General features: G+C 36.0%; 2 protein-coding genes across 3 annotated transcripts; one reads left to right on the top strand and one right to left on the bottom strand.

The window, feature by feature from the left end:
* Positions 1-23548: 23548 nt before the first annotated feature.
* On the bottom strand, positions 23549-53683 carry LOC129263015 (aldehyde dehydrogenase, dimeric NADP-preferring-like). 2 transcript variants are annotated; one of them, XM_064100760.1, is made up of 14 exons: positions 53458-53683; positions 47146-47218; positions 43156-43299; positions 40396-40491; positions 39252-39387; positions 34519-34604; positions 32570-32733; positions 31405-31635; positions 30791-30917; positions 29849-29919; positions 27874-27989; positions 26441-26576; positions 25303-25438; positions 23549-23700 (listed from the first exon to the last, which is right to left on the bottom strand). In XM_064100760.1, exons 2-14 carry the CDS (start codon positions 47173-47175, stop codon positions 23686-23688), a joined length of 1488 nt encoding a protein of 495 aa, XP_063956830.1. In that variant the 5' UTR covers positions 47176-47218; positions 53458-53683; the 3' UTR covers positions 23549-23685. The 2 variants fall into 2 exon arrangements, with proteins under 2 accessions (XP_063956830.1, XP_063956831.1); XM_064100761.1 differs by lacking the exons at positions 43156-43299; positions 53458-53683 and having other exon boundaries at positions 47146-47213.
* An 8075-nt stretch (positions 53684-61758) lies between these two features.
* On the top strand, positions 61759-120627 carry LOC135154507 (uncharacterized). Its single transcript, XM_064100758.1, has 12 exons — positions 61759-61917; positions 69887-69978; positions 77857-77911; positions 80128-80351; positions 89282-89351; positions 95833-97742; positions 98742-98912; positions 99966-100007; positions 107908-108079; positions 115475-115628; positions 117694-117801; positions 118366-120627. The coding sequence occupies exons 3-12, from the start codon at positions 77898-77900 to the stop codon at positions 118792-118794; spliced, it is 3294 nt and encodes a 1097-aa protein (XP_063956828.1). The 5' UTR covers positions 61759-61917; positions 69887-69978; positions 77857-77897; the 3' UTR covers positions 118795-120627.
* The last annotated feature ends 23552 nt before the right edge of the window (positions 120628-144179 follow it).

Genomic DNA, 144179 nt, shown 5'->3' with positions numbered 1-144179 from the left:
TTCCAACACCAACGCCAACACCGGACTTGAAATAATCCAATCCCTACAGGCCCTTTTGAAATGTGCTGTAAAATTCAGCAAAATTTTAAATCGACTTCATAAACCCTAACTTTGTCGTTTAACATTCAATTTTGATTGTACATGTAATATGTACAAACTACAAGCACTTTGTGTTTTGCTTGTTTGAGTATCTTTTTCTTCCAATCAAAGTGTTGTTAAGGGTTGACTTAGATTTATTGTACCCATACAGGATTCTACACAGTCCAACCAATCATGATTTTGTCCTTAAAATATCAGGGGGGTCACTGCAGTTTGTAATTTGGATGTACCGGTATTGTAATCTTGATATGATAACACAACACACACACACACAAATAATTCAGTTCATCAGAGTTAGAAATGGCCAGATGTACAAAAAATAAAATAAAATAAAAATAAAAAATAAATACTGTGTCTCACTCTGCAGGTCTACATTACATGCATACATGCAATATGTGACAGTGATCTTCACAAAGAAAATTGAATATGATAAAAATAAATAAATTATAGATATCAAAGTTTACACAATGGCCCGTATTCTGAAGTCAGGTTTAACTTAGACCATGGTCTAACTCTGTGCTAAAATTATGGGAAGCCAAACGTGTCAAAATTCTTATTAAGTTGTATGTTTACTGTTGTCTTTCCTGATACTTCAATGGTGAAGACAATCATCTATGTATACTTTCTAGACAATTATGAGTGCTTTGAGAGCCAAATGAACTGAAATATGATATCTCTAATGTTAGTGATTTATGTAAAAATTGGCTATCCATACTTAAACCACAATTTTAAACCAGAGTTTAAGTTAAACCTGACTTCAGAATACGGGCCACTAAATCTAAATGTACATGTACAAGTAGCCTACACATACATAAATAAAAAAATAAACTTCCCCTGAAGACAGTGTAAAACTCAAACCCTTGGATCTGATTGGACAACAGTGATTTCGCCAATGAAATTAACCATGAAGATGCTCTGTGCAACCTCCCCTATGGTTTGCATCCATGGACTCCCATCAGGAAATCAATTAGCTATCACACTTGGCTTTGATTCCCAGAGCGCTGCAGGGACCTGGGAGCTGCAATTGGCCTACTCGGCTTCTGAGCAATTAAGGTCAGAAATAGAGATTTTATCCAATTACTCATCCAGTTTTCTTCCAACCCCCCCCCCCCCCTCCTCCTCTCTAGTCTGCAAGCACAGACTCATACAGTATTTGACACTTTAACCAATAACAGGTCTAGAGTAAAGACTAGACGATAAATGCTGTCTACATATGTTAACCCTATCGGAGGCCCCCCCCCCTCAACGAATCGCGCGATATTTCTGCTGCGCGAAATTTTGTTACCGTGCCCCTCGCTGACTTTTTACTTTCAAGTCTTGCGCCACTTTTGAGACCAATTTTGCGTCACCCCGGTAGTTGTTCCGTAATTACGCAACATTATGTAAGTGCATGTCAGACCAAAAATTGCTCAAAAACGTGGTTTTGTGTACGATGTCAATGCAAATTGTGTTTTCAACCAAAATTCATAATGATTATTTTTAGTTTTACTGGTCTAAATGTATTTATTTTATGCTTTTTATAATCTCAGAAGGGTTCCCAACAAATTCCACTGAAAAAACAATGAAAAACAAAAGGTAAAAAAAACATAGAAATACATAAGAAATTGCAAAAAACAATATACCAATTTTTTTATGTACACTTGCTAAGAACACCACAAAGAGTTTCTATACCAAATATTACATGTAGAACATTTGGAGCTTTATTTAGGAAGTTAGAGGGAAAAGTATGATTTCGCATACTAATTACGCATAAATTAGCATAATCACTTAATAGCGATTCGCATGAAATAAATTACTATACAATTTTGTAGCTTATGTCCCAGGCAACCCGGCCATATGAACTCCTTAAATACCCCTGCCTAGATAGGGTCAAATAATAATAGAGCCAGCCACAGTTCTAACATAGTGAATCTAGTCTCACTACTTCAGACTCTGCATTATGCACTGTGCGAATTGCAGAAACCATTGAGGGTCTGTGCCTACAGACTACCTCTTCCCCCTCTCTTTCTCACCCACTTCCCTCAATTCATCTAGTCTGCAGGCACAGACCCTGATTGCAACTTCAATCAACAAAGCGGGTCTTCACACAAAGACTATATGTACAGTGTAGCACATATATAAAACTTTCTGTTTGGAGAGGGCTTTCAGTACACAAGTCATTGTACATGTAGGCTTTGCATTCAGACCCCTTAATTTGTGTGAAGGGTTAGCTCTGCACAGCAGACTATAATTTGTCTGCCGGTTGATATTATTTGTGCACGGACTGTAAATATTTCATAAATACAATACCTCTACTTTGTTCTGTCTTGTGCATATGTCAGTATAAACTGCCGATTCGTCTATTGCCAACTCGTCCACTCATCTTATGGTCTACCTTCATTTTTAATAGTCTAATGACATTCCGTTCATTAACATTTCGTCTAATAACCATTTGGTCCAATAATCACTTCATCTACTCACCAGTTCGTCTACATGTATGACCATTTCGTCTAATAACCAGTTGGTCTAATACCCACTTTCTTTTCATTCTTTTCCCCCAATTAACACTTATCCAATTAGACCAAATGGTTTATGACTAAATGGCTACTAGACCTATTGGTTATTAGACGAAATGGTGAGAGGACGAAATGCTTGGCAATTAGACCATATGGATAGTGGAAGAGTTGATGATAGACCAAATGACAGTAGACGAGTTGGTACATGTAATTAGACGAAGTGGCATTATACAGGGCTCGACACTAGCGCCGGTCCGACGGTCCCAGACCGGTAAAAATCGCTGTCGGGCCAGTAGATTTTCAGAAATAGGAAGATTTACTGGTCCGACATGACCAGTAAAAAATATCATTGTCGGGACAGTAATTTTTCCAAAAATAGCAAGATTTAAGGGTCCGACATGACCAGTAATAAAAACCATTGTTGGGCCAATAACTTTTCTAGAAATGGTCAAATTCACTGCAAACCATTGATTTCCCCCTGTTAAATTCTGTCATTCACACACAGAATACACACAGAATGAATCGCACGCAAGTGTTACTAAAGTAGCATACAGTGTACATGTAGCCAGCCACACAACCCACGTGGTAAAGTCTCTACTGGCTGCGCGAACGAAGCTTGGCTAAACTCTGGCAAAAATCTCTCACAGAACTGTCAAAATTCACGATTCATACTCATGAAAGGCTCTTATAATGTCCATATTTCCTAAAATTTGGAGTAACTCTGTCATTTGTAAGCAGTAAAAGGAGAAATTTTCACTTCTGTTTTGGTTCAAACAGATCGGGTTTCGGGTGATATCGTCTGAATACATAATAGCCCCACATATGCATTTATGTGTGTGTGTTGATACACTTGGTTTCTTTCTTCTTTCGTAGCTATTTTAATTGAGCCAAAAGAAACTGATAAATTATTTGATAGTTTTAGCTTTCTTCTTCTGTTTTCTTCCTATCTTTCTTTCCTTATTTCTTTTAAATCTTTCTTTGTTTCTTCCCTCTCTTCTTTCAATTTTTTGTTACTGTCTAGTGTCTTTCTTTTTTTTCTTTAATTCGTTCTTTCATTCTTTCTATCCTTTTTAAAAATATTTTTTTTCTATTTCTTTTTTCTCTCTCTCTTTCTTTCTTTCTTTTTTTTGGGTGATATTTTCCTTTCTTTAATTCTTGAGTCCATCCATCCTATATTCATCTCTTCTCTTCTTCCTTTCTTTCCTTCCTTCTTTTTACCCTTTTCTTTCCTTCATTCTTTGTTACTTTCTATGTTTCTTTCTTTCTTCCTTCCATCCATCCATCATTTATTTACCCTTTCTTGTTTTTGTTTTTTATTTCTTCCTTCTTTCAGCCCTCTCTCTCTTAAATTCATTCCTTCCTTTCGTCTATCTGTCTTGTTCTTTCCTTTTTCCCTTTGTTAAATCTATCCTTTTACCTTTCCTTTTTTTTTTACTGCTTGCTTCCTTTCTCTCCTTTATTCTTTCATTCCTTCCTTTCTTTGTCTCTCAGTCCTTCTTTTTTCTCCCTTTCATCTTTTCTTTTTTTATATTGCTTGCTTCTTTCCTTCCTTTCCTTCCTTTATTTCTTTCCTTCTGTCTATCATTTTACCTTTCCTTTATTTCTTCCTTAATTCCTTTCTTCCTTCTTTCAATCCTTCCTTCCTCTCTTTCTTTCTTTTGTCCTTCTTTCCATCTCTCCTTTTACCCTTTCTTTTTTATTGCTTCTTTCTTTCCTTTACTACTTTCTGGATTCGTTCTTTCTTTCTGTATTGCTTGCTTCATTTCTGTCCTTCATTTCTTTTTTCTTTTCTTTCTTTCTTATTTTTGTTCCTTCTTTACTCCTTCCTTCCTTTCCTTCTTTAGTTCTTTCTTTTTTTCCCTTCCTTCACATGAATCTATCCTTTCTTTACCTTTTTTTTTTTTTTCTTCCTTCCTTCCTTTTATTCTTTCTTTCCTTTCTTTCTTCGTTTCTGTCTTGCTTTCTTTTTGTCCTTCATTCCTTCATTTTATTTGGGGGGGGGGGGGGGTAACAAAACGCTAGAAAAATAAAATTGCGCCTTTTTTAATGTTTTCTTTATTTTTTGGGACCAGTAGATTTTAGGTTCGGACCAGTAAAAATTTGAAAAACTGGGTATCTACTGGTCCGACATGAATAGGTTGGACCAGTAGAAAAAATGGGTTAGTGTGGAGCCCTGCATTATACCAATTGGAAATAAACCCATGCATATTGCCTTAGCTCTCCCTCGACTTCATTTGTTTCTTTCCCAACCACCAAACCAAATACATGTAATTACCTATAAAGTCCCTCCCATAATAATGAAATTGCTAATCCCACACAGAGTCAGACAAACAAACAACTGCAGTTTCCATCAAGAACTTTCCTAAAAACCTTCCAGTCAAAGCAAATACGATGCTTCAAGTTGAATAGAACTGTAGACCTACATGTATACGAAATTTCCGCTTTTGTAATTTGACCATTTGTGACCTACGGTCACCTACCACCCCAAAACCACCAATAAGTCGCCAGGTAAGGTTCTATGTAAATAGCCAAAATAGGGATTTAGTCTCCAAAAACCAAAAATTAAAACAATAATTTATCTGAAAGAGCGATTCTTCTTCCTCATACTGTGAAAATTTGAAGTCACGAAGTTGAATAAAAGACAAGATACAAGAGTTTCTTGGACACTACTTTTTCGGATCGCTCAGGTCTATGATGTTTAAATGTTATTAATTACATGTAGTTCTCAACTGCGGAAGTAAGTTGTTAGTTTTATTTTTTATTCCAGTAATAAAATAACAAAATATTGAGGATTCTAATTTTATTGGTTTGAATTCTGACCCAAGGCATCAACATTTTTTTTTTTTACCCTTGAAAATTTTTAAAGGGTTGTATTTTACACATAAACTCATGCCATAAATTATGACACCTAACCCTATAAAAAACCGGATTTAATATTCATACCCCTCTCACAGCCAGGGGGGGCTTAGAATTTTCTTTTTTTGGTTTAATTTGTCATCAATTTAAATGATTTCCAAAAAGTGTCATCATCAGCAATAATAATCCAAACGTGTTTTTTTTTTTTATTGGTGTCAATATTTTATCAAACAATCATAGTAATTTTGTATACGATGAATTTAGACACAGTAATAAAATACCGATAACGAGCAGAATTTAGGCTGAGAATTTTATTCGCGCCAACATTGAGCTTCCTTTTATCTCTGTGAAAGAGATATGCAAACCCACTTTCCATGCCGAGGTAAGCGATTTTGCTCTTTATTATGTGTTTTTATATTATTTAAGAAAATATTTTGAAATAAAAAAAAACGGATAACCACTCACCGGAAAGAGCCCCGGCCTGATGAGTAGCGAAAACGAGTTTCAGCAAATATTATTTCTGTTATAAATGAAGCGATGTTTACCAACTTTTCAAGAATCCATTGAAGAATCCAACAACAACAACAACAATCCATTGTGAAATCATGTTCATAATATCATAGTGCGAGTGAGTGGGTTACCCCGGCTACAGCACAGAGTCAGACTCAGAGACTTCATTGCCATTGCCTTGGCATTGAATCGCATCGCCATGACATTTAATTGCTGTTCAGCTCCAGCATGTCCAGTTCCATTCAACTTATCAACTTTAAATTTAATCTTTCTCTCTTGCTGCATGCTGTATTCTAACTCTACTAAGATCACAGATCATAAAACCATTGACATTGGAAGGGACACTCCATCAAACATGCAAGTCAATGCAAGCTCATCATGTTTGTGTCAAATCTCTTCAACTGACTGTAGCTGTAATGCCTGTAATCCCTGTATTTCATTTTTCAGTTTAAAGGACATACAAAAAAATGTTTAGCAAACTATTAGTATTAGTACACTCAGTCATCCCAGTAAATCATGTGTCTTGAAGATGAAATTCTTTAGAATCGTTAAATATCTGACGACAGCTGACTAAAATCAATTTAAAAGAGGCTGTCGACATTCTTCCACTGCATGCAGCTGGAAAGATTTAACACAGGCCCACCCGTTCAATTCCACGTCATGTTTACATCCCCACACCACCCACGACACACTATAAAATACACGTAAAACTAGAGACTTACCCCCAACAACTACCAACTTGTACTCGGTCATTTTCCGAATCTTCCCTCAGCTCTCCGCCCGCGAAATGGCACTGCCGGTGTGACAAACTAGACCCAGATGCTAGATTTTCTTGCCTAATTTCTTAAAATCAAAGAATAAACAAAACTTGCAGATGTAAACATAAGGGTTGTGAAGTAAGAAAAATCACATATTGAGCGGTGATTTGCAGGCGTACACATATGAACACACACAAATCGCCGAATAGTTTCGTGCCTTTTATACGACGCCCTAAATGTGTATTATCTCTCAAAGCTCGTAATCTAAAAATAGCTCGCGGTCGGTTACTGGGAATTTATAGTCTTTGCTAAGACAGATTTTGTGCCCTTTAATAATATTGAATCTCCTTTCTTTTCTCCTTGAAGACCATTCATTGTAATTCCATAAACAATAAGTGATATTTATACTCTGAATAGCAAAATTATGATATATGCATTGATTTCATTTCAGAAATTCATTTATAATGATTTATATATTTTGTGCAAAGTGAAAATGAGTAATGGGTTAAAAGACTAAGAAATGCCCAAATACCTATGAGGCGCCGAATGTACCATTATTATATAGAACAATTATTTGTTATATAATCATTATTTATTAAATAATAACTATTATTTATATATAATTTACATTTTATTTGTAAATAACTACTATTATATAAAATATCATTTCTAATTATTTATATATAATTCCAAGTAATACTTCATTATTTGTAAATAATAATAGTTCGACATTCCATTATTTATAAATAATGATTATTTGTTTTTCATTATTTATAAATAATGATTATTTGTTTTTCATTATTTATAAATAATGATTATTTGTTTTTCATTATTTATAAATAATGATTATTTGTTTTTCATTATTTATAAATAATGATTATTTGTTTTTCATTATTTACAAATAATGATTATTTGTTTTTCATTATTTATAAATAATGATTATTTGTTTTTCATTATTTATAAATAATTTGTTGAGTTTTCCATTATTTATAAATAATGATTATTTGTTAAATAATGAAAACGTCTACTTCATTATTTATAAATAATTTTTTCGAGTGCACCATTATTCTCATTATTTATAAATAATCATTATTTAAAGGTCAAGTCCAGCTCAGAAAAATGTTGATTTGAATCAATAGAGAAAAATCAGACAAGCACAATGCTGAAAATTTCATCAAAATCGGATGTAAAATAAGAAAGTTATGACATTTCAAAGTTTCGCTTATTTTTAACAAAATAGTAATATGAACGAGCCTGTTACATCCAAATGAGAGAGTCGATGATGTCACTCACTCACTATTTCTTTTGTTTTTTATTGTTTGAATCAAACAATATTTCATTTTTTGCAAATTTGACGATTAGGACCTCCTTGCCTGAAGCACAAAATGTTAAAATAATGGAATTCCACATGTTCAGGGAGGAATGAAACTTCATTTTACTTGACAATGATGAGAAAATCAAAATATTTCATATTTCATATAATAAAATACAAAAGAAATAGTGAGTGAGTGATGTCATCAGTTCCCTCATTTGCATACCTACCAGGATGTGCATATAACTGTTTTGTGAAATTAAGCGAAATTTAAAAATGTCATAACTTTCTTATTTTACATCAGATTTTGATGAAATTTTCAGTGATATACTTGTTGGATTTTTCTCTTTTTATTCCAATCAACTTTTTGTTGGGGTGGACTTGTCCTTTAATGTTCGAGTTTTCCATTATTTATAAATAAAGATTATTTGTTAAATAATGAAATATCTACTTCATTATTTATAAATAATAATTTTGTTTCAATATCCCATTATTTATAAATAATCATTATTTATAAACAATTTTTACAGTTTGCCATTATATACAAATAATCATTATTTATATACAAATAACCATTATTTATTAAATAATGCCATTATTTATTAAATAATGCCATTATTTATTAAATAATGCCATTATTTATTAAATAATGGAAAACTCGCTATAACATGCAAATGTGGGACCGCCCATGATATGAATATTCATGATGCGATTTCCTTTTTCGTGATTTTTCTTCACAAATTTTTGTCCATTTCCTCTTCATAATGACATTTCTTGAAGCAATTTTCTAGGGATATGGTCTGATTGTAATATTCTTCATTTTCTATATAACTTCGTCTTCGTAGAAATATCAAAAAGTGTAATTTTATACGATTTTTCCTACAGTTCACAATCCCCATAGGCGCGCGTGTACGGTAGGGACAACCGGTGAATCGACGGAGTGCTCTTCATCGAAATACTACGTTGGTTGGTCCCCGGAAGTGGCGGGCGGAATTTAGCCCGAATCCTCGATGGAAGTCGATCAAGTGCATATGAGCTGAGAGAGTGATATATCAGTGTACTTGTACAGGCCCTTCTACTTTTTATAAATATTTCTTGTTGCTTTTTTTGTTAAGTTAATTTTTCCTGGTGTAGAAATAAGTTTCAGTTCTAATAATGCACTTCAAATACATTTTGGAGTGTCTGTTTGAGGCGTACGTACTTGGGGCGATTTCACCCTGGCCCCAAAATGCTCGCAACGACAATACGGGGGCATGATGACCCCTAATTTTTTAAAAACTTATTTTTCTATTGAAAATTATCACAAAATTCACCAAAAGTGTGCACGAAAGCCTTCGTATTTCACTTTTAAAACTCCAAAAAGTGCCCAAATGACAAGCTTGGTCGCTTCGCTGTGTCGCTTTCAACTTGAGAACGTTTACGCGTCTGCTTCCCCCCCCCCCCCCCCCCCCCCTCCGAAAGAAATTCTGTATACGGCCATGCTCTAAAGAGCCTGGCATATTGATTTATGTATACTTCATTATTTTTATATCATTATCATCATGGCCTTACGCAGAATTTTTTCCGGGGGGGGGGGGGTGGGGGGAGCAGGACGCGCGTAAACTTTCTCATAAAAATCTTGAGAAAGCGAAGCGACCAAGCTTGTCATTTGAGCTTGGTCGCGTCGCTGTCTCGCTTTCAAGATTTTTTTGAGAAACTTTACGCGCGTCATGCTCCGGCCCCGGCCCCCCTGGAAAAAATTCTGCGTAAGGCCATGTTGATAATGAGATAAAAATAATGAAAATGAAAGTATACATAAATCAATGTGCCAGGCTCTTTAGAGCATGGCCGTATACAGAATTTCTTTCGGAGGAGGGGGGGGGGGGAGCAGACGCGTAAACGTTCTCAAGTTGAAAGCGACACAGCGAAGCGACCAAGCTTGTCATTTGGGCACTTTTCGGAGTTTTAAAAGTGAAATACGAAGGCTTTCGTGCACACTTTTGGTGAATTTTGTGATAATTTTCAATAGAAAAATAAGTTTTTTAAAATTTAGGGGTCATCATGCCCCCGTATTGTCGTTGCTCGAGCATTTTGGGGCCAGGGTGAAATCGCCCCAAACGCCTCAAACAGACACTCCAAAATGTATTTGAAGTGCATTATTAGAACTGAAACTTATCTCTACACCAGGAAAAATTAACTTAACAAAAAAAGCAACAAGAAATATTTATAAAAAGTAGAAGGGCCTGTACAAGTACACTGATATTTCACTCTCTCAGCTCATATGCACTTGATCGACTTCCATCGAGGATTCGGGCTAAATTCCGCCCGCCACTTCCGGGGACCAACCAACGTAGTATTTCGATGAAGAGCACTCCGTCGATTCACCGGTTGTCCCTACCGTACACGCGCGCCTATGGGGATTGTGAACTGTAGGAAAAATCGTATAAAATTACACTTTTTGATATTTCTACGAAGACGAAGTTATATAGAAAATGAAGAATATTACAATCAGACCATATCCCTAGAAAATTGCTTCAAAAAATGTCATTATGAAGAGGAAATAGACAAAAATTTGTGAAGAAAAATCACGAAAAAGGAAATCGCATCATGAATATTCATATCATGGGCGGTCCCACATTTGCATGTTATAGCGAGTTTTCCATTATTTAATAAATAATGGCATTATTTAATAAATAATGGCATTATTTAATAAATAATGGTTATTTGTATATAAATAATGATTATTTGTATATAATGGCAAACTGTAAAAATTGTTTATAAATAATGATTATTTATAAATAATGGGATATTGAAACAAAATTATTATTTATAAATAATGAAGTAGATATTTCATTATTTAACAAATAATCTTTATTTATAAAGAATGGAAAACTCGAACATTAAATAATGATTATTTATAAATAATGAGAATAATGGTGCACTCGAAAAAATTATTTATAAATAATGAAGTAGACGTTTTCATTATTTAACAAATAATCATTATTTATAAATAATGGAAAACTCAACAAATTATTTATAAATAATGAAAAACAAATAATCATTATTTATAAATAATGAAAAACAAATAATCATTATTTGTAAATAATGAAAAACAAATAATCATTATTTATAAATAATGAAAAACAAATAATCATTATTTATAAATAATGAAAAACAAATAATCATTATTTATAAATAATGAAAAACAAATAATCATTATTTATAAATAATGAAAAACAAATAATCATTATTTATAAATAATGGAATGTCGAACTATTATTATTTACAAATAATGAAGTATTACTTGGAATTATATATAAATAATTAGAAATGATATTTTATATAATAGTAGTTATTTACAAATAAAATGTAAATTATATATAAATAATAGTTATTATTTAATAAATAATGATTATATAACAAATAATTGTTCTATATAATAATGGTACATTCGGCGTCTCATAAATACCGGCCGCAATAGCCTGTCGAAAGATGGCGGTAATAAAAACAAATATATACAATATCGTTAGATCTATGATTTCATTATCATGATGAACACGTATTTGATGTTTTTCTAATTCTGTTTCTGTTTCTGTTTATGGTAACTCCCGCAGGAACTCGGCAGGACAGCATTTTTGCTGATAAACGCCAAGCTGGTATATAACCAATTACCGAGGAAACATTTTACGTCTAGGTTAATCAGTCATATAGTGAGTGACGTTATAGACGACAGATATTCGCACCCTCTTCGCCCCCCCCCCTGTAAACCCTCTTAACATACTCCCCATTTTCAATATGTAGCAATTAATGGAAGGTCCTGAAATTGTAATATATTATATATTCTAAAAATCTTATTAAAACTTAATAATTGCATTTTTATGTTTTAGAAGTATTTCAAGCATATTTTAGGCCTACAACAGGGGCCGCGGAATGATTTTTCAAACGGGGGTGGGGGGGGGGGCTGACCATGCAAAAAATCACAATCATAATGGTAATTTTTACGTTTTTGTACATGGTTTTGGAAAAAAAGTGGGGGCTAGCTAAATAAAGCCCCCCCCCCCCTCCCACCCCCGCTTCCGCGGCGGGCTGCGGCCCCTGTACAAAAGAGTATAGGCCCTACAAGAAAACCACTAGGACGTAGGGAATTATAACACGACGACGTATGGGGTGCTATATAAGATATAAGTCTGAGGTAGATCGAGATCTATCGAGACCATGTAAAAATAAGTACCCTAATCTGATACGATCGAGATCGACTGACCTGGTTCAGCTACTACTAGTACGAGCTAGCTATAGAAGCATTTTACATGTACTTGCTTACTCTTTGTTACGTCACATAGGCGCGGCCCTTTTGACGATTTTGATTCCCATAATGCATTTCGGGTTTGTTGACAAAAATCGGAAGTGCGCGCCTAATGGTATGTGCGTATTTAATTCACTGATTATGACGTCATGATCGATGCGCGTGTACTTTCTGTTTTGAAAACGTAAACAAACAAATTAACCCGAAATGGGAACCTATTATAATTATATTAGTGGTGCACCCACCGATACGCGGTGTCTTATACTTGCTTCAGTCTAAAACGGTTATTTTAGTTTTCAATTTAATTCAATTCTCTATTCTATTCTGTAGGTTCTATTTCATTCCTTATATATATTCTGATCGATTTTTATATTTTCTTCCCGCCGAGCATTTAGGCAAACAAGTTTTCGTTTCTGGGGTCAGCGCTTCGATCGACTTGGCGCCTACCTGCAGTGGTAAGTTTGCCATTATACAGTTAGCTGCCATAAGCTCGGGCCCAACAGCCACTCGCCATCATATTGGGCAAACGCATTACCATAGTTGTAAGACAACTCTAATTATTATCGAAACTTTTATATTTGTGACTATAAATTAAGGCGGTGTCAGTGGCCTAACAGGCGGGGGAATGCTGCCCCCCCCCCCGGTGGAATTCACCGGGAAAATGAAAAAAAAATACGGTAAAAGAGAAAAAGGGAGGGAGAAAGAAAGAAAGGGAAATTCCCGGGGAAAGGAAAAGGGGGCTGGAGAGGAAAGGGACAGGGAAAAGCGAAAAGAAAACTAAAAAATGGAAAACGGAAAGCGGGAAAAGAACGAAAGAAGAACATGTGAGAAAAGCATTCCGAAATATCCATACTAATACATTAGCATGATTAAGAAAAGGAAATGAATTAAAGGATGACAAAACGGCAAGAGCGGGAAATGAAGGTAGAATGGGATTAGCCAAAAGCTAAATTGGACAAAACAACAAAGAAAAGGTACAAAAAATGATATGAAAAGATATTATTTTTTCTGAATATTATGTCAAATTCTATCACAAAATTGGATTTTTGTAATGATTCCTTCCGATGCGCCATATCTGCCCGATTACACCACTGCCTGTTCATACCATTATGACCGGGAAATTTTTGGCTTTTGCCAGGTTTACTGACCTTAAATAGAGAAATTTTAAGGACTGTACCATTAAACGGATATGTATCTCACTGACAATTTTTGATCTTCAGACCTAAAAAGGGACATTATATGCAAATTTTTGTAATCATAATACGTAGGCCTACCTGTCTTGCTAAACAAACAATGCGAGCGCGAGCTGAAATTTTTGTATTTATTGACCCTAAACAGGGACATTTCAAGGACTATGTTTTAAGAATCCATTAAGAGTATACATATCTCACCAGAGTCATCTAATGCGAGTGCCATGCGCTTGCTGATTTTGTTAGAATCATATCTAACATGTCTAAACACAAAACATTTTTTGAATAATTTTTTGTATAATTATAGTCGAAGTAGTGGTAGTAAATCTTTTTAGATTTTTTTTCTATAGACTACTGGGTCCCATCTTACAAAGATTTACTTATTATAATCATGATCAACCAGGGGCGTAGACAACGGGGGGGGGGGGGGATGAGGGGGATGGCATGTACAATCATCCCCCCCAGGTTTTGGGGAATGATATTTGGTTACTTAATAAGTCATAATGATGATAATAATAGTAATAATAATAATGATAACAATTATAATATTAATAATAATAATAATTATGATGATGATAATAATAATCCTCATCATTATTGTAATTGTGTTTATTGTTATTAGCCGCATTCACACGGTGAAAGCAAATTCAGACGGTAAAAAAAAGAAAATCTTACAAGTATTTTGTGGTTATCTTGTGGTTTGGAAACCACAAGATAACCACAAGATTAATCGCGCATATTTTGCAGTGCGCGCAATCTCGTGGTGTGGAAACCAAAAGATAACCACGAGTTTTGCGTTTTTCTGAAGAGGTGTAACAGCAAAATTCACAGAGATAAATAAATACGTAGTGTGGTTCAATATGCAATACTATGTGTCAGTCCATTCTGTATTCGTATGCCACGGTGTGTAGATCTTGTCGATGTATGTCTGTCCATTCAAGGCGTAGTATGTCTGTGGTGCGCGCACCTGGGTGTGTGTGTGTGTGTGTGAGTATGTGTGTGTGTGCGTGCGCGCTTGTGTGTGTTATTTTACCTCATTAAGTATGCATCAGATTGCACGATTTCAAGTTCAAAATTGCAAAAGCTCCCTACCGTGGGAGGGGGGACACCCCTCTCCCAGGCTCCCCCCGCTCGGTCGCTTCGCTCCCTCGCTCGGGCGCTTCGCGCCCTCACTAGCGTTGGCAGCCCAGTCATCCCCCCAGGTGTACGAACCTGTCTACGCCACTAAACGAACATTGCGAACGCGTCTTAATTTAGGAAATTAAGACCTGCATGAAGAGGAGCATTTTAAGGCTTGTTTGTAGGAATTCACTAAGACCATACGTATTTCACTATACCAAATAATGCGAGCGCGAATCATATCTAACATGTCTAAACACAAAACATTTTTTGAATAATTTTTTGTATAATTATAGTCGAAGTAGTGGTAGTAAATCTTTTTAGATTTTCTTTCTATAGACTACTGGGTCCCGTCTTACAAAGATTTACTTATTATAATCATGATCAACATACGCATCTCACTAAACGAACATTGCGAACGCGAAGCGCGAGCTGAAAATTTAGGAAATTAAGACCCGCATGAAGAGGAGCATTTTAAGGCTTGTTTGTAGGAATTCACTAAGACCATACGTATTTCACTATACCAAATAATGCGAGCGCGAAGCGCGAGCTGAAAATTATTGATATTTAGATCAGAAAAGGAGACATTTTAAGGACAGATTTTAGGAAATCATGAAGAGCAGACATTTCTCACCAATCTACTAATTCGAACGTACAGGAAATATTTTATATGCAGACCTTACAATGGGGTAATCCCTTAGAAGTTATGAAAAAAAGCATATGTCACTACATACAACAATAATAACGCGAAGTGCGAGGAAATATAATTATTTGGTGTATATTGACTTGAAAACCGGATGTTTTAGTACAACATGATTATATACCTCATTAAACAGACAATGAGAGCACCAGGAATGATGAACACAAAGGCCCTGAGCAAATCATGTTTCATATGAATTATGAAAAAAATTATTTATCATGTAATATAACATATAACATTATAATGTACAATAATTTATTATTTCCCCACTACATTTCTCTTCGTTTATCCTTTTCTCCGTTTTTTGCCAGCCGATTGTGGGTCACGTGCCCCCATGCCCCCCTCGAGGTTACGCCTCTGACAAGCATGGTGATCGTGATAGGCATATGCTATTTCATTCAATATCGTGCTTAATGTAAGTTAGTTTGTGAGACAATAAGAGAGATAAAGCGATCAATCCTCTGATCCACGATCAGTTCAACTGCATTGGATAAATCCCATTTCGATGTTGAATAGTTTGTAAAATTTATAATAATAATAATATTCCGCATTTATATAGCGCTTAACACATCGGAACGACGTCTCTAAGCGCTCATATCGAAAACTTGTATGCAGTGTACCGGACATGTAAAAACATAGCAGACGACGTTTGCAGACCTCGCGATCATCCTATGACTGGGGGTGCGGAATGTTCCATTGCGGCTTTATGGGGGAAATAGCATTACAGCGGGATAAAATGTATACACAGATAATGTTTCAGCGTCGATTCGCAATATTTTGAGTCAATTTTTATGAATTATCGTTGTTTGAACATTTAAACATCATTATAAAATGAAAGAAACAAGCAAAACTTAATTTTCAGACTTAGCTATGCAGTATTAAGCTGGGATGCACCCCTCGTATAGATAATGGACCCGTCACGAGTGTAGGTTTGCTCTACGGACATCACTATCACAAAGAAAATCTCCTCTGATTTGATGATAAAAGTGCCCTATTTCCTTATTAACCAATCTCCATGGTTCTTTCATGAGTATTTGCCTTACAATGTGCCCTTTATTGTAATCTGGGCGGAAATTCATGATACCACCACCCACCGATGTGACGACGGATATAATCCACCCGGGTACTATAAAAATGTCCCCCAAACCCATTATCCCAATACATATTCCTGACTATGGATGGTTTTTAGTGATTTTAATGTAATAAAGTGCCATATTTCCCACCAATTAAATGTTAAAAAAATTATGGTCATCTGATAGAAGAAGTTGTTACCATTCATTTCAGGGGGGCGGAAATTCTATCTGAATCAACGCTTGTCCTTGATATACATTTGTTTGTGAAAAAAGGGTATAATGCAAGGGAATTCTGCGTGTTATAAGGGTGCGCGCGTGCAGCGAGGACCTTCTGTCCGCTAGTTTTCCATATGTTACAGATATATTATTACCCCGGTCATCGGATCCTTGCATGCCCGCATACAATGTATGCACCTTCCCCACTCCCTGGGGAGCATTCCAACAAGAGTTCCAAGACTCAACTGCTAGGCATACTACATAGACTTTCGCATCCTATCGGGTAAATTAAAAACTGGCATTGTCACAATAGTACAGCAACCATTCTTATAACATTCCTCCATCTTAGTTATTAATTGAACTAATTCTAATTCTTAATTGTTAGGCCTATATAGTTTGTAGAAAGGTCTAATTTCTGCAAATGGATCAGAGGAAAAGAGTCGGTCGAGTGTGCGTAAGAAAAATAACAAAAAGCAATAAATTGTTGAAATCGTAATTCGGGGGCGGGGGGGGGGGGCACCAATATATTTTGATCGGGGAGGCAAAGAGTCGGTCGAGTGTGCGTATGAAAAATAACAAAAAGCAATAAATTGTTGAAATCGTAATTCGGGGGCGGGGGGGGGGGGGCACCAATATATTTTGATCGGGGAGGCAAGGCGGCCTAAAAGAGACATTTTATTCATTTATTACTTTTTTTTTTTACATTGAGGGTATGAAGTCACATGACCCAGATCCCTCAATTTGATACTGTTCTCTATGCCTGTTCTATTTTCTTCTTGTTTTTCCTTTCCTCTTTTCACTATGTGCTTTAAAATTCGTGAGGCCAACCCCCATGCCTCCCCTGCCATTGGCCTAAATCCATGACATCATACTATCCAAGTGGTAAACGTTGTAAACACCAAGAGACTCTCCCTCGTTTGAATCAACTTGATTATAAAATATTATCTTATAAAGTCACTAACTCATTGCAAGAAGAAAAACACAAAACACATTGTAAAATGGCAAAACATCAATAAATATATATTTTTTTCCATTGTATGAATTCAACCACTGTAGATTAGTATTTTGTTATTCAACTTTTTTTTTTTTTTTTTTTTTTTTGGGGGGGGGTCGCGTTTTTGTGAGTTTGTTTTATGTTCCGTACATCATGTACATGTTATAGTGTTGTTATGTCATACGTTCGGCCATGTAATTTATGAAAATGTCATGTTTTTTTGTTGCGCACTGTATGCCCTATATAGGCCGTACGCCAGGGCGACCATTGACCGGCAGGTAATAAACCACTCTTTTCTCATTTATGTATATGGATCGTCTTGCCAGCAGGGCTTGGGGTACAAGTTGAATTATTTTGAGTACAAGCTAGAACAATTTACTTACGATTTATTATGTCACACACTTTATCAATGTTCTGATTAATTGTAATGCAACGCATGTTCTGTGTATTTTGATTATTTTTGTGACGAATGAAACGTGCAAAGTAAAAAAAAAAATACTATTAAAGTATGGGGAGGGCGGATGGGGCCAATATATCATTCCCTGAACAATATATAGAGGTTCACTTTTTGGATTTAGTTAGTAACAGCTCCATGGATATACGCCAGTGGCCTCTGCATTTTTACATCTTTGAAGAGTCTAGGGTCTTGAGTAATCATTGGGGGTTTCTGCTTCCATGACGCTTGACGGATTCAACAACATGGAAAAGGTATTGTTAAATGCTCAAAATCAAGAAGAAAATTGGTGAATCAAACCAGCAGTTTCACCCCGGACAAATTTGCTATTTTTTGGGACGAAGAGCTGTTTTGGTTCATCAATTTTCGACAAACACCTCCCAGCATTTCTTTGTCATTTGATAGACATTTTTAATACATTTATTGGGTGATTTCAAGTTCAGTGTTGACCTTTTGGTGTTGGTGTTAGGTCAATTTTTATATGAGTCTAACACCAATCATAGAATGAAGATGAAAAGTCACTCACTGGTTGTTGAAATGTCAATAACGTGATCTGGATCAGTTTTACAAATTCAGAATAAGTTTTGGAGCTAGGGGAAGCAATCTAAATTCCAACACTAACACCAACACCGGACTTGAAATCATCCACTGTGTTCTTGAATCCATCCCTTTCGCAGTCGCGAAAGCTCCCATGTACTTTCTCTTTATGTAACAAGTTTCAAACTGTACCACCATCACCAATATATCTGTAAAGCGCTTAGAGACGTCGTTTTGATGTGTTAAGCGCTATATAAATGCGGAATATTATCATCATCAACATCGTCACCATCACCATCAACATCATCAACACCATCATCACCAACATCATCATCATCATCATCCCCATCATCATCAACACCATCACCACCAACAGCATCATCATCATCATAATCATCTTCATCACAACCATCGTCCATCATAACAATAATAATCATCATCATCATCAGCCTCCTACTCCTATTCATCATCAGTATCACAAGACCCACCCCTTCGGTAATATGAGTAGGTTATCATAAATATTATTACACTAGGTATAATCAACCACCAGAATAAAATGTTGAAGTTTTCCTACAATTATTTTATTGATAAAATATATTTACGTCTTATACAAATTATTCCAGAGTTTAATAGACAGACAACCATCACTTAAAAATATTTACATTTTCTCCTGATATTATAAATTCAATATCAAACCTTACATCACCAAATCATTTATTATGTACCTTTAGAATATTTCATATAATTAAATACAAAAGAAATAGTGAGTGGATGACGATTGCATAACGACCAGGATGTGCATATAACTGTTTTGTGAAATTAAGCGAAACTTTAAAAAGTCATAACTTTCTTATTTTACATCCATTTTTAATGAAATTTTCAGTGTTATGCTTGATGGATTTTTCTCAAATCAACTTTACGTGGCGAGGACTTATCCTTTCAAAACATTACACAATACAACTTTGGGTGTTAATACACTATTGAAATAACAGTGTCTTACCGGTATAGCACATACATAATACAGTGAAGCATCAATAAATTAGAATGAACTAGGAACTAAAAGCGAAAGGTAAAGATATATGTTATACATTTACTCTGACAATACATATCAACCCACATATAATAAAACCATTAATTACTCAATTATGGTTCTATTGCAAATTACAGAGCTTTAAGCACTTTCTTGGAATATAAAATGATAATACATCTACATATGTAACCCTGTGCACAGCACACTTTAGCTATTCTTTGACAAATCTATTTCTACACGCTCCAACAACAGAGTTAAGTCCATTGCAGCAAATGGCACAACACTTATAACCACTGGCGTAAATCCCGGGGGGGATGGAGGGGATATATCCCCCCCACTTTTCGAGGAGGGGGGGATGGCCTGTACAAACATCCCCCCCCCCCCAGTTTTTACGAAAGAAATGAAAAAAAAAATCACAAGAGATAATTGCTTTATTGGTGAAAATTCTTCCTAAAATACCGCTTAACAAATAAAACAATATTATTGAATCATAAAATGCAAATAAACTTGAGAGCCAGTTCACCATTTCCAAACGAAATACTTATGTCCTTATTATAACATTGAAGAGAAACCCCCGTTTCTTCCAATTCATCAATGTTGGGGTCTTTGAGAAGGGATTAAGATGGAATGTCAAAACATTTTGAATGTAATCTCTAATAAAACCATTAACCATCATGGGGTAAAAAAGATAATAATTTTGGAGGGTATTTGCTATATGGACATACAGTGGCGTAACTAGGGGGGGCATGGGGGGCACATCCCCCCCCCCCCATCGGCTGACCAAAAAAAAAAACCGGGGAGAGTGGGAAAAGGAGAAAAGAGGGAGAAAGGAAGAGAAGCGAAGTGGGAAAGAAGAAAATATTATTCATTATAATGTTATATTATATTATAATTATGTTATGTTACATTATACATAAGAAACATTTTTATCATAACTTTATGAAACATAATTTGCCCAGGGCTACGTCTTCATTGTTCCTGGTGCTCGCATTGTCTGTTTAACGAGATATATAATCCTGTTGTACTAAAACATCCCGTTTTCAAGTCAATATAAACCAAATATATTTCCTAGCACTTGAGTTATCGTTGTTTTACGTAGTTACATATGCTTCTTTTTCATGACTCAAAAAGTGATTGCCTCATGTTAAGGTCTTCGTATATATGAAACATTTCCTGTCCGTGAATTACGTTTGCATTAGTGGATTGGTGAGATATGTCTGCTCTTCATGAATTCCTAAAATCAGTCCTTAAAATGTCCCTTCTTCTGATCTGAATATCAAAAATTTTCAGCTCGCGCTTCGCGCTCGCATCATTTGGTTGATGAAATACGTATGGTCCTAGTTAATTCCTACAAAGAAACCTTAGAATGCCCCACTTCAGGTCTGAATTATCTAAGTTTTCAGCTCGCGCTTCGCGCTCGCATTGTTTAGAGAGACAGGTACCTATCATAATTACACAAATTTGATTATAATGTCCCTTTTTAGGTGTGAATATAACAAAATTTCAGCTCGCGCTTAACGCTCGCATTATTTGATTAGTGAGATACATATCCATTTAATGACATTGTCCTTAAAATGTATCTATTAGGTCAGTAATACTGGCAACTGAGCGCGCTCACTAGCGCACTCACTCAGTGATTCAAAAATTTTGCTGGTGCCCCCCTCCCCCAATGCCTTGACCTACGGTACGCCACCGTGGACATATCCGTGACAATTCCTTGCATATCTAAAAACATGATTGCAAAAAAATGCCAAAATATTTCAGTCATCCCCCCCACCCATCAACACGGATTTACGCCAGTGCTTATAACACTAAACACTGCAACATACAGGTTACTTTACGAGTTGGAGTTTTCAAACTTTTTGAGTTGACTAAGTGACTTTTCTTTCACAGCCCAAAGAAGGCAGATTATTGAGTTGAAAGGCATTTATTTCAAAGACATGATTGAAATCATTAAATATTTATCATAAATGAAAGATATAAAGGATATATGAGGGGAGGGTACCATTTTTAGATCTGAACTATATACATTCCTGCAGTGGCGTAACTACGGGGGGGGGGGCATGGGGGGGGCACGTGCCCCCCCAATCGGCTGACCAAAAAAAAAAAAAAAAAAAAAAACAGGAAAAAGAAGAAAAAGAGGGAGAAAGGAAGAGAAACGAAGTGGGAAAGAAGACATTATTGTTCATTATAATGTTATATTATATCATAATTATGTTATGTTATATTACATAAGAAACATTTTTTTTCGTAACTTTATGAAACATAATTTGCTCAGGGCCTATATGTCTTCATTGTTCCTGGTGCTCGCATTGTCTGTTAACCGAGATATATATATAATCCTGTTGTACTAAAACCTCCCGTTTTCAAGTCAATATACACCAAACTGCCAAATATATTTCCTCGCACTTCGAGTTATTGTTTTATGTACAATAGTATGCTTCTTTTTCATGACTACTTAAAGTGATTGCCCCATTTTAAGGTCTTGATATATAAAACATTTCCTGTCCGTGCTTACGTTCGCAGTAGTGGATTGGTGAAATATGTCTGCTCTCCATGGATTCCTAGAATCAGTCCTTAAATGTCCCTCTTTCTAATCTGAATATCAAAAAATTTCAGCTCGCGCTTCGCGCTCGCATCATTTGGTTAGTGAACTACGTATGGTCTTCGTGAATTTCTACAAACAAGCCTTAAAATGCACCTCTTCAGGTCTGAATTTCCTAAATTTTCAGCTCGCGCTTCGCGCTCGCAAGATTTGACTAGTGAGATGGGTATGTTGATCATGATTACAAGTGCTTTATGTGCATGTTTAGATGTAATTCTAACAAAATCAGCAAGCGCTTATTGGCACTCGCATTAGATGACTATGGTGAGATGTGTATACTCTTAATGGATTCCTAAAATATAGTCCTTAAAATCTTCCTTTTTGGGGGTCAATATTTACAAAATTTCAGCTCGCGCTTTGCGCTCGCATTATTTAGCGAGACAGGTACATATCATGATTACAAAAGATTGATTATAATGTCCCTTTTTAGGTCTAAATATAAAAAATTTTAAGCTCGCGCTTCGCGCTCGCATTATTTGACCGGTGAGAGACATATCCGTTAATGGCACTGTCCTTAAAATGTCTCTATTAGGTATACCTGGCAACTGGGCGCGCTTCGCGCGCTCACTTAGTGACTCAAAAATTTTGCTGGTGCCCCCCCAATGCCGTGACCCACGGTACGCCACTGCATTCCTGACTGTACACTTTCATGTAATGTAGCCTGAGAGTAGGGCTGTATTGGGGAATTATTTTCAAACATATACACTTAAATCATAAATATTATTGCACATTTTAAGGAATTTAAGGCAAGCAACTACAAATATACATGTAAATGAAGACAACAAAGAGATCTGAAGCTACTACAAGTACAGTTTTGCATCACCCATATTCTGTTTCTGATATGGTAACTCCCGCTAGGAACTCGGCAGGACAGCTCGTTTGCTGGTGTAACTCCAAGCTGGTATATAACCTATAACATAGGAAACATTAATAATTACATGGGAAACGTTTCACATCAGAACATTTTACATGATGGAAATGATTTGCGACATCAGGGAACCACTGTAGGATGGATGGAGGAATAAAAAGCTCAATGTGACACACACAAAAAAAATGGTATTAACATACTGTATGATTTGTAATCATAAAATACCTATCTACAATCTCACAACACAATATCGATGGCATATTCATATTTCATCTCGACTTGAATGTGTTTTATAGTACATACTAAAAATATCAATTTATGTCTTTAAAGTAAAAATATATAACAAACAAGTGTCACTAACTACAACATTTTATAAGTATTTCTTATTTCAAATAGTCACATTGTAATGATTTTAGACACGTTTAACGTGTAAGACCACTGAAAACTATTAATTCTGTTTACTGGGTAAAGCAGAATCTAGTCTTTGGGCTATGGGAATTAAAGAATCAAGCCGCTTATGGGTCCTGAAAATGCAAGGCATTCAGGAAGACTTTAGATACTCTGCTTATTCTAAGGAGATCCGACCATCAAGGCATAAAGACCTGGAGAGTGTTAAGAAGAAAAGGAGAAAGACATAGAGAGATATAGAAAGGGGGGGGGGGGGAAGATGTGGAATGTAAGAGCAAGAGAAGATAATTAACGTTATTATTGTTTGAAACATACAACCACAGCATAATGGAAACAGATGTATTGATGTTATTTTACATCTCCTCCTCCTACTTCTCCATTTTCTTATCCTTCTTCTTCATCATCTTCTCCTCCTCCTTCTCCCTTTTCTCCTCCTCCTATTCTTCTTCCTCCTCCTCCTTCTTATTTTGTTCTTAACATACACCCCTTCTCCCTCTTTCTTTTCCTTTCTCATCAGCATCTCCATTCGTTCCTTCTTTCACTTTTCTCATTCAACTTAATAACCGATGAATTACCTTCCTCCTCTTCCTTCCTGTCCTCCTCCTTCTTCTTGTCCTCTTTCTATTTTCTACTACTTCTTTTTCTCCTCCTCCTTCTTCTTCTTCTCCTCCTCCTTCTTTTCCTCTTTCTAATTCTCCTCCTTCTTCTTCTTCTCCTCCTTTCTTTCATCCTGCTACCTTTTCTCGCTAATAGTTTCCATTGTTTATTTTCCTTTCTTGTTCTTCTTTTATATATATATGAAAGTATTTTTTCTTAATATACATCACTTCTCCATCATTATTTCCCTTTCTCATCATCTCCATTCCTTCCTTCATTCATCTTTCACTTTTTCATTCAACTTAATAACCAATGAATTACCTTCTTCTCCTCCTCCTCCTTCCTGTCCTCCTCCTTCTTTTCCTCCTCCTCCTTCTTTTTCTCCTCCTCCTTCTTCTTCTCCTTCTTCTTTTTCTCCTCCTCCTCCTTCTTTTCCTATTTCTAATTCTCCTTCTTCTCCTGCTCCTTTCTTTCATCCTGCTACCTTTTCTCCCTAATAGTTTCCATTGTTTCTTTTTCTTTCTTGTTCTTCTTATGAAAGTATTTTTTTTAAATATACATCACTTCTGCATCTTCCTTTTCCTATCTCATCAGCATCTCCATTCTTTCATCTTTCCCTTTCTCATTCAACTTAATAACCGATGAATTACCCTCCTCCTTCTTCTTCTTTTCCTCTTTCTCCTCCTTCTTTTTCTCCTCCTTTCTTTCATCCTGCTACCTTTTCTCCCTAATAGTTTCCATTGTTTCTTTTTCTTGTTCTTCTTATGAAATTATTTTTTTCTTAATATACATCACTTCTCCATCATTATTTCCCTTTCTCATCATCATCTCCATTCCTTCCTTCATTCATCTTTCACTATCTCATTCAACCTAATAACCAATAAATTACCTTCTTCTCCTCCTCCTTCTTCTTCTCCTTCCTCTTCTTCTTCTCCTTCCTCTTATTCTCCTTCTTCTCTTCCTCTTCTCCCTCTTCTTCTTCTCCTTCTTCTTATCTTTCTCCTTCTTTCTTTCCTCCTGCTACCTAATATGATATTCTTCTTTATTACCCTTCTTATTCCACTTAATATGAATAATTGTTTCTCTTCTTAATTTACACCCCTCCTCCTTCATTACTTTCCTTTCTCATCATCATCTACATTCCTTTCTTCTTTCATCTTTCACTATCTCATTCAACCAAATAACCAACAATGACTTACCTTGTACAATACAGCTAGAAGGACCACCAGTCCGGTAACTTGAAATAAGAAAGACATCGTCCTGTTCTTCGGCTTCTTCCGAAGAACCCATGAAATCATTGCAGTCTTACGATCCGTGTACGGTGCGTAGAATATCCTGAAAAAAAAAATCACGAAGGTGCATGTATGATATGTGCCCTGCCACCCCAAAACAGAGCTGCCAACCAGTACGTTTTTGGCGTATTTAGTACGTTTTTGCAACCAAATACGACAGTACATTTTTTTTCTTTAAAAAATATGATTTTGTAAAAAAAAAAAAAAAATAACACAAATATGGTTATTGAATCAATGTAATTTCAGGTAACTTGTTGTTTTTTCAATCATTTTGTTAAAACCAGGGTGAGATATACACATGTTCCAATGTCAGTGCGCATTTTAGCTTGCATGCAGCTTGAGCGCCACGATGAGCGTGCGCGCCACGCATTTTATTATGAAATACAGTTATTTGGGGAAAATCACAGAATACAATTTATCATTCCCAGAGGTTGGCAGGTCTGCCAAAACAACCAATAAGTGGCCCCAAATAAATTTTACGATTTTTATTAAACTTGAAAAAGCACATCCTAAGCTTTGAAATGATATACAACTTATCAAAATTGATCAATAATAGCCCACACAACTACTTGATTGAATGGAGAAAAAATTCATTTGAGAGCTTGAAAGAATTAGAAGAGAACAAGAGTTGAAGTCTGGAGGTCAATCAAGCATGAAATTTGTACCATGTTCAATTCTCATTGAAACTTCCAAGTAGTCCAGAAAAAATGGTGTCAGACAAGCTTTTGTATCTTGTTTTTGTTTTTTTACTTCACTTTACTACTTAAATTACGACTGATCCAAACATTCGTAACTCTATGGAAATCCATCAGTGCCATTAATTTTTCTACAGGAAATTTGCACAATGTCCTTTGTAAACAAAGAGAAGCAAAGTGAATTTTTAGAAAACAATTAATGCATGAACATATATCATAGCGGGAAAATATTTTGAACAAGCATGCATAATAGATGTTGACGGTGCTGGCCGTCCATAGTTGCGATTGATTGGTTGCGATTGATTGGATCAATCGCAACTCTTTGTAAGGCGGGGGCCCTGGTCACTCACCTCCTGGCCAGTTCAGATACGGTGTACATTGGATCGACCATGCAAGCCTTGCGATGGGAGAAGGTCTCATATGTGAACTTCCCGTGGTAGGTTCCCGTTCCGCTGTGTCCTATGCCTCCGAATGGTAGCGTCTCAACTGAGAAGAAAAGAAAGATGTATTCTTATTGTAACCTGACACAAACACCGGGCAGGTTCTTTTAGTTTTTAATATTATCATCATCATCATCATCATCATCATCTTCAAAGTTAAATACCATCATCAATAGCTGATCCAGGGGCCGTTTCATAAAGCTGTTGATAGGTTAACCCTATCTAGGCCGGGGTATTTGGGAGTTCATATTTTGGGAGTACATCTCGGCCGTCGACCGCGCGATCATGCCGAAAATTGGCACGCTGGTTGCCTGGGACATAATCTACAAAATTGTATAGTAATTTATTTCATGCGAATGGCTATTAAGTGATTATGCTAATTTATGCGTAATTAGTATGCAAAATCATACTTTTTCCTCTAACTCCCTAAATAAAGCTCCAAATTTTCTAATTTTTGGTATAGAAACTCTTTGTGGTGTTCTTAGCAAATGTACATGAACAAAATTGCGATATCAAATCATTTTCCTATGTATTATATTGTTCTTTGCAATTTCTTATGTATTTCTGTTTTTTTTACGTTTTGTTTTTCATTGTTTTTTCAATTAAATTTGTTGGGGACTCTTCTGAGATCATAAAAAGCATTAAATAAATACATTTAGACCAGCAAAACTAAAAATAATCATACATTTATGATTTTTGGTTGAAAACAAAATTTGCGGCGAAAATATTGCGCAAACATTGAAGGGGCCCCCCCCCCTCCCGGCCTAGAAAGAGTTAAGAGTTCAGAACGACTGGTGATATTGGTTATTGGACAAAATGGCGAATGGACGAATTGGCAGTTAGACCATCTGGATAATGGACGAACTAATGGTAGACCAAATGACAGTAGACGAGTCGTCACTTGGACATATTGGTATTGGACGAATTGGAAATAAACCGACCACTATGCCCATACAGATCCAGGGGGGCCAGTCAAATGTATTGCTGTACACATGCGTGACCAAATTATTTCCAAACACCCCCTAAACGAGTTTTTTCTCTTTGTGCAAAATAACCCCCTAAACAAGTTTTTCGCGGGCTTTATTTACACAATTTGGCCCCTATTAAAGCAACTTGTCGTCAGAATATGACCTCGGGGAAAAAAAAAACATACCCTGAACACGTTTGGCTAGTCTATCAAAACCACCTTTTTTCTTAAAAATCAGTATTTTTGATACCCTTTAACGAGTGCATGCGCGACCAGCGTCCAAAACTGTAAAACACCCCTTTAAACACGTTTGTTTGGTCATGCATGTGTAAAGCAATATTGCCCCCCCCCCCCCCCGGATACAGATTAGACTTACCCCCTCCCTGTACCATGCACTCGTTACCACAGAACATTCCGCTTGAGGTCTGGTTTCGAAACTGGTCTATCACTCTCATATTACTGGAGAAAATGTAGAGAGCAAGAGGCTTCTCCCTTGTGAAAACAAATATTGGTGTAGGCATGAGTGAGATGGTATAAGATTTTGCATGAGATGATAGAAAGATTTTATTTTTTCTATTTTTTTCCCCCTTCCACAGGGTTCTTTATTTTCAAAAAGCATAATTACACTGTATAAACATTTACAATTTTTCAGACAAACAGTAAATAATTAAACATGGTATATACACCTGGGGGGGGGGAAGGGGGGCACTTCCATTGACGAGTGGATACCATGCGCAACCATGAGGTCTCGAAAAGCACCCTAAACACGTATTTTCCATATTCTGAAAATGCACCCCTTCACAAGTATTGGCGTGTGAAACCCTACCCTTAACAAGTATTGGAAACAAAACGATACTCTTGGCAAGTAGTCCCTGAAATGAACCCCTAAACAAGTACAGCGATATTTTATTGTTATGTCACGGGTCCGTCGGTTTTACCTTTACACATCATTTGGTTTGGTAGGGCCCCACACCTCGCGCAAATCGGACTCTAAACACGTAATGTTTGGGGCAAAGAGGACATCATTTATAAAATATTTTAATTTTTTTTTATCATCCCCGCAAATTTGACCCTAAACACGTAGCTTTCTCAGCAAAATAGATACCCTTTTTTCATTATTTTTGTGTTTTTGACACCCTTATCACGTTACGTACGTAACGTGCCCTATCTTCAAAAAGACATCCTTTCTACATGTTTTTTTGGTCGCGCATGGTATCCACTCGTCAATATAAGTGGCCCCCCCCCCGGGTACATAGACATATAGTCAAACTGACTTATTATACAATCAATAAGTTGTCACAGCTAAAGCAAATTTGGCAAGAAAAATAAGAAATAAACATTGGTAATAATCATGTTTGTTAATGTGACAGATTGCCAGCTTGTTCGAAAAAGTTTCTGAAACGAAACCATTTCTTTCTGAATTTATTTGCTCTGAAATTCGTTTCATAAATATATATTTTTCCATTTCATAATATAGTTTTAAAGCTGACATAATTGTGGTAAATGAAGGTAACTCTTTTCTCAGAGGTGATAGAAAGATGCTATATTCAACGAGGCATAGCTGAGTTGAAAAACATGCCTCTAGCTTTCAACAAATGTGAAATACATTACACGAATAAGAATATTCGCTATTTCTGTTGGAAAATGGATGTTACGTTATTGGAAATATGAAAAATGATTGATTTTTTTCCTTCTCCAATCTACGAAAAAGAGGAAAGAATTATTGTAAGCAATTGGAAATATGAAAAATAATAGACCTTTTTCCTTCTCCAATCTATGAAAAAGAGGAAAGAATTATTGTAAAGCAAAAAGCAAAATCCCACAAGCGCGCATCATATCCAGGGCAGCAGTGCATACTTAGCCAGTGAACTCTAGGTGAATTGCATCATATTGTGATGTAACCTACTAAGCCATGCAACGGTATAATTTGGACGGTATACAAATAGCGAATAGGCATGAGTGCGATGGTGCGAGATTTCGCATGAGGTGAAAGAAAGATGCTCTATTCAACGAGGCGTTAGCCGAGTTGAATAGAGCGTCTCTTTCTTTCACTGAATGCGTGATGATACTAGTGTGAACGCAATGATCCGAAACTCTGCGATGATTTCGCGGGTTGCCAATAGGCAAAGCAAGCTGGATGCGCTCCATTGCACAAGCGCACTCGTGTTCAAAAGACCGCGATGTTCGTACGGATCCAGAAAGATCGCAATGTTTCCCCCCAGTGTGAATCAAAAAGAAGAAAGATCGCGATAAGCTTGCGAGTTAAGTCATCGCGGTCTCTCAAGTGTGAATGGCCCTTTAATGAACGACTGGTGACCCTTTCTTATAAACTAAATCAACGTATTCCATACCTGCTATTGATGAAACGAATGGCATCTTCTGGGGTCTCAAGATTAAGTATTGGCAATAAGGGACCAAAGATCTAAGATGGAAAAAGTAAGACATAAACATGAATGGATAGATATGTACACATAAAGTAAATTGCTGTTGGTGCAAGAAAGCCCTTATTAACACAGATTAATTCACCAGCAAAATGTCCTTACTCCCCTTGTACACCTTAAAAAATAAAATCTTTCTTGCACAACACCTTTCTAACATGACCTATTGTTTTCTGTACATGCAAGAAGGCCCTATAACATCAAATGTCAAGCACCTAACAAAAGTCAGTGAGTGATTTCATGTTCAGTGTTGACCTTTTGGTGTTGGTGTTTGGTCAATTTTTACAAGATTATAACACCAAACATAAAAGGAAGATGGTCCCGAAAGTCACTCACTAGTTGTTGAGAGGTCAATAATGTGATCTGGATCAGTTTTACAAACTCTGAATATTAAACTTCTGGGGCTAGGGGAAGCAATCCAAATTTCAACACCAACACCAAGGCCAACACCAGACTTGAAATAACCAAGTCTCTTTGTAGGAATGTTACTTGCCATCTTCTACTGTGGTTCAAAGTACTTTCAACTGATTCATTTGTCTGATTTGGAAAAAGCAAAAACAGAATACTGAGTACAAACTTATTCTGATTTTGTGATTTTAAACAAAAAAAGGTCCTATTTCTTTAAATAAATGTATTTGTTATTCATATGGTTTACAATTATGTTATATAATTTATTATTGTGTTCAATGTAATCGTTTGTAAAGCACTAAGATACAAATGTGAACAATGTTTCTTATAAAAAATACGAGTATTATTATTATAATTATCTTTACAAAGCTGGTCCACACATTCAACACTGCTGTGACATATGTATTGCCAACTTAAGGATTAACACCACCAGTAGTGATTTCTAACCTCTTCTTGCATGACCCTATCAGTATCCTTAGCATTGATGATGACAGTAGGTGCAATGTAGAGATCATCTTCGTCAGACTCGCCTCCAATCTCTATCTCCTGGCCATCAAGGAGGGCACAAATCCGTCTGAATATACGAAATATTACAATAGGAAACAGATAATTTTTTTCGTTTTTTTTAATGTTTGGCTTCGAATAATTTGAGCATAGAGTTAGACCATGGCCTAAGGTAAACAGGAGGTATTTCACAAAGATCAAGTATGACATAGAGTTGCACTTTATGCCTAGTTGCGTGTGTTATATATATAAGTCATGACAAGAGGACGCACACTACTGCATGATAATCAATAACATTGCGCATTGCATATTAAATACGCATGCGACTCTAAGTCAAACTTAAATCTTTGTGAAACCCCCCCCCCCCGAACTTGAGAATATGGGACTTGTTGTTCATCTTCTAGTTTTCTTCAGAATTTCCTTGGAGATGTGATCAGTGTCCTTGGAAAGAGCAATATGTTTAGGTTCTTTTAGGTTATCACAAAATCATTCCCTTGGAAATTACCTTTAGCAAATGCGCAAATTCAACAATACTGCAACGCAGGTTTTGAACTTACTTGAAATGCCTGGCGTTGACCACCCTACCATAGTCTCTGGAGGTCTTGGGATTCTCACCAAAGAATTCCTTGATGGCCTTCCTCAGGCACGAGACAACCCTGTCCATCTGGTCCTTTCGGCATATGATGAAGTCTGGCGCTATACAGGTCTGGCCTGCGTTGTAGAACTTGGCCGAGGCTGCCCGGTGGACGGCGACGTCAATGTCACAGTCGGAGTCAATGTAAAACGGGCTGTGGGTGAAATAATGGTAAGAAACATAAATATTTGTTGATATAAATTTGCATAAACATGAACCGGTGTGTTGGCTCAGTTGGTAGAGTGTCCCTCACAACCGGGAGGTCGGGGGTTCAAACCCTGGCCGCGTCAGACCAAAAGACGTTAAAAGATGGGAGTTGCTGCTACCCTGTTTGGCGTTCAACGATTAAAGGGATAGAGCCTCGTCGATCTGGCGCTGCACAGCTGCTGCAGGGCCCACGATCAATTGGGCAAAGCAAATTTTCCGAGTATTTCATTTCATGTGTATTTTGAACAATAAAATATGGATTTTCATCATTTTTTCATTGTTTTCATATATTTCTTTATAAATGCCTGTTCTTTTCACTTAAAGGGGTACTGCTGGATGAAATGATTATATAAATAGAGTAAAATTCACCCAACAAAATGCGGAAAATTTCATCTGAAGACAATCACAAAGTAATTGAATATTAAAATTTAGCAATATTTTGTGAAATAAGTTATATAAATGCCGTCATGATTACTTACACTGATGAATGTCATGTCCTCACTTTTCTTTTTCTTACATTATTACATGAGATCCATGTCCTCATTTTCCTTTTTCTTACAATAACATGAAAATTTTAGTTTCATACAGATGTGCTTTACATGTCTCCCTTGTAACAATATGTTGCAGTAATGAATATCTCATTGAATTAAATCAGTGATCTATAATACTAGTCATTCATATTGAAAAATTATTCATCATTTCAACAATCCATCCATCCATCCATCCATCCACCCTTCCATCCATCCACCCATCCATCCATCCATCCATCTATCCATCAATCCATCCATCATCTATCAATCCTTCTTTCCACACTCTAACTTTCCTCTCATCCTCCATCATCCATCCTTCTATCATTCTCTCAATCCATCTATCCCTCTCACCATTTTCCACCAAGTTCCAGGGTTACTGGTGTTAGATGTTTCGCGGCAGCCATCTGCACAATCTTCCCTATAGAGGTACTCCCCGTGAAGAAGATATGATCAAATCTCTGCTCAAGAAGAGCCGTCGTCACCACCGCATCACCAGTTACCAACTGAAAACAACTCTGTAAGGAATAAAGAGTCAAAATAGCAATTTACTTTCAAGAATATTTGATCAAATCTGTGCTCAAGAAGTGCCACTGTCACTAACACATCACCAATTACCAACCGGAAAAAAACTTTGTAATAAACAAGAATTAAAGTAGTATTACAGGACAAGTTCACCCAAATAAAAAGTTTATTTGAATAAAAAGAGAAAAGTCCCTCAAGCATAATGAAAATTTCATCAAAATCGGACGTAAAATAAGAAAGTATTGACACTTTACAGTTTTGCTGAATTTCACAAAACAGTTATATGCACATCCTGTTCGGTATGCAAATGAGGAGATTGATGACGTCATATACTCACTAGTTCTTTTGTAGTTTATTTTATGAAAAATGAAATATTCTAATTTCCTCATTGTCAAGTGAAACAATGATTAATTCCTCCCTGAGTGTAAAGGAATTAGCATTGTTCAATACTATAAGGTTCCGTCAAGTTGGTCGTTATAGTCCAATATGTAAAAAATGAAATATTGTATAATTCAAACAATGAAAAACAAAAGAAATAGTGAGTGAAGGACATCATTGACTGTCTCATTTGCATGTCATAGAAATGTGCATATCACTGTTTTGTGAAAAATAAGCGAAACTTTAAAATGTCATAAATTTCTTATTTCACATCCGATTTTGATAAAATTTTCAGTGTTATGCTAGTTTGATTTCCTCTATTTATTCAAATCAACATTTTTTCCGGGGTGGATTTGTCCTTTTAAAGGTCAAGTCCACCCCAGAAAATTGTTGATTTGAATCGATAGAGAAAAATCAAATAAACATAACGCTGCAAATTTCATCGAAATCGGATGTAAAATAATACAATTATGACATTTTAAAGTTTCGCTTATTTTTCACAAAACAGTTAAATGCACAACTCAGCGATATGCAAATGAGAGCGTCGATGATGTCCATCACTCATTTTTTCTTGTTTTTTATTGTTTGAATAATACAATATTTCAATTTTTACAAATTTGACAATAAGGACCAACTTAACTTAACCATAAACTGTTAAAATAATGGTAATTCCACATGTTCAGGGACAAATGAAACTTTGTTTCACTTGACAATGAGAGAATTCGAATATTTCATATTTCATATAATAAAATATAAAAGAAATAATGAGTGGGTGACGTCATCAGTCTGCCAATTTGCATACTGACCAGGATGTGCATATAACTGTTTTGTGAAATTAAGCAAAACTTTGAAATGTCGTAACTTTCTTATTTTACATCCGATTTTGATGAAACTTTCAGTGTTTTGCTTGTTGGATTTTTATCCTTTTTTTCAAATCAACTTTTTGTTGGGGTGGACTTGTCCTTTAAGAATACATGTATATGATAAAATCTCTGCTCAAGAAGCGCCGTTGTCACTAATACATCACCATTTACCAACTGGAAAAAACCTCTGTAATAAACAAGAGTCAAAATAGTTTTAAATATTGTAGCAAATAGGATGCACTTTGCAGACCACTATCAAATCTTACAGTTTATCAATATTTAAACAGAGTTGTGCCTTCAGACTAACTGAAAGTGGTCGGGAATTTGAATCCTACTTCGGGACTAGAAAAATTTCCCTACCTCAGACACAATTTTCTAGATGACAGGGGGAGGGGGGGGGGGGTGATGGTTGGCCCAACATCCCTGGTCTAATGGGATCGAGACCTACCTCGGGTGGGCGTAAGTAGTTTTCTACATGTTACTCAGGCCTTAGTCTAGAAAAAAAAATCATTTTCCTGGTAGAGGGAGGATACTCACAGTGTCCATGTACTTGGGGAATAGCTCTTCAAAGAGTTGAGCAGTAGCGGGACTGACCTCGGACGGTTTTATGATAGCGGTGTTACCTAGGGATGAAAAGTAGAGGATTATACCACTCTAAAGGCTTAATCTGTTCCAGTAAATCAGACATTATTTAGAATGGATTCAGAGAAAGATTTTAGGTGTCAGAATTCATCGGCAGATTGATTTATGAAAAAATAACACCTTTTTAAAATAAAAACATTAAAAAATATAAAGTTTTATTATGCAGCATTAATGCAAACTGTACTTGAAGTGTTAAGTGCTGTATAAACAATAATTATTATTAAAATAATATTATTGTCATTACTATTATTATAATTATCTTTTTATTTGATTAACATCATCATCATCTTTATTATCATGACAATCCCCATCATCATCATCACCATCATTATCATCATCACCATCATCATCATCATCATCATCATCATCATCATCATCATCATCATCATCATCACCATCATCATCACCATCATCATCATCATCACCATCATCATCATTATCAACATCATCACCATCATCATCATCACCATCATCATTATCATCACCATCACTATCATCATCGCCATCCTCATCGTCATCAAGAACATCATCCTCATCATCATCATCTTCATCATCATCACCATCATCATTATCAACATCATCTGTATAAACAATAATTATTATTAAAATAATATTATTGTCATTACTATTATTATAATTATCTTTTTATTTGATTAACATCATCATCATCTTTATTATCATGACAATCCCCATCATCATCATCACCATCATTATCATCATCACCATCATCATCATCATCATCATCATCATCATCATCATCATCACCATCATCATCACCATCATCATCATCATCACCATCATCATCATTATCAACATCATCACCATCATCATCATCACCATCATCATTATCATCACCATCACTATCATCATCGCCATCCTCATCGTCATCAAGAACATCATCCTCACCATCATCGTCATTATTCTGTTATAAAACAGTCATATCATACTTCAAATTCAAATTCCAATTCAAAAGTTCATTGATAATGATATAAAATCCTGACATTGAAGAATCATCATGAAAAACAAAGAAACATACGAAAAAAAATAATTTAACATAAGCATAACATAGTAACAACGAGGGATTAAAAAAAATAATAATAATAAAAAACAAATCTTGGATAAAATGTTAGATGCGAGATACATATCAATGCACAAATATTTATTTATTTATTATTCATTTATTTATTTATTCATGTTTTATTTATAGAGTCAAAAGGGGCCTAAGCTTTCGATCCTAGCAGAATCTTCGTCGGAGGCAAAATGACAAACATATAAAGTGTAACAACCATAATATAGACCACAGACATTCAACAGCAACACTAGAAACAAGGAGACAAAAGGGGCATTAGTGAGAAGAGATGACAAATCAGGTTAATGAAGGGGATGAAAGAAAAGGAGTGGGCAGACACAAAGAGAAGTGGGTGTAAGGCCAAAGAAAGACCTCAAGCCAGGAGGGATTAAGATGTGAGGCAGGCAACATCAAACAGGATCTGGAACAAGACAGTGATAGAGGGTATGAGGAAGAGATGAATAACAAGAGAATTAGTGAGAGGTGGGTCAAACGGGTAACAAAGAAAGGCATAATAAACTGGTGCATAAGAGTGGGGAAAACTGATATGGTGCAAAATACATAAGTATGTATGATGGAGTAATAAACAAACTAAGAGAAGTAAGTGAGTGTAAAAAATCTCAATAATCGATCTCACTATGCACTCCCTGATTCTGACCCCACTTGTAATTTCTCCCTACAGATCCAATCGACACTGAATGACATGAAAGAACAGGAGCATCTCTCCGATAAGGCCCACAAATTTCTCTCCCCTACTAATGCTAAACCTGCCCGCTTCTATCTCCTCCCAAAGATCCACAAACCTGGCAACCCCGGTCGACCCATCCTCTCAGGAAATGGTTCCCCAACAGAGAACATCTCCCTTTTTGTTGATTACCACATTGTTGATTACCACATTAAACCCCTTGTCTCACGTGCACCATCTTACATCCACGACACTCCAGACTTTCTCAGGAAACTCGATGACATCAAGGACCAGATACCCGAGACTGCGATCATCGGCACTTTGGACGTTTCTTCACTGTACACTAATATTCCCCACGATGAAGGTATCCAAGCATCATGTGAAGCCTTGGCCGCCAGTGGCCATTCTAGTCCCCCCATATCCGATATCAAATCTCTGATGTCTCATGTACTAACAAAAAACAACTTCACTTTCATGGACCAGCACTACCTACAGATATTCGGCACAGCAATGGGCACCCGGATGGCTCCTTCATTCGCCTGTCTCTTCATGACCAAGCTGGAGCAGCAGATGTTAGATTCAGCCCCCTGTCGTCCATGGATTTGGTGGCGTTACATAGACGACATTTTCTTCATCTGGACCAGGGATGAAGATAGCCTCCACACATTCATTGACCACATCAATTCCTTCCACAGGACCATCAAATTCACTTCTGATTTCTCCCAACAGGAAACCCACTTCCTTGATGTCACAGTCCAGAAAAAGCCTAACGGTATCACCACTACCCTGTACACTAAACCCACAGATACCCACCAGTACCTCCACTCATCCAGCTGCCACCCCCGTCACTGCAAAACCGGCATCGCTTACAGTCAAGCCCTCAGACTTCGCCGTATCTGCTCCGAGGACCCTGATTTTTCCTTCCATACCAGGAATTTGCAGAAACATCTCTGTGCCAGGGGCCACGGGGCCAGGGCAGTCCAACTGGCAATCAACAAAGTCCGTTCTCTCCCCAGATCTGAAGTTCTCAAACCTAAAAGTGACAAGAAGACTACCAACAGAATACCGCTTGTGACCACCTTCCATCCCAATCTACCCCATCTCCGCAAAATCCTGTGTGATAACCACCACATTTTACACACTTCTGATCGTCTCCAACAGGCCGTTCCCGATACTCCCCTTCTAGCATACCGACGACCACCGAATCTCAGGGACCTCATTGTTCGTGCTGAATTGCCCTCCCTCACTAACCATTCTTCTCCCATACAGCATGGCACCTTCAAATGCACCAGCAACAGGTGTATTATATGTGAAATACACATTCACGAGGGCGACACTCTCACCAGCAACTCTACCAGCCTTTCTCACCAAACCAAGGGCAACATCACATGCACTACCACTAATGTTGTATATCTCATCACTTGCAGAGTTTGTAGGGTACAATACGTAGGGGAAACCAAGACCACACTCAAGAAACGATTCTACGGGCACAGATCCACCGTCAACACAGCAAAGCTGGACACTCCAGTTGGCCGCCATTTTAACCTTCCCAACCACTCCATCACTGACATCTTTAGGTACCCGTCCCGACTCAGTCCGTACCAGCAGAGAGAAGTTCTGGATGAGACGACTTCGCACCATCCAACCTCATGGCCTGAACATTCAAGAGGGAAACGACTGATTTATCCACTTTCCATTTGTGTATATACACATATAATTTTTCCCCTCAGCTCTTTTAGATTAGTTACATCATAGTTTCTGCCTCCACTTTCCTCCCATATCTCCTACTAGCTCAGCTCCAATTTTCCTTCCCTTATTCAGACGATATTATAATTATTATTATTATATTTTTTTTTCTCTCTCCACTCACTTACCTCTTATTTATTTTGCTTATTTTCATGTTTACTATGTTTTTTTTTTCTTAATACACCCCCTCTCTCATACAGCATCAGCTTCTTTATTTGCTTTTACCCTTTTAAGCAATTTGCTTCCCTTCCATTTTTTTATATATAGTCTTCTGTTTTTTTTTTTTTTTTTTTTTTTTTTCCCTCACACCCAGCGGGTCACTATATCAGTTACACCCTTTGTACATGTATATATATATATATATTTTTCTTTTCATATACATTCCTTTTTGGATATATTTACATACTTTTACTCTTACAGGTTTATTTTTACACTCACTTACTTCTCTTAGTTTGTTTATTACTCCATCATACATACTTATGTATTTTGCACCATATCAGTTTTCCCCACTCTTATGCACCAGTTTATTATGCCTTTCTTTGTTACCCGTTTGACCCACCTCTCACTAATTCTCTTGTTATTCATCTCTTCCTCATACCCTCTATCACTGTCTTGTTCCAGATCCTGTTTGATGTTGCCTGCCTCACATCTTAATCCCTCCTGGCTTGAGGTCTTTCTTTGGCCTTACACCCACTTCTCTTTGTGTCTGCCCACTCCTTTTCTTTCATCCCCTTCATTAACCTGATTGGTCATCTCTTCTCACTAATGCCCCTTTTGTCTCCTTGTTTCTAGTGTTGCTGTTGAATGTCTGTGGTCTATATTATGGTTGTTACACTTTATATGTTTGTCATTTTGCCTCCGACGAAGATTCTGCTAGGATCGAAAGCTTAGGCCCCTTTTGACTCTCTAATTTACTCCATTGGCTCTTTTTTTAGATAAGCAGTTTTCAGCAGCTTCTTTTTGCCATGTTTTATTTATAACAAATGATAAAATAAGGTGGAGGGTAGTTCGGTTCAGTTATAAAACTGCTTTACAAATATATCCACACATACATAACATACCTAAAGTCCTAAACATAATACACCCATACCTATACAAATACCCTATCATACTTGGCCCAGGTCTTACCTGCGGCTATAGCCCCTATCAGTGGATGTATGGGAAGCTGGAATGGATAGTTCCAGGCCCCAATAATCAGGACCAGACCTAGTGGATCCCGATTGATGAAGCACTGCTTGCCTACTCCTGCCATCGGTATAGCAACCTATATGTACATGGTACATTGTAAGGAGGGAGGGAACGTAGGAACATATAGTGAGAGAGAAAGAGAGGAAGACAGGATGAAAGAAAGAGGGATGGACGGACGGAGGGAGGGAGGGAGAAAGATAAAAAGAAAGAAAGAAAGAAGGAAAGAAAGAAAGAAAGAAAGAAAGAAAGAAAGAAAGAAAGAAAGAAAGAAAGAAAGAAAGAAAGAAAGAAAGAAAGAAAGAAAGAAAGAAAGAAAGAAAGAAAGAAAGAAAGAAAGAAAGAAAGAAAGAAAGAAAGAAAGAAAGAAAGAAGGAAAGAAAGAAGGAAAGAAAGAAGGAAAGAAAGAAATAAAAAGAAAAAGGGGTTAGAAAGAAAGAAAGAAAGAAAGAAAGAAAGAAAGAAAGAAAGAAAGAAAGAAAGAAGAAAAAAGAAGGAAAGAAAGAAAAAGAAAGAAAGAAAGAAAGAAAGAAAGAAAGAAAGAAAGAAAGAAAGAAAGAAAGAAAGAAAGAAAGAAAGAAAGAAAGAAAGAAAGAAAGAAAGAAAGAAAGAAAGAAAGAAAGAAAGAAAGAAAGAAAGAAAGAAAGAAAAAGAAAGAAAGAATCAAACAAACAAAAAAAGTAAAGAAATGAGGATGGAGAGATGGAGGGAAGGAGGGAGTAAGTAAAGGAATTAAAGAAAGAAAGAAGGAAGGAAGGATTTGTCACATCTTGAATGGTTCATGATGACCAAAATTTGTTCATATCACACAGCTAATAGGGGAGCTAGTCATACATGACATCACAAAACCAGAACTACTTATTTATTGTATGTATACTCTCTGTGTCAGACTGTAATACAATGTACATTGTATCTAATGCGATAAACCAGAATTGAATTGAAAAAAAATTATTAAATTCATGACTCAGTTCTTCTTTCATGGATTTCTCAAAATCTTCACCAATATTATGTTGTTGTTTTTTCTCTATATTTCAATATTTTGCGCTAAAAGCCAAAGATTTTTGGGTTAATATCTTATACTTCTCACCTTCTCTGGTTTCATCCATTGTTGGAGTTCATTGATCGCCAAGACGCACTCATTGTGGCCAAAATCTACTTCAAATGTAACAGATTCAAATTCAGGCTACACGCAGGAAGAAGAGAAACATAATGTGTTAATACATGTAGTTACATGTACACTGGTTGATATCTTCAAGTTGCAAAGCTCTTATGTAAAGGCTTGGTCCCACTGCACTTAAGGATGCAGAGAGGGTGTAGAACGGAAAAGAATCTTGCCATCGTTTGGAAAACGTTATGTATCCATTGTGTAAACGCTCTATATCCATCAAGCATCAATCCCCTGTGATTTTATTGTTCGGCCATTTTGTCCATTGCCTGGAGCGGATGAAAACGGATGGAGCCACCCCAAAATTTTGCTCGTCCACTGTATCCACTATGAATACGTTTTGTGTCCATCGACCAGTGGGACCAGGCCTAATACCTTGGTCACATTTGTTCTACGGCGGCTGTACGGCGAGTTCAAAATTGTCGTTTTATTCATTTTTATCCAAACCACCTATATGTAGCTGGTACAAAAAATGTTAAAACGGCTGTTTTCAACTTGCCGTACGGCCGCCATAGAACAAATGTGACCAAGGTATTACAGTATAAACATGTCTATACAAAAACTACATGTCTGTGCAAATCCCTATATTGTGAAGAAGCAACAACAAAAAAGAGCAATCAATTGGAAATGCTAATATTACTTTCTTTAATATATTTAAGTCACATTTTTACACTGAAAAGAAAAATAATTGACACTCTCATCAGATCAACTAGGATGTAGACTTGAACACTTCTGGTATTTGCATGAAAACGTGCCCCGAGGATCAGTGGGGGATCCAGGGAGGGGGATCCATAATCAAAATTTGTAATGTAAATATACCGCTTTTACCCAAGTGTTCCACCCCCCCCCTTTGAAAAAGGGTCTTTTTTTATGTGCCCCCCCCCCCTTTGGAAAATCCTGGAACGCCCCTGCCCTGGATTTACTTTTTCCTCCCTGTATCAGTGTAAAGCTTGTTTCATTTTTCTCTTATCATTCAAATCAATTTGATATTGTCAGTGGTGGACGATGCCTTTCGAGCTGCTGAAAATAAACTCACCAGGGCCTCGTCTTACAAAGAGTTACGATTGATCCAATCAATCGTAAATCTATGGAAATCCATCAGTGTCATAAATTTTCAATAGGAAATTTGTACAATGTCCTTTGTAACAAAGAGAAGCACAGTGAATTTTCAAGAGAACAATTAATGCATGAATATACATCATAGCTAGAAAATATTTTGAACAAACATGAAAAATGGATGTCGACGTTGCTGGCCGTCCACAGTTGTGATTGATTGGATCAATCACAACTCTTTTTAGACGGGGCCCTGGATCCAGTAACACAGAGATTAGCAATTAATCATACGACCGATTTCCAAGATCGATCGTACATTGTGGTCAATGCCATTAATGGTAAAGATATTCTTCTACGGTGATAGCTTTGCTTTACTGGGCCAAGGGGCACTGTTCATAAAGATTTACAACTACTGTTGTAACTTTTCCATTATTTTAATAACCATGGCAACACGGCTCAGCAGCCAATCATAATCCAGGGCCCCTGTCTTACAAGGAGTTATGATTGATCCAATCAATCACAACTATGGATGGCCTGTAATGTCAACATCTACTATACATGTTTGTTCAAAATGTTTTCTTGACATGATGTTTATTCATACATCCACTGTTTTCTTGACAATTTTTATGCTTCTCATTGTTTGCAAAGGACGATGAAAAAAAATATTATGACATTGATGGATTTCCATATACTTGAGATTGATCAGATCAATCGTAACTCTTTCGTAAGGCAAGGCCCAGTGCTTATAAGCGATCGGCCCTGAGGCTGTTTTTTTTTAAATTGGTTGCAATTTTACCATTGAAGTACATGTATATCCCATAGAATCATGGGCCCGGTATCAAAAAAAGAGTTACGATTAATCCAATCAACGTCAACTATATGGAAATCCACCAATGTCAGAATTTTTTCTTCAGAAAATTTTCACCATGCACTTTGTAAACAAAGAGAAGCACAGTGAATTTTCAAGAAAACATTGAATGCATGAGTATACATCATGGTTTATAGAAAACATTTTGAACAAACATGCATAGTAGATGTTGACATTGCAGGCCATCCATAGTTGTGATTGATTGGATCAATCGCGACTCTTTGTAACACTGGGGCCCTGGATTATAATTGGCCGCTGAGCCCTGTTGCGATGGTAATTAAAATAATGGAAAATTTACAACAGTAGTTGTAAATCTTTATGAAAAGAGCCCCTGGGCCCAGTAAAGCAAAGCTATCACCGGAGAAGAATATCTTTACCATTAATGGCATTGACCACAATGTACGATCGATCTTGGAAATCAGTCGTTTGATTAATTGCTAATCTTTGTGTTACTGGATCCAGGGCTCCGTCTTTAAAAAGTTATATTGATCCAATCAATCGTTACTCTATGGAAATCCATCAGTGTCATATTTTTTTCTGCAGGAAATTTGCAAAATGTCTTTTGTAAACAAAGGAGAACACACCCAATTGTGAAGAAATCAATTAATTTATGGATATACAATCATATCTAGAATTTTTTTTTTAACAAACATGCTTTTTAGATGTTGACTTTGCTGGCTTTCCATAGTTGCGATTGATCAGATCAATCGTAACTCTTTGTAAGACGGGGCCCTGGTCTTTGTGCTGAGATTACTTAATACCTTCCTAAGGTCTTTGTACATCGCATCTATGAAAGCCTTCTTGTTTTCTGCTATCATACGTCTCAGGTTATGAAGATGTCCTATTCTCGCTTCGTATGATCTCATCTTGCCCTCATCAAAGGCTTTCCTGCACTTGTCAACCACCTGAAATTAATTGATTTTAATTTTGATTATTTAAAAACATACTGAAAATAGGGTTCTGCCAAGAATAAATTGATGCAATATTTCATTTCAATGGAATACTGACAAGTGGAGCACCTCTGGCAGTCTCGCCTGCATTAAGCAATTCAATATAGCAGCAGAGCTGACTTTGAAAATGACTACAGAATAATTATTCACAAAAACACCATTCATATAAATTATACTTGACCCTAAATGACATTTGACCTTGATCGTGTGACCGAAGACTTGCGCAAGACGATCAGTGGTACTTGATTACCCCTTAAGTCCACATTTCATGTACTAGATCCATAAACTTTCAAAGTTATAATTGCAATTCAACAAATACCCCTAACATGGCCAAAGTTTAGTGACCTCATGTGACCTGAAAGTCACACAGGATATTCACAAAAACACCATTCATATGATAATAAAATACTATACGTGACCCTAAATGACATTTGACCTTGATCGTGTGACCGAAGACTTGCGCAAGACGATCAGTGACACTTGATTACCCCTTAAGTCCACATTTCATGAACTAGATCCATAAACTTTCAAAGTTATAATGCAATTCAACAAATACCCCTAACATGGCCAAAGTTTAGTGACCTCATGTGACCTGGAAGTCACACAGGATATTCGTTTATGTTTGATTATATCCAAGTTTTATTAACAAGATCCATATTCTTTCAAATTTATGACATTTCAAAAACTTAACCTTGGTTGGGATTGGGAAAATGTGAAACTGAGAGCATTTTGGGGGTAAAACTGGGGAACAGGTTTATTTAAAACCAATAGGTCTTTGATGCATAATTACCAACCCTCAAAAATTTACAATCCTCATCGTATAATCTCTTACAAATTCCAGTTGCTAAGAAATCATGCGGGGGGGGGGGGGGGGCAGGGCCTAACCTGTGGAATTCTCTCTCACAGAATTTGAAAACCCAGTCTTCAGTGACCACCTTCAAGGGCAACCTGAAAACGGTTACACTTCGTAATTCTGAAGGTTCGTAATTCCGAAGGTTCATTATTCCGAAGGTTCGTAATTCCGAAACACGTAAATTGCCTATACCTCGATGTTCGTTAATCCGAAAACGTAAAAAGGTTCGTTAATCCGAACATTTGTGGCATTATTCCGAAGGTTCGTTAATCAGAAAACGAAATAAGGTTCGTTGTTCCGAAAGTTTGTTAGTCCGAAAACGAAATAAGGTTAGTTAATCATTTAGTTTTCGGACTAACGAACCTTCGGAATTACGAACCTCATTTCTTTTTCGGATTAACGAACCTTCGGAATTACAAACCTCACTTCGTTTTCGGACTAACGAACCTTCGGAATTACGAAGGTCTTCGGAAATACGAACCTTCGGAATGACGAACCTTCGGAATATCCGAACCTTCGGAATAACGAAGCTTCGGAATTACGAATGTATGCGCCTGAAAACATACCCTGTATAAGAGGGTTTTTTTGATAGCCATTGACTTATTGTTCTGACAATAGTTTTTGTTGTTCTGCTCTGAAGCGCCTTGAGCATCTAATCAAGATGGAAAGTGCGCTATACAAATCTCATGTATTATTATTTATTACACCATTCAAATGTGTTGAATCTGATGAGAGCTGGGGAGAGTTTCATCAACATTTTTGGTTGACAAGTTGTCAGATCTGACATCTTCCTTTGATTTTGGTTGGCTTAGAGGCACTGTTACTATGGCAACTGTCAGATAAAACATAACTTGTCGGATAAATCGTCCGACAAGTCCTTTCATGAAATATGCTCCGCTGTTCCCAAGCGGATTTCCGATGTTTTGACCATCTAATTTGCATAAACAAAATGACCATTTAGAATCGTCTTTCTGCAATATTATTTTATAATATTCGCTTTCACAGACATGAAAAATACAAAATATTGCAAACATAACATGAACCAACCAGAAAAATTGGTTATTCTATTTGGGGTTAATTAGTTATGCAAATGTATGCATATTTTGCAATATTATTTGGTAACTTACATGTAAGCTCGATAGTTTATCATTTTTGGTACAAATAGCATTCACATCATTATGAATAATTGCACAGCCTTTAGAATATAATACCAGTCAATGCTTATGTATTTTATTGTTCTTTGAATTTCTTTATGTATTTCTTTGCATTGTCTACCATTTGTTTTATACATGTACATGTTTTGTTATGAGACCTTTCAACAAATGCTTATCAGTGGCAGGCAAATATCAAGCTTTAATAATTCAATGGCCCGTATTCTGATAGCAGGTTTAACTTAAACTCAGGTTTAAAGTTGTGGTTTAAGTATGGGAAGCCAAGAGTATCAAAATTTTATTAAGTTGTATGTTTCTTATGTTTACTGTGCTTTCTCCTGATTCATCGATGGTGAAGACAATCATCTATATATACTTCTTAGACAATTATGAATGATTTGAGTGCCAAATGAGCTGAAATATGATATCTCTACCGTTAGTGATTTATGTAACAATTGGCTGTCCATACTTAAACCACAACTTTAAACCTGGGTTTAAGTTAAACCTGCTATCAGAATATGGGCCAATGAGTTGATAATCCTTGTACCACAAGTTCCAATTTGTATTATAAACACAACACACACCCACACCCACATTTCTATACAAATTAATATGCTTGCAATATCAAAGGCACGCTGATCGAATAATCAGGTCAATGTCCAAATTCCAGTAATTGATAAACTTATAATCATGCTAAAATTAGATTTCTTGAATTAGAAATATCAATAATTTCATAGATCATGTCCATGATTAGGTAATAGATAGGCCAACTTTAGTAATTACCAAATAAACGTCTGACTTCAAATTGCATCTATTTCATATCGGTTCAAATAAAAAATATACAAAATTATTAATTAATAACAAGCAAAAGTAAAAAAAAAAAATGAAAATGGAATGTGGAAAAAAGCAAGGAGGCCTTGTTCCCAAAGCATTATGTTAAAAACAATGTAAAGAAATGACAAGATAAAATGATATGAACAAAGTATATCAACAGAGACAATTGAAGGGGAATGAAACATTTGGAATTAGTAGGCTTGTGTCGAAACAGAAAAATCAAAGAAACAGATCAACGAAAGTTTGAGAAAAATTGGACTAGCAATAGAAGAATTATGAGGATTTGAATGTCGAGATCACTAATGCTATGGAGATCCTCCTTTTGGCAATGCCACCAAGATCTATGATGTCACAGATGAACAACTCTCCCCTTTTGGACACTGAAAATATACCCCAAAACATCTCTTTTTGCTCATTCTAAACATATGACAAAATGATTCATCAATGATATAATGTTGTGAAACCTCTGTACTTGTCCTCTCATAAAGAGAACACCTCACCTTGTGATAGACTCTATAAAAGTGAGAATATAAGTGAAATAAGTACTAAAGTAATGAGGGAGTTGTACGTGTGTGACATCACAGATCTTGGTCGCATTGCCAATGGGAGTATCTACATGGCATTAGTGATCTCAATATTCTAATGCTCATAACTTTCTTATTATTCATTAAATCTTCCTCAAATTTTCAACAATATGTTTCTTGATTTTTCTCTTTGATATGGATTCAGCTGGTTTCAAGGGTTTCATTCTCCTTTAAGAATAAACAAGTGGAATGCCTCTGGCAGTCTCGGCCTGCATGAAGTGATTTTAAAAGCAACAGTTCTGACATTAAAAACAGCTATTGAATAATTATTCACAAAAGAAAACATTTATATGATAATATCCATGACCCAAAATGGCCTTTGACCATGATCATGTGACTTACATGTAAGACATGTGCAAAAAACAATCATTCATCTTACCATCTTTGCATCAAATCCATTATCTGCCATTCTTGTAGAAGATTATCATGGACCAGACAATATTCAGAAGGAACTGTGTTTAACAATAAAGAGATTAAATTGAAGATTAATGCCAACATTCATGTGTTATTGTTTTTGTTTCATGTTAGTCAGTAGTTCAGTATTAGAGCATCTTGTTATACCAGCCTACAAATGTAGTCATCTTTGATCATTGTTATGAATAGAACAAATTCAACGACAACTGTTATCAACATCAATTTTCATTTCATTTCATTTTCGTCATCAAATTATTTATTGTCAGGAAAGGTGCCGGTCCAAAAATTGGGATTGTCCCAGAAAACAAGGATATCCTCATAAACTAAAACAAATTATGTCTTGATATCAAAATTGAGGTTGTCCTTGATTATGGGGACGTTTTTTCCCATTTTACCCACACAGGAAATAGGGGAGAGTGGGGTAAAGAAGGGCAAAGGGTAAATAAGGCCGCCTTTTTAGTTTTAAAGGGATGGTCTGGGCTGAAAATATTCATATCTCAATAAATACAGTAAAATTCACAGAGCAAAATGCTGAAAATTTCATCAAAATCGGATAACAAATAAAGTAGTTATTGAATTTTAGAATTTATCAATATTTTGTGAAAACAGCTATATGCACACACGTCAACATGAATATTCATTAGGTTGGCTGATGATGCCACATCCCCACTTTCCCTTTTACTATGTTATTACATGAAATCATAAATATTTCATTTTTTCATACAGGTGTAAATGATGTGTTCCATTATGATGAAATAAGTTGCGGCAATAAATAACTAATGCACTTAATCAGTTGTCAATCCAATTGTTTTAGTTTTCGGTGGAAAAATTTTTAATAAACTTTTCCTTCCTAAATCACTTAGATATATGTGTGGCGTCGCGCAAAAACCAGACTATTGGTGATAGACAATAAATGCGCTAGGACGTCATTTAAATACGCGTGTCATCAAACTTTTGTCTGGCGCGCGTCGCGAGGAAAAACAAAACAAACAACCCGCGGGAAATTAAAAAAAATGTCAGGCGCATTTTTATTTTTCAGAACTGTGGATATCGGCTCGATATATTTGGTGGCGGGTTTGGATACATGTCGATTGAATTTAATTCCCTTGGCTGAAATCCATGAAGGTAAGTTAAATTATGTTGCAGATTGCGTTGTTTTGTTAAATTCATTGATAATTGCGATGCGAGGAACATGGCAACTAAACACGTGAATGTGAATTTTGTGTTGCATGTTTATGTGGATCGATCGAGAGAGAGCTTTTTTAGGAACAACTTTAAACGTCAAATTACATGCGACTGCTGCAGCGATTCGCGGTATTTGTCCGGGACTTTGACGGCCTTTTTAAGATCTAACTTATGTATGCCTAGGCTATCAACTAGATCAAGATCTGCACGTACTTAGATAGGCCTTCGTTACATACTTGTAACCATTTAAGTTAAATCTATCACATGCAACAAGTTTGTAAAAAATGTAGGACCTATATAAAAAAAAATCAAAATTGGACAAGGAGTAAAAGAGCTATGATAATTTAAAGATATGGATTTCGGTGAAACAGCATGTTTTTATGAATTTACTTGACAAACTGATGCAAAGATCATGTCTCACCTTGTTACATGAAATTATGTTTGTTCTATCCCCCCCCCCCCTCCAAGACTAGATATTAATTAATGCAAAAAGGTGACATATCATTCACACACGTACCGTATGGGTACTAGTATTCAACCCGGCATAATTCAAAGATTTTGACATATTCCCCAAAAAATTTAGAAATAGGGAAATTATTTTAATTTCATACCTTTGTTATTTCCAGGGTAATCTGTTGTCGATATTTTCTTTGTCAATCTGTCGACTGTATGCGCGGAGGATCGAATTATGCGGCGATGGCCTTTTGCACTGAATGGTACTAGTATTCAACCTAGTGAGGATTGATATCAAATCTCAAAAGGGTTTAGATTGCTAAATTAGATCTAGATCTATGTAAATCTCTGGCTTTGATTAATTCCCTGTTTGGTCTCATCTCAAATGGTCTAGTCCATAGTCGGATGGGACAAGGGCAGATTGAGAGACAGGGCCATCTTTCATCGCTAGGTTGAATACTAGTGCCGACGGGTTGAATACTAGTACCAAAATCCGTCGCCGTATAATTTGATCGCCCGCGCACACAGTCAACTGGTTGAAGAAAAAAATAACGGAAAAAGAATAACCAGCATTTGCTCTTGGAAATAAGACGGGTCTGAAATTCAGGTAAATTCTATAGGCCCCTATTTCTATATATTTGAGGAAACTCTCCAAACGGGTTGAATACTAGTGCCGTTACGGTATGACCAAATAAAATAAGTATGATTTCATGTTTTGTTATAAGAAAAGTTAAAGTGGGGTGTCATCATCAGCCCATCTAACGAATATTTATTAAGACGTGCATATAACTGTTTTTATAATGCATGAAAAACCCTTTCAGATCTAGTTGTTATCAGATTTTGATGAAATTTGCAGCATTTGCTTACATTTGATGAAATTATTTTCAGCTCGGAGTACCCTTTTAAATGGGTTAATTATGGAAATTTTTCAAATCCCCTCTTCTAACAAATTCTTATTTGTCGGACTTCTGATTTCAAATTTGTTTTTTTTTTCGGAGGGGGTGGGATCTATTTGGTATGAGCTTCACCAAAGCTGTGCAAATGATATCGAAATTATAACTAGAAAACAGATTGTCACAATTTATAAGAAATTTATTAAAAAATAACAATATATTTTGATTTTTGGGGGCGGGTGTGGGGGGTATTTCTTATTTTTTCTACAATCTGGTCGAGCTACATTACATGAGGTTCGCCAACTTTCTACACAAAATCATTAAATATTATTTAAAAAAATGAAAAGACATTTTTTTGAAAATAAACAAAAATTATAGTTTTAATTGTTTTTTTTTTGTTTTTTTTCTTAAGTAGTGTTTTTTTTTTTAATAAACTTTAACTCTGAAAATTTGTTAACTAATTGGCCTTGTTTTCTTTCGTTGTGTTAAACATGTTAAAGGCACGGGATCTACAGAGCAACTGTATTAGTGCAGTGAGGACAAGACATCTCAGAACCAACATACAGCTGACAGCAGCCCTTCAAGAAGTACTTTAAGACTCTGATATGGGATTCACCATTACCACAGCTTCAGGTAGCTTTCCATGCTTTATCCATATTCTATATGGAAATAGTGTGCCAGTTTTTACTTTATCATGTCAGTTGTAACCGATTTTTCCACGAATTAATTGCCGTTTTATAAGATATTGTTTTAAAATTTATTTTACCACTATTAGTACATGAAATCTAGAATTATGGAAAACATAAAAAAATATAAAATGATAAAAAAAATAAGAAATGAAAAAAAATATATAGAATTTGGATAAAGGCTCATGCAGAGAAATCTTTTTGCAAGTGATATATCAAATTAAACATTTAAATATGAACATCTCATGAATTTTGGAGGGATTTTTTTACCCAACAATAGTTAAATCTAATTATTTTTGGTAGAAAATAATGACATCAGGGAGTACTTCCACCTTTATTAGAAATACAAGTAACATTTACACAAAGCCAAAGAGTGAAACGTTAATGTATTTTAAATATCATGTTGTTGATAAATGTCCATGAATCATGAAGAAATGAGAGTGTAATGTGACTGTTTTTATAACACATTAATATCGGTGAACTTTTCAATTACATTCATCAAACATGTAGATTTGAGTCATCGGAACGTGGCATTTTTAAGACTGGAACATGAAGAAAGCAAACAATGCAGAAGAAGAAAATTATCCCCTTTGGTGAACCCTGCTGACATAGTCTCTCAGATACTCCCAGATAAGCTATCAACTGGATTTTCCAAATAGAGGGAATATGATATATGGAAAGATCTTAGATGAGGACAAGGCACCTCGCGGCCTCCCCGGAAGGAGAGGAAATTTAACAATGAATACATGTTTTACTTTGAATGAACAAACTCTGAAGTTTTTCGATAAAAAAATCAAACTTAATTTGTAACGTTTGCTAACCCATTAGAAGGATGTCATTGTAGAAAATTGAAATGCGGTAAGTTTGCTGCTGTATTAAGAAGTTTGTGATAATGTTAAACACACACACTAAGGAGAGATTATCGTGTTTTATATCATTTTTAGTGCAAATTTGGACAGTGGAGAGCGATGCACATTCCTGAGTTTTGCTAATACTGCTGCATAGAAGAGAGTAAATGTATGTAGTCTCTTCCATATCAAGAATTAAACTCTGATATTATTTTTTTATTCAAGCATAGGATGTTTACAACGCATATCATTACACACGTGTACAGAGTGTAGCAGAGAAAAGATGACTATGTATTTGTTAGTTATAATACCTGTCGTATTAATATGTGGAGCCAAGTTTTTATGCACAGTTTTATTCTTCTTTTCAAACGAAGTGACCTAAAAAAAATCCTTCAGTAATCCAGATAATTTGGCAGCAATTTGTGAAATATATTTTCATGACTACCCCATCCCTAAAAAGAAACCAAATGTGGCCCATTTCATTAAATATGGATATGATCCCTTGCTCGAATGAAAACTACCATGAAAACAGTGAACCTTCTGCTTCCTGATTCGCTAGTTCAATGAACGTTGATATTTCATCAAGAGTTGCTGTCATATTAAATCTTTATGAAATGTAGCTCGCATCAGCTTTTCACTTTTGTGTATTGCCACCGAAAAAACTTGGTTTTGCAAAATTGAATTTTGTTTGTGGTTATTTTCCAAAGCTTAAGCATGATTTCTTTTAGATTTTACTTTGCGAGAAAGTGACGTATGGACAAACAGCATGGTGGTGTCTTTTTTTTTTTTTTGGGGGGGGGGGTTAAGGGCAGGGACAAATCTAGGATGGAGGTGGGCAGGGGCTTTGGCCCCACCTTTTTTTCCCCAGAACGCATGTATAAACATGTAAAAAATTACCATTTGATTGTGATTTTTTTTTGCATGGACAGCCCCTCCCATTTTCAAAAAATGTTCTGCGGCGCCTGTGGGGGTGGGCGCCCCCCCCCCAACAACAAAAAAATCAGATGAATAACCCAACCCCATCTTCCCCTGGTCATTTGATCTGGGAACCTCCTCTCATGTTAAAACTACGCGCTATGACGAACTATATATAGTATGACAAATAGTCTCCATAAGGGTTTTTTTTTGCATGTAATGTGAGTGTGTGGGTGTGGGTTCTAGTGTGGGTGTGGTTGAATATGTAGAATAATTTGTTTTATTGTATTCGCCTAGCTGTGTATATATAAAAATCATGTCTGCACTACAAAAGATCACCTCGCCTATGCCAGGTATGTTGGGCGTTACAAAAGAACCAACATTTCCCTATCATGAAAAGATGAATAATAAGCCCGACTACCATGACGACCCATACAGCCAGGCAGGGGGGGGGGGGGTACCCCTGATTCAATTGGCCATATCTCTAATTCAAATATGAATTAGACTCTAATATTTTGTATACACATTGTACATGTGTCCATGTACCAGAAAACATAAAAAAACCAAAATCCACAATTTCACCTATAATACCCATTTTCCCAGGATGGCCCACATATATATGTTAGATAATTCTTGACAAACATCCTCCATATTTTTTTTTCAATTTTAGTGGAGGGGCCATACGGAAGTCTTGCCCTTTTTTTGGTTTACTTTTGGGTGTTTTTGGTACCCAAACCTCCACTCATCCAGGAAACAATTTTCTACTTCATCATTTTCTGGTTACTTGATACCTTTCGATATATTTTGTGTAAAACATTCAATGTAATAAATATGTATTCCGTTTCCACATTTGTTCGCCCAAAGTAAGAACTTATATTTTCTCCCAATGGGAGCCTAATTTTCTACAAGCTCTGCTTTTTATTTAGGCTCCTCACTTTTTTTACATTTTGTAGTGTACCTTATGTTTAAATACTTTATGATAGATATTTAATTTGATCTTTGATACACTATGTTTACAAATACATTTGTTATGTATATTATGTTATTTGTTTTAAAAGTGGAATCAATAAATGAATGAAAATGAATGAATGAACAAGGTTATATCTACATGTATAGCCAATATAACTTTGTTCTCGGCAGCATATCAGGCAATGGACAAAATATTAATTGCTCCTAGCTTCCACATCCCTCGTCCCAAGTATTACTAACTAGATCTAACGTCAGAGGTATATCAATAATTCATCGAGAATGTAAATAAAAAAGGGCAAATTAACATAAATAATGAAATAAAACTCACAAATTTTTTAAGCGTGACGATAAATCTTCTTATTGGCCGCTTCTCTGGTGTTCAATGGTGACAAATCGAAAAAGAAACAAAAATCGCAAGAAACCATAGAGGTTTATCACATGTTTGGACGAAACCTTACCCGTGATGCATTCTGGAAGTCTCGATAACTTGGGAAATTTTGTTTTGTTTTGTTCCGTTTATCACTTGTGCTCCTTGCCCCTTTTCATTCTGAAAACGTTCTTATCTCACATGTTCTTACCTGCCTCACAATCTCAAATTACTATTCTGAAAACATTATCTTTTTATCTTATCTTTCATGCTTTATATTGCTTCCTATGCTGAGCGCGTAAATTTATAAATAGTGCATATAATGCCAAAGTGCGCTATTTAAAAAAGATAAGAACATATTGTAGATAAGTGGTATTCTGAAAAAGTTCTTGTCTTTTATCTCTAATATCTATGATGTTTACGATAGCTAGAGGGTTATCACATCTCTTCCTATTTTTAACAATATTTTTCTTTGTTTTTATGCATCAATTCTTCTTTCTTTTCTGCATTTTTATTTTCCATTTTCGTTCTTCTTTTAGTTTTCTTTCTTTCATTTTTTTCTGCATTTTTTAGTGAATGAATTCTTGTTCAATGTAATGAAATGTAATTCATATCAAAATCACAACAAGGGAAAGACTAGGCACCTAAACTATTTTACACGCAAATCGACGTGAAGTGTCTAATCTTTTCATTGTATAGACTTTGGTAGACAGTAGTATTATTGATGTTCGTTAAAGCTTGTACTGCAGGTTTCGTCCCAGGTACGTATATTTTTCCTTTTTTTTTTCATTAGTCATCGTTTTTGCAAAAAAGTGTTATCATTGCCAATAATAATCTTGAATTATGTTTTTGAAGGTATTTCATTTATTGGTGCCCATAATTAGTCAAGTAAGAATTGCGCATTCAAATAATTTAGACACAGTTATAAAACTACCGAGGAGCTGAATATAAGGTTGTGAAATTTATTAGCGCCACCAACGGGCTTCCTTGTATTTCTGTAGAAGAGACAGGCAAAGTCACTTTCCACAAAATTCCAGGCCGAGGAGAGCAAATTTGCTCTTTTTTGTACGATTTTTATTTCCAAATTAAATTTTATATTGCTACTTACCGGAAAGAGCCCCAGTGAGTAGCGAGGAGTTTCGGCAAATATTACTACTGCAATGAAGCGATGTTTGCTGACTAATAGAAATCCAGGGTCAAACGCGGTCCGGTGTACGAGGTTAGTATAACATTACTAACCTCGTATGTGAGTGGACAGGCTGCACTCACACCACTCACACAAGCATGCGAGGTTAGTTGTACTAACCTCGCACAACGCATGTCATTTCATAATGAATTTTGACGTTTTCATTCATCACAACAATGTGATAGAATAAAACACGCCAAAATCTTCTAAATTTATTAATTAAAAATGTGGTCGAAATTATTTATAAAAGTGATTTTTAACGCTTACCTCCAAATCTCGGCCAAGATACTCCGTCCGATCCTTAATACTGCGGTGAAAATTACGCAAACAACAATCGAAATGCGAATTTCTCCTATCGACCAGTCTCGATTCAAGTCGTCGGCGCATAATAGAAAACTGAACAAAAAAAATCAACAGGTTGCATCTCATTTTTTTTTTCTAATGATATTTTATTTTCTTCTTACAATCACAATTCATATAAATAAAGATTCTTTGCATGTATACAATAATTAAACAATCAAACAAATAAATATATGATGAAAGGGGACTGAACGAGCAAGATGTCTTGCGAGTGCAGTCGGGAAAGTGGGATGATGAGGCTAGTTTATCGAGGGTGCAGACATAGGCGGCGGAAGCGGGGATGGGGGGGGGAAGGGGGGTTGTGTCCCCCTAAATTTGAGGTGGGGAACGTCACCCCCTCAATTTTTTGTTGATAACCCTTTTTTTCTTGCTTATCAATTTTGTTTCCTGCGCCCGCCCCCCAAAAAAAATATTCAGGTGGACCCCACCTAAAATTTGTGTGGTCCTGCCCTAAAAGTTGGGTTGATTACTTTTTTTTTTTTTGCTTATCATTTTTGTTTCCTGCACCCACCCCCCCCAAAAAAAAAATTCAGGTGGACCCCCCCTAAAAGTTGGGTTGATAACTTTTTTTTTTTGCTTGTCAAAAAATGCTGAGCGCCTAGAACGCAACCAGCAGTACAGCTGATCCGACGTAAACAAGCAAGTTTATTAAATAATATAGCGCCCTCTCTTTGCGTATAGAGAAAACAGGCGAATCTGGTCCATGCCACCCACGGCTACATCTCAGCCGCCGACTACAGAATAATTGAAGGCATGGCGCATTCAACAAATAACGTTAATTTACGAAAAATTAATACGAGGACTTACAGAATGAAGTCCTCCTACGAAACTTACAAAACGATGTGAAGTCAATTCCTCATAAGTTGATGAATATCCCTCAAAATGCGTCATTTAAGCGTTGATTTTCTTCTCGTTGAAAAAATACGAGAGCTACCTTTCTAGCTCTCAAATTTTTCGTCTAATGAGCGAAAGAGGGCGCGCGATTTATCTTCATATCAAACTCAAAGACACTACAATTGAAAGACTAGACACAAAAAATATCTTACACGTAAATCGATGCAAAGCGTTACGCGAAGTCGGCAAAGTGTTCAATCTTTTTACTGTAAAGACTTTGGTGGAACGTTAATTGACAAACGAACGGTAGCACTTGCGGGGCTTTGTTCAAGGTACATAGAATTTTCTATATTTTTTGTTTAATTTGTCATCGTTTTGAATATTTTCCAAAAAGTATTATCGTCAGCAAAAATAATAAAAAAGTACGTTTTTTAAGTTATTGCTTTTATTGGGGTCTCTATTTTATCAAACAATTATTGGCATTGCGCATACAATGAATCATGAATCTAGTTTAAAAAATACCACCAAGCTGAATTAAGGTTGCGAACTGTATTAGCGCCACCAAAGACCTTCCTTTTATTTCCGTGGAAGAGACGTGCGAAGCCACTTTCCAGGCGGAGGTAAGCGATTTTGCTCTTTTTCGTGTCCTCTTTAAATTAAAAAAATATGTTAAAAATTGATAATGGAACGCTTTCTACCAGAAAAAGCGCTGGTGAGTAGCGGAATGGGTTTCGGCTAACATCATTCACGTTATGAAGCGATGTTAACGACAACTCTAAAATCCACTACAAAAACACGTTGGTTGTGCGAGGTTCGTATAGCATATACTAACCTCGCAATAGTGTGAGTGGTCCATGCCCTCTTCGACATCAAGAAAAATCATCGATATAAATTACCAGAAACTTGAGAAAGACAGAGGAAATGAAATTGGCTTCATATCGTTTTGTAAGTTTCATATCCAAAGCTTATCTGATTTAAAATCTCTATCTAGTATTGCTAATTTAAAAAAAAATAGCCCTAAAGCCGGTATTGCAACTGCAAGTGCCGTGCCAGTGGTTATCCTGTGGCTGTGCACGGCGGCGGTAATGTACGTATACTATGGGCCACTCCTAGTACCAATGAGGTCCAACATTACATGTATGGACCTCATAGGCGACATCAGTAGTATTTTTGGTTAGAAATCTCTGAGAACAGGATATTTATATATTATATCACAAGTACAAGCTATATTCCTTTCTCTTATTTAAATTATAATTTTATAGTGTAAATGCATCGTTAGCAACAACAAAAAATGAAAGAAATGAAGGGGAACTTACATTTTCACGGCTTTTTCCTGATTTTCTGGGCAGCTGCTCTTCTCTTCTGACTCGCGATCGAAGCTGATATGAAGATCACGTGATTCGCGTTCTCGTCAGCTGATCGGTTGGTTATTCTTTTCGTCAGACGTTAATAATATATATTTTATAATGCTAGCATTCATCGCTAATTTAGGTGAAAGAGATTGAAGTTAAACAGCGCCAGGTCGGAATCATAATTATTTTGGAAGAGTGTATTTATACACTCGATCTCATACCTGACGTAGACGGCGCTATTCAACAAATGCACAATCTTCAATATAAAAAATAAAACAGAAAGAACGCCTTGAACACAGGCCAAAATGCCTAACGATTTCTCCGCGGCATTAACAACTATCGTAAAGGGCGCTCCATTTATCAATAAAGATGGATGCTAAGCTGTCTATGGCCTAGGGCATGGCGACAAAATTTGCCGCAAATATTTACAAAGAATTGTGAGAAATGGTCTGAAAATGCAACAAAAGAACCGGTGAGTACCGATTAAACATTATCAATTTATTTAATAGAACATATTTAATGACTACAATGTAACAATTTCTAGATAATATTGCTTAGTCAGTTAGTTCTAAGCTAGGGCGGCCCAAATGCGCGTGAGTGGAGTCCCAGTTTATTAGCACGGGTAAGTATTGGGGTGTCGCCTAGAGTGACTATGGGCACTCACACGTATTGCGAGGTTTGTATAAACTATGCTGGGATCTCACTTCTGATGTCAACTACACCCGACTTCTATGGTTTGATTTTTCTGTGCGAGGCGGCATGTAATGAACGGCTTGGCCTTGCCCTTGGGTGGACAGGCTGTGGCTCCTTAATTACATTCATGCATTACAATAATTACGACACGGTTTTAAATAGCATGGGACTGTGATTTGTTTTTACTACGAAGTCGCAGCTCAGATCACATCAGCTTTTTCTTGAATAAGTTGCGTTACAATAAATCGAACTTTTGATTCAATGGCACTTACACGTGTGTTAAGGCAAACAGTCAATGAGGAAAATAACATTATTCAAACGAAATGCTAATAAATAACGGTTTATTTCAGAGGCCAAATGCAGATCTTACCAAAGAAATTTCTCGAGCAGAAGCAGAACTCCATACCGTGTTTACCTTTCAATAGAGGGCGCACTTGATATCGGCATGGAATTCTTTTTCTTCTTTCTGTCTTGATATCATGCCCATGTCCCCATGTAGGCCTATTATATTATATTTGATTTGATTTATTGTATTCTTCCGCTTTCATGACATTCGTTTGCAATACAATTATCATTACGTAACAAACATAATATATCGGTAATTAATTTTGGTATGAATCATAAAAAAATACTAAATAAAAAAGTCATTCTATATAAACAAGTATGATCAACTACCAACAAAAAAAAAAAAAACATTTTTACAGTTTGCAGGAGAGGAATTGTCATTATAAGCAGATTGCTTGAAAAAATGACAACCCCGGAATAAATGAACAAATAAATTATGAAGCAGAAAAGAAATGCTCTTTTGTTCATAATTTTATAATGATGAAGATGGAGATGATATGAATGAGGATATGGTGATAATGATGAAAATGAAGGCCATGCCAGTGAGATGATGATGATTGATTGCATAATGGTTAGTCGCGTGCATTTGAGTGTCCGAAAGTCCACACACACAGCTTCAACACAGGGAACAGTGGTTTTCATGAACGTAATATTGCAGAAATCCGGGAATATCTTTATAACTATTAATTATCTCACACCAGATTGATAATAGTGTGAAAATCTTTATCATATTCCATTAATTTGAGGTAAATATTATTACGATTAATTAACTATTTACGTCTCGCTGTTCATTTGAAAGTGTCCATGTTTACAAATCTTGCTATGGCAAACTGTTTGAAACCACCCGTATTTTCGAGACACAGGCACCTTTGTTGACTGGAATATCCCTAAGGGTAAAAAAGGTCAAGATTGATTGTCATCTCAATGCTAAATAGATTACCTACATTTTGATGTATACATCTTTATGACTGGTATAATGGTTACATCTCATTTTCTCCCAACTTTGAGATCGAGCAGGCAGAACATGCATGGCATATTTCTGTTTACAACGTCACGTGACTATACGTTTATAGTTTCCGTTCCTATAGACCCTTTTCATTTGAAACAATTAATACAGTCCAAACAAACTTAACTAACGCATTTAATGTTGAAAGTAACAATGTTCTTGTACTATAAAGCTTTGCCTACTGATATTTATAATATAGCTACAGTTTGAGGGAGTAAATATCGAGTCCTGAATTGATTTTGATTTGCAATAGGGTCTGCGTAAGTATACTTTATACTAGCAGGCAAGCAGTAAACCAAATGAGCGAACATGACCGAGACTAACAAAAACCATTATGATTTACTTATTGATTGATTGAATTTATTCTTCTTCATTTCAAACAAAGTGACAAAGTAAGTAGGAACAGATCAGAATATGAATAAAAAGAAATGAAAAAAGGGAACTCACTGGAAAGTAAGAAAGCATCGTTCGTTTATGTGAGTCCCCTGAAATAAATAACTTATTAAAATTTATCAATTACAAATAGAAATTAAAAATGTTCAATAGAACAATTGATTGATTGATTGATTCTTTATTTCCATGCAAAAAAATGATCATATAACATAAAATATAGTGCCAATTTTTTTCACGGTAAAATAACAATAAATAATCATTGCATGGGAGGGGACAATTATAAGCACAAAGGCTTCAAAAAGGACGCCCCTCAAGAAAGACTACGGCTCTGAATATAAATCAATATAAGTCCATAGTTAAAAAAAAAAACTGGGCGTTGTGGCGTGCGCCTGTAATCCAAGCTGTGGGGAAGTTACAAATTGATGCAGAGGTTCGAGCCCCGGTCACGTCTTTCGGATGGTGACGTTAAAGGTCGGTCCCAGACGTAAATAATCATATCTGATTGAAACACGTCTGACAAAACTCAAATACACACAGTTAAAAATTACAATAAAAGCAGGGCAAAACGGAAAACACATCAAGCATGTCTAGAATAGTCTAATGATAAACACACCAGCCGCGTATCGATTAATATATGTTTAACATAGATACGTCGTATAAAATAGAAATGAGTTTTATTTGGATTAATGTAAGAGGGTGAAAAAAGAATATCCCTGCGAATTTCATTAACATCGAGAGCTACACAGTAGAAAAGGCTTATATAACGCTGTTTAATCATGAACCTGTAGTTTAACAGGTGAAAACAAACATGCATAATTAATGTAGTGAGAATTAAATAGTAAGAATCAAACTTTATTGTTGAAGATTTTAAACATGTTGAAACTGTTTTAACAACACAGTAAAAATATCACGTTGTTTCAGCCTGTCACTCTAACAGCAAGTTGTTTAAACTTGTTTAAAATTGTTTAATCTTTTTAAACAACTTGTTTAAAAAGTTCAAACAGTTGTTTAAAAAGTTTAAACAGTAGTTGTTAGAGTGACGGGCTTAAACGACGCGCTTAATTTTAAACAGCGTTTTTACAGTGAACAGTACTTAAAGGTTCATAAAATTATAATAAACAGTGCAGTTGTATACAAATTATAAACAATGCTTTTCCTATATAAATTTGAAGGAAGGTATCATGACATTTCAAACTGTCACTTGATTTCACAATACATTAACATGCAGTGGCAGATCTAGCTTTCTGCTAAGTGGGGGGTTTGACAATTTGGTTTGACCCAATAACGATTAGCCGAGACGTAGTGGCCCATATTCTGAAGTCGGGTTTAAATTAAACCCTGGTTTAAAGTTGTGGTTTAACTATAGAGAGCCAATAGTGACATAAATCTCTAACATTATAATTTCAATGTGTCAGGTAATTTTTCTCTCAAATCATTTTAACTGTTGCGGAAGGGTAGATAAGATAGCTTTCTTCACCATTCACGAGCCAGGAAAGTGTATAGTAAATGTAAGAAACATACAATGTAAGGAAAAATGTGACGTATTTGGCTTTCCATAATATTTGCACAGAGTTATAGACCATGGTTTGAGTTAAACCTGACTTAAGAATACGGGCAAATGCGTCCTATACCCCCCCCCCCCGTAGATCCGACTGGGTGATTTCAAGTCCTGTGTTGCCTAGGTGTTGGCGGTGTTGAAATTTTGATTGCTTCCCCTAGCTCCAAAACTTATTCACAATTTGCAATTAACTGATCCACATCACATTATCGACACCTCAACAACTGGTGAGTGACTTTTCGGGACCATCTTCATTTTATGTTTGGTGTTGTAATCGTGTAAAAATTTACCTAACACCAACGCCAAAAGGTCAACACTGAACTTGAAATCACCAATGTTTTGCCTGCGCAACTCCACTCTCGTAAACAGGGAAGGGATGTTAGAGTTTGAATTCACACTTCCTTTTTAAATATTACTGATTTAGGGAGCCCAAGGTGAGGGTTTTAAACCCATACCCTCCTGCAAATGGTAGATCGTCTTGTGAGACCCTTACAATTTTTTGTTCGTATTTCGGATTTCGTTGGGGAATCCCCACACCACCAAGCCCATTAGCCCAACTTCCGCCGCGCTGCATGATATCGTTTACCAACGAAAACCAGCTTATATCACTCTCAACCTGTGGATTACACACTATTATAAATCTATTTTTTCAACTGCACAGTGCACACTCTGGTTCAAGTTGCACTGCAAAAGAGTAAGTTAGAAAATATCATTTTAATCCTTTTTTTTTTCTTTTGTGTATCCATTTCGAATAGTGACGCAATTTTTTTTTGGGTGAGAAATCGCATAATGCTGTGTTTATAGTCTACGCCTATGACCTGTATACAAGGCGCTGATATTTTGGCGCCACATTGCTCACATGACGATGGATAATTATTATCGGCGTGCGTACAGGCACATTGAATTGAATTTATTAGCAAATATCACTGTCAGGTACAATTACATGTAAAAGTACATCACATGATATATGAATAAAACATTTGCTAATTGGGCTAACATAATAGCAAGATGCTAATCGAGGTTAGCCCCAAATAATGTCATTATCATATAGTTTGAACACTTGATTATTTAACTAAATCACAATATAATACATCAATTTCAGTACTATTCAGTACAATTGTGATCATTTTGAGTGAACATATTTACACTATTTACATGAAGAAATATCCGAATTCTTCACAAAAATCTTTACACAAAATTATTTGTTTTCAGGTAGTGCATACCAAATTAATTATTAATTCTACTTATTACTGTTGCAGACAATTGCGATCGTTTTTAGTGAACATATTTACACTATGTACAAGAAAAAAACATCTCAATTATGCACAAAATCTTTATACAGAATTATTTGTTTTCAGGCAGTATTTACCATGCCAAATTAATTATAATCTTCAGTAGCATTAGTTTTAACTATCTGCTATCTTGCGACTGGGATTGTTTCTAATATTACTTGGCAGATGATTCCATAAAGTATACATGGTATAAGGACCAGAAAATGAAATTGATTGTTTTCCCAAATTGGTTTCATTTGTTAAGATTCACATTTCTACATGGTCTATGAATGAAAAATTAATAATCACTAAAACTATGCGACAACCCTTTTATTAAATTGTGCATAAATTATCCTACCATATATTGATATTGTTTGAAAATATCGAGAATATTTAGATCATAAAGTAAAGGAGCAGAGTGATATTGTATGATGATTGAACGTCATTATTTCTAGCTATTATTTTTTGAAGTAATAATATAGGGTTCAGGGCTGTTTTTGCACGTCCCACCTCAAACTTCCAGACCATAATTTATGTTATATGTGATAAAATAAATGAGTTGTATAACATAACTAAGATTTTCTTTGTTACATAATTCCTCAATCTATAAAGTATTTCAATATTTTTGCTTAGCACATTGCAACAAAAAATTGAATACTTTATAGATTGAAAATTAATTCAAAACTTTGAAAAAAAATAGGAAGGCACTCAAATAGATAAAAAAATGTTTTTTCATCAAAAACTAGTTGTGAAAAATTATGCATAGCCTACTGTGGCAACTATTGGCTCACATTATTTTCAAAGTAAAAAGTCGAGTCGAAAAGAGATTACTAACAAAATACATTATATAACCCATATTTTTTATGGAATCGTTGCGAAATGCGGATCTTGTGAATTTTAGTATACGAGTTTTCAATTTTTTATTTTCAATATCTATATATCCCAATTTTCAATTTTTTAAATAGAAATTACGGTATTCATGGTATTTAAAAGCACTTGTTCACCTCGCCAACACTTTCAGTTCAATATAAATGAGAGAAAACCGTAATTAAATTCGGGGGTAAAGTATGAACATTATGATATTTAAAATAATGTTTGATCAATTGCTTCATATGTATGAGCATTACAACACTGTCACTCTGCAGATTGAGACGTTGCTATCGAAATTTCATTGTTTCTTTACATTTTTCGGTCAGCTATATTAATTATAAATTTTGGGAATTAAAATTTTTTGCCTTTAAATTGAAATTGGGCCCATAAGACCCTAAGTTGACCCCATGATTCAACCAACGCTTTGAGATCACCACCGTATTGCCCGTATTCTGAAGTCAGGTTTAACTTATAGACCGACGTCTAATTCTGTGCTAAAATTATGGGAGCCAACATTAAAAAAAATCTGTTTATATTGTATATATCCTAGGTTTACTATTTTGTTTCCTTTTGCTTTCATATACGGAAGAAAAATACGTCAATTATAATTCCCAGACAATTATGAACAATTTGGGTGTCATGTGAGTTAATAAGTTGAATGTGCACTGTTATGGATTTGTCCCCAATTGGTTAGGGTCTAATTAAACCTGACTTCAGAATACAGGCCTATGACTCGAGTGGTGTCCTGATAATCACATACAAATTTTATATGTTTATTGTGTGGATTTTGCACCCACCAGGAGAAAATGACTCTAAGCACGTACGTTGTCAAAAATAGTTCCAAAATAATTTTACCATTTTATTTTATTAATGTGGGAGCTACATATTGAAGATTGTTAACTCTATTTTCGGGTTTGACCCAACACAGGTCAAGCACAGACACAGGAATGAGACATCTAGTTCCCACATTAATTTTATTTGTATCTCAGACTCTAATTAGGACAAAAATGTATGAGGATATTATATATTGTAATTGATTTCTAATGAATATTGAAAGATTCGGTTGCATTTCCATAAAAGTGTTGACTAGAATTTGTGTTGATTCTAAACCTGTGTACGATTGATATCGCCCAATAACTTCAAATTGAATTGTCGTTGATCGAAGGCTAACTTTGGGATTCCCAAATATCCCAATATAGATTCATACTTCCCATTATTCCGATTTATTGTTATCGTATTAATGTTAATCCAACGTCAAGTACATAGTACAGCTTTTAAAGTGCAGTGCATGAGCATCCAACCGCAAAATTTGAATAATGCATACATGGTTACACTTCGTAAGTGTTAGATTGTCAATCATGTCCATTCATTTTTGTCAATCAGCAATATCAAATTAACAAATTGAGAATGGGTAGGCTCGAATGAATATCTTTTTGTGCCTGCCAGATGTAACTAGGCCCGTATATCCTACCCATAGGCGGCGGAAGCGGGGGGGGGGGGCGGGGGGACAGCCCCCCCCCCCAATTTGAGGTAGGGGGACGGTCCCTCCCTAAAAAAAAAATTAGTTGATGACTTTTTTTTTTTTTTTTTTTTTTGCTTGTCAATTTTTTTTTACATGTGTCCATCACAAAATTTCAGGTGGACCCCCCCTTAAATTTTTTGGCTTCCGCCGCCAATGATGTTATCGTCTTCATGTTTTTGTTTTCAATCCATGGTCAAGTACATACATCTTTTTGAGTGCAGTGCATCCAACCGCAAGATTTGAATGTTGCATACATGCCTTGGTTTGAATTGGAAAAAAAAAATCAAAGATTATGCAACGAATGTCACTGATCGGAGACTAATTTTATGATTCCGCAAATATCCCATAATAGTTTCTACCAGTGGCGTCCTCTGAACTCCTGGAGACCCTCATTACACAGTAAAAAATATGTTTAAAAATGATTATGACTCCGCAAATATCCCGTAATAGTTTTTACAAGTAGCGTCCTCTGAACCCCTGGAGAACCTCATTACATAGTCAACAATATGTTTAAAAAATGATTATGATTCCGCAAATATCCCATAATAGTTTTTACAAGTGGCGTCCTCTGAACCCCTGGAAAACCTCATTACACGTACAGTAAAAAATGGATGCAACGTTATACTATTATCCTACAACAGTTGTTTAAATGGTTTAAACAGTTATGTGCGTTAAATCTGAAACTACAATGTTTAATTTTAAATAATCAATTCAATTCAGTAGTGATAGTAGTAGTAGAAGTAGTAGTAGAAGAAGAAGTAGTAGTATTAGTATTACTAGTATTAGTAGTAGTATTAATAGTAGGAGTAGTAGTAGTATTAGTCGTGAGTAGCAACAGTAGTAGCAACAGCAGCATTAGTAGTAGTAGTAGTAGTGGTAGTAGTAGTGGTGGTGGTGGTGGTGGTGGTGGTAGTAGTAGGAGTATAGCAGCAACACTATGCTAGTATTTATGTCAATTAAATTCAACCATGGCTTATTTCGTATAAAAGCAATACATATTACACAGCCAAATAGCTGAAATGAGCATGTTTACAATTATGTTCACAGTTTTAATGTTCACAAGTCATACATGGGTAAAAGCAACAAAAAACAGGTACATGTGAAAATTGTGATGTACATAAAAACTAAATAGTTTATAAAATGCAAGTGTAAATAAGAATTTATTAAATATAATAAAACAGAATGAAAACAAATATGTGAATGAATACAATTTCAAAATGTAATGAATATTATACAACTAAAAATTGAAATAGTAATTGGATTGAAATGGAGACTTAAACAGTGACAAAAATTGATTTGATTTCAAGGCTATGAAAGTAATATTTATTCAGAATTTATTAAATCTCCGAAAGATGAATCTTTCTGGTTTGCACTTTATCTGTGAAAAATTTGGAACACTTAATGAATTTTTGGTATCCAGTTCTTACAGTGAAGTTTTTTAAAAGAGATTTAGCAATGAAACGCCATACATATATATATATATATATATATATATTTATTTATTTATTTATTTATTTATTTATTTTTTTTTTTTTGGGGGGGGTCTTCTTTCTAGACACCTAATCCACATTTTGTTAGTGCATTTGCATAGTCTATATAATCTGAACCAAGAATTATTTTACAAACTCTTTTGGGTATTTTTTCCAAATCATTTTACTTGATCAGTTAGTGCTCCGTTAAATACTGGTACACGATACTCCATAATTACACGAGTATATAGAATATAAATTTGGACTAACATAGAAAATTTGTATTGTTTGACAAGTCTGAACACATATAATTTTTGTTGCACCTTCTTACAATATCTGAAAGTTGTTAATCCCATCTTTTTGATCTGTTTGATTGAATGTAAACACCAACTATTTGTATAGAAGATATGCAAAAAAGGCAATTCGATCATAATGATATTGATAATGATAAAAATAATACTATTGATAGTAATAATCATGATATTTATTATTATTTTTTTAATTATTATCATTATTATTATAAGGCCATTGATATTCAAATTTTATTTCCTTTCACACACTGCCAAGACATGACTCAGTTCGAGAGCATTCACAATTTTTATATGAACTATAGAAAACCAACATTTAGAGAGAAAAAAAGAAATCTGCCCCGGAAAGATCAACATAGACCAAAGCACGATAGGGGGGGGGGAAGTCGAATGTTTAAAACCTAATTCATCATTGCCTAGTTTAAAATCACATGAAACTCGGGTCCCGAGGAAAAGCTGAAAATATTTATATCTAAATAAATATAGCAAAATTTACAGAGCAAAATGCTGAAAATTTCTTAAAAATCGGATTACAAATAATGAAGTTATTGAATTTTTAAGTTTATCAATATTTTGTGAAAACAGTTATATGAACATATTCATTAGGTGGGTTGATGATGTCACATCCCCACTTTCCTTTTTCTTATGTTATTATATGGAATCATAAATGTTTCATTTTTTCATACATGTGTAATTGATGTGTCTCCATTATGATGAAATAAGTTGCCTCAGTAAATAACTAATGCACTTAATCAGTTGTCAATCCCATTGTTTTAGTTCTTGGTAGAACATTTTGAATAAACCTAATTTCATATAATAAAATACAAAAGAACAAGTGGGAATATCACATCATCAGCCCACATGAATATTCATAAAGACATGCCTAGACTGAACTGTTTCACCGGATTGACTGGATTAATGCAAATCTTTAAAATTCAATAACTTTGTTATTTGTCATCCGATTTTGATCAAATTTTCTGCATTTTGCTTTGTGAATTCTAATCTATTTATTGAGATATAAATAATACAAGCCTAAACCATCCTTTTAAGTGATACAAAAGTAATTTCGTAATGAAAAAACCTACAGACGATAACAAATGAATTTAAAGAGATGGTGGTATGATTTTTTTTCACACAGCAAAAACTGTGGTGTTAACCGGTGTACATAGAAGACCACAGCAGTTGTTTTACACCGTTGTTAAATGGACAGTGTTAGTTTAACACCTATATGTGTTATTACAACACCTTCGGTTGTAACATTTACGCTCTTTGGTGTTATGTTCAATCTCTAGGGTGTGGTTTCAACACCTCAGGGTGTGGTCCTCTATTAACACCAACTGGTGTCGGTTTTAACACCACAGTTTTCACAGTGCACCTGTCTTAATAAATCTTTTTTATTCAATATATCATCCTGTATTTCAATTAATGCAAGAGAGGACAACAAGCGAGGAAAAATATCATGATGACCAAGTTGTTAAATAGGCCTAAAGCTGTAAATATGCGCTTTCAGAAGCTGCCACTTTTTTCGCCATTACGTTTAATCCAAATATTGCATACGCTTTGATTAAAGACTAACTTTGGGATTCCCAAGGTATCCCATAATAGTTTCATTCTTATTTACTGCCGGTATTATTGTCGCCCTCCTATTCACTCACTGATAGCTTTATACCTACAGCTGTAGTGCAATGGAATATTTGAAAACAAAACAACCAACAAGAACTAATATAACAAAGTAACGTTATACTGTACGTGTGATAATAGGTACGAATTGAAATTATGCTTCTGTGCTATTTGTGAAATGCCAAACTTCATCGTGGTGTATTTCGTATTTTTTAAAGGATTTTAATATGGAACATAAACAAACCCAGGTTTCTGCAGTGACAGTGTGGTAATCTTTCTGAATATAAATTATTATCTATTTTTCTTGTGTATGTGCATGTGTGCGTGTGTGTATTAGGGTAGCAGCTCGTATGTGAAGTCACAATTGAAATACTGAAAATTCTATATTTAACTGTTTAGGTTGATCTGTCAATATTATTGACACTATTAATTTCGTCCGAAATTTTCTTTTTTATTATCATTATATTTATTTTTATTTTTCCGCCCTTTTCTTGTTAGCACAAAATCTCCAATCATCAATTTTCTTCAAAATATCAATTATGGGGACTTATCATGTTATGTGTATGAAAGAAGTTCAAGGTCAAAAAGTCATCGTGACGTCGTTTAGACGCCATTTTGTAAAATCACCTTATCAATCATATCTCCATTATCAATTATTAAGAATCAACCATTGAAATAAACGGATCATCCTAAAAATTGCCAATTTATAGATGCATGCAATTTTCACTCATTTTGCATGCAATCTTAAAGGGAAATGACTTTTTCTCAAAATTGGATTCTACATTCCTCTTTTCGTGAGCCATATCTCCACTATTTCTTGTCGGCTTTCGCTGAGCTTTGGGTATGTCCTTACTGGGACTCTAAGCTATCCTATCAAGCTGTCGCCTCAATTTTTCGATCAGATGTCGGACTCATGCCCGTATTTCACTTGCAGAATATTGAGTTTGAGAATCTCGTATTTTGCTTACGTGTAAAGTCTATGGAAAATACTGTAGCTCAATTGGTAAGGCATCAGACTTGCGTCTCAAGCGGTAATGGGTGCACGGGTTCGAGACCAAGGGTGAACATGAGAATTTGTATTTTCTTTTTACAATTTCGCACATGGTCCTTCATTACTATTCTCTAAGTTAAAATATTGCACGATATAAGAGATTAAAATCCCTTTTTCTTTCATGTAACATGTAGATCTAGAATGGGTATACCGGCAGGAAGTAATTCCTCAAAAAGCTGTGCGCACCAGAATCGGTAGACTATATAGCTTAGCCGGGGTAAATATCTGAGCGGCTTGAGCACCTAGCAAGGTGGATACGTGCGCTATACAAATCCTATATTATTAATTTAGTATTATGCACTTTTCACACGACTTTCTCATTTCCCCCTTTTCAAGAGTATCCAACGTGCTCTTTTCATTATAAAAGTTCAGTTTTCCTCATGATGATCATTTTGATCTGAATTAACATGGCGATTGTATTCGTGATCATGGGAATCACAGACAGATCACCTAATTCGTCCTCATGACGAACATTCTATTTTTTTGTCTCGATGGATTTTCCTCGAACCTTCACCATTCATGCCAAACGAATATTTATTCTTTTATTCACAGGTCTTTTTGCAACGAACTCTTCGTCGGGGAGAGCATCATCTTTAAAGACACGATAAACTGCCTATTTCATACCCTCACTTAACATGCTTAACGTAAGCTTTAGTAGGATCTAATTATTATTTCTACAAACTGTATATTATCCTGATTCTCGCAATGATTTTGGCATACACATTACAGCTTTATGGCATATGCAAAGAGAAAGGGTTTTCTTTACTTTATTGTACATGATTTGATGGACTTTCATCGGGTACCTTTCATTAACATGTTAGGGATAAATCTTGTTTTTTCATACCGAAATTATGGCCACAGTATATGATTCAGAACAAAAAACGGCAACATAGAAAGTTCAAGTTTTTTTTATCAACGATTCATCAATGGCGAAAAAGACTTACACACTTTAATGTTTGGCAACATACTGTCCACTGTGTTGGGTAATGTATGCCTGCAATATATATATATATATATATATATATATATATATATATATAAATATATATATATATATATATATATATATACATATATATATATATAATATTAATAATATGTCCATTTATATAGCGCAGTTAATATGTGCATATACTCAACTGCACTTTGAAACTTGGTATCACAATATTACCCCGGCTGTATTAATAGGCGCTAAAGCGTTCAAGGAACAAATCCTACCGGGTACCCATTCACCTCACCTGGGTCGAGTGGAGACCAATGTGGATAAATGTCTTGCCGAAGGAAATTACGCCATGACTGGGATTCGAACCCACGACCCTCTGTTTCAAAGTCCGGAGACTAATCCACTGGGCCACAACGCTCCATATATATATATATATATACACAACAAAAAAAGTAAGTCCCCCCTGAATCAAATTGCTGTAACTTTTGAACGGAAATATTTTGAGATATGATATTCCGTAGGTGGTTTTCTACACCCATTAAGCAACTCCTGGGGAAAAATAAGATTGATCGGTTGAGTTATGCATGAGTAATTAAAGATTGAATTAAAAATGACCATTTTTGAAAGTCACAAGAGTCGTTTTTCAGATTGTGCAAATACAAAGTTGGGCAAATGTTGTCTTTAGGTGAATTTTATGGTGTTATGCTGTTTTACTATCCATCATTTAGCCACTCCACACACAATTTTGATATAATATGTTCATGGTTGAGTGAGCATAATGTATTGCACGGGCCGCGGAAGCGGGGGGGGGGGGGCTGGGCGGGGAGCTTCAGCCCCCTCCCCCCACTTTTTTTCCAAAAGCATGTACAAAAATGTAAAAATGACCATACGATTGTGATTTTTTGCATGGTCAGCCCCCCCCCCCCCACTTTTAAAACCCTTCCCCGGCCCCTGTATTGTGACGTATCATCATAGGGGTTTATGGTAGTATCCTCTACAACTTGTTAGATCATGTTAAAATTTGAAAATGTTGGTGGCTCCCCCGATTATAGGCCCCTCCCCCATTTAAAAATTTTGGACCCACCACTGATTTGTCCATAAATTAAACTGATCATGAAAAATTGTTAGGAAAATAATACATTTATGCAGTATAAAGAGTATTCATTCCTAAGTTTTCGAATGTGCTCGCTCAACCATGAAAATGTTTAAAGTTCGGAAAGTGTGTGGTGATAGAAATGATGGATGATAAAAACGATAGCAATTAAAGTCTTATTTGAAACCGAATTTGCCCCCAATATTCACTTTATTACCCTTTAAAATGAGTCTGTGACATTGAAAATACAAATTTTCCCACTTTGATGCGTGCTCACTCATCCATAAATAAACAAATCGATTTCATTTTTGCACAGAATTCTGCCCATAGTTTGATAAACATTACTGCCAAATGACATTGCTAAAGACAGCCGTGAAAAAAAGTTCCACCATATTGAATAAGGGGTTACTTATTCTTAAACATGTGCACCCATAATGTACACAAGTCTATGAGAGACGAAGTCAAAATTTTAACAAATATGAAATGAGTGTTTGTTTCATGGACGGTTTTTGTTACTTCTGCCAATAGTTATTTCATGAAACTTCGTACATGGCTTCAGAGTAACACTATCCAAAAGGCGCGCACACCAAAATAACCATTCGATACGACACAGAGTGGGGCCAAGGCCTTGAACTTTCTTCTCATTTGCATAATTTTCGAATATTGTGTTCTCACTGATGCATTAAACATCGGGATTTTCATAAAAATCAAATCAAATGAACTATGCAAGGAGGTTTGTGACAGATATCCATTGTAACAAATTGCATTTTTTCCAATAACGTAAAAAAGAGCTAAACGCATTCCACATGTTCATTCAAGCGTGGATATTTAATTAAACGCCTTTGAATCATTGAAGCAGGTTAATTGGTCATGAACATAACGAAAAAGTTGACAAAAGATCATTTTCAGTTCCCAAAATGAACCAATACTCGCCTATGATATTTGAAAATCATCGTATTTTTTTTTCAATAAATGTTCATTGAACCGTGAAACGATGAATATTGTTGAAGAAACTCTTCCAAAACTAACTGTCATCATATTCTATCATTTTTATTGATATAAATGTGTAAAAAATCAAATTATAGCAAATTTGGACTTGTGTTTATTCAACCGTGAAATTTAGCCAAAAAAGTTGTATCGTCTTTTAGAGAGTACCTTTTACAAGCCTTCTGACTACTTTTTATGATGAGAATGTGGAATTAGTTCCAATAAAATGGAATCAAAGTCATGATATTTGGCTTGTGACTTTTGAAAAGTGACATTTTTGCCTTCTGACGGTGCTCACTGAAGCATGAAGTGAAATACGTCCATAACGTTTACTCAGAGGGTAGCTTATAAAATTACCTACACGCCCATGTAAAAATATATTAAAAACTCGCATTGGTTCGGAAATTATTGATGTTTGTTTAAGGGGGGACTTACTTTTTTTGTTGTGTATATATATATATATATCTATATATATGTATATATATACAGTGCGTCCCACAAAAAATGAAACCGAGATTTAGCGATGATTTATCATAACTTAATCATAAATACAATAGACAAATGACCTATTAATGTTAAGCTTAGAATCTATTCTTTCATCTGATATTACTTAGATTATTCCTCATTCACGCATGAGTAAGCAAAAACAATTTGAAGAAAGGATACCAAAAACTCATTTGGCGGGGGTATCTGAATTTCAAAAGGAAAATCACATGCCTAAAAAGTTCAATATCTGCTCTTTTATTTGATACCTTAATCACAAAAAATGGTCCAGAAGTAAAAAAAAGTTATGTTCCCTCGAAAAAATGCTTGTATTTCCTTAATTTCATTAAATAAACGTGTTTTCACCGGTTTCCCACAGAAGCTATCGCACGGTTAACAAAAGACTTAATGTATGGCTGATCGTCAACAAAACGGAGGGTCGAGTGATTTTGAACGTAGCCTGTAAAACTTCATCATTTTATGAAATCATTTAAATTCAATCCTTATTTCAAATAACCAGAACTTTGTTATTTCTTTACAATTTTATGTAATTGAGGTATCAAATTAAAGAGCTGATATTGAACTTTTTCAAAATGTGGTTTTCGTTTTGAAACCCAGATACAGCCCGCCAAATGACTTTTTAGTATCCCCTCTTCAAATTGTTTTTGCTCACTCATGCGTGAATGAGAAATAATCTAAGTAATTTCAGATGAAAGAGGAGGTTCTAAGCTTTAGAGTGGTTGGTCATTTGTCTATTGTATTTGTGATTAAGTTATGATAAATCATCGATAAATCCCGGTTTCGTTTTTTATATATATGTATATTCTGGGCAGTTATTATCCAATTGTACAAATTTATTACCGAAATTGGGCAGATTTTAACCAATAGCTGTGTGGACAGTATGTTGCCCAGGGTTGGTTAAAAGTTGGGATTTTTTGCCAACTAGTTTAAGTGTCAGATGTTGTTTGAAGGTTTGCATGGTGGCATGTGCAACCGCAGATGTGGTTTACGGTACACCATGTGGAGTGTTATAGAAACAGTGGATAGAAGAAGAAAAGAAATGGATAGGCAAAGTGGAAAGTGGAAATTAGAGAGTAATCTTTCTTGAAAGTAGTCCTGAAAAGGACTGTAAACCAGAAGAGATTGGTGAGTTGAAAACAGCTTGAGTAGTAGGATGCTTCTACTCATCATCTCTACTCGCCGACTCAAGCCAGCATCTCCTCATCCATCCTACTACTCAAGCTGTTTTCAATTCATCAATATCTTCTAGTCCAGGATAGAAGAGGCATAACCTTGTTTTTTCATATATACCATATTTTTTATGGTTTCTTGTCAATTCGAGGGTGCTGATTACGAATCTGGATGATGCCACTCGTGTAACCTTGAGCATTTCCCGCAAATTGGCAAAATCCAATATGGCCGCCAAAATATGCATATTACCCATGAAAATCATAAATTTGCCAACAAATTGGCTATAAAATGTATGTTGTTGTGTTGCAAGAGCGAAATACCCTTTGAAAAAAACAATTTTTGACAAAATATTTATTTCTTGATATTCAAATAATGGCCGCCACAGACCTCTGTATACCCTATTATGTACAATATGAATAGGGAAAATTAATTTTTCACAAAAATGATTACTAAACTGCAAGTAATTGTGATCTATGGACGAAGTAATATATGAAAAGCATCAATGCTTACATGATATATCATTTATTATGTCATGTATGGGAAAATTGTTGTATTTAATATTCAAAATAGCTGCCACTGGCCCAAATACTATTATTTTCTATGGCAAAGGGACCAACAAAAATCGCAAGAGTGAGCACTTAAATGCATATTATTAAGAGAAACGAGTGGAATACTGACTAAAAACACAATTGCTAACGAAATATAGTATTTAATATGCCATGTATGTGATAAATGCTGCATTTGGATATTCAAAATGGCCGCCAAAGGCCCTTACAGTATTATATATACAATGGGAAAGAGGACCAAAGAAATCACAAGAGTGAGCACTGAAATGCATTTATTAGTCAGTTAGTGGTGAATAAATGGGATACTGTCCAAAAAACACAATTTTAACAAAATATATCATTCAGGTTTAAAGTTTGTGTTTAATACTGTATTTTGACTTTCAAAATGGCCGCCATAGACATTGATTGTATTATGTACAATGCGAATTAGGAAATAAATTTTCACACGAGTGAGCACCATAAATGTACGTAATTGAGATCTATGATTAAAATATTGTCTGAAAGCATAATTTCTAACAAGATATATTAGATCTCCTGCCAGGTAGGTGATAAATACTGTATTTTGAAAGTCAAAATGGCCGCTACAGTCCCCAACAGTATTATGTACAATGTGAATGGGGACAAATGGTTTTAACAGAGTTTGGCTTTGCTTGACTAAATGGTGTTGTATGAGTGAAATATTGTATGAAAACATGATTACTAACGAAATATATCATATCATCTAAAATTTAGGTGATAAATGTTATATTTCAAAATTCAAAATGGCCGCCATATGCCCTTTTGTGAAAATTATCTGTCCTCATTCAAATTCTACATAATACAATAAGGGCCCATGGCGGCCATTTTCCATTTCAGAATGCAGCATTTATCACCTTAAATGCACCAGATATGATATACTTCGCTAGGAACCATGGGTTTAGACAATATTTCACTCTTACATCACAAATATAGGCAATACTTATAGTCAAGCAAAGCCAAATTCTGTCAAAATTATATGTCGTAAATTACAATGTACATAATACTTTTAGGACCTATGGCAGTCATTTTGTATTTTAAAGTACAGCATTTATTACCTCCATGACCAACATGTGATGTATTTATTCAGAAATCATGTTTAAGAAAATATTTTTTCTCATACATCACAGTAACATGCATTATATGATTCTCACTCTTGTAAAAAGTAGATTCCCTACACGCATGTAGCATAATCTAGTTAGGGCTTGTATCAGCTAATTTGAATGCCAAAATACAGTATTTATCACTTACATGGCAGAAGCTACAAATCGCCATATTTCAAAAAATCATGTTTTCGAATAAATTTTTATCATACAACAGCATTATATGGATTTAATAGGCAAGTAAATCCAAATTCTTACAAAATTACATGTCCCCATTCACATTTTAGATAATACTGTTAGGACCTATAGGGGCCATTTTGAATTTCACAATACAGCATTTATCTCATGCATGACAAAAATATGATATGTTTCACTAGAAAATATGTTTTCAGACATTATTTTACTCGGTGATCACAATTACATGCATTTCATAGTTCTTACTCTTGTGAAAATCAATTTCTCCAATCGCATTGTACACAATGTATAATGGCCTATGGCGGCCATTTTGAATGTCAAAATGCAGCATTTATCACTTAAATTACATTTATATTTCGTTAAAAATTATGTTTTCAGCCAGTATTCCACTTGCTTATCTTAATACTAGTAATAAGCATTTTAGTATATACTCACTCTTGTGATTTTCTTTTGTCCCCATTAACATTGTACATAATACTGTCTGGGCATTTGGTGGCTTTTTGAATATAAAAATGCTTCATTTATTCCATACATGACATAACAAATGATAAATTTCGTTAGCAATCATGTTTTCATCCATTATTTCACTAAAAATCACAATTACTTGCATTTGGTGCTCACTTTTGTGAAATTTAGTTTTTCCCATTCATATTGTACATAGTATAGAATACAGGGGTCTATGGCGGCCATTTTGAATATCTAGAAACTATTTTTTTGTAAAAAATCTTTTTTTTCAGAGAGTATCTCACTCCTGCAACACAAATGCATACATTTTATAACCATTATGTGGGCAATTTTATGATTTTCATAAATTTGCATATTTTGGCGGCCATATTGGATTTTGCCAATTTGCGGGAAATGCTCAAGGTTACACGAGTGGCATCATTCAGATTCGTAATCAGCACCCTCGAATTGACAAGAAACCATCAAAAAAATATTGTATATATGAAAAACAAGGTTTGGTCACTTTTCTATGGGGCCTATCCTGGACTATTTTGGTTTACAGTCCTTTTCAGGACTACATTCAAGAAAGATTACTCTCTAATTTCCACTTTCTCGCTTATCCATTTCTTTTCTTCTTCTATCCACTGTTTCTATAGCACTCCACATGGTGTACCGTAAACCACATCTGCGATTAGTTGAAGTGTACAATATACACACATTATTGTATTTGCAGTTTGTGTTAGATAAACTTGGATGCCCCCCCCCCCCGCTCACAGCGCGTTATGTCAGGTATACGGCAGAACAATCTAGTTACATCATTTTTTATTTGAGACCCCCACCCCCTTTTGAAACCATCAATCTACGGTTACACTTCGTAATTCCGGAGGTTCCTAATTCCGAAGGTTCTTTATTCCGAAGGTTCATAATCCCGAAACACGTAAATTGCCTATACCTCGATGTTCGTTAATCCGAAAATGTAAAAGGGTTCGTTAATCCGAACATTTGTGGCGTTATTCCGAATGTTCGATAACCAGAAAGCGAAATAAGTTTCGATGTTCCGAAGGTTCGTTATTCCGAAAACGAAATAAGGTTCGTTGTTCCGAAGGTTCATTAATCCGAAAACGAAATAAGGTTCGTTGTTCCGAAGGTTCGTTAGTCCGAAAACGAAATAAGGCTCGTTAATCATTTAGTTTTCAGACTAACGAACCTTCGGAATTACGAACCTCATTTCGTTTTCGGATTAACGCACCTTCGGAATTACGAAACTCACTTCGATTTCGGACTAACGAACTTCGGAATTACGAACCTCATTTCGTTTTTGGACTAACGAACCTTCGGAATTACGAACCTTCGGAAATACGAACCTTCGGAATAACGAAGCTTCGGAATTACGAATGTATGCGCAATCTACACCCGGTAGACCTCTTCAAAATATTAGAACAACAAAACAAAAATGTTCTTGTAACGGAATATATTTTTGCAACCTTTTCATCCATTTACAGATCATTTATGGAAGTCTGTTACATGATCGTCATCAGCCGAAATGTCTAGACAGGAGTAAGTATTCAATATTATACATGTACATGTAAGTCCATAAAAGTTAGGGGCGTTACTTATAATATTATTAAATTTTTCATTATACATAGTATACATATATATTACATGTATATAATTTTTTTCTTTCTTTGTCATTATTAATAAACGTTGAGATATACATATACAGTGCGTTTCAAAAAAGTTTACACTTTGAAAAAGCCCTGTGAATTAAAAAAATATACAACATGTGGGTAATCTTTCACATATATTCTTGGGTTTGGGTCTCATCTATCCAATGAGAGTAAAAGTTTTGACAGAATATTACACTTGAGTGAGCACTGTCCATTTTTGTAATGCTCGCAGAAATCTGTTTGCGCAGAAATGCTTGTTTTCACGCTGTGTCAAGGGAAAAGGGCGAAATCAAACTTACCCTGCGAAACATTTCTCATACATTTCCCTTGCACTTTTAGTCAATTGAAATAAAACGGATACATTCAAGCATTTTGTTACAATTTTGCCACCCAAATTGAAATTTCAACACTTAGTCAGCACAACCTTTACCCTTTAAGTGCCAGCTGGATCTGAGGACATAACTGAATCTGAAAAAAAGTTTATATCAGACATTTCCAGCATTTTTTCACAAAGTTTTTATCATGTAAAGTGGGTTTACATTTCGTTTTTCATTTAATAAATGTTTCTCCACACTTTTTCCAAGCTTGACAATGATTAACAAAATGAAAATCAAGCCTAAGCCATTTCATGTAAATCACAGCTCAGTGTAAAGCAAATATCGTCACGATGTCCTCGGTGTTAGAGGGAGTGGGGTGGGGCGCAATGCATTCTTCGAAGTGTTTTGGGCAAGGAAACAAATTTAGAAAGGTTAAAGATATCTTCAAATCAATTTTACTAGCTAAATTCCACGTGTTCTTCATGATAAGGTCTACTTTTATTCGCATAACTATTTCAAAGTTCTGCGCAAATCATTTTTCACTAACTTTTCAAAAGTAAGTGGTGCTGACTCAAGCGGAAATGTTTTTCGACAGTTATATCGTCATTTGCTTAAATGGATTTGTACCAATGTTAAAATGTGGAAAAATCTTCAGGATATTACAAATGTAAAATTTGACAGGATTTTTTCTAAGTGTAAACTTTTTTTTGATACGCACTGTATATATATATATATATATATATATAAATGTGTGAAGTTATACATGTACAACAGCTTTGGCAACTCTTTTAATTAAATATTTTGTGAAAGAAATGGATGAAGAGAACAATGGTAGGCGTAGCTTAAATCAAGGTTCCCCAGAGCTATCTACCCTTTGGAAAAATTGGTGATGCCGAAAAAATGTCTCTGCCGGGATCATTGGCATCACCAATTTTTCCAAAGGGTAGATAGCTCTGGGGAACCTTGATGTAAGCTACGCCTACCATTGTTCTCTTCATCCATTTCTTTCACAATATATATATATATATATACATATGAGACATTTTATTCATCAGAAATAAGCAATACATATTCCTAAAAAAATATATGAGTAGATAATTAATAACTGAAGTGAGGATACCTTTTTTACAATTCTTGTATGAAAGCACCATACATGCATACAATATCATCAACTTAAAACATCTTATCCTCGATTTTCACTCAAGGGGCTGGCACACGACTTAGCCAGTGCATGCTGATAATTTTATGGCAAGACGTTCAAAACAAGATTCTCGATACCGCTACATCATCTTATATTGTTAAGACATTTATTTATATATTTGTTATTTTTTCATACTTAATTTAATTCATTAATACAAGGTAGTACACAATATATGAGTTTTATATTACAAATCAGTTTGATGTGAAAAACAGATAATTCGGCCGCGTTCATCCGAACCGTCGTATCAGTCAATTTTGGTCCAAAAAAAACACTCAATCACATTTTTAGATTTTTTTGTTTTGTTTTGTGTAAGCTTACGCGTCTGGGTGTGTGTGTGTGTGTGAGGGTGCGTGTGGGTGTGCGAGTGGATGTGTGTGTGTGTGTTGAAAAGGGTGTATGGGGTCGGGGAGTAATTGAAAAATAAGACATTACAATCGCTTTCACTTTTTTTTCAAATATCAATGGACACTTAACACCATCACATCAACAATGAATCGAAGTCCAATTTGTAATGCAGGAAGATAAGTATATAACACAAATATTTTGGAAATTGCTTGGTGATTTTTATTTACTTCTATTTTTTTTCAGTTTCGGGAACATTGATTCACAAAATACCGCAACGAATGAAATACTAAAATCTTCGAAACTGATTAACGATTTGGTTAAGCTTGGGGTACCAACAAATGTGGCATTTGAGTTCTTAGAGAATTCGGACATAAAGCATCTCTATGCATATACTCAAGATCTAAAATCTATTGAACGGATCAGAACACACCTGGAAAGCGTTGGACTATATACAAAGAATATGGATGGTGAGTATAAATACAGTTTAATATTTAGGTAAAAGAGAAAACCTATAAAAATATAAGGAAAAATAATAATTATACTTGCTTATATAGCGCTTAAAGGGATCGTTTAACTTTGTGAGCAGCTGATTTTAAAAATTCTCAAACTGAGACGAAACATGTGTATGAGTGCATGTATTTGTCCTCAAAAACCCTGAAACAGACCACAATATAGAATGAAAAACTCTAATTTAGATACAAGTAGCAATTTATTAGCTTGATTTTGAGAACCGTCTAGTAGACAGGTTAAGCTTATGACCAGTTTACTCCAATTCAAAAAGTCCGTTTGCTATTTTGACTGCATTCTGTAGTGTGTATCTCCTATTTACACACACACACACACACACTATTAGCTGCACTGTACATTCAGTGTATACCTTGTACACACTGTATGTAGGCCATGCTGTGTTAATCTAGTTTTTGTGTTGTGGTGCACAGGTTCACTGTATACACATAGTCATTGAAACCAACTCCCAATTATTTTCAAACTTTGGTTTACATCTTTAAGGTTTTAAAATTGATCCTGTGGAAATAATACTTTGAAACTTTTGGGATGGTATTTTTACACTATAAGCCTAATGTTTAGCCCATTTTCAAGAACCAAAATGAGAATTTTTTAAATCAGAACAAAGTGAAATGATCACTTTAATACTTACTTTGTCAGAAGTCTCTAAGCGCTCTACAGTATATGCAGCAAAATTACCCTGGCTTTAGCAGTGCAGCTGTTACGCGCGCTGCGTTTTAAGGAATAAATTCCTTTACCTCACCTTGGTTGAGTGCAGCACATTGTGGATCAGTTTCTTGCCGAAGGAAATTACGCCATGGTTGGGATTTGAACCCACGGCCTTCTGTTTCAAAGTCCGGAGACTAATCCACTGGCCACAACGCTCCACAAAGACATAACATAAAAAACATAAACCATGTGAATAATACTCATGGAAGCACGTAATTTACGACAAGTGTTTTGGATGAGCAAATAATCATTCTGCCATCGCTAAAGAAGCGTAAGTGAATTCATATACAGTGCGTCCCCAAAACACTATACACTTTTGAAATGGCTGCCAAAAAAAAAAAAAAAAACTTTGGGGGGAAAGAATTATAAAAGCCAATAAAGTCAACTTTCAAATGAACCAAAACGTTGAAAAACTACATGCTTGAGGAGCACTGCCCGCTGAAACAAAGGGTATAATAAATTAGGCTGGGCCAGAATTAGCCTTCCAATATCTTTCAGGTTCTTTTATGTTTGTAACTTGCAAAGTCGGGGGTTTTGTGATGAATTAATGATGAATTGTGATCAGTTTGTTGTTTGAGAAAATTCCATGAGTTATTAAATTGAAATTTAATGCATGAGTGGTCACGAATTGTCTTTTTTAGTGCAGCATTTTGACTTCATCATGTGGATCTCAACAATGTGTTCATGAGAGTCAGGAGAATAGGGGGTAAGATAGTAAGTGAAGTACGTTGATGGGATAAAGGTCAACAGAACATTTAGCAACACCTCCCTCCATCTCTACCCCCCCCCCACTTTTCTCGTCCTGAGAGACTGAGCTTGGCTAGACTGTGTAGGAATTAGCCTTACAATTTTTTGAGAGGTAACTCCTTTGGAACTTGCAAAGCTAAGGATGTTATGCTAAATTAAAAAAAATGGTAATAAAACATTGCTTTAAAGCGCATATAACGATGATATAATCATGTCTCTATTCGCTTAGGAAGAATAGAAAGAATGGAGAATAAGAAAAGCCTGTTCACAGAGGAGCAAATATATAATCGATTAGGTACATGTATATCTTATTTTCTTAATGAGTGAGATAAGATATGGTTTCTTAGGCAAACTTCATAAGTTACTAAACTGAAATTTAATGCATGAGTGAACAAGAATCTAAGCGTAGCATATTTATCTTGTGGATGTCAGCAATGTGTTCGTGAGAGTCAGAGTAATGTGCCCGGGGGGGCCACTTCCATTCACGAATGGATACCATGCGCGACCATGGGGTCTCGAAAAGCACCCTAAACACGTAATTTCCATATTCTGAAAATGCACCCCTTAACAAGTATTGGCGTGTGAAACCATACCCTTAACAAGTATTGGAAACAAAACGACACTCTTGGCAAATATTCCCTGAAATGAACCCCTAAACAAGTACAGGAATGTTTTATTGTTACGGGTCCTTCGGTCGTCGGCTTTACCTTATTTGGTTTAGGTACGACCCCACCTTCTACACCTCGCGCAAATCGGACTCTAAACACGAAGTGTTGGGGCAAAATGGACATCCTTTATAAAACATTTTAATTTTGTTTTATCATTCCCGCAAATTCGACCCTAAACACGTAATTTTCCTGGCGAAATAGACACCCTTTTTTCATTATTTTTGTGTTTTTGACACCCTTATCACGTTACGTACGTAACGTGCCCTATCGTGAAAAGGACATCCCTTTTACGTGTTTTTTTGGTCGCGCATGGTATCCACTCGTCAATGTAAGTGGCCCCCCCCGGGGTAATGTGATGGTACCCGTTACAAGCAAGAGATATGCTAAGACTTGGTTAAAAGGGCATTCCTCTTCTTTGTGTCCTTTTACAAATTAAAAGTCATATGTAATTTAACCGGCTCCTTCTCTCTCTCTCTCTCTCTCACACACTTTGTGGATTGTAGCCTATTCAGAACTTAATTACCAAGAAATTGACTGATTATGATGATCTATGAATTGATTTACTGAAAAAAACTGAATGTTTGATTGATCACATTGCACATTGAATGAGTTGATTTATTGATAGATTGTTGATTAAATTATTCATAGGAACAAGTTGATGCCCAAATTCAGAATTTATCATTGAATCAGCATTCTGCTCTGGACTCGTACATGACAATAGCAATCAGTCTTTCAACAGGAGGGGAGGGCGGGAGAGAGGAAGGGGAGGGGGGGGGGGTATATGCTCTGTTTACCCTTATTCCCTCAACCTACTTCTCCCACTAATAGTCCAGGATAGAAGAGACATAACCTTGTTTTTTTATATATACAATATTTTTTGATGGTTTTTTGTCAATTCGAGGGTGCTGATTACGAATCTGGATGATGCCACTCGTGTAACCTTGAGCATTTTCCGCAAATTGGCAAAATCCAATATGGCCGCCAAAATATGCAAATTACCCATGAAAATCATAAAATTGTCCACACATTGGCTATGAAATGCATGAAATTGTGTGGCAGGAGTGAAATACTCTCTGAAAAAATAATTTTTGACAAAATATTTATTTTCCTGATATTCAAAATGGCCGCCAAAGGCCCTTGTATACTCTATTATGTACAATATGAATAGGGAAAACTAATTTTCACATAAATGAGCACTAAAGTGCAAAAAATCGCAATGTATGAACGAAGTAATATATGCAAATTATCATTACCAACGAGATATATCATTTATTATGTCATATATGGGAACATTTCTGTATTTTGATATCTAAAATAGCCGCCACTGGCCCAAACATTATTGCGTACAATGGCAATGGGGGCCAAAAAATTCACAAGAGTGATCACTAAAATGCATATTATTAAGATTAAACGAGTGGAATACTGACTAAAAACATAATTGTTAAAGAAATATATTATTAATATGCCATGTATGTGATGAATGTTTTATTTTGATTTTTTCAAAATGGCTGCCAAAGGCCCTAAACGTATTATGCACAATGAGAAAGAGGAGCAAAGAAATCACAAGAGAGAGCACTAAAATGCATATATATGTGATAAATTAATGGGATACTGTCTAAAACATATTTTCTAACGAAATATACATTCAGGTTTCAAGTTTGTGTTAAATACTGTATTTTGACTTTCAAAATGGCCGCCATAGACATTAACAGTATCATGTACAATGCAAAGTGGGAAACCAATATTCACAGAAGTGAGCACCATAAATGCATGTAATAGTGATCTATGAGTAAAATATTGTCTGAAAGCATAATTTCTATTAAGATATATCATTTATTCTGTCAGTTAGGTGATAAATACTGTTATTGGAAAGTCAAAATGGCCGCTACAGGCCCTTATGGTATTATGCACAATGTGAATGGAAACAAATTATTTCAACAGAATTTGGCTTTGCTTGTCCAAATGGTGATGTATGAGTGAAATATTGTCTGAAAACATGATTTATAACAAAAGATATCATATCCTATGTAATTTAGGTGATAAATACTGTATTTCAACATTCAAAATGACTGCCATATGCCCTTTTTGTGAACATTATTTGTCTCCACTCAAATTGTATATTATACGATAAGGGCCTATGGTGGCCATTTTCAATTTTAAAATGCAGCATTTATCAACTTAATTACACATGATATGATATATCTCGGTAGAAACCATGGTTTTAGACAATATTTCACCCTTTCACAATTCACAATTCACAATTATATGCAATATTTAAAGTCAAGCAAAGCCAAATTCTGTCAAAATTATATGTCCCATGTTACAATGTACAAAATACAGTGTACACAATACTTTTAGGACCTATGGCAGCCATTTCGGATTTCAAAGTACAGCATTTATTACCTCCACGACCAATATGTGATGTATTCATTTAGAAATCATGTTTAAGACAATATTTTTACTCGTATATCACAGTTATATGCATTTTATGATTCTCACTCTTGTGAAAATTAGTTTCTCCATTCGCATTGTACATGGCCTATGGCGGCCATTTTGAATGTCAAAATACAGCATTTATCACATAAATGGTATATTAATGGCAATGATGTTTTTAGTCAGTATTCCACTCGTTTATCTTAATAATATGTACTTTGGTGATCACTCTTGTCATTTTTTGGGCCCAGGCCATTGCCATTGTACATAATACTCTTTGGGCCAGTCGGGCGGCTTTTAGATATCAAAATACAGCAAGGTCCCCATATATGACATAATAAATGATATATCTCGTTAGTAATGATGATTTGCATGTATTACTTCGTTCGTACATCGCGATTTTTTGCGGTTTAGTGCTAATTTTTGTGAAAATTAGTTTTCCCTATTCATATTGTACATAATATAGTATACAAGGGCCTATGGCGGCCATTTTGAATATCAGGAAAATAAATATTTTGTCCAATTTTTTTTTCAGAGAGTATTTCACTCCTGCCACACGATTTCATGCATTTCATAGCCAATGTGCGGACAATTTTATGATTTTCATAGGTAATTTGCATATTTTGGCGGCCATATTGGATTTTGCCAATTTGCGGAAAATGCTCAAGGTTACAAGAGTGGCATCATCCAGATTCGTAATCAGCACCCTCGAATTGACAAGAAACCATAAAAAAATATTGTATATATAAAAAAACAAGGTTTGGTCAAGTTTCTATGGAGCCTATCCTGGACTACTAAGTCCTATCTCACTCTCTATTTTTCCGGTTCCCATGAACACATTACTGAGATCCACAGGATATACATGTAGTTGAAATGATGCCCCAAAAAGTGTAATTTGTGTTCACTCATGCATTAACGTTCAGTTTAATAGAAATTTGCTTAACCAAAACTGGCCACGGTTGATCATTAATTCATCACAACCCCCTTAACTTTGCAAGTTCCAAAGGATTTGCCTGTAAAAAAATGACAGAAATTGAAAGGCTAATTCCGGCCCAGCCTAATGATCATACCCTTTGTTTCAGTGGGCAGTGCTCGCTCAAGCATGAATAGTTTTCCAACTTTTTGGTGTCATTTGAAAGTTGACTTTATTGGCTTCCATATATGTAAGTGTTTTCCCCAAAAGAGATATATTTCTTATTTGGCAGCAATTTCAAGTGTCTAGTTTTTTTTTTTTTTTTTTTTTTTGGGGGGGGGGGGGGCAACTGTAGTACAGAGGGGAAAGATCGTCGCTTCACTCTTGCAATTCGCTTGAAGATCTGTAAGTAAATCTAAGGTTTCCTCACAGTGTCCCCAATGTTCTCGTGAATTATCTGTTGTATATTCACGGACAATACTGTAAAGAGAAAAGATGAGCTATCTTAAATATCAACAATTCATACACTGCCTAGGAATATTTGTTTTTGTATTTTACTCGGGATTACGAATAAACCATTTCAGTATTACCTTATGGGCATTTATGGTCGAATAACCTTTCATTTCTTTCATTATGATAGGCAGATTTCAAAGCAAGATATAATTTAAGAGCTGGCTGCAGAAATGTTATTGACCAGGTGACTAGAATAGCACACCAATGAACACTCTATGAAAGTATTTGTTGCATGTTTACTTTGAATGCATTAACAGGTTGATATGACAATGTACTTGGCCAACTGTGAAATACCAGTCGCTACTGGACGCATTGTTATTTTTGTGGATCTAATGAAAAAAACCCGAAATATATGAATAATAAAGACATCAAATTTAGTGCTTATCTCATTAGATATTGAACCACCAAGTCACTTTTTGTCCGAATTACCTTCTTCTGATCATGCGCGGAATGGAACTCCGAACTGGCTTATTGTGCTGAAATTTTTGTGACGAATAATGTCTGACTAATATCATCTTATTGTTATTTTTTTCTGTCAAATTAAATGAAAATGATCAAAATTGTATTTCTCATCTCTCGGAAAAAGAAAAAGAGTCAGAATCTGATTACTGTAGCAGGGTAAGTTTCACTGATCACAGCAAAAACTGTGGTGTTAATCGGTGTACATAGAGGACCACACCAGTTGTTTTACACCGGTGTTAAATTGGTGGTGTTAGTTTTACACCCATAGGTGTTATTACAACACGTTTGGTTGTTATATTTACACTCTTTGGTGTTTTTTTTACATGTTTTATTGATTTTCAAAGGTTTACAATCATCGAATCAATATACATGTAACAAAAAAAAAAAGCAGCAAAAATAAATAACAATAATGATAAGAATAATAATAAAACATATAAAACACCGAAACATAAATACTGCAGCATACCAAATAAGCATTACACACCACTTATAAAGCAAAACCCAAAGAAAAGTCAATCATTAAAAAAAAAGACATAAATACTCCCATAAACATGATAAAGTAAATTTAAATGAAAATGGAAATGTACACATGATACATGTATAAATTTCATGTGCTAACTAGCAATATCAGTGTTCATACACTCTTTGGTGTTATGTTCAATCTCTAGGGTGTAGTTTTAACACCTCAGGATGTGGTCCTCTATTAACACCTCTGTTGATGGGTCGTGTGGTCCAGTTGTTAGAGCATTGGACTCATAATCGCAAGGTTGTGAGTTCGAATCCCAACTCTGCTATTGTCTCCACTTTGATAAAAAGGCCCGAGAGTGATATCTGTCGTAAAACGTTTCATAGGTAATTGGTTGTATACCAGCTTGGCGTTTACCAGCAAAATGCTGTCCTGCTGAGTTCCTACGGGAGTTACCACAAACAGAAACAAACAGAAACAGAAACACCAACTGGTGCCAGTTTTAACACCACAGTTTTTACAGTGATCATTGATCGCTATAAAACGTAGTGTTATTGTCATTTCATGATTAATAACTATTTATCCATGATCGATTGATCACGTTTTTGTCTCGCCTGCATAGCAGAGCGAAACTATAGGCGCCGCTTTTCCGACGGCGGCGGCGGCGGCGGCGACGGCGGCGGCGGCATCAAATCTTAACCTAAGGTTAACTTTTTGAAATGACATCATAACTTAGAAAGTATATGGACCTAGTTCATGAAACTTAGACATAAGATTAATCAAGTATTACTTAACATCCTGCCTGAGTTTCAGGTCACATGATCAAGATCAGAGGTCATTTAGGGTCAATGAACTTAGACCATGTTGGGAAAATTATTTACAAAATCTTAACCGAAGGTTAAGTTTTTGAAATGACATCATAACTTAGAAAGTATATGGACCTAGTTCATGAAACTTGGGCATAGGATTATTCAAGTATTAGTGAACATCCTGCTCCAGTTTCAAGTCACGTGACTAAGGTCAAAGGTCATTTAGGGTCAATGAACTTTGGTCAAGTTGGGGGTATTTGTTGAATTACTATCATAACTTTGAAAATTTATGGATTTAGTTCATGAAACTTGGACATTAGGTTAATCAAGTACCACTGAATATCCTGTGCGAGTTTCAGGTCACATGACCATGGTCAATGGTCATTTAAGGTCAATGAACTTTGGCCGTGTTGGGGGTATATGTTAAATTACCATCCTAGCTCTGAAAGTTTATGGATCTAGTTCATAAAACTTGGACATAAGAGTAATCAAGTATCACTGAACATCCTGTACGAGTTTCAGGTCACATGACCATGTTCAAAGGTCATTAAAGGTCAATGAACTTTGGCCATGTTGGGGGTATTTGTTGAATTACCATCCTAACTGTGAAAGTTTATGGATCTAGTTCATAACACTTGGGATATAAGAGTAATCAAGCATCACTGAACATCCCCTGTGAGTTTCAGGTCACAAAACCAAGTCAAAGGTCAGTTAAGGTCAATAAACTTAGGCCATGTTGGGGTAATTGTTGAAGTGCCATCATAACTTTGAAAGTTTATGGATAGAGTGAATGAAATGTGGACATGGGTGTAGTTGACAGTCTTAAGTCTCCGTTCAAATGTCATTTATGGTCAATGAACGTGGTATTATGTCATTATATGAATGATGTTTTTGTGAATGATTATTTTATAGTAGTTTTCAAAGTTAGCACTGCTGCTATATTAAATTGCGTAATGCAGGCGAGACTGCCAGAGGCGTTCCACTTTTTACAACTAGGTGACAAAAAATATACCGTTTTCTTGCTTATGATTATTTTGTTTATCTCCACCAAAGTTCATATTTTCCGTTTAAATTACTTTTAGTGTGGCGTGTTTCTCCCTCTCTTTTCTTATATCCATGTTTAAATACAAAATATTATCATTATTCATTAAAGGTCGACCACGTCTATCTCTTCCTCCTTCGACTGGAAAAAATGTTCATGGCACCAGGCAAAGATCAATGGAGTAAGTCTCTTTAAGGACCATTTTAATCTTAGCAAATGGTAATTCAATCCTAACAAGAAGTTCATTTGAACAACAACAATAACAAATCATGCAAGCCTTACGCTGAAAACGTAAGCAAAATCCGATGCAAAATACGAGATTTATGATTTTTGATGCTTGATTTCTTAAAACGGTAATACCATGCTGGGAAGAACAGTGTCTGATCACGGTGTGTTCACATAGGCGACTGTTACGCCCGGGGGGGGGGGGGGGGGGGGCACTTAGGTGGATACCATGCGCGACCAAAAAACACGTAAAAAGGATGTCTTTTTCAAGATAGGGCACGTTACGTACGTAACGTGAAAAGAGTGTCAAAACCACAAAAATAATGAAAAAGAGTATCTATTTCGCTAGGAAAGCTACGTGTTTAGGGTCAAATTTGCGGGGATGATAAAACAAAATTAAAAGGATGTCCTTTTTGCCCCGAACATTACGTGTTTAGAGTCCGATTTGCGCAAGGTGTGGGGCCGACCGGCGGACCCGTGACATAACAATAAATATCGCTGTACTTGTTTCGGGGTTTATTTCAGGGACTACTTGCGAAGAGTATCGTTTTGTTTCCAATACTTGTTAAGGGTAGGGTTTCACACGTCAATACTTGTTAAGGGGTGCATTTTCAGAATATGGAAAATACGTGTTTAGGGTGCTTTTTGAGACCCCATGGTCGCGCATGGTATCCACTCGTCAATGGAAGTGCCCCCCCCCCCCCCCCCGGGCTGTTACGGCACATTTTGGCAATTTTGTTACCAAAATGTGCCGATAGTTCACCCATTGACCTATGAATGAATTGCCATTCATCGCATAGATAATGAATTCACGAACAGGTGACTGTAATTGTCATCTGTATAATATTCTCTTCATACTAGTCTACTTTGGTCCAAGGACCGTTACCTTGAGAAGGGCCTGAAGCAATTCGTGATTGGAACTTTATATTTCACAGACTGTATGCGCAGTTGAATCTAAAAATTCCCTTTTCATGACAGATATCAAAGAAACATTTCTGCTCGTTATTTGCGCTCGCTTCAATTTTTGAAAACACATTTGCCCATGCATCCTATTCATAATCACATCTTGCGCTTAGAAAGAGAAATAGGTAGAAATTCATCGATTTCATATGATAACGAATGTCCTTAGAATGTCCCGGTCCTAGGTAAAACTAAAAGAAAAAACATCAGCACGCGCTTCGCTTACATGATTTATTTAAGTGCAATCCACATCCACTTCACAATTTTCCGACACAGTGCTTGAAAGAGTGCTTAAATTAACCCCTTTTTCAGATCGGAATATCAAAAAGTTTCAGCTCGCGCTCCGCGCTTGCATTATTGAATATCATGATAAAAAAATGTTATTTAGAATGCTCAAATTCTAGGTATGAATCTAAAACACGCACATGCGTGTTTATTGAGATACGCAGCTTGTTCTTTCTTCAAAACGTACTTGAATTATCTAGTTTCAGATCAGAATGTCAAAAATGTTCAGCTCACATTAGCATTATGTATGTACACTGTAAAAAAAAATCTTTGAATCAGTAGTTAACACTTAATGTATTTAAGTAGAATTTACAATTTGTAATTATTTTTCGTTGTTTTTAAGTAGTTTCAACTTGTCTTTTAATTTACTTGATTTATTTGGGTTCAATATACATTTAAGAAAATTCACGTATTGATAGCTTGCTTTGATTGAGTAAATCTAACTCAATTAGGCAAAGATGATTGTTACTTATAAAATCATGTTGAATGTACTTATATTTTTCAATTAACGCCATATTTAAATAATGCATGAATATTCATTAGAGCAAGTTAATGTTTTTTTTTTTTAAATAAATGTCATATCTATTTGTGTTTGAAATTGTTTTGGATAAGGGTGTGCTAACTATTGTATTCTTTTGTTGAATCAATGAAAAGGCAATATTAAATAGTCATTTAGCAGAAAATTATTCTCACTGTTTTATTTGTAAGAATGAAACGATCGCGTATAAATATAAATGTCAGTACCTATACATGTACAGGTAAAGTGACAATTCACAAAGTCTAATATTTGGATAAAACATGTCTAAAATGAAAATGATGCCACCAAACGTGGGACAATAGGGGAGCGGACTTTCGAATCACGAAAGTCCACTCCCCCATTTGATATTTTCAAATATTTTGTTGATTGTTTTACTTAATTGAATTAAGTTGTTGTAACTTAATTTTCTTTAGTAAAATGGAAGCAAAGAAAATAAGTAAATTTTACTTAAAACTGCCAAAGTCATAAATACTTGAAAAAATTAAGGCAATTTTTTGCCACAATTTTATTAAGTAATTTCTACTAATTCTTTTTTACAGTGTAGGAGGATACCCAATTGCCCAGTTTTCATTATTTACAAAGCATGAATAGAGTGCCCCGTTTTTAGGTCTAAATCTCAATTTTTCCGCTCGCACTTCGCGGTCGCACCAATCCTAATACCTATCCTGTTCATGATCACAAAAAGGTACTTAGATCAGAAGGTAAAAAAAAAATCATAATTAGATTGTTGAACTATGTAACTGCAAACAGTCTTTATCAGGTCCCCTTTCAAGCAGGCTAAAACCTAATTTTCTGCTCTCGCTTCGCGTTCGCACTACTTATTTAGTTACACATTAATCTTGCTCAGGATCACCAAATTTGCTCAGTTCATAGGACAAAATGACGTTGGGCGTAGAGGCGAATCACCCGCACCCACACATATTTTGTTATTTTTGTTAATTTGTCATTTTACAATATTCATTACTCCTTTCCTATGGAATCATTTTGATTGATCTCGATATATTGTATCTTGTATGTTTTTTAGAGATGTGAAATAAATGAATTTGAATTTGAATTTTAAAATAATAAATGTATAGTGACTGTCAGGACTACCTCTTCAATCAATTTTGAGCGGCTGATCGGGTAAAATACGGTGAAAAACTTTCGGGCCCCCTACTGGTGAAAGCTGGATCCGCCCCTGTCATGAAGATGCACATAACCAGGTGGCCATGGTGACGGTGGCTATCATTGGATCAAAGAAATGCTCGCGATAATTGTCCATCTCTCATTCATAGGTCCATGGCTCACCTATGCCAGACGTGATTGTGTGTTACCAAAATGTGCAGTTATAATGTGATGTGCCTGCACATTTTGGACAATATGCACATTTTGGTAACATAGCTTAAAAACGATTTTTGACCATTACTGTGGAGTAAAGGTTGATGATTGTGGTAAGTGATAAGAGACAAACATTACAAAAATTTCGAGTGTGCCTGGCACTGCGTTTTCATGGTTACGACGTAAAAAAACAGTAAAGACAAATTTTAATGTCATTACATGTTTATCACAGAAGGCCGTCGCTATACGGCGTGGGTATTGCTCGTTGGTGAGTGGGTGCGGGTGATTCGCCTCTACGCCCAACGTCATTTTGTCCTATATGAACATGTTGTCTAATACAAATTTGGTCCAATATCATTTACTTCAATAGTCATTTGGTACAAGAGCCATTTCGTCTAAGAGCTACTTCGTCTAAATGTCACAATGTTTAATATACACTCAATAGCCAATTGGGCCAAAAGCCACTTCATCCAATAGCCAGCTCGTCTTACTTCATTAATTGCCATTTTGGTCCAATAACCACTTCGTCCAGATAACAGTTTGCTCAATACCTACCTAGCCCAGTACCTCTTTGGTCCAATTCCCACTTGTTCTAATAAGCGTTACCGGGAGCAGGCACGGATACAGGGGTCACCAACCCCCGTAAGAAAATGGAAAAGAAAAGAGACACTCCACGGTAAAGGATGAAAAAGAATCAAATAGCAATTTATTAGCCTGATTTTAAATACCGTCTCTGCGACGCATTTAACTTATGCCCATCATTCTCAAATTTTCCACTTATGGTGTTGAAATTTATTCTTCTCGTTTTGCAAATTTGACACTTAAATTTGAGTCATACCTGCATACCCTTGGCTTCACCCCTGTAATTTTTAAGAACAAAAGCAAAACAAAACAATATGTGTATATCTTTGATTTCTCCCCCTCCCTTTTCTTTCTCTCTCTCTCTCTTGATTTGATTTGATTTATTTATTTCCACATTCCAATAACAAAAGCATATACAAGTGTAATCATTTTTCTTAGCATAACATAATAAGCAAAGGCTATAATTAATAACATATGCATATATACCATCTAATAATCGAATTGAAATATATAAAAAAAAAAATTTATTGTTAAAAAAAAAGCAGAAAAAATTATATATATTATATCGACATAATACATTTTGAAATGTGGGAGACCTTCATCTTAAGCTTAGAGCTTGAAATTGATAAAGGTCTTTAAAAGAGTTATCTGATATATATCTAATCAGATATCAATGGTTTCATTATTTGTTTCCTCATTTAATTTGTTGAATTTCTCAACATCTGAAGAGAACATTATTTTCAATTGTTAATCTGAAATTGGAAATTCAATAGTGTTCACAAAAGGGGTGAACGTGCGTGTGTGTGTGTGGGGTGGAGGGCAGGGCCCTGGGAACGATTTTTTGGCTGGGGTTGCTGAAGTAGGCCTAAGTTCAGGGGCGGATCCAGCTTTTGCCAAGGGGGGGGGGGGGGCGAAAAAAATGTCACCCACATTTTCACCGATCGGCCGCACAAAGTTCTTTTTTTTTTTTTTTTTTGAAGTGGTATTCGTAACAGTCACTATTACAAAACATTTTTTGGGAGAAATTTCATGTATTTTTTCCTCAAAAGTGAACATTGAGGGCAATGTTTGGGAATCCTTAACAAGATGTGTACATGTAACTGATCGAAAAGGAACTTGTTAAGGACTGTTTGTAGTTAGCCATTATGATATTGACGATACATATTTCAACAATCAATAAAGCGAGCGTACACGTTTGACATTCCGACCTAAAAATTAACATTCTATGCACAATTTCTTTATGAACAGGATAGGTATATAACAAAACAATGCGAGCGCGAAGCGTGAGCGGAAAAAAATTGAGATTTGGACCTATAAATGGGTCACTCTATTGATGTTTTGAAAATCACGAAAAGGATTGGTAACTGGGATTCATGCACTAATAATGTGAGTGCGAATCGTGAGCAGAATTTTTTTGATAGAGCCCATTCTAATCTGAAACTGTTTTTTTAAAGCACATGTTTTCAAAGAAGAACAAGCTAAGTACCTCAATAAACATGCGTGTGTGTGTTTTAGATTTATATGGGCATTCTAAATACATTCTTGTCATTAAAATTAATAATGCGAGAGTGAAGCGCGAGCTGAAAATATTTGATATTTCGATCTGAAAGGGTTAATTTAAGCACTGATTCAAGCACATTGTGAAGTGGATAATTGGATCGCACTTAATAATCGCAATTAATAAATGATGCAAGCTCGAGGCGCAAGCTGATATTTTTATCATTATCGTTTTGACGTAGCACCGAGACATTCTGAGGATTTTTTTTCATATGAAAATGATGACTCTCTAGCTATTTCTCTTCCTTAGCGCGAGATATTCCATTCTGAAAAAAGGACAATTTAATTATTATGAATTCATGAATTTTTTTATTTATTAATTAGGTAGTAATATTGGACCGAACGAAATTATATAAAATGGCTATTGAACAAAGTGGCCCACCTGGCTATGGGACGAAATGGCTATTGAAGAAGTGTTTATTGGACGAAGAGGCACTTAGACGAAGTTTCTCTTAAACTGACTGGCTTTGGACAAAATGGCTATTGAACGAAATGAAATTATACCAAACGGCACCAAGTGGGAATTTTACTATGTAGATCTTAAACCAACTGGTAATCACACAGAAATAAGGTAAACAACACGTTTAGCCGATGTGATTTTGTTACGGCAAAGTGTGCCATCCTTTGATTCCTTTCACACGGTAAAAATTGTAATTTGAATGATGATTCCAGTAAAAAAAATAAGGCTAATGACGAATATTTAGCATGTGTGAAACTAAACTAGAACATGATTAGAATCACGAACGCTAATCACCGTCACGATTACAATAGCAATTATCTTTACAATGATGATTCAAGATTCACGTGTGAAAAGGCCCTTAGAATTCACGTGTAAAAAGGGCCTTAGGGCCTTATCACACGTGAATCTTGAATCATCATTGTAATGATGATTGCTCTGTAATCGTGACTGTGATTAGCGTTCGTGATCCTTATCATGTTCTAGTCTGAGAAAAGGCTGAGATTAATTAACCATTAATGAAACCAATCAACCTAAACAATTTCTGACAAGCCCCGCCCATCCACTAGAAAATGATAAAAATAATAAAAATATCATCAAAATTCTGTCGGACGGCCGGTGGGTGGGGGTCTTCCCCTTCGCCTCCGCTACTGCGGAGCCTGTCTATTATGTTGTGGTTTCGAAGAAATGACAATTGCATTTTTTTCTCTCTCTCTCTTCCTTCTCTTATATCTGCATTAGACCAATCGAAATGTGTCGGGAACAGTTACAACAACAATACACGAAATGCAGCAATGCATTAAAAATAACACTCCCTCCTTCTACTGAAACCAAAATTTATAGTGTAGAAAATCTTCATGTCCCGGTGATACTAAAGAAGAGTGAAATCTCCCCAGATCTTCCGCGGATGCCGGAGATAGAGGCCATAGACCTCTTTAAGAGTCCCCACTTTAACAAAAAAAGAATTCTCTTCTTTGGTCCATCTGGCGTCGGTAAAACAACCGAAATCAAGATGTGGCTATCCCAATGGTGTCAAAAGGAAGGTCCACTGAAGAATTTCAGCCTTGTTTTTTACATTGACGGAGTGAAAGTTGAAATTGGAACTAGTCTCGGCCAAGCAATCAATGACCAATGTTTGCCGGCTTACACCCGTTTCACTCCAAAGGATATCGAGAACATGTGCAAAGAATGCCCTGATGAGATATTGGTTATCCTTGACCACTACACGAAATGGAAAATAAATGGTCAGCCGGCGTGTCAGCAAAATACTAGCTCCCTCGAAGATATGGTTCTCCTTCGAGAATTTCCACATCTAACCATTTTGGTTGCCACGAAATCCGGTGGGATCGGGGATTTCCGTGAAGTGTATGGAAATTATGACCATGTGAAAGTGGAGGGAATAAGTAAAACCTCAGTTGGTACCTACATTGGGAAGGTGTTCGACAAAAGAAAAGACTTTGGGTTAAAGGTAAAGGAATATATTATGAACACAGAATTGCTGCGTGATATGGTGGCGTCACCAGTGCTCCTTTGCATAATGTGCCAGATCCTGAAATGGAATGATAACCCTGCATCACTTGGTGAGCTAAAAACTAGTTCAGCATTAATAGACAAGTCCATCGATTGCATCATGAGGCATGCAGATCCATCTCTGAATACCGAACCAATCGAACATTCAGTCTCAAGTCCAAGCTCGCTGAGAAGCAACATGAGTTTCCAGACTGGGACGAGGCCTACACTCTCAAAAGACCAAACGATGGCGCATTTGTCAGTCGTAGCATTCAATTGCTATTTGAAGGACGGTCAGCAAGAAGAATTTCACTTGTGTGAAAGCGACTTTGATGTTTGCGGTGACTTAAAAACAGAAGTACTTACAAGTGGAATTCGTAAAGGACTCTTGGTGAAATCTGTACAGGAGGAGTTTATTCCTTCTACTCATGTAGCATGTGAAGGAAAGATCTATAGCTTCCTTAATGGGCCATTTCAGCAGAGGCTTGCTGCTAAACACTTCTCCAAACTCCTCCATGGAAACGCCGAAGAGAAACAATCATTTCACACAAGTCTCCAGAAGATAAGTTCCATGGAGGAGGCACTTTCTCTCAGAAATTTGATGCAGTTTTCTTGTGGAGAATCTGTCGATGCGGCAAGCACTATCGTAAGCCATATGGTTGATCTTACCTTGGCCTTCGCAGAAGATGTTGGCCTAAACGCAAAGGAAGGGGAAAGAATCATTTGGCATGCCGATCGTGGGCTATACCAGTATATGGTCGAGTTCATTCTTGCATTGAACTACGAATCAAGAAGTAATGGTCGTCTTAATGATGTCCTGCATCCATTGGTGAAAAGGCTTCTGATCCTGTCCCCATCGGACATCTTGACCAGATCTCTTGCCTACTTCTTAGAACACGCTGTAGATCCTCGTGCACCGCCAACTGACGAATTCAAGATAGAAGTTTTGGACGTCCCACGAAGGATACAAGACAGTCTTCCCAAAAAGAACAACGTCGACTACAAATATGAAGAAACCGCCCCTGTTTCAATACAGATTGAAGATTCATCTCCTGCTGGAGGTTCTTTCCAACCACCTCTGACGCAAACCAGCATTAGGAAATTGAGCATCAAAGTCAAGGGGAAAATGACGGCAAGAGACAGTGAGTTTTTTTAAATGTGTATCAATAAATATATGTCATGTGCTATATGGTAATTACTTCAATGTGAACGGTAATTTCGAATATGAGATTTATAGTGTATCCAGTGCACAAAAAACCACCATTTATTTGATTCTGATTGCGCATGCAGGACATGTGATTCATTACTTGTGATTTATATTTTTGTTGCATTTAAGCGCAACTCATTTTGCAACGAGCCCTTGGGCCTGGGATCAGGGGTGTTTCACAAATATATAAGTAGGCCTATGACTTGAATGCCGGTGCGTATATTACATGCAACGCTTACTCTTGTACAGTAAGCGTCGTCTTGGCATGATCTGACCAATACCGTCATGCCTTTTATAGCGCTCGCAACTAGGCATATTAAGTGCGAGTCGTACATAAATTTTGTGAAACACCCTCTGGTCAAGCAATGGGAGTTCGGGGGTAGGGGAGGGGGTCATTTTATGCTCCATTTGTATTTTTTCAGGTAAAAAGAATAACAGGGAACCCACCTAAGGATTATTCTGTAATAATTAAATACCTCCCACATCTTTTGTCAACTATGAGCTAGCCAGGCGTCGTGTAGACGCATGTCCTTATCACTTGAAAGTCTGTTTATGCTTAACAGATTCGGCATATCAAAATAATGTTGAAATGGGGGACAAACAAGTCATGATATCTCAGCGAAATATCATTTTCATTACCATAGATATTATTATAGATTGGACGTGTGAATTACTTGGAATTATGCTACATTTATTTGGAATGTGCATTTCTTTGAAAGTGTGGCCTATACCAGGAAGAGGAAGGGTGCGCTGACGGCGCCTTGAGGTACACCCTCAAGGAAATCCGAATAGGCACGGCATTGCGGGTCGAAAGTTTGCATCAGTTGAGTCCTCAAAAGAAAACAAAAGAAGGAGGGGGGGGGGGGAGGACGTACCTAATGAATCTGTTATCAGTTTTGTTCGTGTGTTTCTATGTGCATTTCATCCAATGCAGGAAAACCCTGTGCTTTAGCAGCAAAGTTCAAGTCACCAGAACCAGTTACGCGACCAGTTATCAAAGAAGACACAACATATTCTTTTCCCGACATTTCACCGCCTGAAGATGCAACTGAATCTAAGACGACTCTGTCTTTCAGTGTCCAAGAAACTTCTACCATTGCAAAAGGTCAGTAGACATATTAACATCGTAATACTCAAGCATTCTGCACTCCGGTTAATCCTAATTTATGTATGGTATGTGAAAATAGTCAGATAATTATTTTCGTAAGCATCTTTGATGTTTGTAAAATAAAGTGTGCATTGTATATTATAACCCAATATTGTCTGGTCGCATTTGGTAATTGCGCATAAGTAAATTATACACAAAAGTAGATTATGTAGATATTTTGTTATTTAATTCATTTATATATTTTTCTCATAATGAATAACTCATTGTTTATTTATCTATCTATTCATTTATCATAATAGTAATGTTTATCTTCTAATCTTTTAAACTTATTTATATTCAATTTGATATTTTTTCAGGGGGGGGGGTGGGAGCGGCGTGATCAAATGAATTGCTTAGAAACTGAAAACATGCTTAGACGGAAACAAAGACTAACTAATTTATTTGTTGCATATTTCACACTCACACACATACACGTACGCACAAACTACAACTAATTTTGTATACAGCATAGCTTAAAGTTCAACACATCCCAGTGAAGAGTAGATTTGAATTAATAGCGATGTTCAAAGAAGCCGATGGAAATTTCATCGTCATCGAATTCAGACTGGGGCCCGTTGCAGAAATAGTTGCAATCAATCGCAACTCTAAAAATCATGCACAACTTGATTTTCAACCAATCAACAGCGTGCATTTTGGACTTGCAGTTGATTTTTTGACTTGCGTTTAAAGACAACTCTTTCTGCAACGGACCCCTGATGAAAACGACATGTTAATTGTTTCGCACAGATAGTCATCACGCTGCATGGTAACATAAAGATGAGAGCGAGCGATGTCACACATTCCCTATTTGTTTTGCATTTTGTCGTAATAGTTATTTCAACCCCCGGTTTAAATCATGGACCTATTTGTTTCAATAAAAATCTATTTCTTTTTGGAGTTGTGTAATTTTGATGACGATTTAAGCGTTTTGTTTTTTACATTCAAAATTATACATAATGTAGATCATGTAGATAATGTGTTAAACTTTGTTGTCCTCTTCCTTCTGTTTAGAATCTGGAGATGGAGTTGGTCGTAGGCCTATACAAAGAAGAGGTAATTTATTTGTTGTATTCATACACATACCCATTTACATAAACGTATGTGTACACCCTCTCCCATGGTCGGAAATCTGTCCCCAAAGGTAGGGGGACCGGGCCTGGAAAATTTGACAAGCAAAAATAAAAAAAAGGTTTTCACCCAAAATGTAAGGTAATTTTTATCAAAACAATTTGACAAGCAAAAAAAAAAAGTTCTCCCCGAAAATGTAAGGTCATTTAGTCCAAAATACATGTATTATTTCGATTGTAAAGTGATGTATTTTGCTCCATCATAAAATACAAAAAATAGTAGGGCGGACATTTGATATTATGTCCCCCTACTATTTTGGGTAGGGAGGGACGCGTCCCCCTGTCCCCCCTGGGATTTCCGCCCATGCCCTCCCCCCACACACGCACAGTCGGGACTCGTTTATCATTAATCGACAAAGTGGGGACTATAGTGTGTGCGTGTGCAGTCTATTTGTTTGAATTTTAACCACTAAGTAGCTCATTTTCTGACATAAAGTCCCTTACCGGGGACGCTTTCTACCGCCTACACCAGTGTTGTGAGTCTCGAGGCCGGCTTCGGCCTTGAGGCCGCATAATCGGCATTGTCCCCGAGGATGGAGGTTAATCCTCGGCCTCGGACGCAATTCTCGGGTCAAGGGTGTGCAAATGCCGAATGCTGATAGTTTCTCTAGAGTATTATTGAAACTAAAAGAGAGGCGGGGGCAGGATCGACTGTCGAGTACGCCCATCTGTGTGAGTACGCCCTTCTTTCTTCCTTTTTTGGGTCTATTTTGTTCATGATATCAAAGCCAATTCATGTAGAGCAGCTGCACTGACAATCCCGACCTTTCGTTAGAAGAACCCGTCGTCATGGTCGTAAAACTCTGTCCTGCAATGCAAATTGTGTGACATGAGATTTTTTTTACGTTTCGCATCTGGAACAGAAACATTCAATTTGCGTTTCGTGTGCAAAATTATGGTTGCTTCTATGCATGGTAACAGCGATATATCCGATTTAGGACGACTTTTCAAAGCCAGATTTGGTTCCTCCTAGAGCTCGAGAGGCCGCCCGGGGTGCCCACTTCCATTGATGAGTGGATACCAGGCGCGATCACGCGTAAAAGGGGACAGAGTGGGCAAGTACAGGCCTATGTAACGTTATAAGGGTGTCAAAAACGATGTTTAAAATACTGAAAAAGGGATATATATATATATATATATATATATATATATATATATATATATATATATATATATATATATATATATAGGGTTTTACAAGCCAAATACTTGTTAAGAGATGCATTTTCATAATCTGGAAAGGACTTGCTTCCCTTGTTAGATAATTTTCGAAACCCCATGGTTGTGCCTGGTATCCACTGATCAATGGAAGTATATATCGTTTGTGTAGAAGGAGTAAACAAAAGAAACATGCAAGTTCAAACGTATGGCATATGCTGTGTACATATCAACACATGCGAAATGGTTTCAGCTGGGGAGGCGATCTGACCCATGGAATCAATTGCCAGTGATCCACCAATAATCCACATTAAATGCAATATCGATTCGATGGACTGTTATGATCTATTTTTCTTTTGTTTACTCCTACACAAACGATATGCCTCTAGCACACAATGTAATGGGTATTATGCGGTTTCGAAAAGCACCCTAAACAAGGGAAGCAAGGCTTTTCCAGATTATGAAAATGCATATCTTAACATAGGCCTATACGTAATGTACTTGCCCAATCTTTCCCTTTTTACGCGTGGTCGCGCCTGGTATCCACTCTTCAATGGAAGTGGGCCCCCGGGCGGCCTCTCGAGCTCTGGGAGGAACACAATGTGGCTTTGGAAAGTCGTCCTAAATCGGATATATCGCTGTTACCATAGTAGCAACCAGAATTTTGCACACGACCATGACGACGGGCCCAAAAGTCTCTTCCAAAATCAACTGTCGTCGCAAATAAGCGTTCGCGTTCTCCAACGAAAGGTCGGGAATTCTGGACCGGGGACGTCCCAAGTTGATTGGTAAAATATATTTTTGAAAAATGTCCCCAGTAGAACTAAGTTCATTACAAACTGCACGCATGCACTTTCGATGCACGCGCCCACACAAAACCCCTTTTCCAGTTCCTTCTCTTAGGCCAATTAAGAGCATTAGGTTTAACATGGAAATTTTTGGTAACAAGCTGATTTGTTCAGGATAGGTCCATAAATATGTCTAGAATAACATACTTAAGGACGTTCCACAGTTAAAGTGAAATCCATGTCATTTTCACCAAACTTTGCACATAGATACTTTAGAACCTTAATATTCGAAATATGCAAAAATTAACATAGGTCCATGTGCTTGATCTTTTGCTATAGAGCTTCAAAGTTCACTCAAATTGATGTTCTTAAGAAATGCGCATTCAAAAGAATTTGGCATTTTTAGACCGCCCAAGATTACTACAATGAGTTTAAACCTCTATTACTCCGTCAAAATACATGAAAAAGTCATCAAATTTCGCAATAGAGTTAATAATTGTATCGTTAGAATGGAGAATCTATTTATAGTGCTATTTGTTTGCAATTTTAAGTTTAACAGCACTGTCAGTTCTTAAAAATGGCGTAAAAGATAACAAAATCCCAATTTAAAAAATTTAAAATTTTAGTAACAAACTATAAACGTACAATAAATGCTGCACTTTATTCAAAATCCATGTCATTTTCACAAAAATTTGCAGAGTTGTAGAGGAAGGTATACCTAAGAGGTACAAACATTAAAAAATAGGGGTTCATGTGCTTGTTTTTAAACTATCAGCATTTGTATTACAGCAAATGTGCTTTTTAAAACACCAAAAATGCGCCGAATGCTTAGTATCTATGTGAAGAAAAAATCAAAACCACTCTACCATTTATTCAAACTCGGGGTAATGTTCGTGATTCTTGGCAGCACTGCAGAGTAAAGTATTTTGAAATTGTAGAGGATATTTTATTGAATGGTCCATGGAATAAATCAATTTTTTAGCTTCATGAGATAACGCATCGTATCTGCAGTTAAAGTGCAGAAGATGAGAAAAATCAGCTCATACCCGCAGCTAATTAATTACCTGTTTATCCATTGTGACGTCAGCGCGCAGAGTGTAAACTATGCGCAGATCATAATGCGCACACACGTAACTGTGGAACGTCCTTAAAGTCCTCATATATCCTCCTTGAGGGTTTTCCGTAATCCAAGATGGCGTCCAAAATGGCTGCCATTCACAGAAAATGGACATAACCCACTCATCGTCCACCCTAGACATCTAATTTTGGTGCATATTTCATGGTTTAAAGGTGTACAAGGAGCTATTGATACAGGTTAGAGTAAACATAATCAGATAGGTCCATAAATATGTCTAGAATAACATACTAAAAGTCCTCATATATCCTCCTTGAGGGTTTTCCGTAATCCAAGATGGCGTCCAAAATGGCCGCCATTCACAGAAAATGGACATAACCCACTCATCATCCACCCTATACATCTAATTTTGGTGCATATTTCATCGTTTAAAGGTGTACAAGGAGCTATTGATACAGGTTAGAGTAAACATAATCAGACCAGTATACCTAAAAATCCAAGATGGCGTCTAAAATGGCCACCAAAGCCTGAAAATCCACAATTCATCGATTACTAATGTTAGTATCTTAAATTTTGTTTCTATTCAGTGGTGTTAAGGGTCAGGTAGTACATTTGGACAAGTTACAAGGACAGTCAGTGGTCAAGTATGTCCAAAAATCCAAGATTGCTTCCAAAAATGGGGTCTAAAATGGTTGTTATTTCTTACAAATGGACATAGTTCATTTAATATCTGCTTGAAATATATGATTGTGGTATCTAAACCATGGTTTAAAGGGTCAAATAATACATTAGGACAGGTTAAAAGGAGTTTCAATGGTCCAGTATTTCCAAAAATCCAAGACGGTTGCCAAAAATGAAGTTTGAAGTGGCTGCTATTCCTTACAAAGGGACATAGTTAAACGGTCTAAAATGGTTGTTATTTCTTACAAATGGACATAGTACATTTAATATCTGCTTGAAATATATGATTGTGGTATCTAAACCATGGTTTAAAGGGTCAAATAATACATTAGGACAGGTTAAAAGGAGTTTCAATGGTCCAGTATTTCCAAAAATCCAAGACGGTTGCCAAAAATGAAGTTTGAAGTGGCTGCTATTCCTTACAAAGGGACATAGTTAAACGGTCTAAAATGGTTGTTATTTCTTACAAATGGACATAGTACATTTAATATCTGCTTGAAATATATGATTGTGGTATCTAAACCATGGTTTAAAGGGTCAAATAATACATTAGGACAGGTTAAAAGGAGTTTCAATGGTCCAGTATTTCCAAAAATCCAAGACGGTTGCCAAAAATGAAGTTTGAAGTGGCTGCTATTCCTTACAAAGGGACATAGTTAATTTTACATCCGCGTGAGATATATCATTTCAGTGTCTAAACCATGGTTTGAAGAGTCAAATAATACATTAGGACAGGTTAAAAGGACAGCCAGTGGTCCAGTATGTCAAAAAATCCAAGATTTCTTGCAAAAATGGAGTTTAAATTGACTGCTGTTACTGAAAAAATTACATAAAAATCGAAGATGGCTAGTAAAAATGGAGTCTAAATTATCTGCCTGGGAGATAATATTTTGGGGTCTAAAGCATGATTTGAAGGGTCTAATAATGCATTATGACAGGTTAAGAGGATATTCAGTGGTCCAGTATGTCATAAATCCAAGATGGCTTCAAAAAATGGAGTCTAAAACGAATGTTTTTACTTACAAATTGACAAAGTTCATTATTTTAATATTTGCCAGGGATATATGATTTTTGTGTCAAAACCATTGTCTAAAGGGTCAAATGATATATTACGAAAATTCAAAGGACAGTCAGTGGTCCTGCATGTCCAAAAATCCAAGATGGATTCCAAAAATGGAGTCTAAATTGACTGCTGTTACTGGAAATGGACATACTTCATTAAAAATCCACCTGAGAGATATGATTGTGGTATCTATACTGTGGTTTAAAGAGTCAAATGATACATTAGGAAAAGTTAAAAGGACAGTCAGTGGTCCAGTATGTCCAATAATCGAAGACAGCTAATAAAAATGGAGATTAAAATGGCTGTTTCTACATACTAATGGACATTGTTCATTTAATATCTGCCTGGCAGATATGATTTTGGTGTGTAAACCATGGTTTATAGAGCCAAATAATATATTGACACAAGTTACAAGGACGACCAGTGATCCAGTTTGTCCAAAAATCCAAGATGGCTCCCAAAAATAACATCTTAATTGACTGCTGTGACTGAAAAAATTGACAAATTTATCAAAAATCCACCGGAGAGATATGATTATGGTGTCTATACTATGTTTCCAAGGGTCAAATAATATTTTTTTTACTGTTAACAATGATATGCAGTTGTCCATTTTGCCTAAAAATCCCAGACGGCTTCCAAAACGGCGTCTCAATAACTTCCATCATTTGAAAATAGTGTTAATTCATACAGTATCCACCTGTAAGGAACAATTGCGGTATCAACGCTTAAATGCATTGGGGAAAACTGATCCTATGGCTTATGGTTTCAGGGGCAGGTAACAACAGGCATTTTTCAATAATTTTACCCCCTTGGATTTTTGCACTTAATGAAAAGCTGAACATCCTTGTTTACTGTCTTGTCCTATATTTGCAAATTCACTTCTCACAGGTGGATATGAAGTATGACTGTTTATACGTGATGGGAGTTACACGCCATTTTGGAAGCCCTCTTGGATTTTAAAATGCAAAATGGACAATTGCATATCATTGTGAGGTGTTCCAAAGTATTGTTTGACCCCTGAAACTATAGACACCAAAATACTAGTTATACATGTATCTCTCACGCAGCTTTAATATATACTAATGTCCATTTGTAAGTAATAGCAGCCACTTTAGACTCCATTTTTGGCAGCCATCTTTGATTTCTTGTACATACTGGACTACTGAGTGTCCTTTTATCTTCTCGCAATGTATTATTTGACCCTTTAAACCATGGTTTAGACACCACAATGTCATCTCCCAGGCAGATATTAAATTTGTTTGTAACAACAGCCATTTTAGACTCCATCTTTACAAGCCGTCTTCGATTTTTGAACATACTGGACCACTGGCAGTCCTTTTTACTTGTCCTGGTGTATCATTTGACCATTTAAACCATAGTTTAGACACCACAGTCATATCTCTCGGGTGGATTTTTTTATGAAGTATGTAAATTTTTCAATAACAGTAGTCAATTTCGACTCCATTTTTGGAAGCCATCTTGGATTTTTGGACATACAGGACCACTGCATGTACTTTTAACATGTCCTAATGTATTATCTTACCCTTTAAACAATGGTTTAGACACCAAAATATTATCTCTCAGGTAGATATTAGATGAACTATGTCAATTTTGGCTCCATTTTACAAGCCGTCTTTGATTTTATGCCAATTTTTCAGAAACAGCAGTCAATTTAGACTCCATTTTTGGAAGTCGTCTTGGATTTTTGGACATACTGGACCACTGAGTGTCTTTTTAACCTGTCCTAATGTATTATTTTTACCCTTCAAACCATGGTTTAGACGTGCACCACAATCATATATCCAGGCAGATATTAAATGTACTATGTCCATTCGTAAGTAATAGAGGCCTTTTTAAACCCCATTTTTGGAAGCAATCTTGGATTTTTGGACATACTTGACCACTGACTGTCCTTGAAACTTGTCCAAATGTACTACTTGACCCTTAAAACCATTGAATAGAAACAAAATTAAAGATACTAACATAAGCCATAGATAGATTGTGGATTTTTAAGCTTTGGCGGCCATTTTAGACGCCATCTTGGATTTTTAGGTATACTGGTCTGCTTATGTTCACTCTAACCTGTATCAATAGCTCTTTTTAAACCTTTAAGCCATGAAATATGCACCAAAATTTGGAGTCTAGGTTGGATAATGAGAGCGTTATGGCCATTTTCTGTAATGGCGGCCATTTTGGACGCCATTTCGGATTACGGAAAACCCTCAATGAGGATATATGAGGACTTTTAGTATGTTATTCTAGACATATTCCTGGACCTATACTGAAAAAATCAGCTTGTTACCTGAAATTTCCTTTCTTAAGCCTATTTTGGCCTAATGCTCTTGTACTATCTGGGCTTCCTCTTCCATTTAGACGTCTTACCCGTTCGCGATAGGGACATTTAACACGGATATGTGAAGCGCACCCGGGCCCCAAAAGCCCATTTTTTGTTCATGGCAGTCACATTTGGTACGTACTTGGTGTGGGTGTAGGCATTGTATTTACTACGTGAATTGTGACAACGAAACATGATGTCTAACTACAAGTGGCGAAATAAGCACAAAAAAAGAAATAGGGGCCCAGACATGTCGTATGGAGCCAAATTTTTCAAAGCTGCGAGTGCGCGAGGAAAAAGTTGGACCTTTTTAAAACAAAAGTCTTTTTTTTCTTCAGTTTTTACAAAATAATACAATTCACCCAATTTCCTTACATTTCCCCCTTTTTTCGGGGGGGGGGGGGAGGAGGAATGACCCCAAGCCCCCCCCCCTATCTGTCCGCCAGTACCAACCATAAAGGCCTGCTCATAGTGCAAGTGATTTTGGTTTTGAGAAGGCCTACTTTTTACATGTGTCCTTGACACACGTAAAAAATGATTTTTTTTTTCTTTCCCGGGTTGGAGAACGGTGGAAGGAGAAGAAAGGAAATTGAGAAACATCGCATGAAATTTATATTTTCCACATTGGGCGAGACGCAACAACCCATATGTTGTATGTTCCCTCGATCGTATATGGGAAATTTTTTAACAATGTTTTGTAAATTCATAAATCATTCTCTTTTTCAGAAATCAAACAAATCGATAAATCCGAAGTTACGACCTTAGACCAGATTTCTCGTGGAGGATACGGGGATGTGTACGAGGGAAATTGGAATGGCAGGAAGGTGGCCATAAAGCGGGTAAATTGTGTTGAAGATAAGATGGCAGACGTTCTGGTAAGGGAGATCAAGATAAATGCGTAAGTTTGTCTTATTTAAACAGCCTCTCAGCCATTATCCACAAGCAAATAAGTAACAAATACGGAGATAAGTCTAAGGTTACAAATCCACTTTCGGCCGAGAACCGACCGGCGGCCGTCCGGGTAGCAAAGTTATTTTTTCCACCGCAGTTCTGGAACAAAATATGAATATTCATGACTTGCGTCTTCGGAATACATGTACGCATGCGCGTGGATCTTTACAAATTTAATTCACTCGGTGACCGTGGTCGTACGTTATCGTTCACATTGCCATAGATGAATCACACCCTCAAATTACCGGTACACTTGCATTATTTACATAGGCTTTATATGCTACCCAGGTAACAAGCCAACGTTGGCTCCACGTTGGAAACTTGAAAGTCGTTGGACGTTGGAAAAACTTGATGGATTAACGTTGAATCGACGTTGGAAACTAGTTTGATGGAAAGATGATGGACAATCAACAATGACACGACGTTGGCAACGTTGGAAACTTGTTAGTTGGAGAGTTGTTGGACAGTCGACAATGTCACAACGTTGGAAACACGTTTGATTGGATAGTTGTTGAACAGCCAGCAAAGGCACAACGTTGGCAACGTTGGAAACTAGTTCGCTGGAAAGTTGTTGAACAACCGACAATGGCACAACGTTGACAAAGTTGGAAACTAGTTTGTTGGAGATTTGTTGGACGGTCGACAATGGCACAACGTTGGAGACTAGTAAGTTGGAGAGTTGTTGGACAGTCGACAATGTCACAACGTTGGAGACACGTTTGATTGGATAGTTGTTGACAGCCAGCAAAGGCACAACGTTGGAAACTAGTTCGCTGGAAAGTTGTTGAACAATCAACAATGACACGACGTTGGCAACGTTGGAAACTTGTTAGTTGGAGAGTTGTTGGACAGTCGACAATTGCACAACGATGGAAACTAGTAGGTTGGAGATTAGTTGGATAGTCGACGATGACACAAGGTTGGCAACGTTGGAAACTAGTTCGATGGAAAGTTGTTGAACAACCAACTATGGCACAACGTTGTCAAAGCTAGAAACTAGTTCGATGGAGATTTGTTGGATAGTCGACGATGGCACAACGTTGGAAACTGGTAGATTGGAGATTAGTTAGATAGTATACAATGACACAACGTTGATAAAGCTGGAAACTAGTTAGATGGGAGGTTGTTGAACAACTGACACTGGCACAACGTTGGAAACTGGTAGATTGGAGATCAGTAGGATAGTCGACGATGACACAACGTTGGCAACGTTGGAAGGTTGTTGAACAACAGACAATGGCACAACATTGGAAACTAGTGTGTTGGAGATTTGCTGGACAGCCAACAACGTCACAACGTTGGAAACGCGTGTTTGATTGGATAGGTGTTGAACAGCCAACAAAGGCACAGCGTTGACTACGTCGGAAACTAGTTCGATGGAGAGTTGCTGAACAACCGACAAAGGAACAACGTTGGAAACTATTTTCTTGGAGATTTGTTGGACAGTCGACAATGGCACAACGTTGACAAAGGAGTGGAAACTAGTTTGACGGAGAGTTGTTGAACAACGGACAATGGCACAACGTGGACAGCGTAATTGGAATAGTTTATTGGAGAGTTGTTGACAGTTAACATTGACACAATGTTGGAAACTATAGTTTGTTGGATATTTGTTTGACAGTCAACATAATATCCCGGCATAATATATACAGTGTTGAGAACGTTAGAAACTGGTTCATTGGAGAATTGATAATGATATACAGACGACTACTCGCATAATTATTAATGGGGCCAAGGGGGGGGGTCGATCAAGTAAGTTTGCTTGTCTATCCATGTCACCCTTGGTATCCCCCAGCAATAAGGGGAAAAGAAATCGAGAGAGAAGGAAAATAATGGGAAGGGAAAGAGGAACTAAAACTAAGTCTAAGGGGAAAACAAAAATAAAGATGGGGTAGAATAGAGAGGCTGCGCATGCACCGGGGGATGCAAATGTGTCGATTAATATAGAAAATAAAGGAGAAAAACAAGAAAAAAAATGTAGTTCAAGACCAGAATTTCCAGAAACGCCCTCGTCCTTTGCAGCTGGCTCGGCCTTTCACAGTAAGTACGAGATAATTCATAGGCCTACCGTCACATAACTAGAAGAAATTGAAGAAGGAAATACAAGCATCAAATGTGCCTATTTAAAAATACCATACTATTCTGATGCGCAGAATTAGTCTCGACGTCGGACTCCTTCTGTCATGTCTGTGTAGTCTGCTTCCTTCAATTTTGAACTTGAAGAATCTGGTAGAATTTGGACTGGATAGTGGATATAGACAATTGAATTCCAGAATATCTAGTGATCTGGAACAGTACTTATAAGCTGCATATTTAGGACCTACAATCTACAGTGGAATTTTCTTTGCACTTGCAGATAATCGGTAACTGCAGCCATTGATCCCCTCCGAAAGATCCCGGAGTCAGCTTCTGTGCGCGTACAGTCCGACGCTACTATATTCGTGTAAGTAGTAGTAAAGTAGTAGTAAAGTAGTACTTAACACCAGTCACTGCACAGTATAACATACTAACTAACCTCGTAATTAGCTTGTGTGAGTGACTAATATAATACTAACCTCGCAATACGTGTGAGTGGGAACGAGTATGCGATACCAAGGGCAAGGCAACAGTCATTGGGTGATTTCAATAATTTCAAGTACAGTGTTGAAATCTGGTGTTGGAGTTGTGACAACACCGTACTTGAATCAGGCTGGTGTTGAGATTGACCTTGGAAAATATGGTGTATTTCCGGCAGTTTGTGTTGAAGGCTGGTGTTGATTGTCATCTGCTGAACCCAACACTGCACTATGGCTGCATGGTGTTGATGATCTACAAGCAATTTCCCCATTCAGCAACACCGGCCCCCAGGGATTGGGAAAATCGTGATTTAAAGTTCAGTGTTGGTGTTGATGAACTGTAGCTCACGAACAGGGGGCGAACACGACGAACCATCTCCGTAAAATTATCTTTTACATTTAAGATGAGAGCAAATAATTAGAGTTTTAATACATTTCAATGAAAAATAATATTACGCTTGGTGTTGGAGCTCAGTTCAGCAGCCATTTCACGCTCTCAACACCGTACACCGTACTTTAAATCACCCAATGACTTGCTACCTGGCATTCCTGCCTTATTTATTATACGCTGCCTTGAATTGACCTGGTCGGTCCTGCCTGGCCTAGCCTGGACCGAGTGTTTTCCAACTGCAGTCAAACCTGTAGTTGCTATGTGAGGCATGCTACACTTGACGCTGAAATATCATTTAATAGTTATGGCACGAGCGAGACTGGGCCATGGCCATGCATATTGAGATATCAGTTGACTTCTATCTTAATAAAAAAGAGGCACTCTTTAGTTACAGTAGGCAGTAGTTACGTTACTCTGAGTGAGGCCAAGTTACGCGACCTCCCTTTTAGATTTTGTAAATACTGAGAGACTGCAATTACACATGTGAGTTTTTGTGATAAATAAATATCACACGTAATTCTCTTGACTCCTCTTAATTATGTGAAGAGACTTGTAACAGAAAGAATGAAAAGAAATAAATAGCTGTAATAATAGTTGTAATGTTTTTTGATAGAATCATGAACAGGTTACAGATGATGATGGCACAGTGTTGAAAACTGTTTGATGGAGATGGTGCATCGTTGGATTTGTTTAAAATTAGACCAACAAAGAATCAACGTTACAACAACATTTAACCGATATTAGACAAACATTGAATCAACGTTTACGCTAACATTGGACTAAAGTTGAATCAACTTTCCATCAACATTGGACCAACATTATACCAACGTTGGATCAACGTCACCCAACGTTGGACCAACATTGGACCAACGCTGCCAAACCTGCCTCATCTGGACAATGATTATGCACTCATGAATATTCATTACATCAGTAAATGACAAAAATTTTAGGTAATATTGCTATAATAATTAGAGTATTTATGTTTATTCAATATTTCCACCATGAAAAGTTTCAGAAAAGTATGTGGCTCCATTACCATATCATTTATAATCAAAACATATTATTCTAAGTGAAATATTCAAGGTTAAGTGTGGAAAATGATATTAACTGTATTCTGCCAAGTATAGCAAAGTTGCTCTATATATAGGAGTCAATGACAGGATACAGTGGATAGGTGTAGGATGATAGGAATAGGATATAGGATTAGGATGTAGGATTTTAGGATAGGATAAGACATGATGATAAAGATTAGAGTGAAGAGTTGTAATGGTGGACTTCACCTTGAAACCAATTAATGTTTTGTTAATTACTGCCATACGTTGGAATAACGTTGGAGCAATGTTGGAGCAACGTTGTGACAACGTTGTAACAATGTTGGAGCAATGTTGCCAGACAACGTTGGAGCATTGTTGCTGGACAGCGTTGAACCAGCGTTGTAAACATAGTTGGACTGACGATGTATGCAAGTTCACGTCCATCGCTGCTTCAACGTTGCCCATCAACGTTGCAGCAATGCTGTTATTGATGACTCAGCCGACATTATACCAACGTTGGAGCATTGATGGTGGACAACGTTGAACTGACGTTAGAAATGTTGTTGGTCTGACGATGTATGGACGTGCACTTCTATCGATGATGCAACGTTGCTTACCAACGTTGTAGCAATGTTGTATTTGACTATTTAGCCAACATTGGATCAACGTTGCCAGACAACGTTGAAACATTGTTGCTGGACAACGTTGAACTGACGTTGGAAATGTTGTTGGTCTGACGATGTATGCGCGTGCACTTCTATCGATGATGCAACGTTGGCCTGCCAACGTTGAGGCAACGTTGGGAAAAAATTTCCCAACGTTGATCCAACGTTGGTCCAACGCTGTATTGTTACCTGGGTAAGATCTATATCTAGATCCAATGCTTAAACACGCATCAAATATAATTCAGTTCAGATGTCAAGAGGCCCTGGCGCGAGCCAGGGCCTCTTGACATCTGAACTGAATTATATATTCATGAGGAACGTCTTCCTAATGAATATACATGAGTCATGATATTACCGGTCACCGAGTAAACCAATGAAATGTCAGAGCTGTTTCGTCTTGGGTTCGGAATACTATATAGTAGTCCACTATTCTGCAGGGGATTCATTTAATTGCGGGACACTAAAGGGGATATAACCAGCAAAATGCTAAAAGTAGTGGTACTATTACTACTACTACTACTACTACTATTACTACTGGCCGTAACAGACCCATCACCGCCCCGAAACTTCCCGGGAGATACTTCTCAGCCGCTGGTCAGACTCGAGTCAACTCCCAGCAACTCCACCCCAGCTTCCCTCACTGCACTGCACTTAATCGATAATCGACGCCCCGGATCGACCGGTGGAATCGCATTAAATATTACATTTTTTCCATATCCTGTGGGTAGATTTACAAAGATATCTCGTCCTTTCAGTGCAGAGTTAATTTCATCGAATTGCAAATCCTTATATCGGTCAATATTCAGCATTTTAGAGGCATATACAGTGCTCTTTGATATTTCGTCGTCACTCTTCGCCAAGAATCCAAGGGTAGCCATTCAAGATGAGCTCATGAATATTTAATATGACGTCATAGCAGCTCGCGCTCTCATTGGATGATTTTCACCGACCAGTTTTTGGTCGGTGAATTGGTAAAAACAACAAAAAACAAAAGAAAGTCGATGGAATTCGGCACAGATGTCAAGAGGCCCTGTCTCGCGGCGCTCTGCTTCGCTCTCTCCCTTGCTTTGCCATGTTCGCTCGGAAAGCAGCCGACAGGGCCTCGACAAGAGGCTATGGTCGCCTTGGTTAAATAGGTCTCGTCCGGGTATAGAACTAGTAACACAATTCCCGATTTGGAGCACGGGAAATCAATTAGAGCTTAATAACTGGAAAAGAAAATGCAGATCGATCTATTGTTGATCAAGACGGGGATCAAGAGAGTTTACTCTGCGATTGCAGAGCCGCGTGCGTTAAACCGTTAATGTAGGCTATGTCCTGCTCATTGACGTTAATTTGTGCCTGACGTCAGAATACGTTCCATGCTGATACAGCTTAGATCAGAGTTTATCAAGATCTAGAGACTAGACTAGATCTAAGATAAATTTATTTAGATCTAGGACTGGTTCTGTATATAAAGACTAGACTTATTAAACCATGGCTACTAAGCTAATTGGTCTAACCTAATTAAACGTAAAGTTCGGAATTAATCAGTTCGAAGTTAACCATGGCATTGGTTGGCTACTAGTAATAGGCATTAGACAGGTCCAGATTTGAGGTAAAGTTAATGGGCTAGCCTAAGCTAGCCCTAACCTATCATTTTGTCTTGTCATTAACATGATTAATGACAGCTAGTTTGATAATTGTTTAAGAACTGGATCTAGATATAGATCTAAGCCTATAAGGCCTATATAACTATGTATGGGCATCGGTAATTTGAGGGTGCTGATTCATCATGTTCATTCGTGAAAACGTGAACGCTAACGACCACTGATCGAGGCACCGACAATTAATCCACGCGCATGCGTACTTTTATTCCGAAGACGCAAGTCATGAATATTCCTATTATGTTCCAGATCAGAACTGCGATGGGAAAAATACTTTCGCTTCCGGCAGCCGACGTAATCGAGCGGTCGCCGTCGAACGAAACTCGTTGGATCGACAGCTGTCGAGCGGTCATCGGCCGACCTGGCCGGTCAGAGATCGGTCGATGATCTCGCGGCGAATTCAAGATCGGACCGGCGGGCAATTACCTAAAAATAGGCCGGTGGCCGGTGGGGGACCGCCCGGGATTCGGTGGGTTGTCAGTCGATCACTGCTCAGACGCCAAACAGATAAGTTCCCCAATTTGACCTAGATTCGGCCTTGAGTAATGGGTAATCGACCGGGCACTGCTCGGCCACCGCTAATTATTTTTGCAGCCCGCTCGACTTCTACAAAAATAGTTCGGCGATGCCTAAATTCCAGCGGCGCCCGACCAGGCTACTAATCGATCGATCGCCGCTCTGAGTTGTGACTTGAGCCTTACATCAAATAATGCAACACTTTTATTGATGCCTATATCAGCATTCTACTTTAATTGGAATTTCTAAAGCCGGTTTGGTAGCGAGTACAATGGTCAAGTCAATGTCAAGGGGGTATTCTCGCGAAAATCAACAATTTTTGCAGTTTTGAGGAATAAGCTTTATGAAAATTAATGGCTCTTCCATATTGGAATGATAATGGCGTGATGAGGTTTTTTGAGTCATCTGGTCAAAGGTTACTTTCTGGGATCTAGACGCATATATAGTGTGAAATATATTTGTTAAGATCTATGCTTAGTCTTATACGCGCAAAGGATATTCCATGTAATTCACGTTTTCATATCTTCTTTTCCAGATTGGTCAAACATCCCAACATTGTAATGCTGTATGCATACTCGAAGTATAAACAAGGAATACGAACCAAATATTCATGCTTCGATCTTATCCTCCAGCTCATCGAAGGCTCCACTCTAAAGGATGCTCTATTCGAAGAAAATTTGGAGTATCTGGTAAGCCAGCCAATTCGAACAGGGGCCCATTGCTTGAAGAGTTTTAATCAAATACAACTCTTAAAAAGCATATCCAACATGTTTTCCCACCAATTAAATAAAAGACTCGCACAATTGGGCTTGTTCTTAAGTTGCGTTTAAACGGAACTATTTCACTAAGGTGGGCATGCACCTAATCTACAAAGTTAATTAAACATACAGAGTCAATTCTCGTTATATGTTGTAACCACGGTGTCCCGATTTCTGATATAAGCACGAAATCTGTTCTCTGTGCCAAATTTCATGAGAAGTGGTTAAAAACTAAAGAAGTAGTTGGTACTGCAACACTTTTACATAATTTTTGCCATAATATACCGTTGTCATGGCAACACAATTTTCGACAATGCAAAAATGTCTTTTGCACATCTTCACCTCAAAATCAATGTGTGAGCCAACTTTCTTGGGAATTGGTAGGAAACTGATGAAGTATTTTAAACGGCAAAATTTTGGCCATAATATATACCGTTACCATCGCAACACAATTTCCGAAAAAGTAAAAAAAGAAAAGAAAATGTTTCTTACACCTCATAACCTTTAGACCAATATGTTTTCAAAATTTCAAGATAATCGGTTAAAATCTGAGGAAATAGCTGGAAATGCAAGATAGGTATAAATTCTAAAAATTTGTTTGCCATGGGTTAAGCTACCCCCTGCGCGAGTCTACCTTTGTGAGGATTTATTACCACACTTACATGTAGACCAGGGTTAACTTAAACCTTGCTATCAGAATACAAAACTTAAAGCTATGTTTAAATATGGCGGTTTATTACCAAACTTAGACTAGGGTTAAGGTAAACCAGGCTATCAGAACACGAGCCAATGAGTTTAAGCGTAAAAAATGAAATTGTAGCATCGCCTGCATAGAAGAGCGAGACTATAGGCGCCGATTTTTCGACGACGGCGCGGCGGCGGCGAAGGCAACACTTAAATTTTAATCGAGGTTAAGTTTTTGAAATGTCATCATAACTTCAAAAGTAAATGAACCTAGTTAATGAAACTTGGACATAGGGGTAATCAAGTATTACTTAACATCCTGTATGAGTTTCGGGTCAGATGACAAAGGTCAAAGGTCATTTAGGGTCAATGAACACTTAGATCTTAACCGAGCATAAGTTTTTGAAATGTCATCATAACTCAAAAAGTAAATGAACCTAGTTCATGAAACTTAGACATAAGGATAATCAAGTATTACTCAACATCCGTGAGTTTCGGATCACATGACAAAGGTCATTTAGGGTCAATGAACTTAGACCATGTTAAGGAATCAATATCGAGATCATAACCACGGTTGAGTTTTTTTAATGTCTTCATAACTTCAAAAGTATATGGACCTATATAGTTAATGAAACTTAAACATTAGTGTACAGTGTATCACTGAAGATCCTGCCTGAGATTCAGGTCACCTGACCAGTTGCAAGGGTCACTTATGGTCAAATAACTATTTTCATATTGGGAGTATTATGGAAATGTCATCATAACTTTGAAACTGTATAGATCTAGTTCATGAAACTTGGATATAAAATTAAGGAAGTATTCCTAAACATCCTGTACATGCGAGTTTCAGGTCACATGAAAAAGGCTGAAGGTCATTTTTGGTCAACGAACTTTGGTACTGTTTGGGGGCATTTGCGGGATTGTCATAACTTAATAGATCTAGTTCATGAAACTTGAACACAAGAGCAATTATGTATCTCTAAAGATCATGTGAGCGTTTCGGGTCATATGACCAAGATCATAGGTTATTTAAGACCAATGAACATTGGCTGTGTGTGTTTTTTTTTTAATTAGCATAACTCATGGATCTAGTTCATGAAATGTAGACATAAAGGTAATCAAGTATGAATGGTTGCTTAGCACACGTCTTAGGTCGCATGATCATGGTCAAAGGTCATTTTGGATCCATGGACATGCATAGTATTTTATTATCATATGAATGTGTCTTTTGTGAATAGTTATTCAATAACTGTTTTCAAAGCGTAAGGCAGGCGAGACTGTCAGAGGCCCTTTACTTAATTTTTATTTGCAGGAATCTCTTCGTGGGAAACTTACCGTTGCCCGTAAGGTGTCTGATGCAATCGCACACATCCACTCCAAGAAATGCACTCATTCGGACATCAAATCCGACAATATATTGGTAGGACGTAGTTCATTTATATAAAATAATTATCAAGCATCTAGTTTTAACTTCTTCAAAATCGCATTTTGTTTCTTCTATCACACGACAAAACGTTTCAATTATTATTTAAGAACCTAAACTTGCTAATTGCACGTATCTCTTATTGAGGATATACACATTTCAAAGGTGTTGGTGAATGAGGGGGGGGGGGGGGGGGTCCTCATCTTTCTTTAAATGTTTATTTGTCATTCGGCAAAAGGGATCGAAGGAAAATTAACAAAGACTTGCGACAAAATCTACATTCCAAATGTCATCGTTTTATTTCGAATATACTTTGTAGTCATTTCCACTACTAAAACAATCTGTTTTATAATGAAAATGATATTCCGCTTTTATAGTGCTCAATAAACCGTAACAACACGTCTAAGCAGTAAGCACTCTTGTATCTAATTTGCAGATGTATACCCCGATCTCCAAAGATGGCTTGCAAGCAAGCAAATCGTGTAATTTCTCCATTCCCTGGGGAGCTTTCGGACAAAAGGTTTTGTACTTGTGTTTTCTACCCCCCCCCCCCCCATACAGATTAGGAAGACAGACAACGAACCGTTCGTTTGTGATTTAGGATTGGCCCACGGACTCACCCATTCAGCGGTAACAGAGATCACTTCCGGGGAGCGAGGAGGGACTAAGAAGTGGTGTCCTCCGGAGTCTTGTGAGAGGGGTTACAAAGCCACACCCGAAGGAGATATCTGGTCTCTGGCCTGCTTGTTCCTGGAGCTGTTCACAGGGCATCACGTGTGGGAGGACGATAAAGGTGAAGAGCTTTCGGAGAGGGAAGTCAACACTAGACTGTGTGGAGACGATTTCGTACCCGACACCATCTCCACACTCGACAACCAGATAATAAAGGACGCCCTCATGAGCTGCTTCACCCGAGAGCCAAAGAAACGCCCTTCTGCTCAGGATCTTACCAAGACTTTTGATGAGGTCCTGTTGACGGTTTCAGAGTAACTGGTAAACTTTGATTAATACGGTTTACAATCAGACACAGATTAATCGATCTCTTCGGCCTAGATAAACAATTCACGCTTGAAATAATCTGGGTATCTATGATGCGCTTAAGACATACATCGTACCTATCTGAGGGTTTACAGATTTAGATTTCCATGTCACCGGATTCAATCAGTCATTCCCGCACACCACGTTTGCGGATTCTCCACTCCGTGTGGAGTATTCGAGCTAGTCGCCAGTGAGGCGCACAAAATGTTGTACAGGCTACAATGACGTTCACTTCCTGTCGGGTACCTGTTGGGCTCCTGGGTTGATAGGGGCACTGTGTGGATGATATTATTTATCATTTAATGTCACTGACTTGGCAATAAATGATATTTTTAAAGCCCTCGCTTAATACAAATTTATCCCCAGAGGTTTAAGCAGTTGAAAAGCCACCTATTTTTTCTTCCTTTATTTTTAAATGGAAATTACCTCAAATTGGCATAATCATAGATAGTATACCTTGTTTTAGATGAATTATTTCTTATAAGGGATAGAAACCAGTCTATAATTTCGCATATCTTGATGTAATTATATATTTTCTGTGTGTATAGTGTATAAATATATCATTGTGTATTGGGTTTTTTCAGCTGGTATCAAAGGGAAATGAACTGTATGAATTATTTCTTATAAGGGCTAGATACCAGTTTATAATTTCGCATATCTTGATGTAATCATATATTTTCTGTATGTATAGTGTATATATATCATTGTGTATTGTGTTTTTTCAGCTGGTATCAACGGGAAATTAACTGTATGAATTATTTCTTATAAGGGCTAGATACCAGTTTATAATTTCGCATATCTTGATGTAATTATTTCTTAAAGGGCTAGATACGCATCAATTCCTTTCGAAATGCAAGTCAAATCACAATGGACAGCTGAGAGGTTATTGTCGAAAGGTGGTGGACCGGGACGGCATATTATTGGAAGATTCGGACTGGACGAACGATTTCAAATACGTGGTTTGTCCCGAGTCTAGACGACTCTGCTGATTTGATTAACCGATTTTTGACAAAGGCTTTTTTGTCATTGAAGGGCTATTACAAAAATTACAAAAACAAAATTCCGCAGTGGGATTCGAACATTCGAGCCTCTGATAACAAATCGAGATTACCAGGGCTTGTACCGAAAGGGTGTGACGGCGCATCGCGTCGGGTTAAGGGGACCACAACCTTTGATCACCCTCCCCCCTTCACGATTTTAATGGAAGAGTGCATGGGGCCTTTATTTCTTAATTTGCAATTGTTATTAGTTTCACCAAGTTTTTAGTAATCAAGAACTCGTTTAAGCAAAAACATTATTTATAGTCAACATTCAAACAGCCATAATATTTCAAAGAGGCTATCGTCCGGGTGGGTTTATTACCACTTGGTCAAGAGCCAGTTGGTCTAATAGGCAATTGATCTACCATCATTTGGTCTAATATCAGTTGGTCTAATAACCATTTGGTGTAATAAGCACTTCATCTGATCAGTCCTACTTTGTTTAAATGGGGGCTGGGCGAAGGTTGATGTTCCCCTTAACGCGCGACCTCACCTACCCTTTTGGTACGAGCCAATCCACATGCAGCCATTACATTAAATACTAGTCGTGTATTTATATATATTGCAATTAAGAATTGTAATTTTGGCTGCTTTTTTGTATTCATACATACATGCATACATACATACATACATACATAAATACATACATACATACATGTATTTGATGAATTTGTCGTGTAATTAATTTCATGTCAAATTGTTTATGGTGGTAGGGGTAATATTTACAATATTTTTATGCAAGTACAAAAAAAATGATAATATGTAGGCCCTAATTAAGAGCATTAGTGTGTACTTTCTCAGATACATTTATATATTTTGTATTAGACGTAGCGATATGTATGGGTCACATTTCAAACCCTCCAATCTCATGGGACATATACTTGGGGTGCATCAGACAGTAACTCGTTTTGTTCACAAAATCATGTTTATTAGTATCGTAATATATACTTGGCCAATGGGTAAATACCAGACGCTTATTGACAAATTGTTGCTTTCAAGTGGATCTAATGGAAAAACACTATTTTGTGAAACTCCGCCTGCTGTTTAGTATGTTCAATTTGATGTGTGCCTATGACCATGAAGACATGCAGTCAGAATATTGACTCGTATATAGAGTCTCAAGTACCTTTCCATTAATGTTACCTCCGTATTACAGAAATACATGGCCGTATGCACGTGGGGGGGGGGGTTGCAAAAGCGGCTCAATACCAAACTTAGTCGCTCCGCTTATCGTTTTCGATTTTCTTTTTCGAAAAAGTTAATGCGTGCTACCCCTACCGATTTTTTTTTGCTTACAGCCATGCAGAAAGCTGTTACATATAACTTATATATATATATATATATATATATATATATATATATATATATATATATAACTTTTAAATTATATATATTACACATAAACATCAGCAAATGTTCGCATTCCAAGAGCACTTTCATAAGTCAAAACCGAATATGGCAAAGTAATACCAGGAAGAAGAAAAAAAATCTTCACAGCTTTGAGAACGATATTCTCTTTCAAGTACAATTTAAGAGCAATCATTTTCATTCAAATCACGAACATGTCAACTCCCCTCCCTTAAAAAATCCTTTTGCAGTCATATTGATCATGGCTACACCTTTGAATATAGAATGGCAACCCTGGGGCTCGAAATAGTAAATTAATGAAATAATATTTCGTCAGTACTTGTTTTTATGTATTTTTTTACTCACTTTTTTTACTAAAGAGAAATAAATGAAAATGTTAAGAAAATGTTATTTTATTGTACTTAATAATATTTAATGTAGCGTTTTCGTCTATGCAGATTGAATGAATGCCATTTCTAAAAAAAACCCACCAAATCATCAGGTCGCAGGAAATCATCGATTTTCATATTATCAATAAAAATATCAAAGGACCGAATATTAATATTGGGGCGTTGATTTTTAAATAATTTTTCTTTTTTACATTTAATGATAACTTGTTACTTCTGAACCACGTGGAGACTGTAGGTAGATCTGTATTAATAGTTTCAATAAGATAAAGAAGGTCATGATGGGGAAAATATATTCGTGTCATCTGCAAACAAAATGAATTGAAGTAATGAAGACGAATTACCAATATTATTTTTATACATAAGAAACAACAGAGGACCAACGATTGAACCTTGGGGAATTGAAATTATAATAAGATATGTATCGCTCTCCGTCTGAAGGATAATTAGAGAACCACGAGAAGGGGTTCCATGTATACCATAATATTTAACATTTTCCAGTAATATAGAATGATCAAGTGTTTTAAAAGCCTTACTTATATCCATGATACACCAAGTTCATGTTCTTTCCTAGAAAAATAAGACGAGATTTTATCACAAAGTTCAATAAGTGCTACATCTAATGATTTTTTTTTTCTGAAACCATATTGAGAAGAGGCTAGTAAATTACTTGACATTAAACAACTATACAGTCTAATATAAACAACTCTTTTGATGATCTGGGAAAAGCTTGTAAGGAGAGATATGGGTCTGTAATTGCTCATTAAAGAATAATAATTTTTTATTTTATTATAAAGGAATAACCTTTGGCAGTTTCATTTTGCTTGGAAAAACTCCTGTGCTTTATGACAAATTTACAAAAGGTGTAAGTGGCGATGCGATAGTCAAAATTATTTTCTTCAAAAGATTATTACTAACTTCATCATGACATATCCAATCACTGGATTTAAATGAATTTACTATATGAAAATTTTTAATGAATGTTGTAGGGGTGAAAAATAAAAAAGAATCACATGGTGTTGTTAAAGCCCCCATCACACTTATTCCGAATCAAGCAGAATTGGCCTGAATGAAAGGACTATTGTTTGACCACCAATTGGTCATTTAAATCTACTTCCAACATCGTTCGAGAATACCCTTCGAATGTTTTGAACATGACCAAAACCTTCGGGACGGCCAAAAGAAATTACAAAAATATTTCGAATGCACTCAGAATGCAGTCAGAATATTTAGAATGCCCCTAGAATGTCCAAGAACGTAGCACGAATTATCAATCTGATTCCATTGCGGTTCATTTTGACTAGTGTATGATGATACACCTGGTCAATTTACTGAATTTCAACTCCAGTTTGATGAATTCATAAGTTCCTCCCAAAAAATTCTAGATTTTTTGAATATTTTTTCTTTCCAGCTTCTGCTCGATTCCTGCTGATTCCGAATAAGTGTGACGGTGTATTCTGTATTTTTGAAGCTTGCTCAGGCCCTATATTTACACAAAAAATGAATTGAAACCAACTGCAATATCGCTAGGTTGTTAATATACTTTATTTTCATGAGAAAACCTACTTGTAGGAATAGATTCTTTTTGATCTACCAAGAATATCATCAATTACTTTCCAAGTTGTGGATATATTACCATTATTGTTTTCTATTTTTCTTCCGTAAGATGTTTTTCTTGACAATCTAATAAGAAATGTTAATTTATTACGATAAGTTTTACATCTTCTGATATTATTCATAGTAGGATATTTTATACTAGCCTTATAATATTGATTGCTTATTTTTATAGAATTCAACATTCCCATTGTTATCAAGGGTTTATTTTGCCGATTTCGTCTGTAAAATTTAGTGTTCGTTTTGGGGATATTTTTGTCAAAGTATCAATTAAATCTTAACATAAAGGTATTCAAAGCCTGTTCCGCACTTTGTTCTGATATTACATTATGCCAAGTCTCTAATTAACTTTAACTTTATGTCAAATTGTTTATGGTGGTGGGAGTAATATTTACAATTTCGTTTGTAAGTACAAAAAATGTGATAATATGTAGGCCCTAATTAAGAACATTAGTGCATACTTTCTCAGATACTTTTATATGAAACCCTCAAAAAAAAGTTTGGAAATCTGAGTTTGGCCATTTATTTATCCCAACTCCCCGTTTTACAATATGCATATTTGACATCATTCAAAAGATCATTTAATTCTCTTTAAAATGATACCGTGCTTGTTATGATCATACCATCACAAAAAGAGCAAGATTCAAAATTTTTGGATGAGGTCTGAATTGAAAAGCTGCAAAACAAGCAGAAATAGTCATGAATGGTCAATACAGATCATGATTCTTTTGTCAGTGTCAATAGAGATGAAAATCCATTCAAATAAAGCAAATGCTTCTTCATTTTTTATGTTTTGCTGTGGTTTAGGTAGTGATGGTTCTGTGAGACAACATGGTTTGAAATACCCATGCATGTTTGTTTATTTGTTATGTGTTTGCTTGTGGAGAGGTGTGTTTGATTCCATGTTAATGTTGATGTTAACTCTTACTCTGCCAGGCCCAATACCCCTCTACTGCCAGGGGTATTCGAGGGAATCCTAAATTGACCAAAACGTGAGCAGCGACTGATTTTAAAACGGTCATAACTCTTTACCCGTACGTTGTATAATGAAACCTTCTACACATGAAATGATGCATGGTTCATGGACTTTATGATCATGTTATGACCTTTCATATTTTCGTTTGGAAAAATGGAGAAAAAATGTAATATTTTACATCGTTTTTTTTCAATAAGTAAAACCTAGAAAATTATGATTTCATGAACATTTCAAAGAGTAAATAACCTGAGGAATTGTAGAGGTACCAAGAAATTAAGAAGATAAAATGAAAGTTCAATGTTACCCTTTCAAATGACGTATCTGATGATTAAATTGAACAAACAGAAATAATGAAAAATAATGCTCTTTTGAATGAAATACTATTTTGCTATTCAAGTTATTTCCTCTGAAATACGAGAGGGTTTATACACACACAATTGAAACCGACCTGTTAAAAAAAAGGGCATTGTCGTCGATCAAGTGACCAATCACAGCACATCTGCGATCCCCACGCAAACACACACAATAATATATTAGAGCCATGTATCTTCACAGTGCAGCCAACCGTACCCTTACATTCGTGTAGTCTTCAAAACAAGACCCTGTAATTTTTCAGAATGCGCGGTATTCTGCAACAACCGCTATGGGGGAAACAAAATTATTAGTGCAGAGTAAAATTTATGTCATTTCAATTCTTGTCAATATTGTCGTAATGCAGGATTTGCAGAACATGTTTTAGAAAAATCGTAACCTGGATACGATTTGTGGTGTGCGATGCACTCAACTATATACTGTTTTGGATAATGTAGGCGATTTCTATCCAGTGTCGGCAACAAACATTAATTCCTTTTATAGTTACACATCTCCGCATACTAAGATTTCTTATGCACTGTACGTAGCTCACTATGTGTTTAATTGTCTTATATCAATATACCTATATATATATATTTATACTCTATATCCTGCATATTACCGGTGAAGGGGACTTTGCCCCACTATTTCCGGCAAAGGATCTGGGTAAATTTTACCTTCTCTATTTTGTTATGAAATAAAGATGATTTGTATAGAGAGAAGGAGGTAAAGTTCTCGGGAAAAAAAATATTTTGAAATATGATCATATCTGATCTTTGCAACCGCATCTATGAAAGGATATTAATCTGGGCCAACTAAACATCTCGTACATGCCAAGGAATGGACAATAGATGCCGGATATTCTTTTTCGTGTGGAAAATATAATGCAATATAAATATGAAAATATAATGACAATTTTAGACAAGAAAAGGGCCTCATTGCTTATTTTGTCTTTGAATAATTGATTATTTTCAAACTTTAGGCTTCATTCATTCCGCGAGCGAGCATACATAGCAAGCGGTTTGAAAAAAAAAGGCAACGGTCTTCGTCGACTGCCAGGAAGCCCAGTTTGATCTCTATTTGATATAAAATCGTAGCTGAACAGTGAAAGAACGATAAACATAACAGGTAAAATTCACTCCCTCTGTGGACATTTCATGATGGGGTGAAATATTCATTATATCTGCTTCGGTATTAAAAAGAATAATCTTCAACCAAAGTAGCCACCTGTCAGATAGCGACTACATTTTATTGTTCATGCCACCAAGTCATGAACAATAAATGCACAAACTCTCTTTCATGAGGAATGTCTAATCCGCGCTCCCTCCTGACCTATTATCGAGGCGGAGAGCAATTTAGCACAGGATGTTCATGGAAATCGGGCCACGCGCGCGTCTTTTGATTTGACAATTGAATACTTTCAAAGGTTCCGATACGAACAATAGCTTTTCTCTCCGTTGAGATCAAGATGTAAATTCCTCTGTCTCTTTCCCCAACACCTTCCATTGACTTTAATATTGCCATTTAAATGCATAATTCTTATTAAAATATTTGTTTCGACTTTAAGACATTTAGCATCGACAATATGCGTCAAATTTCCTGTAATCTAAATGATGATGATGATGATAGGGATATGGTAAAGATGGCATGGAAAATATCGAGAATGATAACAAGAAATCAAGGGGAAAACAGCACTCCTCCGCCACCACGACCACCAGCACAAGCACTGGCATCGTTACTTCTTATATCTTTATTCATAGAGTAGAATTCACTGAGCAAAATGCCGAAAATTTCATCAAAATCGGATAACAAATTATAAAGTTATTGAAATTTAAAATTTAGTAATATTTTGTGAAAAAGAGTCGTCATGAATATTCATTAGGTGGGCTGATGATGTCACATCTCCACTTTCCGTTTTCTTATGTTATTGATAAAATCATAATTTTTTCATTATTTCATACTTGTGTGAATAATGTCTCCCTTATAATGAAATAAGTTGCAGCAATAAATATCTAATGCATTAAATCAGTTGTCAATTCAATTTTTCTAGCGCTTGGAGGAAAAAAATTGAATAAACCTAATTTCATAAAATAAAATACAAAAGAACAAGTGGAGATATGACATCATCAGCCCACCTAATGAATATTCATGACGACTGTTTTCACAAAATATTGCTAAACTTTAAAATTCAATAACTTTGTTATTTGTTATCCGATTTTGATGAAATTTTCGGTATTTTGTTCAGTGAATATTGCTCTATTTATAAAACTATAAATACTGTCAGCCCGGACCATCCCTTTAATAATAAGAAGAAAGAGGTGAAGAAGAAGAATAATGATAATGATAATAATAATTACAATAACAATAATAATAATAATGATTATGATCATAGTAATACTAATAATGATAATAATAATAATAACAGTAATAAATGAATAAATAAATAATGAGTGTGATGATTGCAGTGCGCGGATGAGAGTTGGAAATGACAGACTTCTTTACTCATATATTTATAACGAGAACAATTTTGTGAGAATGCTAAAAACAAAGTATAAGACCTTTCCCCCCCCCAAAAAAAAAAAAAAATCCCCCCAGACCGTGCACATTTGCAGGCAGAAGAAAGCCTTGACACAAGAATACTACCATACCGGCCAGCAACTGGGCGTTGTGGCGTGCGCCTGTAATCCAAGCTATGTGGGGAAGTTACAAATTGATGCAGAGGTTCGAGCCCTGGTCACGTCTTTCGGATGGTGACGTTAAAGGTCGGTCCCAGACGTAAATAATCATTTCTGATTGATACACGTCTGACAAAACTCAAATACACACACACACACACAGCAAAAGACCCGATCGATAGCTCATGAATATTCATAAAACAATAGCAAATGGGCAAGTAGCGTTGGGTGAGAGACATCGTACCGCTCTGTAATTGGTCAATTCCGAGCTGAATGCCTTCGCACACTCGCCTTTGCTCTGCCCATAGAAGTACGTGTATTGCTACACACAACCTTTATATCACACGTGTCTATAGAGGAAATCTTGATTCAGATCGCGGCAATATCCGAAATCAACTCTTCAAAATAATGATGCAAAAATGCAATTTTACTCAAAAAATGTAAACCACTATTTCTTATATGACAAAATGAATTGTGAATTCCTTGCCAATATAACAACATAGAAAACACAGAATATGGTGTTGATTTTCTGGCTGTAAAATGGGTTAAACAAAAAAAGTTACTTGGGCAACTTTAGCTGTCAACGGCACTAGAGGGCTATGGGCAACTATAGCTCTCAATGGCTCTTAAAGAGTTAAGGTTTAGATATAGATCTTTACAGTCCATCGAATCGATATTGCATTTAATGTGGATTATTGGTGGATCACTGACAATTGATTCCATGGGTCAGATCACCTCTCCAGCCGAAACCATTTCGCATGCGTTGATATGTACACAACATATGCAATAGGCCTAAACGTCTGAACACCAGCCGAATTTGCGGGTTTTTTCTTTTGTTTACTCCTTCTACACAAACGATATGCCTCTAGCACATGTAACGGGCATTATGTTTTACTTTCCCCAGAAATGGGGGATTAGATTAAAATCCCGGGGGACCACTTCCATTGATGAGAGGATACCAGGCACGACCATGGGGTTAAGAAAAGCACCCTAAACAAGGGAATCAAGTCTTTTCCAGATTATGAAAATGCATCTCTTAACAAGTATTTGGCTTGGGAAAACCCTTCAAGTATCGGAAATATATCCCTTTTTCAGTATTTTAAACATCGTTTTTAACACCCTTTTAACGTAACATAGGCCTATACGTAACGTACTTGCCCACTCTGTCCCTTTAACGCGTGGTCGCGCCTGGTATCCACTCGTCAATGGAAGTGGGCCCCCGGGCGGCCTCTCGAGCTCTGGGAGGAACCAAATGTGGCCCTGGAAAGTCGTCCTAAATCGGATATATCGATGTTACCATAGTAGCATCCAGAATTTTGCACACGAAACGCATATTGAATGTATCCGTTGCAGATGCGAAATGAAAAAAAAATCTCATGTCACACAATTTGCATTGCAGGATAGAGTTTTACGACCATGACGACGGGCCCAAAAGTCTCTTCCATAATCAACTACCGTCGTAAATAAGCGTTCGCGTTCTCCAGCGAAAGGTCGGGATTAACGCTTCTGTGCGGCCGCCACTGGTAATTAGTCCAATTGCCTTACCAAGGAGCACTATCGCTCAGTTAACTTGCTCAGGCCCCCAAAGCAGTAAGATTTCTTAACTGTATATTATATGAATCACAGCTCTGCTGGACTTTAGTGTATATCGTTTGGTTCCAATCGCTGAGAAGGGGCATGTTCATAGTTTAAAGCCAAAATTTTGGTTACAAGCACATGCTATGTTTCTGTCATACAGAAGATCTTTTGCACTGAATTTCACGGTTGAATGAGCTTGATGCCAAATTCGCTAAAATTACATTTCTTGACACATTTCTGCATTTCATTTTTTGGAATATGATGAAATTTTGCTTAACCATTAACCATTTCACGATCAAAGGAACGAATACTAAGAAAATAATGTGTAAAGAAAAAGAAATTAAACTGAAAAAAAATACAATGTGTCAAGATAACAAAAGCACGTGACAAATGGTGAAATGATCAAATTTGAGATACATGTAGTCTTGACCATATATTTATTGAAATGATCATAAATGAATTCTTGTTTCTTCAAATGAAGCCCATTGTCTGATTTTAACATTTTAAAACGATAACGCGTGAATTTAAATGTACATTAATAAATTTAAGTGACGCATACATTAAATTGGACGGGAAAACCTAAAAGAACCCCTGATAGTGTCAACAATTCTGGAAGAGAGTCAATGATAGCATTTTGAGGGTTATAATGATCACATCTCTAACTTCCAAAAATTTAGTATCTGGAATGTACAGGTGAGGATGGGGAAGGGGGAGCTTGGGCTTTTGAAAAAAGAGAAAAGGAAAGAGAGAAGGTGAAATATATGATTTTCTAAATATTCAGTCAAAATCTATCACAAAATTAGATTTTTGTAATAAAATTATCAAAATATTTGCTCGCTCGCACGAAGCTTTTTATCAATCTCACCCGATACGCATTATCTTGCCCCTCAAAAGATTTGGCTCGTTACGCCACTTGTTAGATATATCTAAGAGAAATAGGGTATTTACAAGCGGAAAATCTTAATGAAGAAATGCATCTGAAAGCTTTGTACCAATACAAGCTAAAAACTGGTTTTGCATTAGTGTCTGAAGTTGGGGATAAGATTTCGATCATATGTGTCAGTAGCCTAATTTGTACCAACTAACGCTATATTTTCATACCTGATCTCTAGGTCAATTTTATCACTGACGTAAACCCTATTATCCCCTTACCATGCTTACGCGAATTTTGCCTTACATGATAAAATTATTTACTTATCCGTAATGAGAAAAATATGTTATGGTTTAAATGATTCTAAATCCATAGATATTGTATCCCTTATGATACATTACTTGTCGAATATTATTGTTCTCTGACGACTTAGCACAACGCTGTTGAATTTGTTGTTTTATCCAATTTGATTATTGCCTTAAAGAAATATGCAGAAGTTTTTTTTAACATGTATTTGTTATCTTAAATATATATAGCTGACAAAACGATTATAAATAGATGCTTCATCATTGTCGGCCCCGACCGGGTCAATGATTGATCGTCAAGCATCGTCACAGATAAACTAAGTTCATAAATGTTTACTCTTGGTAATGAAATAATTGTTAAAACCATCTACTTCACACGCAAACATGTTCAAAGTTTCGTACTTATCAATTAGTTTTATGTCGAAAATGATAACATTATTTGTTTTAAACAAATACACTTTAAGCCAATTTTTATGCTATATGGTTTCAGGTATAAAACAAAGAGTATGCACATCTTAAATTATAACATATAATGCTTTCCTAATGGGTATTGGAAACTCGACATTTTGCACAAGCTTGTATAATAAGATACTTATGTATTGGGATGAAGAATATGCATTATAAGAGATAATAAAACGATGTTTAATTGAATTGAATGTCATAGACGATGTTGTACCGACTTAGCTCCATATACATATATATTCTGTCCTCATGCTTTCTGCCCTTGCGAAGAGTCAACACAGTAAGTACACAGTCAACACACAGACTACTGTGTGAACACAGTGTGAATATAGTGTGTAAAGTGTGTGTCAAATAAGATACATAGTTGGCCCACAGGAAAAACACATTCTTACTGTGCATTCTCGATTTCTCACTAGGGCACGTTCGCAAATACCACGCGGACGTTTTCTATAACGCAGAGAGTCATTTGTAAAAAGCCATTAAATGATATAAGGGCCTTTGTCGAAAATATTTGAATTAAAACAGAAGTGTCGTCCTGGACAGGTGGACTCTGGACAAACGAAAAAATCTGCAATTTTTCGTTCGGTCCGAATCTTCGGACGATCTGCTGTCCCGCTCCACTAACTTTCGACAAAAACCTCTTAGATGTCCATTGTGATTTGAATTGCATTTACACGTAGAAAGCACCTGTATTTTTATTATAATGCTAATGTCTGCAGGGGCGGAAATCTCTCCCAAAAGGTAAGGGGGACAAGGGGCTGGAAAATTTGACAAGCAAAAAAAAAGGTTATCACCCAAATTTAAGGTCAATTGGACGAAAATAAAGTTGACAAGCAAAAAAAAAAAAAACCAACAAGGTTATCATCCCAAAAGTAAGGTCATCTCGTCCTAAAATTCACGTTTTATTTCGATTTTGAATGATGTATAAAATAGTAGGGGGGATATTTGATACTGAGTCCCTCTACTATTTTGAGTAGGGGGGGGGGGACCCCTTTCCGCCCATGTCTGATAACTACAACACACTCTGTTCACATAGTAAGAAACGTATAACTCTGTGAAATTATGTAAAAGTGTGTTCGCACAGTGCATACACAGTAAAGGCGCATCCCATTCTGTAATGGAGAAGATTCATACTGTGTGGCATTCATCCGACAGTGCGTTCATATTTTAGTTGCACACATTGACCACACCGTAAAGAAGTGGCCACTTTATAGTATTCATGAAAGACAGTGGCCAGTATTCTGAACTCAGGTTCAAATTAAACCCTGGTTTAAAAATGTGGTTTAACTATGGATAGCCAATTGGGGCACAAATCTCTCAGTTAGTACATGTTAAATTAATGTTTAATTAATCATCTCACATGATACTAAAATCATTGATAACTGAGGTATTTTTCTTCATTATAAAAGCAAAGGGAAAAAATACTAAAAAATAAAATATATATATACAATGCAACCAATTTTTTTTTGTTTCTGGCTCCCTTTAATTTTAGCACAGAATTTGACCGTGGTCTAAGTTAAACCTGATATGACTACAGAAGCATGCCAGTGTGCTAATATAATTCTACACATACAGTGCCAACACCGTGAAAGAAAGATTCACACGCTCACATTCGTTTAGCACAGTGTATTCATATAGTTCACAGTGACTACACTGTGAAGAAGATAGCCTTTGTCTGCACTGGCGTAATCCAAGCTTTGAATCTACTGTTCAGGGGGGGGGGGGGGGGGGGGGGATGATCAATTGTTTCAACCCCCCACTTTAATAGTATGACGTCACGGATAATGCGCCAATGACTGTCTGGCATTTGTTCAACACAGTTTGATTTCAGCGTGATGACCTATTTTGCATAAGTATTATCATAGTATAATCGCATTGTCTTTACTGCGTGACAGCACGATGTTTCACACTGTGCTTATGTTTAAGAGTGTACTACACAAAAAATGGTTTGAGCCAGTTCGTAATATTTAAGAAGGGGTTGAGCTGGTTCATAAGAAATTATGCTCTTATCTTTTAAATGATACAAATTTTAATCTGAAATTTGGCAAATTAATAGAGTGAATCACGGGCCTTCAGAATTTGAAAAAAAAATACATTTAAAAAATTTGACCAAAAATTAGTTTTGAGCTGGTGCGTAAAATCACTGACGATATGTAAAAAAAATTATATTAAACACTGTAACATGCGCTCTTTTATTTTGTACATGTATGCATATGGGGGGGGGGGGGGGGTGTTGCAATAAAATATTTGCAACCAATTGCAAATATTCTGATATAATTTTACAATTGATAGATTTCAACTGCAGCCAATTAGATTACACTCCGTGTGTCAAGAAGCAGATAAGCAATGAATTGCAAATTTCGCACATAATTGCAAGACACATGGTTGATAACGAGATCTAATCGGAAAGTAATAATGCCAATTACGATGTTTGAGTGTGATTGTTTAAGATATCAGAAAAATATAATTACAATTCGGTTATTTTCGCGCCCCATTAACTAATCTATTAACTTCATTTCAAATATTGTAAGGTCAATTTGTCACTGACTGATAACTCTCAGATAATTTTTGTGATACTTGATTCCTGCTTCCAGCTAATCACGGCAAGCATTGATTACAGTGCTTACTTAACAAAATGTCAAGTTATCAGTAAAACACGTCTTCTACTTGTAATACATGGACCAGCTGTCGTATTCTAAAGCTTTCGACCACGCCCCCTTCTTGTTTAAGCTGGCAGTCATCCTGAGAATCCTTAGAGTATAGAAAGAATTATCTATCTTTTTTCTTCGTTAATAATTACACAAATTAGCATTTATGATTTAACAAATATAGATTATGACTTGTGTTCTATAAAAATAGATCGTTTTTAAGGAATTGACTTCTACTCGAACAATCAATTAACGAATATTTCATATTTCTTCGCCGGCATCTTTAGATCTGCGAAGTTTGTTCGTAAGAGAGAATTAGTTCAAATTCGTTAAGTTTATCATACTTTAGCAGCTCAAAATGTTTAGTTCATACGTTAACATCTTAATTATGTGCGTTGTAATCTTGGATCCCGAGGGAGGAATCTCAGGGAGAGTTCCAGTCGGTAAGCACTACTGTATTGTATTATCTGAATCACTGTCTGAAAATCTAAGTTTTTATCAGGCTTACTTTGTTATTGAATTGTATGTAACATCGTAAAAAGCATATATAAAACGTCTCTTGCAATTATTTTTTACCCTCAATATTATTGGTATATATGTAGAACGCCTGTTTGATATTTTGGCCAAAGTTCCTGGACGGAAATTACGATTGGCAAATTCCATATTGTGTCGTATTTCTTCTCATATTAATATAAATGATAGTAATGATTATAATAGCACTATAAAATAGCTCTTATCTATGCATGATAGTCACTCTCAGCTGTGACCGTTTCTTCTAGTGGACCTTGCATAACATAATATGTCATTATAACCGTGGGCGGAAATCCCAGGGGGATAGGGGGACGTGTCCCCCTACCAAAAATAGTAGGGGGAAACAATATCAAATGTCCTTCTACTATTTCTGGTCTTTTTGAGAAAAAATACACCATTCACACTCGAAATAATACATGTATTTTGGACTAAATGACCTTACATTTTGGGTGAAACCTTTTTTTTCTTTTTTTGCTTGTCAAATTTTCCAGAGTAGATAAAATAAGATGAGGGGAAGACTTGGAAAATAAAAATAATCTTTCATGTCACTATATTAAACACTGTAACATGCGCTCTTTTATTTTGTACATGTATGCATATGGGGGGGGGGGGGGGGTGTTGCAATAAAATATTTGCAACCAATTGCAAATATTCTGATATAATTTTACAATTGATAGATTTCAACTGCAGCCAATTAGATTACACTCCGTGTGTCAAGAAGCAGATAAGCAATGAATTGCAAATTTCGCACATAATTGCAAGACACATGGTTGATAACGAGATCTAATCGGAAAGTAATAATGCCAATTACGATGTTTGAGTGTGATTGTTTAAGATATCAGAAAAATATAATTACAATTCGGTTATTTTCGCGCCCCATTAACTAATCTATTAACTTCATTTCAAATATTGTAAGGTCAATTTGTCACTGACTGATAACTCTCAGATAATTTTTGTGATACTTGATTCCTGCTTCCAGCTAATCACGGCAAGCATTGATTACAGTGCTTACTTAACAAAATGTCAAGTTATCAGTAAAACACGTCTTCTACTTGTAATACATGGACCAGCTGTCGTATTCTAAAGCTTTCGACCACGCCCCCTTCTTGTTTAAGCTGGCAGTCATCCTGAGAATCCTTAGAGTATAGAAAGAATTATCTATCTTTTTTCTTCGTTAATAATTACACAAATTAGCATTTATGATTTAACAAATATAGATTATGACTTGTGTTATATAAAAATAGATCGTTTTTAAGGAATTGACTTCTACTCGAACAATCAATTAACGAATATTTCATATTTCTTCGCCGGCATCTTTAGATCTGCGAAGTTTGTTCGTAAGAGAGAATTAGTTCAAATTCGTTAAGTTTATCATACTTTAGCAGCTCAAAATGTTTAGTTCATACGTTAACATCTTAATTATGTGCGTTGTAATCTTGGATCCCGAGGGAGGAATCTCAGGGAGAGTTCCAGTCGGTAAGCACTACTGTATTGTATTATCTGAATCACTGTCTGAAAATCTAAGTTTTTATCAGGCTTACTTTGTTATTGAATTGTATGTAACATCGTAAAAAGCATATATAAAACGTCTCTTGCAATTATTTTTTACCCTCAATATTATTGGTATATATGTAGAACGCCTGTTTGATATTTTGGCCAAAGTTCCTGGACGGAAATTACGATTGGCAAATTCCATATTGTGTCGTATTTCTTCTCATATTAATATAAATGATAGTAATGATTATAATAGCACTATAAAATAGCTCTTATCTATGCATGATAGTCACTCTCAGCTGTGACCGTTTCTTCTAGTGGACCTTGCATAACATAATATGTCATTATAACCGTGGGCGGAAATCCCAGGGGGATAGGGGGACGTGTCCCCCTACCAAAAATAGTAGGGGGAAACAATATCAAATGTCCTTCTACTATTTCTGGTCTTTTTGAGAAAAAATACACCATTCACACTCGAAATAATACATGTATTTTGGACTAAATGACCTTACATTTTGGGTGAAACCTTTTTTTTCTTTTTTTGCTTGTCAAATTTTCCAGAGTAGATAAAATAAGATGAGGGGAAGACTTGGAAAATAAAAATAATCTTTCATGTCACTATATTAAACACTGTAACATGCGCTCTTTTATTTTGTACATGTATGCATATGGGGGGGGGGGGGTGTTGCAATAAAATATTTGCAACCAATTGCAAATATTCTGATATAATTTTACAATTGATAGATTTCAACTGCAGCCAATTAGATTACACTCCGTGTGTCAAGAAGCAGATAAGCAATGAATTGCAAATTTCGCACATAATTGCAAGACACATGGTTGATAACGAGATCTAATCGGAAAGTAATAATGCCAATTACGATGTTTGAGTGTGATTGTTTAAGATATCAGAAAAATATAATTACAATTCGGTTATTTTCGCGCCCCATTAACTAATCTATTAACTTCATTTCAAATATTGTAAGGTCAATTTGTCACTGACTGATAACTCTCAGATAATTTTTGTGATACTTGATTCCTGCTTCCAGCTAATCACGGCAAGCATTGATTACAGTGCTTACTTAACAAAATGTCAAGTTATCAGTAAAACACGTCTTCTACTTGTAATACATGGACCAGCTGTCGTATTCTAAAGCTTTCGACCACGCCCCCTTCTTGTTTAAGCTGGCAGTCATCCTGAGAATCCTTAGAGTATAGAAAGAATTATCTATCTTTTTTCTTCGTTAATAATTACACAAATTAGCATTTATGATTTAACAAATATAGATTATGACTTGTGTTATATAAAAATAGATCGTTTTTAAGGAATTGACTTCTACTCGAACAATCAATTAACGAATATTTCATATTTCTTCGCCGGCATCTTTAGATCTGCGAAGTTTGTTCGTAAGAGAGAATTAGTTCAAATTCGTTAAGTTTATCATACTTTAGCAGCTCAAAATGTTTAGTTCATACGTTAACATCTTAATTATGTGCGTTGTAATCTTGGATCCCGAGGGAGGAATCTCAGGGAGAGTTCCAGTCGGTAAGCACTACTGTATTGTATTATCTGAATCACTGTCTGAAAATCTAAGTTTTTATCAGGCTTACTTTGTTATTGAATTGTATGTAACATCGTAAAAAGCATATATAAAACGTCTCTTGCAATTATTTTTTACCCTCAATATTATTGGTATATATGTAGAACGCCTGTTTGATATTTTGGCCAAAGTTCCTGGACGGAAATTACGATTGGCAAATTCCATATTGTGTCGTATTTCTTCTCATATTAATATAAATGATAGTAATGATTATAATAGCACTATAAAATAGCTCTTATCTATGCATGATAGTCACTCTCAGCTGTGACCGTTTCTTCTAGTGGACCTTGCATAACATAATATGTCATTATAACCGTGGGCGGAAATCCCAGGGGGATAGGGGGACGTGTCCCCCTACCAAAAATAGTAGGGGGAAACAATATCAAATGTCCTTCTACTATTTCTGGTCTTTTTGAGAAAAAATACACCATTCACACTCGAAATAATACATGTATTTTGGACTAAATGACCTTACATTTTGGGTGAAACCTTTTTTTTCTTTTTTTGCTTGTCAAATTTTCCAGAGTAGATAAAATAAGATGAGGGGAAGACTTGGAAAATAAAAATAATCTTTCATGTCACTATATTAAACACTGTAACATGCGCTCTTTTATTTTGTACATGTATGCATATGGGGGGGGGGGGGTGTTGCAATAAAATATTTGCAACCAATTGCAAATATTCTGATATAATTTTACAATTGATAGATTTCAACTGCAGCCAATTAGATTACACTCCGTGTGTCAAGAAGCAGATAAGCAATGAATTGCAAATTTCGCACATAATTGCAAGACACATGGTTGATAACGAGATCTAATCGGAAAGTAATAATGCCAATTACGATGTTTGAGTGTGATTGTTTAAGATATCAGAAAAATATAATTACAATTCGGTTATTTTCGCGCCCCATTAACTAATCTATTAACTTCATTTCAAATATTGTAAGGTCAATTTGTCACTGACTGATAACTCTCAGATAATTTTTGTGATACTTGATTCCTGCTTCCAGCTAATCACGGCAAGCATTGATTACAGTGCTTACTTAACAAAATGTCAAGTTATCAGTAAAACACGTCTTCTACTTGTAATACATGGACCAGCTGTCGTATTCTAAAGCTTTCGACCACGCCCCCTTCTTGTTTAAGCTGGCAGTCATCCTGAGAATCCTTAGAGTATAGAAAGAATTATCTATCTTTTTTCTTCGTTAATAATTACACAAATTAGCATTTATGATTTAACAAATATAGATTATGACTTGTGTTATATAAAAATAGATCGTTTTTAAGGAATTGACTTCTACTCGAACAATCAATTAACGAATATTTCATATTTCTTCGCCGGCATCTTTAGATCTGCGAAGTTTGTTCGTAAGAGAGAATTAGTTCAAATTCGTTAAGTTTATCATACTTTAGCAGCTCAAAATGTTTAGTTCATACGTTAACATCTTAATTATGTGCGTTGTAATCTTGGATCCCGAGGGAGGAATCTCAGGGAGAGTTCCAGTCGGTAAGCACTACTGTATTGTATTATCTGAATCACTGTCTGAAAATCTAAGTTTTTATCAGGCTTACTTTGTTATTGAATTGTATGTAACATCGTAAAAAGCATATATAAAACGTCTCTTGCAATTATTTTTTACCCTCAATATTATTGGTATATATGTAGAACGCCTGTTTGATATTTTGGCCAAAGTTCCTGGACGGAAATTACGATTGGCAAATTCCATATTGTGTCGTATTTCTTCTCATATTAATATAAATGATAGTAATGATTATAATAGCACTATAAAATAGCTCTTATCTACGCATGATAGTCACTCTCAGCTGTGACCGTTTCTTCTAGTGGACCTTGCATAACATAATATGTCATTATAACCGTGGGCGGAAATCCCAGGGGGATAGGGGGACGTGTCCCCCTACCAAAAATAGTAGGGGGAAACAATATCAAATGTCCTTCTACTATTTCTGGTCTTTTTGAGAAAAAATACACCATTCACACTCGAAATAATACATGTATTTTGGACTAAATGACCTTACATTTTGGGTGAAACCTTTTTTTTCTTTTTTTGCTTGTCAAATTTTCCAGAGTAGATAAAATAAGATGAGGGGAAGACTTGGAAAATAAAAATAATCTTTCATGTCACTATATAACATTTTTTGCTCGCGCTTCGCGCTCGCATTGCCTGTTAGGTGATTGTTCAATATGGAACTTAAATATCAAGTTTGGAAGTAAATATACATTACATATTTTACCTCGGAAATCGAACTTTTATTATTTTGTGTGATTTACAAACTGATTTTTAAAAAGTGCTCTGTAAAAAATGACAGCTTTATGGTCTGAATATTGACATTTTCTGCTCGCGCTGAGCGCTCGCAAATTTCGATTTATTAAGTACCTATTATTTTCGTGTATTCCATTTAGTTTGACAAATACCCCTTTTCAAGTCTGATTGTCAAAACATATCAGATAGCGCTACTCGCTCTCATTTTGATTGGCGAGAGATGTATGTCTCAATATTGATTTTCATGACAGTTTATCAAAGACATTGGCTCGCGATTTGTGCTCGCATTAATGGTTGAAAAATATTTTAACTGATGCATTCAATTCATAATTACAAAAGTGCTTGACATGTCCAGTTTTCAGGCCATAATGTCATCAGATTTCTCGCCCTTATTAGGCATTGATAAATAATATATTAATTTAATTATTAAATTGTCCCTTTTGTTTCATCTCGCGCTTAGCAAGAGGAATAGGAAGATAGTCATCATTTTCATATCACATGTCTTAACGATGTCCCGATCCTATGTCAAAACTAAAAAAAATAATGAAAAATATCAGCGCTTTATTAAGTGCGATCCATATCCACCTCCCAACTTTCTTACAAAGTGCTTAAAATATATAGCTGAAATTTATTCTTTTTTCAAATCGGAGTATCAAATAGTTTAAGCTCACGCTTCGCGCTCGCTTTGATTTTTCATGATAAAAGCAATCTTTAACAGGTACCTTTTCGTTCAGTTCAAATTAAACGTATATAAACATTTTCTGGCTGCACTTTGCACTCGCATTATTAATGTAATAAAGACCCTTTAATGATTTACAAAATATGAATAGAGTTATTATATTTAAGTTACCAAAAGGGCTTAGAATTTCCATTCTTTAGGTAAAATTTTCAAATGTTCGAACCCATAACCTCCCGTCCTTGACGCGAGCGCTCTACAAGTGAGTGGCCATTTCCGGTCGGTGGCTCAATTTTGAAAAAAAAAATGAAAACACATGTACGTTACATCTTGTTACCGTTACATCTTGTTACAATGTAGCTTTTGTAAAGGCCCTTGCGACTTGGCTCTATCCTAGTCAGGTAGTGGCTGAAACGAGACTAGCGGCCTACGAAAATAACCGGCGATACCCAAGTGAACGCGCGAGCCGAACGACTTTTCGTGAGGGCCTTTTGGAACCTGGGTTTCACCGCTTGCTAAGAATTATTCATGAGCATGCTAATTATAGTCACCCTCCGAATATTGACCAATCCGAACAGGAGCTTCACACTGTGGTTCGTTCATTGTGAAGCCATGTAAGAAAATGCAACCATTGAAAATAATATTTTATTTACGATGCTCAATAAGGTACTAAAGTTATCTAGCAGATACTTTAAAATAAGAAAATGAAAATAACAAAGAAAGATTCAACGAGCATAGCTGAAAATATTTAGTGAAATTAATTTATCCTCCCTCTGTATAAAATGAACCGATCCGACTTCATTCTTTAGTCTTGCGTGTAGTCCTTTTGTAAATAGCAACGGGTTACGTTTGTTTTTACTACGTACATTTCACAATGTGAGTGCTGTGTAAGTGTTGAAGAAAAAGTTTAAACGTGTCGAAAAAAGACAAAGCTCACGTGCTGAGAAGTTTATTTACATTGCAGCATGCAAGCATATATGCTGACGTGATGCGATAATCGTTGGCTGATTGGCCGCTACCTCTCAGGTAGCAATTCCGACTCGGAACAATGGTTAACATAAGAAAAAAGTCAGGTTCCAAACGGCCCTCACGACAAGTCGTTCGGCTCGCGCGTTCACTCGGGTATCGCCATTGCTAGAGTTATCGCTAGTTATCTTCGTAGGCCACTAGTCTCGTTTCAGCCACTATCTGACAAGGATAGAGCCAAGTCGCGAATATATCACAAATGATGCTTGGTACACTGAAAATTCAAAGTACCGAAAAACTTGTTAAAATGTTAGCCCCTCTTGTTAGAATGATTTTCTCTTATACAATATCACATAGATCGTAGATCAACGACCTTATATCCTTTTTTTTTTATATGTATTAAATGTTTTGTTTTGTTTGTTTTTTCATAGAAAAAAAAATGAATATACAAGAAATAATAAAAAAAGGAAAAAAAGAAAAAAATAATAATAATGATAATAATGAATAAAATTGTTACCCTACTCTTTATATAGTGAGTGGCAAAAATAGTCAATCATGACTTATTGCCAAATAAAAACAAGGAATGGAATGGTCTCCGTATATCAATTATCGATCCACAAGAAAGTCAGTAATTTAGTATGTAGAAAGCGTTTAACCTCCTTATTGGCTTTTTTTCTATGGAATGGAAAGATATATAAAAAGTAAAGAGCAAATTCGTTTATATGCAATATGATTTAAATGGACTAAAAATAGTTGATTTTAATATGTTACTCCAAACATTTTTATCGAAATGGATGTTGTGTTATTATAAATACAAAACGTCGCAATTTAGTTGAATTATTGATCAACTTTCTCAGTATGGAGGAATCAATTTTACGTGGAGATGGTTTACGGTTCACCATGTGTAACGTAATGAACGGGATGGAAATAAAGGCAGAAAATTGAAATGGAAAGACGAGAAAGGATGAAAAAAGAGGAAATTAGAGGTATATTTTCTTCAAAGTGAGTGAAGTCCTGAAAAGGACTGTAACAGGTTGAACTTTAACCTGCAACTACTCAAATCTTTGCCACCCAAGGCATATTCAGCTCTTCTCGTTTGGTTTTACAGTCGTTTTCAGGAATTCTCTCACTTTCAAGTAAAGAGTGCCTCTAATTTCCTTTTTTCATCCTTTCTCGTCTTTCCATTTCAATTTTCTGCCTGTATTTCCTTTCCCTTCTTCACATTACACATGGTGAACCGTAAACCTTCGCCGCGTTATAAACTCCACCATGCAAACCTTGCAAAGATCATCGGATTTGATTTTGAAATACAAAGTAACTGTACAGAGAAGAAAATTAGAGTATATAGATGAAATAAGAATGTCATATTATTATAAGGTGATCAAATACGCTTGGTTGAATTTTAAGCAAACCGTTCAAAAGAATACAGGTTTTCAAAACATTCAGATCGAGAAGGAAAGTCTGTATTTGGTTTGAATAAAAAAAAAATCATAATTGATGTATTGTTCTTCAAAATATGGTTCCACATTGAAATTCTTAATTAAAGTAAACACATTATTTCAGATTCCAAAGTTAAATCATTATAAAAAATATAATGTTTATTTGAAAAAAAAGTACGCAAGCTTTTTCAAGAGTATAATATTGTAATGAATGCCGTACCGAATGTATGGAAAAAGAACAGGTTGGAGTTACATTTTGAGATTTTTCAACCTAAAAATTAAAACATTCTACAGAATACTTTGATGAATGCAAATAGTAAAAGAGGTTCAAAGTTATTGTACACTCTTATTTCAAATGATATAAAAACGTTTAATCTCTAAAAGTCAAAATAGGACAGGGGTGATACAAGGAGAGGTATTTTTTCTTTTCAATGAAGCGTGCCAAGCACAGAAGCCTTTGTGTTTTTATTTTGGATTAAGATATGTATGATTTCTATAATATTATGCGCTTCCTTTTGTCTATTGGCATAAGAAATTTGAGTGATTTCCAAAATTCAAATTAATGGAGCAAAACAGCTATAGATGAATTTGCAGCAATATAAAATAAGGTTTCATCCTACATAATTTTGCGTATAGCACGGCACAAATTTTATGCCTGCCCCTTATTAGAGCATATACTTGCCAAAATTGCTGGACTCGGAAAAAGATGGTAGTGTTAACCATCTCCGACCAGAAGAGCGAAAAAATTTTGTGTCAATACAAGCTCCCCCCTTTGTAACTTTTTTTTTTGGGGGGGGGGGGGAATGCTCCAAGCGCCACCTATCTGCGCACCTGCATTCCCTTTCATGTATTTCATTTACTTTTTTTACTCCCATTTTTTGTCCAAATTTTTCCACTCCTTCCCTTTTTTCTCTTTATCTCTTTTCTTCCTTTTTCCTATTTCTTTGGGGGCGCCGCGAGTAGGGGGGGGGGGTGGGGCGAAGCATTCGTTCTGGATCACCCTATTAAATCTACAATGAATCCTTATTCATCTTTGATTTCTGTATTTTTCATATTTTTCTTTTTTCGGTTATAATTACTAAACAAATTATTTTTGTAAGGAGAGGAATGAAGTTCATTTCTGTTTGAAAATAGTTGTGTGTGTCTTGTTATGAGACCAATCAAATGCTGCCATTTTTTAAAGATGAAAGATGATGTAGATGAAATAATATAAAATCTCGTAATCCCGATAAAGTAGTTTGTGGCACTCAATACCTTCGAATAATTTATTTTCTGTTTTCTGATGAGAATTTTTTTTTAAATCTGAATAGTGAAAAACGGTTTTTGTTTATATAGTTTTACAGCTTCCATGGCTTTAGTATAGGATGCTTATGACATGACAGCATTTACAAAACATTTTTTTTCAAATTTCGGGGGAGGGGGGCATAAATGCCCCCTTGCCGCCACGTTTTCGCAGACAGACAATTATTTTTCTTCTCCAATTTATCATCTCTATCTCTTCATCGGAGATGTTCACGCTCTAATGTATGTTCTGTTATTAATTTCTGCTCTCCAAGTCATGCTTTGCAATATATGTATATATCATACCACTTGCCTTTCGTTGCCAATTATGAAAGAAAAGTATGTCGTAAGTAGTTGGTGTTAAAAAAAAAAAAACTATAAAGTCCTATAAACTTGATAAACATTATAGTCCGATATATAATAAAGAATAAGAGTCAAATCTGTCTATAGTGGACACTCAAGGGAAGCAGAGAAAGTGACCACTATAGACAGGTGGCCACTATAGACAGGTTGGCGGCCATTTTGATTTTGTTAACAATTGTATTGTATAACAAGAAGGGTATGTACCAGTGTATATATGGGCATATGATTTGTAATAAATCAATTATAGAAATAAACTAGGCTACATGTATTTGCTTTGTTTTTTGTTCATATTTGCAAATGATTTATTTCTAATTAATTATCTTATTATGTGGTAGTCATTTGTTACCATACTAGAGGACAGTATTCTTTCTTGATTTTTTGGTGGCCCTAAAAAGGGCCATTGGTAGCTGTTGGATTATATACCAATTGCAAAT

This window comes from Lytechinus pictus, chromosome 6, assembly GCF_037042905.1.
Source record: "Lytechinus pictus isolate F3 Inbred chromosome 6, Lp3.0, whole genome shotgun sequence".
Classification (NCBI taxonomy): domain Eukaryota; kingdom Metazoa; phylum Echinodermata; class Echinoidea; order Temnopleuroida; family Toxopneustidae; genus Lytechinus; species Lytechinus pictus.
This window is presented reverse-complemented; position numbering and strand designations above follow the sequence as displayed.

Bases quoted from the DNA above. Each gene is read 5' to 3' on its own strand.
- LOC129263015 (XM_064100760.1), bottom strand. From the start codon at position 47,175: ATGGCAGATAATGGATTTGATGCAAAGATG. The intron at 29,920-30,790 runs GTTAGAAATCAC...TTTCCATCTTAG, and splicing joins ATAGGGTCATGCAAGAAGAG to ATCTTTGGTCCCTTATTGCC. The intron at 25,439-26,440 runs GTGAGTGACCAG...TTTTTTTTTCAG, and splicing joins GTATCTGAACTGGCCAGGAG to GATATTCTACGCACCGTACA.
- LOC135154507 (XM_064100758.1), top strand. The intron at 89,352-95,832 runs GTAAGTCTCTTT...TATCTGCATTAG, and splicing joins ACCAGGCAAAGATCAATGGA to ACCAATCGAAATGTGTCGGG. The intron at 115,629-117,693 runs GTAAGCCAGCCA...TTTTATTTGCAG, and splicing joins AAGAAAATTTGGAGTATCTG to GAATCTCTTCGTGGGAAACT.